Here is a 131768-nt window from a genome sequence, read left to right as displayed (position 1 = left end):
ACTAATCCAACATCATGAGTAATATCCGATCTGCTATGAACAACATAGTGTAGCTTGCCAATCATAGACCTGCATTCTTTTTCACTAACATCAAGGGAATCATCTTGCTTTGTCAACTTGCAGCCTGTTACCATCGGTGTTCCTACAGATTTGTAGTCTTCCATGCCAAAAGTCTTCAACACCTCTTTGATATACTTGCTTTGACAAATAAAGATACCACCATCCAGTTGTTGGACTTGTAAGCCAATAAAGAACTTAATTTCACCAATTAGAGACATTTCGAATTCCTTTTTCATCTCATCAGAAAAATTCATACTCATATCATCATTTCCACCAAAAATTATATCATCTACAAACACTTCAGCTATCAACATCTTGTCTCCATCAATTTTCAGATAAATATTATTGTCCTCACTGGTACGTTGGAATCCAATCTTGATCAAATGTGCATGTAATCTCTCATACCATGCTCTCGGTGCCTGCTTTAGAGCATGCAAATCTTTGTGAAATTTACACACCATGTCCTTATCATCAGTCAAGGAAAACCCATCCGATTATTCAATGTATACTTCCTCTTCTAGAATCCCATTTAGAAAGGTTAATTTGATATCCATTTGATAGACTTTGAATCCCTTATATGCAGTAAATGCCAGTAGCATCCTTACTCCTTCTAATCTATCAACAGGTGCAAATTTTTTACCAAAATCCTCACCTTCTTCCTGTGCATATCCTTTGCAAAATAACCTTGCCTTGTTTCTCACAAATTTTCCTTCTCCATTCAATTTATTCCTAAAGACCCATTTTGTTCCAATCACATTCTTATCCTTCGGTCTAGGAATAAGCGACCATGTCTGATTCTTCTTAATTTGATCTAATTATTCATTCATTGCATTAACCCAATCATCATCTTTTAGTGCTTCTTTTACTGTCTTGGGTTCTATTGTTGATATCAAGCATGAGTTCTCTCGGATCTTCCTCCTGGTTTTCACACCTGCATTCTTATCACCAATTATCTGATCTTGTGAATGGTTTAATCTGACATATCTAGGTAATACATGTGTCGATTCTGCATCTTTTGCACCAAGTTCTTCATTTTCTTCATCTCTATCATCACTTACCGGTTGAGCACCTAATTTTGCATTTGCCTGTTCTTCATTGTTCTATGCTTCCGGTTCAATAATCACAAGTTTATCAACATTATCATTCTTTTTAGGTTCAGATCTGGTGGTACCTTCAGAATTTCCAGATAGATCATCTACCTTCACATTAGCACTTTCAACAATCTTCTTAGTTCTCTTATTGTAACATTTATATGCCTTACTCTTAGTAGAGTAACCAAGAAATATTCCTTCATTAGATTTTGCATCAAACTTCTCAGTGTAGATATCTCTCTTAATAAAACATTGACTACCAAATTTTTTGAAATAACAGACACAAGGATTTTTTCCATACCACAGCTCATAGGGTGTCCTATTGTTACCTCTCTTTACCAGTACCCAGTTTAAAGTATATACAACAGTATTGACCGCTTCTCTCCAAAACATTTTGGATACATCACCCTGTAATAACATAGTTCTTGTAGCTTCAACTATTGTTCTGTTCATCATTTCCGCTATGCCATTCTGTTGTGGTGTCCTCATAGTAGACATCTATCTCTTTATACCCTGTTCATCACAATACTTAACAAATTCATCAGATGTGAATTCACCTCCCCAGTCTAATCTTAAACATTTCAAATTCTTACCGGTCTCATTTTCAATTATAGCTTTAAATGATTTGAACTTACTAAAATATTCAAATTTCTCCTTTAAGAATGTAACCCACATCATCTTAGAATAGTCATCAGTAAAAAGCATGAAATATCTATCACCAAAATAACTTTTTATTCTCAAAGGGCCACAGAGACCAGTATGTACCAAATCCAAAATATTCTCAGCTGAACACTTGTTGCTCTTAAAAGAACTAGAGGCCATGTTACCAATTTGACAATCTTTACAGATCACATTATCCGGTTTAACGATTTGTGGCAATCCTCTTGCAACACTTAACTTGCTTACCTTCACCAAGTTATCAAAATTCATATGACAACATCTCTTGTGCCACAACCAACTATCTTCTATTCTTGCAACCAGACAATTATTAACATTAGCATTCAAATAAAATAAGTTACCTCTAGTTTTCTTCCCGGTTGCAATCAGTTCATCATTATCTCCAAGAATTCTGAAGACTCCACTTTTAAACTAAAGAAAATAACCTTTATCATTGAGTTGACCAACACTTACAAGATTATGCTTTAGACCATCAACCCAAAATACATCATCAACATTACTCTTCTCATTTAGAGAGATAGAACCTTTACCTTTCACCATGCAGGGAGAGTTATTTCCAAATCTAACAACACCTCCATCAAATTTATTAAGAGTTAAGAACTTACTTATGTCCCCAGTCATGTGGTGTGAGCAACCACTATCTATAACCCACTGATCACTATTCTTCATATGAGATACTAGTGCTTTTTCATCTAACAGTTCCTCTTTTACAGCTACAAACACAATTTCTTCATTGTCTTCTTCATCTTCAAACTCCTCATCAGTCACACCTTCATCCACTACAACATAACAATGTTTCCTGCCTTTTCCTTTGAATTTTTTGAACCTTTCTTTCTTGTCGGTGTTAGGGAAGTTAGCAACAATATGACCAATTTTATTACAAGAGAAACACTTCAAAGGTAGCTTTCCTTTATACTTACCAGTGCCTCTTGGAAATCTTTTTGCTAACAGTGCCTCAAGTTCCATCACTTGATCTTCATGTTCTTCATTTCCCCGGTTACTTCCATGACTTGTCCTGCACTCATGATTTTGACATATCTCTTTTCCTTTTCTAGCAAATGAACTGGTAACAAAAGTTCTAAAGGCAATTTCAATAGATTTTATCACACTATTATCAAAACTATTTAACTCAAAATTTGTAAGTTTACCAATCAATGAATCAACAGTTACCTTGTCCTTTGAAATAGATCTAAGTTCTTGGATTGTGGATACTCTTACAACATATTGAGGTTGAAGAGTTATAAGCATCTTACTTACTATTGCATCACCTTCAATTTTGTCTCCAACACTCTTTATGCCACCAACAACTTCTTTGATTCTCTGACCATATTGTACAATATTTTCACCTTCCTGCATTCTCATGTTGTCAAACTTTCCTCTCAAGCTTTCCTCTTTGGCTCTTTGTACATGCTCATCTCCTCAATAGATTGTATCTAGCTTTTCCCATACTTCTTGTGCAATTTCCATTCCTTGAACATCATTATATTCTGAATCAGATATGGTACTTACAATAGCTTCTAAGGCTTGCATGTTCTCTTGCTACTCTTTGAGTTCATCTAGTGTCAAGGGAGTAGTAGTAGGAGCAACATATTTGTTTTCCACATGTTTCCAATACTGTGCACTAAGAGATTTAATGTAGATCTTCATCTTGTCTTTCAAGATCTTGTAGTTATCCTTGTTGAACTTAGGACCCTCTTTCTTCATCATCTTGACTTCCTCAGAATCTTTTCCTCAAGCGGTTAGGCTTTCTGCACATAGAGGACCAAAGCTCTGATACCAATTGTTAATCCTATGAGGATCAGGTTAATACTGAGAGGGGGGGTGAATCAATATTAACACCAACTGAAACTAAAAACTCAAAATCAAACTTATATCAGCTCTGAAACCATTTAACACTTAAACCAATTCTTCATAACATATATTTCACTCCCCTTATCGGATCTAGACAATCATTTCCTCTTATGCAAACTTTTTAATCTGATTAGTCATCAACTCAATATCATATCAACAAACACTATAAATAACTTATTAACTGGTCAGAATGCTTCATCAATAATTTAACCATCAATACCGATAAGCACATTAAGATCTCTGATAAACAAACATAAACTGTCTTAACTAGTAATCAGAAATAAAACATGAACATCATAAGAAAAGCATTCCACACATGAACACCATAATTTTTGATGTGGAAACCCAAATAGGGAACAACCACGATGGGAGTTTACATCCACAATAATTTGTACTCTTTTTAAGTACGCCATGTTAGGAGATTAGCCCTATTAGGAGCTTACAATACGTCCAGTTAGGAGTAGACCCTATTAGGAGTCACCTAGTTAAGGGATTTGCCTAGCAGCCCGGTTAGGATCTTGATGACCTGTTAGGATCAACCTTGTGAGAGGATTTACTACTCTTTTTGAGAGCTTCTCTATTAGGGGACTTCAATGTTTCAGGCATGTTAAGACCTACCCATTTAAGGGATTTAACCTGCTGCAACTATTAGGGAACAACAACAACAAGAAGAAAAATATTGATTTGTTACTTGCACTTCTTCGCTTGCTTGATTAGATCCAGTTATGTACAACACTCTGCAACTCTTAGACATATCTTACACTTCACTTGGACAGCTCAACACATTCTCTAAGACCACCGACCTAATGAACATTAATTGTGTCAACCTAAATAGCCATCTCAACTAGGTCGGCCTTAAACCCTAAATTACATCAAAAATTTAATACAGATCATAAGAGATCAATATATAAATTATTTCATCAAATTACACTGCAATATCAACTGTTGGTTGATCGTAACTCGTCATGAAAATCCGATTTGCACCAAAGGCAAACCCTTAGCTCACTCTCCTAAGCACTTTGCACATTCCCAAGAAATTCCTCCATCATACGCGCCAAAAACACAATGCAAATCATTGTGTCATGTTACCATCTTCATGTAGACTCGTCCTCAATCACCGTCATATTAAAATTATTACCAGTTTAATGATTTCTTCATCGATCCTTAAACCCTACTGAAACCTTAGCAAAGCTTCATCAGAGATTTGAAACATACCTTCCAGTAATCATCACAAGATGCAGTTTCGGTCATATACTCCTTTTCCATAATACAAGTTCACATTTCAAACCACAAATCACCAAAGATTACCGATCACCCAATTCAATCAAAATATCTTTGCTTTACCAGTTAAAGTCCTAACTCTCAGACTTTAGCTCTCTGTTGGTAAACCCTGTATCCGATAAACTAAATCACTTAGATGACAAACCAAAACATTAGGTACATCAAAAATCATCATCTAACATTAGTTCACATCAGTTGCCGGCAATGAAAACACAAATAACTGATCATGTCATATAACCACAAAATCTCAGTCTTCTATCCTCTGTCGGTTCAGTCATCCACATTCAACTACATCACCTGCACCATCTCATCTGCATCAGTTATGCCAAATGCCAACACACACACACACAGATATATATATTGAATCATTGATGTAAAGTGTAAATGATATCTGTTGATAACCAATATCCAATTCGATCGAATATTAGTGACCAACTCATATTTGTTCTATTTAGGCTTTTGTCATGGCTACATGCACTATCACTCAAGTCAAGTAAAAATTCAACACGGTTTTTTGCATGTTGGGGCTAATGAAAACGCATTTTTTTTTCACATCGCCACTTTTTGGCTCCCATTATCTTGCATATACCCTTTTAGTCTTTCTCCTTTCTAAGGATAAACTCTTTTTTCAACAATCATTGTTGTAGTGGAGGTGGAAACACCAGCTTAAAGTTTGTCTTAGGAAATCCCTTCTACAACACAACATTTTTCTATCTTTTCATGTGTGTAGGTACAGACGTGATCGTAGAGAGTGCTACAAGTGTGCAGAATAGACAATGACAAACAATCCTAGACTTTGAATATGTAGAAACCCCTATACTAGGGCATCCTCCAACCATGTCTAGTAACTTTGAAAGAGACAAATCTACAAAGTCTTTTGATCTAGAATTTGGAACTTACTATTGACCAAGAAACCCTCAAACTAGGGCATCCCTGTAACCATATCCGATATTTTTTTACTATAGATTGTAGTTGAAGGTTCTTCTTTGTCTCTTTCTAGATCTGGGCTACTTTTTTTATTTATAGTTTTGTATCTTACTATTTATGCTAAGAGATCAATTTCCTATCATTTCATCTAAATCTTGCATATTCATACCCAAATCCAAACACACAAAAAGGAAACAATCAACCAAAGTGATCAACTCTCCTTTTAGGACTGAAGTTGATCCTTGTCCATTGTTCCCCAATGATTTGATGTTAAATGATCAAGGTTGTATTGTAGGCTAAGATCCCAAAATTAACACATTACTGCCTTACAAAGGGAAATCTTGTGACAAATATATTTAATTGTACATATTATTGGTACTTTCCAACTAAATCATTTTTTTAAAAATATTTTTGTTTCTTATTGTTTAAATAGTAAAACATACAATTGTTTATATACCAAATTCAATTGGATTAAATTGTTTTTCTTATTACATACTATAAGTAAATCAAGAGAATATCAACAAATTTTACAATATAATACAAAAAAAGATAAATGGTACAAAAATGATAAGAATTTTAAATATTTATAATGAATGTCATGGCAATTTGATAAGTCACATCAATATCTAAATATTATATTAAGCATGTTGAACTTACGGTAGAAATAGGCCTGGAGAAGCATATGATGTCATGATCATGACAAATACTATTTGAAGTGATATTTATTCTTTAAATACAAAGGCACTAATTCTAAAATAAAGAAAATATGTAGCAAATAAAATGATTCTTAACTAAATAAAAAATAATTTTTTTGGGAGACATTCTATAATTAAAGTGTACATAAAAGTAAAACACAAATGCTAGATATTTAAAAATTTAAAACTATTAAATGATGTTGATTCAAAATGAATAATTAAGAATCTTAGTAGTATAGATGTTCTGATTAGATAAAGTGGGAGGGTCCAAACCCTTACATAACAACCAAAAGGAAAATGAAAGGGGTCTCATGAGGTGTGAGAAAATCCAACATTAAGACCAACCATCACATAAAAAAAACTAAAACCAGACAAAAACAAAAATTAGAACACTAAAAAACAACAAATCGGAGTCAAACAACACCAAAAAATAACCCCTAGTAGAAACGAATAGATGGTCTACAAAGTGGGAATTTTAACATCCTGCCACTCCTGACTAAGCTCCTTCAATTTCTCCTGAAAAGATAGTCTTTTAGTCTTATCCTTAGTAGGAGTAAATTTAGGGGAATCCAAATTAATCTTAACACTACTACCAGATAGTCTTCATGGATCTCTTCGTCTTGGTATGTATTCATTCAAGCTCCTCCTAGAGAACCTACATGGAAGCTAACATTTCGCTCACCATATCCTTGCTATAGGCCATAATTTCTTCCAAATTTCTTCTCACGACGTCTTGATTTCCTTAGATAGAAGAGATATCCCTTATTATTTCCTTTCTTTCTTCCTTAGAAGCCATGTTGGCACCTAGGTCTTTAACCTTCGCATCTAACTTGTCCCATTTTATGAGTCTCTCCACCAAATCATTGCCAACAATCCAAAATCTATCAATTTTATCCTCTGTAGACCAATCACTAGCCCTCACCTTTGTCTTAGCTAGGGCCTAGAGTCTATTATTTTTGTTTTTTGCAATGTGAAGCTGGGCTACAACTCGACAGATGCTTTCATTCTACTTATTTTAGGCGATACATGATTAGTTAACTTTTTTCATCGCCTTTGACAAACCCAAATCACTAGTGGGAGGAATAAGGGATGGATGAGGGGAACCTAGGGTTAGCAAAGAGGGATTAGGGCTTGACATAGACACATTAGGGAGGGAGTTACCTCGGGTCCATTTAGAGCTAGTAGTTGAGGAGGAAGAGGACTCCTAAGAGATGACCTCCTTAATCATAGGACTTATAATATTCTTCTTTTTGGGGGGTTGGATAGGAGACTCGGCATTTTTAATTTTAGTTGTACACTGGGGATTGACCCGGGTAGCCTGCAGTTTTGAAGGGACAATGACCATAGCAAAACTAGAGGCACCTTTACAAACTTGGATATTAGACAACTCCACAACTAGGGTAGGTTTCAAAAGGGGGCACCTGGTTCACATGAGGACTTCTAGCATGCGATAGAGACAAATAAAAAATTTGAATTCTAAGAATTAACCCTCAAGTGAAGGGAAAGAACACTCTTTGACTTAGCCATAGCAACAGATTGAGACAAGGATGAGAAAATCCAAAAAGGAAAGTTCATTTTAACACCATGCCTAAAATAATTCAGCATAGGAAATAGTTGTGAGTGGAATATTTTGTAGTTGTCATCCAAATGTATATTTCATTAAGATTAGCGCCACATCCTTCCATTCACCCAGGAGGTCCTCCCTATTGAACCCATTCTGCAACTGAGAGATTCTCTCACCAACCTTCAAGAATCTCTTCAAATCCTCTTTGTAATTCTCTTTGGGTTTTTTAGATAAATCACACACTTAATAGAAAGCCTAGTAGTAGTCGTATTGAGGTCCATAGAAATAATGAAAGATACCCCCCAATACAAACCCTACCTTCAGCCTAAGAATGGGTAAATTTCTCAAAGAGAGAGAGGGGTCAAAGCCTTTCATACCCTCAATGTAGGTGGAAAGATTATCCCTTTCTAGCACAAACCAAAGGACCTTGGAGCATCTTTTTTTAAATTATTATAGTTATCAGGTTCCGTCTGGATTAAATTTCTCCCCATGGTAGGCTAGGTCATGAAAACACTAGGAATATTATTAGTGATAAAAAAAGGATAATTCAAGCCTAAAAGTAGAAAAGGACAAATAGTAGTGAAGTTTAGAAAGGTATTCCTCTTGCCTAAAATAATAGGCAATCTCCCCATTCTGTAATGATTATAGCAAGAAAGGGAAAAAACCATTATTAGAATGGCCCAGTCCTAAAATCTTTACACCACATTTGTGCTTATGTCATCCTGGATGGCGACATGAACATTAGCAATACGAATATTATAGCATTGAAATAAAATTATATCAAAAATTGCATAGATGTCATAAATACATTTATCTAAAAGATGTGAGAGATATAAAGCAGGACTAAGGTTTGAGGCTAACAAAGATGATTTCCTAAGTGTTCTAAAATGTTGTGATGTGAGTTCCAAGGTATTGCATGAATATGGATGAATCTAAGATAAGATTTGAGTTTGATACATGTTTTCATTGGGATTTCATACCAATTAATTGAAGTAATAAAAGAAAGGCTTTGTGGGGTTCATGGGATGACACAATAGGGTTGTACTAAATATGTTGAACATGATTTGGACTTATGCACTGAAATAAATTGGGTCCAAGCCACTTAGTGGATTATGATGGAGTTGCATTAAATATTTTGAACCATAGTGAATATTTGGGCCAAATATTAGATGTGCTACCTTGAAGACAATTATTAGATTTGAGTGTTCAAGCGAAGTTGTTGGATTTTCTAGGGGCTTAGACAAGCCGTGATGAGAAGAGAATTATTTGTCAAACCTATATAATGTGAGACAAATGTATTGTTGTGTTAATTGCAAATAAAGATAGTTTGTAGATGCTTACTCATCTTAAATTATAAATTTAATATTGATGTCTCTAGATATATCTAATAAGTAAATGTATTTAAGATATTTATAATAATCACTATTATCTCTTATTGATTATGATTGACAAATGTGTAAAATATTCATTATTAATTTATTTTTCTAAATTGATACAAAATTTTATATCATATCTTGACATTCTTTCATTAATTTTATATATTCGTTGGTCAAATTGCAAGACAAGGGAGATGGACCCTAATTATTACACCTCGGTGACTATCATCTCTTATTGGCGATCACATGCTCCCTCCCTAACCATTGACTTCTGTAGATTATACCATTATACACAGTCATGCTCTCCAAATCTACACTATTTTACTACATAATTAGATGGACGTAATACTGAAATAGTATAAATGTCAATATTGCATTTCACTGTACACGTCAACATTTCCTTTTACAGGCAGACAGGCGCACGCTGCAGACCAAACGGTGAACTAATCAATAAGACTTAAAAAAAAATGATGATCGTTACATCGAAAGATTCCTCTCGCCCCAATAATTCATGTGTAGCCCGTGGATCTAATTCTCTATGTATTCCTCTCCGAACTCCATTTATGTGCACAAAAAACTGTTTTTTCAATTGAGGGAAACAGATAAAGATTTTGAGTCATGGGCAATAGAGATATCTCTGTAGAAGAGATCGTTATTGAGTTTAAGTTACTTCAACGAAGCCCAAAATCCTAAGCCTTCGATTTCGACCCTGCGACCTTCCTGATTTGGTCGCCTGAGATGGGGAAGACTCCAGTAGGCAACAGAGAGGAGCTTGTGAAAGCAGTATTAGCAGAATTGTTATGGACTTTCTTGTTTGTGTTTTCAGGGCTTGGATCTGCCATAACAATGGGTTAGAATCTTCAACTTCATCTCATTTTATATTTTATATTTCTGCTATTTAAGAAAATTGGGGTTTAAATGATAATAAGTTTTATTTGCTGGGTTGGAGTCTATTTCAATTGATGAAGCATGAGGTCACAAGGTCAAGTTTCCTTCAACTCATGTGATATCGAAAGATCTGTTGAATGAAAATCACCTTAAAAAGTTTATCCAATGCACTACAACAGTGTTGTATATAAGAAAGAGAAACAGTTTATAGGGGTTCCAGTCTAAAAAAATTTCTCTGTTGCAGAGAAGCTGCCGGTGGAAGAGCCGTCGGCAACAGGCTCAAGAGTAGTGGCCTTGGTCTTGATCCACACTTTTCTACTGTTTGCATTGATTTCAGCGGCTTTTAACATCTCAGGAGCACACCTAAACCCGTTGGTCACATTGGGCTTAGCGATGTTCGGGCACATCACCATCTTCAGGTCGCTTCTCTACGGGATTGCACAGTTCCTGGGCGCGGGAATCGCCTGCTACTTTCTTGTTTTTCTCACCGGCTACCTGGTAAGCAGATCAAAATCTTTTTCTGCTAAAAAAGTCCATAACTTTGTAGGAAAGAGTTCATATTAGTCGTGTTTTTTTCTTGGTGTTGGTTTTTATGTCGTACGAAGGTAACACCTGCGCAAGCAATGGTGTTGGGCGTGAGAGTGTTCACAATTGGGAGCTTTTATGAATCCTCTTCGCTCTTTTGGACTCGGCTTGCCCAGCGGAAAGCGCAAGGAGCACTCAGAAGGTCCTCTCATGGCCGGCAGCCTGGATGATTTTATTTCAGTTATTTGAGGAAGATAAAAATCAATTAGAGGGCCATCTTCTTTGTCAAATTTAATAGGAGGAGGTCCAAACATGGAAAAGAGTATGAAGACAAATTAAGAATGTAATTTTTCTGTTGTCTGGTAAAAGTCATTAAAATCTTTTATTCATTCATTCACTATTATCAATCAAGTGTTTTTCTATACCAGCAATCTCCCTCAAAGTGAAATGAGTCTGGTAGGGTTTGACAAGTTCAATTGTTCAATAATTGAGAGAACATAATTATGTAAGTCACACAATTGTTAAATAATTGGAAGAACATAATTAATCTTTTTTTGAAATAATTCATTCACTTATTTGTCACGCCAGTCAAACTTGATTCAAGTATTATAAGTTTAAAATGATAGTTAGGAATTTTGTCTTTATTTTTTATCAAAATTAATATTGAATGTTTGACATTGATAATTTTTATTTTGGATAATCTATATTTTTAGTCTATCAATTGTCAATCTCTCAAAAAATAGGAAAGTAAGGTGTGTGAAAACTTCCTACACCAATCTATTGAGGAAAGATTGTGCAAGTTTTGAAACCCTTAAATAATTACTATGAAGAGGATGCATACTACAGGAAATATAAAACATCAATGGAGATAAATGTTCACAACACAAGGTCTATACGAGAACCCTTTAGGAGAAAACCCCCACTCTATAGACATGCACAATGTATTATAATAAACAATTTGTATACATACACTTAGAGCAAGTTTCTTCTAAGAGTACACAAGTGTTGAATTCTAGAATAATTCGGGTACTACAATAGTACTAGAAATAATCTCAATAGAATATCAAACCCATAACCTATATTATAGAGTTAATTTACATGCACTTAGAACAAGTTTCTTCCAAGAGTACACAAGTGTTGAATTCTAGAATAATTCTGGTAATATAAGAGTCCTTCAAATAATATCAATAGAATATCAATCCCAAAACCTATATTTATAGAGTTTATAAATGCAAGTAAGGAAGCTCTTAAAGAATATGCTTAGAAAAGGCCATATGACATAATCTCCAACATTGTATGTATGCAAAACTTCACATTGCTTGCACAACACCTCCTTGCATGCAGCATGCAAAGAACAAGTTGTAAAGCACGTGCACATGCAAAACACAACTCACACTTATCACAACAACTTTACATTTTCAAATTTATCATTGAGTTGAGTTAACTTCAACAAATGAGGCCCATAAAATGACATCATTAGATACACATACATAATTACAAAGGAAAATAAATAAATAATCATGCTAGGAATTATTAAAGGTTGAGACACTATATTTCTAATACAATAATTTTAAAGCTTTATGGATTGTCAAGTTTGCATCATTTTAAAAGAGAGCTGATATTGGCTTCCAGAGTAACTAAAATGATTGGCATAAGTTGTGGGTTGAATTCAATTTTCAAGGTACAACTAAGCAATCTTTGAATTGAGCACAATGTCAAGCTTTCTAAATGAGTTTCATAACTCTTCAAAGTGTTACCAATGAAGTCTAGCACTTTTGTTGTCAAAGAATTTTTAAAAAATGAATATATTAAGGGAGGTGCCAATGCCTATCAATCCTTTTTGAAATATATAGTCACTTTGACTGTGATAAACTAAAAGTCGACTTATATCTTTCACGAAACAAAATTTTCTCTTCAACATGTTGTTCTTGTGTCTAAATAACCATTCATTGAATATATATATATACCTTCCTATATTTTCATAGCTTAATTTGTTTAATCTTATCGAAATGTAAATAATGCTTATTATGTTAATCTATTCCTAATTTTATATATTTTTTGTCTTTAAATATTTTTAAAACTATCATGCTCATAAATACATGGTAGAAACATTTAAGTGCTTTACCCAAAACATTTTTTTAGATTTTTGTGGAGGATAAACATTTACAATGAAAATCAACAATACTAATAGTAACTTATCTCTTTAATAAAAAAATTATATTATAATAACATAATATTATAAGGTACAATTACATTTGATAAAAAAATTTATAACAAATATTATTTCCCTAGCTTTTATCTTTTCTTTGAGAATTATTTTTAAGACTTGCATTTCCAACTTGTAAAAAATAATGAATTTATTATTAAAAATTAGACATCAATTTAAAATTTCACATTTAGGATTAAGCCATCACGTAACAATTCATTCTAGTAACTTAATTTGATGAAAAAATCTAAATTGTATTAAATTGATTATCTTAAGTTACAATTTCAACACTCTAGATATTGTTAAATCCTTAATGATTGAATCATCAATAAGCTCAATGAACTATAATTGCACCATTTAATTTTCTAGCTAATTTATTATCCTAACTTCTAGAGTTGAACTAGAATTATTAATTAGAACAAGAATTATTAATCAAAACTAGAATTATTAAACATTCAAAAAAATTCTTAAGATTTCTTTTTGGTCTCCCATCTTTGTGCACTTACCTTGTAATTAATATTAAATTATTATTAAGATATGATTATATTATTATGTTTTAATATATTATTAATTTTTATATTACCAAATTAGTATTATTATATTTTTATTTTATATTCTTTTTTATCCTTATCGAAAAAAAAAGTGGACTTTATATAAGGATACTTTCAATCCTCCATAATTAATGATATTAGACTAAGATAATTACGAAGTTAACTCCTTGTGATCGAGATAGAAAAATTGATGAGGTGAAAATGAAGATATGATTAATTTTAAGACATGAAAGAGAAAAAAAAATTGAAAATTTAATTAACATTAAATAAATCAAAATTAGTTAATTGAATGCCTAAAAGAAAAAATGAATAAAACTAAGTTAAAAAATAATAATAAAATATTTATTTATTTTTACATAATATAATATATCTTAAACATCATAAACCATTAGTATATTATTTGTTAGTTACTACCAAGAGAGAATACTTATGCATTCATTAAATTCTATTTTTAGATTAAAAAAAATAATATTAAAATATGCATGTTGAATACCAAGAACACAGCGAAAGTGAGACCCTTTGCATAACACGGTTGCATCTGCACCAAAGTTGTATGAGAGATGCATTAATTAGTTGGTTTTGATGTTTTTTACAAGTCCCACACAAAAACTTTTAATTTGACCATACTCCATGAATCGACAAGAAATCCACCCACAAGTTAGGTAGGTTATTAATATTAATATTTATTTCATTACATAGAGTATAAAAAAGCTTTAAAAAATGCTAAGACACAATTTAATTTAGTTTAATTTAAAAAAAAATTACTTAAAATTATTTTATTTTTTGAAAAATATTTTATTTATAAAAGATTATATAGGAAGAAGTTTAGATTATTTTATTTACTTAAAGAATTATCATATACAGAAAATTATACATCTTTAGTTTATTATTATTAATATATTATATAATTGGTATAGATATTTTAAACACTTCTAAAAAAAAATGTAAAGAGATATCAATTTCAATCTATTTTATTTTATTTGAAACTATTTTATTTACTAATATTATTTTACAAAATATAAAAAATATTTTTTCTATAGATCTATTAATATTTTTTAGATTTTTGTTGATAAATTTTTAACTATGAAACAATAGATTCATTTTTAAAATTTTATTTTTATTTATTTTCAATATTTTTGATTAATTATATAATTTAAAAAATTGTATTTATACATTTATTTACAAATTATAGTTTAATTTTAAAAATTAATTTCTATTTTTTCTTTCTTTTCTTTTCTATTTTTAATTATTATATTCATATTAAATATTAACATTTTGATGTCTTAATGGTTGTCAAATTGAAGGTAAAAAAATAAAAGCCTTATGTTAGCATATGAATTCACACCTTTACACTCCACCTTTGCTACCATTGTACAATGATTTCTTTCCTCATTAATTCATGTATAGGTTAACAAGGTAATTACCACACTTTTATTATGTTTTTTTGCTTTAGGGTTTAGAGTAAGGAAGGCTTAACAATTAATCACGTAATATTAATTACTTAATGATATTATATTATGTGAAGTTTGTTGTATAAACAACTTTCAAAAGTAGATATAGTTATTTTTCCAAAAAAAAATGTTAAATTTAAATTAAATTTTTAAAATAAAATAATTAAATATAGTTACCCATTTGGTGACCTTCTTGTGTTGTTCCAAGGTTCGGGCCCTTGTCAAATACCTATATCATCTTAATAGAAAATAACTACTATTTTTTTTTCTTTTGGATGATGCAAGATCATTTTTACCTTATGACTCTACTACATCAAACATCTATGGAATATTTTAGCGTGGATGGTAAAACCATCATTTTGACATGAAGAACAAACCACAAACTACCCGTCTATCAAGTTAGATACCTTTATAACTTCTGCATTGTTTCTTCTAGTACTTTTAGACTCTTGTTGCATATAAATCATCTTCCTCTACCAAGTTGTCATATTTCTCTTTTCACAACTCCTTGTGGACTTAGATCCACTTCTAGTGGTCCTCCTCCACTAAATTATATTATGTCTCTTCTCATTGCTTGTCAAAGCGTCCATTACACTACACATAAACCATTAAAAGTAGGAATCAAGTTAATGAAATAAAAAATTCCCATAGGTGCTCCATTCTTCTCTATGTAACATATATACGTATATTTTCTCCTTCCCTCAAACATTATTATTTGTTCTCCAAAAAAAGATATGACATACATCTCTCTCTCTCTCTCTCTCTCTCTCTCTCTCTCTCTCTCTCTCTCTCTCTCTCTCTCTCTCTCTCTCTCTCTCTCTCTCTCTCTCTCTCTCTCATACACACACACACACACACACATACACATCAATTATGGTATTTTCTAGTTACTTTTGAAACTACTATATTAATTAAAACCAATAAGACCATCATTTATGGGGATCCCAAAGATCTCCATTTTTTCTACAAATTCATCTCTAACATGTAGTTTTGTTTTATTTCTAAAACATCTTGGTCCACCTCTTGTGAATATATATTCCTCTTTGGTGTCTAGTCTTTGAACTCTTCTTCTCTCCCATTGTAATCTTCAATATTTTTCCTTTCTTTAAGGTAACACAACAAAACATCTTCATCATTCATCATATTCGTCATCATCCCAATTATTATCTTCATCTTTGGACCACTAATGTATCCCCTCTCTTTCAAACTCTTTGCAAATCACATTTAAGGGTATTGGACTTCTAATATTTTCTTCAACTCATCAAGGGATTTACTTTTGTTCTAGAAACCCTATTCCTTAAATTATACAAGGTTCTATGTCTTTCCTTATTGAAAATTACTTCTACTCAAAAGTGAATATTTAATCTATTTTTTTCCCTTCTTACAACCCTTCAATTCCTTTTCTAGATTTTTATTTTTATTTACTTTTGTACTATTGCATACCTTAAACTACTCCAATATCATTCACAATTTCTCCAAGTCAAACTCTTTTTTTGTAGCTTCTCTTGATAGTATTGTATTTGCTTAGATACATTTGTATTTTTCTTATTTCTTCTTCCAACTAGGTTGTCTTCTTTCCCACATCATGAAAAAGATCTATTTTTTCATTCATATTCATAGACATAGTTGCCCTCTAAATTATTCAAAACTCTTCTCACAAATTTTCTACTTCTATCATCTTAGGATGTTACATGATACCAAATTGATATAAGCACTTTCTCTTAAAATATGTTTTGGACTCCAAAAACTACCTTGTTTTTTAGAATTGCCACCAAATATGAATAATTTCAAAATAGTAGAAAATAGAGAAGTATCATATCAATTGAGACCAAGTAAAAATAAAAATAAAAATTTTCATTTATTAACTTGGACTTTTAAAATAATAATTTAAATGCAATATATGAGTATATATACAATAGAACATCACAAACAATATAAATGCAATATATAAGAATATTTACAATAGAAAATCACAATACTGCCAAGGGTTAAAAGGCCATGTAAATAAAATTTCTATAATGATGCGCAATTTATATCATGTCCTTATTTTCTTGAGAGAATCTCCTATTTGGGCCAAATCTAAAATCCCTCGAACTAGATATCAAAATTAAGTTCCCATCAAATGATAAGAATAAGAAGGCCAATATAGATGTTCTTGTGGTTAACTTTGGTTGGCAATAATACTTTTGTTGAGTTTTATCCCTCTTGTGATCCTACTTTGTGTTTGATTCATATAATTTTAAGGGTTAAAGGGGTTTCCTTTAAATAAGTGATTCTTTATTTAGCTGGGAAGTGGGATAGTCCTAATGCTTCCCTTGTTTCTATTAAATGTGTGGCTAAAAAAGGAAAGGGTGTGTCAATTAAAATTTATTGTTAAGGTAGTGTTCAGAAGGGTGTTAGTAAAGCCATGAATACCCCATTTTTCTACATGAGGAAGATCATAGTGTTGAATTTTATGAAAAGGTTGAGATTAGAAACTTTGATATTTATCAAGAAAATGTCTTCAATCTAGCAGCCTAAAGGGAAAGAGTGATTCCAATTTTGTCAGTTAGAAGACTAGAAATAAGTTTAATTTATCCTCTAATGCAAACTTATCTATTAAGAAGGGTAAATGAAAGGTCAAAGTGTAGCTAATCTTGGTTTCTCAAGCTAATTTAAATTTAATAAAACAAGAGATCAACTTGATTAAGGGTTTGGTGAGCCAATTTATCAAGCACAACAAGGACACTAATTCTAGAATCAATGTCCTTAGCATGAATATTAATGATATAAAACAACATACTTATTGCAAGGAATCCTTGTGAATCAAGTAAATTGGATAAGATTTTTAATAAAATGGTTTTAGTGGAGAATCATTTGGACTAAGAAAATGGGGAGAAAAAGAAACAATAAGATGGGCTAAACAACCCGATCCCCATAAGAAAAGTCATTGTTAAAATTAGTGTTGCTAGCATAACTATTATGTTGGAGCATTTGAAAAGAGAGAAGGAATACTTGAGTGTGAAAACTCAAGTAGTAAAAAATGGATCCTCAAGGAAAGCCAAGGAAGCCTTATCAAGAGAAGAAGAGAATGAATTGGTTAATTGAATCATTGAAATTCTTGCAAAAATCTAATAGGAAGTGATAGAAACATTAATTGGACATAGAACCCCTTAATTTGTGTATGCATGGTATTTTTTTCTTTATATTTTTTTGGCTACTAGGTGTAATTTATGAAAATTTAGCTATAACGGTAAGGCTAGCCTTGCCTTTTGGTTATTTCTTGATGTTTTCATCACGTTATCTTTCTATAAGAGAACACTGCCAAATACAATTAAAAACCTGCAATTTACATGATCCAAAATATGTAGCCACTTTTTTTATTCAAGAAACACACACTCACATATATCCCCTTCTAATCTAACAAAAAGCATTGATATTTATAACTTCAAATGCCCACCAAAAGTATAAAACTCCTATTTTGAATCCCCACTCTAAAAAAACATGTGATAGCACTCATTTCTCTAATCCCACAAAGACTTGGTAGTTATAAATAATTGCTAAAATTAATAAATATAATTACTGTTGGTGTAAATTATGTCTCATAATTATACTTTACTTAAGTTGACTTAGGGTAATGCAATTCATAGTAATTTGGGTATGAGACACTTAGGGAAGTGTGCACATAGAGAAGTTGTTTGTAGGAGAAATTCCACCTTTTGTGGTCTTATCTTGTTACATTCCACCTTCAGTGGGTGATCAACCTCTTGTGGAATACTTTATTATTTCTCCTACCTACTCTCACCTACCCTTGTTTCTCATTGAGCCACATGTCATGATTGTGTGCTCTCACAACCTTACCTTTATAAGCAGACTCATTTACATTGTATGTAATAAATTCAATTCAATCAATCAACTAGTCAACTTTAGTTGATAGGAATACAAGTTATTTTTGTCACATATTTTGTTCTATCTTGTTTATGTTATCAATTGGACTCTAGATCTTGGCAAATTCTCACAATAACCCCTAAATTCTCAACAAATAGAGTAATACAAAAAGAAACATTAAGGGAGTCCCTAACTTAGTGGTGAATCATTTTACATTAGAAAATGTAGAAATTATGTGGGAGGAACTACTTAAACTATTAGAAGCTAATATCATTATTATTCACTTTGTGTAGCATGAATTATATAACCCTCTTAGTCAAATGATTATCTTGTCTCCATTTCTTGTTGGGAAGTGTTAGTGTAGGTTTTTTTATATTTATTTGCCCTACACATTATTAAGCATACAAGTAGGATGGTTTATATGAGGACGCGTGGCATAGTCCTACATTTACATGTGACATTCATACCCACATTTGGGTTGTTGAATGTCACACCCTCTTTTGGACTCATTTGCCACCTCTCCATAACCATTTGTTTGTCCCTACCTGAGTTGATTTGCCACATGTTTTGCATTTTCCAAGTAGGAACAACTTCCACCTGATTTGGTTATTTGGGAGTTATTATTCCTCTTAAAATTATGTGTCCACATTTTTTTATATAATCAGCACTCACCTCTCCCTTATGAGCTAATTCAGAGCTAACTCGAATGAGTTCATATCATCTCAGTCAGTACAAGGAAGTGTTGATCCATATTGTATCTTTTGGAGTGTGATAATATCATTATTCTATTATTGCACCATATTTCAGCATTTCATCCTCTTTGTTGCTCTTGTGTAGAAGGTTGATCTTGGTTTTGAAGGTGATCCCGGAGATTGAGTTCATCAATGACTCTGACAAGATGGAGTCTTTCTACTCCATGCTTTTAGCATAAGATGGAGTCTTTCTACTTCATGCTTTTAGCATTTTCATTATTTATGAACATTCATTTCAGAGATATAATTTTTTAAAGGAGAATGATTTAATGATTTTGATTCAGATAGAAAATAAAATAATATTTCAAAAACTATAATTTGTTTATATCGATATGAAAATTACTTTATGATCTACAACATTTTAATAATAAATTATAATTTGTGATACATACCCATAAAAAAAAAAACATTGATTAAAAAATCCAATATAAACCTCAGATACAATATTTAAACGTAACGAACCATGCATAAAGGTAAATAATAAATAATAAAAAATTTGAGGCAATCAAGGCAATGCATTATGAACAACAAATGATTTGTTTATCATTTACACTGTATTATTCCTCTGAAAACATTAAAATGTCTACACGAAAGTTGCCACATATTTTATTCGAAATTTGGGCATGTTGATAATAAAAATCTATGAATTTACCATGACTAAAAACAAACAAAACGACGGTCATATGAATTTTCCAAGACACCAACCACTTCTAAAACATCTAAAAAACAACCGCAATTATTATTATAAAATTTATTTTTATTTTTTAATTATAAGAATCGGTTAGCCCAGCGATCTGGATCAGCTTCAGTCAGAGTGTAATGTCAAGGTGTATCTTTTTCTAAAGCAACAATTAAAATACAATGGAGGCCCTTATAACAGACACTACAAATTTAAAACTACCACTTTTATCTGATTTAATTTTTATTATATTCCATTAACATTCTTATAGTGCAGAGCTAAAAACAGTAAATTAATACCATGAAGTTATGAACACACTTGAATATTAAAGAAAGATTCTTCACAATAGTCCAGAAATTTACACAGAAAGAAGGGGAAAGGGGGGATTCATCAACCTGAGTGCAGTGGCTCACAATTCTAAACTAAGAAAACTAAAAACAACTATCAAGAGTTTAATACAGCGGATCCATCCACTTTGCTTCTTTTATCCCTCCAGATCAGGGACTCTGGAATAGTTATCAGTGAGAAAGATACCCTCGTAAACAAAACCAGCTAGACCACCACCGATGAGAGGACCGACCCAGAAGACCCAGTGTTCTCTCCAATCTCCACTGGCCAAAGCGGGGCCAAATGAGCGAGCAGGATTCATGGAAGCCCCTGAGAATGGCCCTCCTGCAATAATATTGGCAAACACTACCAATCCGATACACAGTGGTGCAGTAGGCCCCACACTTCCCTTCTTTGGATCCACTGCCGTTGCGTACACTGTGAACAGCAATGAGAATGTCAACACAATCTCCCATATCACCCCTTGGAAGTATGTCACGCCTGATGCCAATGCGTGCACAGGTGTTACCTTCAAAACAAAACAAAACAAAGACGTAAGATTTTCATCAATTCTTTCACCCAAGAATGGGGATTTTCTTAGCAGAAAAAGGATTTTGTTTTGGGCTGCTTACCATGCCACCAGTGAGAAAAACGAGCAAGTAGCAGGCAATTGCAGAGCCCAGGCACTGTGCAATCCAGTAGAGAACTGACTTAAAAATGGTGATGTGGCCTCCTACTGCTAAGCCCAATGTGACCGCCGGGTTGATGTGTCCTCCTGAGATGTTAAAACCCGCAGAAACCATTGCATAGACTACAAAAGCGTGGGTCAAGGCCACCACTGTTAAGCCTAGTAGCGAGGACCCTTCAAACGCCAGCTTGTCTGCAACACATCAAGTTCATTCTCTGTTAAACTCCCGATTTTCTTAGAAAACGGCAATATGAAACTTGGGAAATAAGACTACAGATTTGGATTTCGTCTCTCTTTGGGCATGGATGCAAGGGTTTATAAAGTACTAGCACGTTGAACACAACGTTCCTGTTCTTTACTGGAAAACCTGGGTCCCAGGTAGATGCTGGCTCATTATTTGGGTTGAGATGGGAATGGCTTAAAGAATCAGCATGTCAAACATTCATTTTATGCGGATAGAGAGTCAATTAAGTTGACTTTTATTTAGGCTGGGATGAGAACACTTAAAAATCAGCATGTTGAGCATCCATCGTATTTTAGATAAAGAGCATCATATAAACGGAATTGACCCTTTATTTAGATTAGGATTGGAACAACTTAAAGAGTCAGCATGTTAAGCACCCATTTCAATCTAGATAGAGAGCCAGCATATAAACAAAATTGACTCTTATTTGGGTTGGGATGGTAATGGCTTAAAAATCAACATGTTGAGCACCCATTTCAATCTAGATAGAGAGCCAACATATAAACAATTGACTCTTTATTTGGATTGGATTGGGATGGGAACAACTTAAAGAACCAACATGTTGAGCACCCATTTTAATCTAGATAGAGAACCAACATATAAATAAAATTGACTCTTTATTTAGGTTGGGATGGGAACAACTTAAAGAACCAGCATGTTGAGCACCCATTTCAATCTAGATAGGAAACCACCATATAAACAAAATTGACTCTTTATTTGGGTTGGGATGGGAACAATTTAAAGAATCAGCATGTTGATCATCCATTTCAATCTAGATAAAGAACCAACATATAAACAAAATTGACTTTTTATTTGGGTTGGGATGGAAACAGCTTAAAGAACCAACATGTTGAGCACACATGTCAATCCAGATAGGAGCCAGCTTATAAACCAAATGGACTCTTTATTTAGGTTGGGATGGGAACGGCTTAGAGAACTACCACCCATCCCAACCTAGATAGAAAGCCAACAAATTTTGTTAGGAAGATCTTAAAGACTAGGTATGTTATATTCATTTTTGTTTCTGTAGATATTAATTGTTTATATAAGATTTAAGTTTTCTAATAAGATATCAAATATGATTTAAAAATAAACTACTTTGTTACTTTAGATTAAAAGAAACTATCTTTAACTTCTAAAATTTAACCATCATATCAATTGTTTATTTCTTAATATGATGGCATATTGTACACCACATGCTGATCATTTATGTGGAATCCAGGTTCTCCAATAAAGAACAGACCTTTTGTGCTCAGTGACAAACCTTAAAAGAATCAACATGTTGAGCACTGATCCTTTACTCCAAAACCTGAATCCCACATAAATGACCCAACACATTGAACACAACATGCTGGCTCTTTACCTGTCCCTACCCAAAAAACATATAAAATAAGATTGAGTTGTGGTTTCTAACCCGTTGCCATGGCAGATCCAACCCCTGCAAACACAAACAAGAAAGTCAATATCACTTCTGCTAATACTGCTTTCACACAGTCCGGGCGGCACAGCTCCTGCCCATTGCCTATTGCAATCTTGATCCCCATCTTAGAACAGGTCAGAGGTCTTGTGATCGAATCACAAGGGTCACAGGATTGAATTCAAAAGGACAGGATTTTAGGCTTCCTTGAAGTAAGTTCAACTGACAAAAAAACCCTCTTATACAGAGCTTTCTCTGTTAGCCATGACCAAAAATCTATCTCTGCCTCTCTCAATCAAATGATGAGTTAATTAAGCACAGAAATGGAATGTGGAGAGACGATTAAATAGAGAATTAGAGTCACAGGTTCTCCTGGTTGAGTCATTACCTACCATAGCACATGAATTATTGGTGTGTGAGGAATCTTTCCATGTGGGATCATCATCACTCCATTATTTTCTTCAAATATTATTGATTGGTTCCACTTTTGGTGCGCAGCGTGCGCCTTGTCTGGCTATGAAAGGTACGAGGCGTATGGTGAAAATTGGTGTAGCATTTCAGTGCCATTTCCACCTCATTATGATGTAAGATAGGTGGCTGTGGAGATCATGATTGTGTAAAATAGTACAATTTAAACAAGTCAATGGTTATGGAAAATCCAATGCCCGTACTCTCTCTCGACCATTCTGGATACACATTTGACCGAATTGGCTATGCAACAAAATGGTATGTCTAATACATCATCATATATAGCATACCATGCAATAAATGAGTGAATGAATGAATTTTAATAACAATAAATGAAATTTAATGACAATAAATGAATAAATTTAAATGATCTTCACTAGATTAATAGATCAGAAATCTCATCTTTAACAATATTCAATTTTTCCTCCATATCAACTCTTTTATTATGAAAAACTAACAAGGATTCACAACGGCCTCGAACTTGTACGTATCGACTTTGTCGTTGTCCGTCCGATTCATCTACCAATTCCGTTAACATTAACGTAACAAAATGCCACCCTCGAGTTCAATTTTTTTCTATTTGTGCCGTCAAATTAAAAATACCATTTTTTTAACGTAACAAAATGCCACCTTCAAGTTCAATTTTTTTCTATTTGTGCCGTCAAATTAAAAATACCATTTTTTTAACATAACAAAATGCCACCCTCAAGTTCAATTTTTTTCTATTTGTGCCGTCAAATTAAAAATACCATTTTTTTAACGTAACAAAATGCCACCCTCAAGTTCAATTTTTTTCTATTTGGGCCTTCAAATTAAAAATACCATTTTTTTAAAAAGCACTCTTTCTGTTGGACGCATCTATTCTGGTTCCAAAACGGCACTCTTTCTGTTGGATGTGTCTATTCTGGCTCCAAAACGGCAGTACGGATTGACTAACATGCGTGTTAGTTGTGCATTTTAAACATCTGCGATTGACTAGCATGTCGCTATCACGCTGTATGAAAGATCTGTTTTGGAACCAGAATAGCTTCGACCCTGTTTATAAAGAGTGGAGCGATGAGTTGGGAATTTGTGGTTTGTGCTTATGAGACTTGAAATTATAAAGAATTTGTGAATTATTTTTTTAAAGAGTGCCGACTGTCTCCCATGCTCTAGGTTGGGTATTTCATAATTAAAATTTTCGGCATATTTTAGTTTAGCAATAACTTTGGAATTTGTCGTTTGTGCTCAGAAGATTTTAAATCCCAGTAAATTATGGGACTGATTATCTGTACAACGCACGCGTGAGTATTTTGCTCTTGTCAATTAATATATGAATGAAAGAATATGAATTTATTTGGCTTTAAAGTTTTCGCTTACATTATCAAGTTAATTTATTATAATTAATTAAATCATATTTGTATCTAGTTATTTTCAAATAAATATTTTATAGTTTTTTAGTGAAGGAATATTAAAGTCTTCATTGTGTTTGTTTCTCAAAAACCACGTCAGTTAAAAATTAGATTATTTATTTATTTTATAGCTTTTTAAAAAAAAATTTAATTTGGTTTGTAAGAAATTAGTGGGTATGAAGGGAAATAGTATGAAAAGAAAAAAGAAAAAAAATTATTTTTAAAGTTGTTAATATTGAAATTAAGTGATGTTTCACACAATTTTATTTTGTTGTGTTCTAATATGTATCTTATGAGATATAGAATTTAACATAGTATTTATTGTGTTTGTAGGAGCATTTGACATCATAATATATCAACCATGAAAGCTTCTTTGAAGTTGAGAGAAAGTTGAAGCTATTAGTAAAGGTCAAAATTCCCATTAACAATTTAGGTCTACCATTTGTCTTTCAAACTAACTAGATCAAATGGCAAAGAATTGTGCTTGTATTTGGGTAATTTTTGGGATGTAAGCCCTACCATAGAACACACAAGCATAATGATACATGGAGTTCTTTCAACATGGCACTCAAACATGAAATGGTGAGTGGGAATTGCCTTACAAGGGTTTCCCTATCCATGACAATAAAAATCAATCTTTTTGTTAGGGAAGATCCTTCTTTCTTTTACAATTTCAAACCCCAATTAAGTATTTCTTAGAAGTCTATTAGATCTCCATTTTTCTCAACAATTTTAAATTCAATTGTAGAGGCAAGTAGGATGCTATGAAAAGTTCAAGAGTGAATTTATGCATAAATTGAACTCTTTAATGAATTTCTTGAGCCATTATGTTACAATTCATGTGCCTTGCATTTGGTTCCATATTCTGCATAAATGTCTTCCATGGTAATTCCAACTATAATGTTTAATGAAAATTATTCTTCCATTAAGCTTTGATGGATGTCCAAACCTTGTTATAAAGCTCCAATTTTGGAATAAGCAAGGAAGATGTTGGAAAAGGTTCTTGAGTCTTGTTTACACCTTTTAATTCATTTTTTCTTAATTTTTTTTTTAAGTTCTCAACAAATTCATTTTGTTCATATCTAGAAATTATTGTAATTCATTGGACCACGTCTTTTTGAGGCATTCTAGGAAAATGTTGGAGAATTTTGAACATATCCTACGAATCATGGCATAAGAAATTTTCAACAAATCCGTGTTTAACATAGCCTACAATCATGGCATTTTCCTCCAAAGATCCCATTTTTACAAAGGTTGCAAGGATGTTGGAAAAGGTTATCTAATATGGATTTATCTATTTCTCAATGAATCACATGCCTTATGCATGCTTCTACATTTTTCATATGTGTCTATTAAGGTAGAGATAACTACGTTTGATGAAATTCCTCTATGCTTCATGTTTTAATGGATGTACATAACCTAGTCCAAAGCTCTCATTTCTTCTAAAATGCTCAAATTATTATTGTCATCAATTATTCTAACTGTTTGTGGGGTTTGTGTGCAATTTGTTGTGGTTTACACTTACTGTATTAGATGAAATTAGAATGTGAATAATTTTATTAATTACTTGTTTGGATTTGGCAATGTGCATTGTAGTTAGCACAACCCTTCTACTAGCCACTATAGTTGGCAATTAGTGAGGATTCTTTTAGAAGTTGTAGTAAAAATTTATAGGAGACACACATGTCATATGTGGAAGGATTAGCCCACAATACTATGTCCTTGTTTTTTGCCAAAATAGGACATTTAAATCAACATTTTTCACCAAAATTTTACTTTCAAATACCTATAGTAGCTAAACCATTAAGAATTTGAAGATGATGTGAACTAATGATTTTTTATATTTTGTTTGTAGACTATAAATATGCATTTAAAAAAAAATTAAGGAATAATTTATAATTTTTTATGTAACTTTTAATAACTTAATTTTTTATAGTTAATAGTATTTTTAGAAAGTAACATCTATCTATAGAAATTTGATAAATTTATAAAAAAAATTGTAACCATATATTTACAACACCAATATCTAGGGGACATATATGTTTTCATAATTTATTGTAGCATAATTTTTTTATAACATTTTGAAGCGAGATTAACTACAATTCAGATTTAGGTTCATTTAGTATCATATTTTTTTTGTATGCATCTGAATTAACTTTATTTTCTTTTTTGTTGAAATAGGGACATCAATACCTATAACACAATTTTTTTAGAATTTTTTTCTCTCTTTTCCTATATTTTCATGTTTGTGCAATAAAGACCTCGGTATTCAATTTAAAATCTCCCATTCACAAAAAATAAAAAAATAAATATAATAATTTAATTAAATATATTTAAAATTATAGCTTTTAGAAACCTAATAATAATGGCCACATACTTACAAAACATGATTTCTAAATGGTTTCATTTGATCCCCCAAAAGGTAAAGAGAAAGTTGTTTTTTTGTCAACATTTGATAGGTGGAGAGGAGATTCCATTTCAGATATGATTTAAGGTTACAGGGTTCTGCCCAAGGTGGTTTGATCTAAACCTCTTCAATTAAAATACTGTAAATAGAACCTCTCAAGGCTTAAATCATTAATTTTTCTAAAAAATATATGATGTTGGAAAAAAATCAAGATGTTCTAGATGTGGGATATTCTATTGTGGTAGCTAAGATATGAAATAATTAGATTTGTTGAAAAGGATTTACAAAATTTTGAGAAACTAGAAATGGTAGGTGAAAGTCCCAATTCTTTAGAAAAGAAGTCAAGAATCATGGATTTGTGTTGTATGTTTTTAAATATATTTTATTTATATAAATTTAAAATTTAATTATGTTTTACTAATTTCTTACACCAACTATTAACCTAAGTTCTTTATTCCAATTCATTGTTGACCTTGGTTGTGAATAACTCATGTAACTCAACACACTTGATCAACTATTTAAACACTCTAGCAAGTAGTATTAATTTCCAACAAATGCATCATAGCCCCCTATCCTCTATAATGGGGGCTCAAGGACTCAACATTAACAATTTGAGCTCACTTTCTATTAGGGCTTGAATCAAAGGTACAATTGTAAGGAGATATTTTCAATGGTATCTTTTGGAGGAGCATAAAGACAATTCATCTTCCCTCTTGATTGTCTTCACACTCTTGTTATTTTTTCTCTATTTTTGTATTGTATTTATGTCATTGCTACCATAAAAAACAATAGTTCATTTATGCTTCAAACCCCAACATCACACATGCATGAAACAAAGAACAAATAATAAGCTAACAAATAAATTTATGCTTTAAAAAAATAATATATAAAATAAAAAACAAAACAACAATGAGTGATTGGGTGCAAGTATACACACACACATTACATAAACATGTATATGTATATGTATATGTATATGTATATGTATATGTATATGTATATGTATGTATCTATGTATATATGTGCATATCTATGTATGTATGTATATACATACATATGCACATATATACATATACATACATGCATGCATGCATACATACATACATACATATACACATGCACACAACCCCATGCATGCATGCGTGTGTGTGTGTGTGTGGACATAGGCACACACAATGTGATAATAGTTGTATAGACAATAAATGGAAGAAAACAAAAAGAAAGGGAAGAGGTTGGAATTCTCATAGATGGAAACTTCAAGAGAAATAAAGGAAAAGACATGCAAAGAAAGAGCAAGTGGGGAAGAATTAGGAGAAGGCCTAAGAATCATCATTAAAAAGAGGCTCATGTGTAGATGTATTCTATACTAAAAACCATGTTGGTGGGATCTCATATTCATGAAAAAGATACAAGGAATAATATTATATAAGAGAATATTTGTTTTTAAAATAATGGTTCTCTTAATTGATCATATGGCACAAACAAATTAAAAAAGAATTAAACTTTGATCATGTGTGTTTTTTGTTAGAAGATAATAGAAAGCAAAAGAGTTGAAAATTGTAGGTTCCATCAACATAAGTGGAATTTCATCATGACATGTTTTAATAAAATCATGATATGATTACTTACACATGTAATTTTATTTGGATAATAACTATTTCCCCTATGACTATAGTTATTATAGGGCAAGATAGGTAGTAGGGCCTTATAAGTTATCCTTCCCAATCCTAGACAACTAATGATAAGGTTCAAAAATTTATGTAAAAAATGGAGAGACCATCTAATCTATTATTTTTCCCCCCAAGGGTTGCATATCTACTACTAATGGCTTGTCCAACATTTGGTCAAGGTAGTCAACCTCACAATATGGTTTGAGTCTCTTTTATAAGTATTAATTGAATAGGTAGGGTGGCAAACATGAATATGTGGGTGTAAAATAATTCTTATTCATGTTCATATTTTTTATGACTTGGTTTCAAGAAAGTGAGATTTTATTAAATTTGATGGTATTATAATATAACATCCCACTATGAGGGGAAATGACTACCTACATCAACATAGGTATTTTAACTAAAATAGATGAGATGTGGTGTTTTAACCTTTTGTTGCATGGAAAAGGCTTGTTACTATGACTACAAAGAAAACATGTTTTTTCTCTCATAGCACGATGTTTCCCCTCAACCATGGATACAAGTTCTAATGAGCTCATGAAAAATAAACCCCATCCCTAGTCCATTATTATAATTTTATCAAAAATCTATCACAAAACATTTATTTTGCTAATGCACAATTCCTAAAATTTAGACAAATTAAAATATGAATAAGATAAAAGGGTATAAAATTTGTATATTTGTTTGCATATTAAATTTTTAATTATTGATAAATGATTTATTTAATTAACAAGAAATATAATTAATTAATCATTTAAAGTGTCACTATCATGTATAAGCAATGGGTGCACTCTTTGATTGAAATGCACATTATGTATTTTAACCTATAAATTTTTTCATTAGATTCAATTACACAATATTCAATTTTTCAATGTACAAATCTTAAAATTTGAAACAACAAAAAGAAATAAGAAGGTCTGATATTTAATAATTATCTTAGAAATTTATTACAACTATTAGTGATAGTTTAGTTTCAAACTTACATATTGAAATTGGGTAATTAAAATTTTAAATGCATACTTGGTTATGCTAAACACTTCTAACCTTAAAAGAGTTGTAGTTATAAATCATGTTACAAAGTGGGTGACTTTTTTATGGTCTACAAATTTCTTTATCAGCATTCTATGTCATAATATTTGTACATTGGAAAAAATGAAACTACAACTAACATGCTTGAAATAAATTTCTAAGATGTTTTTCAAATTTAATACCTTAGTTAATTTATAATTTATTTTGTCTCAAATATTAGGAATTATACATTGACAAAATGAATAGTGTGTAATAAAATGTTGATGAAAAAACTTGTAAGTTAAAATACCTAATTTTTGTAATAATTTAAAATTAATTGTATTTCCTACTATAAATAATTCATTTTAAATAATTAGAAAAATCAATATGTTGTAGAATTAATTTCAAAATTAAGTTATAACTAAAACTTGTAATAAATTTATAAAATTTAGTTCACATGTTAGGCCTTCTTAGTTGATTCACTTTTGCCTCAAATACAAGGATTCATATATTGAAAAAATGAATATATGTAATTGGATGTTAATTAAAAAACATATTGAAATACACTATTTATTTTAACCAAAGAGTACAAACATTTTTTTATAGGTGTTAATGACACTTTAAATTGTAAACCAATTGCATTCCCTACTATAAATAACTCATTTTCAAATAATTTCAAATTTTAATATGAACACTCATTGTTATAATATATTTTTATGATCCCTTTCAAATTTTAGACCCTCTTAGTTGATTCGTGTTTTTTTTTTCAAATGTTAGGAATCATATATTAACAAAATTAATGTTGTAAAACAAACTTTTGATGAAGAAAATTGTGGGCTTGTGATGGGATTCATCTATTGTAGGTTCATTGGGCTTCATCTTCCACCTCTCCATAAACACATGGTTGAGAGCAGGGACTATGCCATGAAAATAAAACTATTTTCCATGTAGTCAGAGTACAACTTTTTCCATGCAGTGAAAGGACCAAACTCCACTCTTCATTTATTTTGGTGGAAATGACTACATTGGTGTAGGTATTCATTCCCCCTTGTGCCTCACTTTGTGTGGGATGTTATATCATAATACCATAAAATGGACCACACTCTCACTAGATCCTAAGGTCAAGAAATTAAAACCACTTATCTTATAATGAGAAATTTCTTGAGAAAGAGAATGAATTCCCTTATTTTCCCTTATTTTATGCCTACCTATTCTTCTATCAACCTACTTATTTGATTAATATATTAAAAAGAGAACCAATCCCTATTTTGAGGTTCACTACCTTGATCACATATTAGCTAGGACAAATTAGTAGTAGAGATGCATCCTTGGGGGTTTTAGAATTGGTGAAAAAGTCTCCTTGCTTATTGAATGAATTTTTAAACCCCTGTCATCACTTGACCAAGATAGGGAAGGTTAATCAATTAGGGTTGTACCTATATACCTTTCTCTATCCTATTTATATACCTAAGGGTGGTGTATTTAGCTCTAGTATCCAAGTTGGTAGTGTGATCCCATCACTCACTCAAGCTAATCCCACAACTCTATTTTTTGTTTGAATAGGATTTTGAGTGAGACCCTACATATAGTAGGGTGTCACGGATGTGAAAATTTGGATTGACACCTTACACCTGATGACATGCTTCTATCTACTTCAACATTATTATCTAACTTTGAACTTAGTGGAATCCCCAAAAATGGGGGAACTTAACCATGGGCCAAATAAGGCCACTTTTAAAGGTAGGGGATAGGTGGGAGATTCCACATAAAATGGTTGTGACAAGTGTAAAATATGTCATTAAAAGAGAGGATCCACCTTAATCCCTATGTAAAGATTAGGGATTCAATAATGGTAAGTCCCTACTCTAAATTGGTTGAGATGCCTCTACTTCTTTTATGTTCATTAGCTATCACTCTTGTTCCAAGAACAAATAAATTATTCTATATGAGGTGATGTTGAACCTAATGGTTTGATCGACCTTGAACTATTCTCTCTCTTGTAAATTCATTATATTTCCTCTTTTATATTGTTGTCTATTCTTATTAATCTTATTTAAGTAGCTATGAAAAATACATAATTGGGAGTTAATATTAGCAATGGATATGTAGAAAACACTTGATTGGAGTTCCAAGCTTTCAAGAAGGAATCTACTCTTTAAAACTATTATAATGTCACTTCTTCATTGATGTATGTTTTTTGGTTTCTTATATTTCTCTTTGATTCTTGAAAATATCTCACTTATTATTGCACTTATGGTTAAAGGCCTAATAGAAAGTAAGCTTGAATCCATCCTAAAATCATTAATTTTAAGTCCTTGAGCCCCACCATAGATGATAGTGGTCAATGATGAATTTGCTAGAAAGTAATTTGGGTTGTCATAGTATTTGAACATTTGCTCATGTGCGTTGGGTTACATGAGTGATCGACAACTCAGGTGAACAGTAGATTAAAATAAAGAACTTAGGCTAATACATGGTATTGAATTAGTAAACATAATTTATTTTATTTTTTTAGAAAATAAATCTAATGAAAAAATGTATGACGCACAACTATATGACTCTTCCTCTATATTCTAAAGTATTTGGATTTACACCTTCCATTTGTATTTAATTAAAATTTATAAATCCTTTTCAGCAAATCCATTTTATTTATAGCCTACAATCCTTGTATTATATAAGGATACATCTCTTTGAGGTATTCTCTTCAATAATTTATGTGTCTTGTTTATAGTTGCATATTTAAAATGTGTCTACTAGAGCATTTCCTACTATAACATCTAGCAAAATCCCTTCTCATTGTCTTTCATTTTTGTTAGTGTAAAGGTTGTGCTAATCATAATGCACACTAATGGATCCAAACAAGTAGCCTATGAATTTAGTCATAGTCTAACTTCACCTCTGGCAATAAATATAAATATAGCACATTATGTAGAAACCCTATTTGTGGTTAAAATAATTAGTCATGATCAAATTTTAATTACTACAAAAGGAAAGTGAGCTTTCGAATAGGTTATGGGCATCCATTAAAGCGTAAAAGATACATGATTTTTGTTAAATGTTGTAGTTGCTACTGCCATGGTAGACATGCATAAAACATCTAGAAGCACATGCACAAGACACATAATTTGTTGAAAAATACTAGAAATCCAAATTACATAACATTTTCCAACATCCTTGTAACCTAGGCAAAATTGGGAGTTTTGGAGTGGAATACTATGGTTGGTTGTAGGATATGTTCAACATTCAACCTTTGCCAATATCTTCCTAGAACGCCTCAAAAAGAAAGAGAAAGAGAAAGAAAGTAAGGTTCTTTTATGGTCCATGATGTCAAGCGGCCTGTATATGGGTCTACAGATGGCTTATAGCAATATGGGACTACCCCATACTTCTTGCAAGAGGCACCTACTGTGTTACAAATGAGGCATACATATCTTACCCCTATGAGATTTCAACTTGTGACCTCTCTTTCAAGACTACAAGTTTTCCACCATTAAACTAACTCATACTAAAATGTTATCTCAATAATAATCACAAGATATATATAAAATAATTATTTTTTTAAGAAATACTTAGAAAAAAAAAAGTAATTGGAAGGTGTAAGCTAATCCCAAGAACTTTTTCTAGCATCTTTTAAGTGTCTTAAGTTTGTTCGGATTGAAAGTGTTGTGAGCCAAAACAACTACAAATTCCCTTGCATTTATATAGAAGACCATAGATTAAAAAAAAATGAACTTGATGGTGGAATTCCGTCATGTCACTGTTAAGGGAATTGGTCGATGAAACGGACAGAAAACGTCAAACTCAAAACGTAAAAGTTAGAGGCTGTTGTGAAGCCCGTCAACTAACGGCAATTCATCATGGCATGGTATGCTATGTTCAGCCTATGTTAAATCATAACTTGATATCATAATTGTTTTTATTTTTAAAGGTCAATGGTTAGGGAGCATGTGGTCGTCATTAAGAGATCATAATCACCCAGCTATAAAATATTTCTAAATTGTTTAGTGCCCTGTCTCCCTCACCTTGCAATTTGACAATATGACCATAAATTATATATTAAAATATATACACAATTATGTTGACTCTTTATTTTGTTGCTAATCACCTAGTACAGTTGTTTGTAGTAGAAGGTCCATTATAAAGAGTATACTTAATTATTATAGGCAACCATTAAATTTAAACTTTAATATACATCATGGATTTCTTTTATGAGGTGGCACAAAAATTACGGAGAAGAATAGTTCATCTTATTATTCATTTGTTTGTCATTTGTTTTACATTATTTTGTATAGATATCGTTTGTATTTAATAATAGAAAATTTTAATGCATTTTGTTCACTTTGAACACATCTAAAACTTTGTTATGTCATATTACTTAGTTTAGGTCAATTTTGGTTCATTTATTAGAGCACGCATATCCATCTTGTTTCAACTTCAAATCAATATCATTTCAGACTAAATTTTCTAGAATATGACAATTATCCATCATACAATGTGACGAGATGTTGAATTAAAGGCATCGTCCTAGAGCATTTTGCACACCTAAGAAACACATGTATATACAAGATTTGTCACTAACACTTTTAGGTTTCGAATATCAACCTTTTTATCCACATCAATATCCAACACCTTTGTTTCTTCTATCTTTATCATTGTCAAATCAATATTGATGTCTAACTTTTAACAAGGAAGTTGATCACCCTTCCCCAATATTGTAGTAGGTTCCAACTACGCTTCATAGCACCTCCCAAATTTTACTTACACACACATATATGCATCAAGCAAACATCTACTACAAGAACTAAAGGTTCATCTTTATTCAAGACAATGGTGTGTCAATAGGAAAAAATCATGTACTACCTAGACCAAATTGTGGTAATGTGCTTATATCCCAAAACCTTTAAATTGGAGAACACACAGAGTAAAAATACAAACTTGTGTCTCACTTTTATAAAGGGAAAGGCTAACAACAGCAAAACAGTTCAACTTCAATGGCACAAAAGTGATATTTCTATTTGTTATTTGAAGATGATGTAAACTGATGAAATGTGTAAAACTAGATGAAGTTTATGCCTATTGTTTTTTTTAAAAAAATTGGAACAAGAATTGATATGTTTTTTAAATTGTTAAAGTCATTTTTCAATTATTGAAAAATATTGCAAATTAGGGGTTTCACCTCCCACCACAAAACTATATGTAAATAATCTTGTTTTCCTCTAATTTTTAAATATGTTTTAGATGACATCCATAGCCAGTGCACAAAAGAAAAATCTGATTTCGATGTATATTTTCACCATTATAACAATTCAAAGTCAAAGTTTCCTGAAATTAATAGTTTTCGTCTACCACCAAATTTCCCCTATCAAAACTATAGCAATCCAAAAAAAACTTATATATTCTTGAAGAGGACTCTCTCCTCTAGTGTTATATATAATTTTTAAATTTTTATTATATGATTTACTATTTTTTTTGTTTTTCCGAATCAGAGTCTTCTCAAATGTTAATATACCTACTTGTAGTATTTTATAATTTTAATATACTAATTCTAATTGAATTTCTATAAAAATTATATGTCAACGTTCCTCACTCCGAGCTCTCGAAAAGGGTATTTTTAGTTTTTTTTTATTTTAATAAAATTTGATGGTCAAATTCTTAGCGGAACTTGAAAGTTCTGCAAATTGGGGGGGAGAGGGGGTTTGTTGAGTAGGTTGTCATGTGGGATGCCACATAGGCAGCCTTGACCGAGTGGGCCTCAGCCAAGTCCCCCAAGCGGCGGGACCCTTTGCAAGCAGTCGCATGGGGAAGCGACTGCTCGCTTCCCCACCCTTTCCCTCGTATATTATTGAGGTGTTTTTTTAATTTTTTAAAAGCAAAAAACAAAAACAATTCATAAAATCTTCAGTTTTTTTCTAGGAAGTTGATTTTTTTCAAGGAAGGAGACGATTTTTTCAAAGGAGGTGATTTTTTGCAAAGGAGTTGATTTTTTTCTTAAGGAGTATTCACTTGCGATTTTAGGAAAGCAGATTTCAATATTTTGTGTAATGGGGAATAAAAGAAATAGAGCAAAAAAATATGATCGTATAAGGGATTATTCAAAGAAAGGTCATACAAAACGTAATCAAGAGCAACCAGTTGATGTTGGGGAAGATCTTGTTGATGTTGAAGATGATGCAACTGAAGTAGCGAAAGAAATTAGTACTAGTCAAGGTACGAATTTTTCTTCTGTCATGAGAAATCTGATGGAGATGAATGAGGATTCTCTTTTCAGTCAAATTTCATCTGAACACATGGTACCTGAGAGCACAATTAAATTGCATTGCAAAAACATATGGGAGGAATATTTTGAAAAAAATCTATGGTCGGGAGAGCACAATTATTTGTAAAGTTATTTATGAAAAGAGAGATGACTCATGTTTTGGAGATGTTGGGTGTCGATAATAGCAAAAGCTCAGGAGGTCATGTAAAAGAAACAATAGTTGAAAATTTGCAAGATGCATTGAACCTTATTGATACCACAAGTCAAGGAGTTGATTCAAGTGTTGCACGTAGAGCGTTGATGACTACGATTTCTAGTAAGAGGTTGTCACATAAAAGACAAGTTATAGCAATTTTTGAATTACTGCATACATCTAGAAAAATTGTTCAAAGATATATTAGGAGGAGAAATATGTTAGATGAAAACATTGAAATGAATTAGGTAAATATTTGTAGACTTCCTCGAAAAGACATAATTTATGAAGATGTAAGAAGACCGGTCATCGAATATTGGACCAGCCACTCCCGTGTTTCTTCCAATAGAAGGGACACTATACAGATGAAAGATGAAGAGACTAGTATGAATATTTTACATCCTAAACATTTTGTAAATACAGCACAAAGTGAACTATTTGAAGCATTCAAGGAAGAATTTTCAGATGTGAAAATATGTCAGAGAATGTTTGAGAGGTTGTGCCCTTTCTTTGTACGCATAAATAAGGTACGTGAAACTTGTTGTTGAAATCATGTTGAGTTTCATCTATACTTAGAGTCATATAAAAAGCTATGGAAGTACTTAATCCAGATATGGTCATCCCTAGAAGTACGACATAATTTTTAAAATTAATTTTATGTGATAAATCAGAAGATTTAGATGACTTCAATGCACAATGTATAAAAAGTACATGCATTGATTGTGGAGATTTGCAAAAAATTCCAAAACAAATTGAAAATATTGATGTTTCAATGCCAGTTTTGTGGAAGAGATTTCAATATGAGACATATCGAACTAAGTCGGGAAATGAATCCAAAAAAATTGCATTGAAGGAGAGTGAATTGCCCTACCTTGAATTTATGAACAGATTTCGTACTATGATTTATCCACATATCCAACATTGTCATGGTGCACGATGGCAAGCTAAACAATTTCATGATTCCAAAATTTGTTTTCCACCTGGTTGTATTCTTTCAATTGTAGATTTCTCCGAGAACTATACATTTGCCCCTCAATCGCAGATTCAAACTCAATATTATCATTCTGGTCAAGTTGCAATATTTGTGCAAGTGACCTATAGACATGCACAATTTGATGTGGATGGGGTAGAAAATTGTACTGGTCCAAATGAACGCATTATCATCAAGGAGGTTCGTTTCTATATCAGCGATGATAAAGTTCATGATAGGAGCTATGTAGCTCATTGTTTTGCAATGTTTTCTGAATATCTTGCAAATCGGGGGATAAATGTTTCACAACACTGGATTTGGTTGAATGGTTGTGCAGGTGAGTACATAAGTTTCAATTTATTTTCATTTATATGTAAATTTGTATTTAATTTCAATTTGATAAATTTTATTTTAAATGTTCAATTGTACATGTACATGACATACAACTTTATGGAGCGGGATAATTTAAATCTACAAAAGCCTTTAATTGGCTATCCATGCAACATGCTAGACACAATGTTAAGTTTATGTGGAATTTCTTTGAAAGTGGACATGGAAAAGGAGAGCACGATGGAGCAAGAGCATGTGTGAAGCGTGCACTTCGCTAACATGAACTTGCAGGTCCTATTAATTTTATTTTCAACTTGTTTGTATCTATTTCTTAATATAATTTCATTTTTAAAAAAGTGCACATAACATCTCTAAGTTCTTTTATGTAGGTAATAGCATAGAGAATGCAAACAAAATTGTTGAATGGTGTCAAAGTCATTTTGCTAGTCGGGACACGCCATACAACAAACGTTATTTTTGGGAAGTGAAAGGTAAAATATTTTTGTTCTCAAGAATTCTTAAAAATTTCAACAGCTATGCAAATTTCATCCTAAAGTAGTTGATCTTAAAATGTGCAAATTTCATTTCATATTTGTAATAGGTATTGATCGATCTAATCCTTACAATTGTCAAATAATTGTTGGTATTAGAAGTTTACATCAAGTGATGACTACAGGACACCACAAGCCTCCATTGATTCAAGTAAGAGAAAAATCATTCTTTTGTGCTCACTGTGTTGAGGACAATCCAATGAGTCAATGCGAGAATATTGCAAATGGATATCTCACAATGGGATATAAAAGAGTTAATCATAATGTCTCCTTATAAAGATGATAAAAATGACATAGACATTCATGATCCTATATATTCAGTTGATTATGAATGTGTTTCTAATATAGTCGTTTCAAGTGCGTGTGTGGATACATATTCTTTTATTTAGTTTTAATTTAGATCATGTAGTGACATGTTCAAATTTTATAGATACATCTTACTTTTGTTTTAAATTTATATGGTGTCATCTGGATGTACATACATGCAGGTGATATTTTTGTTGTGGTTGTGGATCCTGACAATGTGGAAGGTGTAGATTATTATCTACTAAGATGCACGAAAGAAAAATTCAAATTGCCAGAAGTAACTGTAGACGGTGATGGACAGACATATCCAACTGGTTCAGTTGTTATAGAAGGCACCTATTATCAGCAAACTAAGATAGACAAAAATGGTGTTCAATTTATTGAATACATGCCTAGAAAAACAGTTCTACATTGCAGTCACTTGGTTATAGTGACAAAGATGCAATTTGAGACATTGCCAAAAAAAGGACGTGGAAACCAAAAGTGGAGGTTACCTTTTGAAGAACATTAAAAAAAATTGGAGATAATAAAAGATAGAGAGGATCCAGACTATATGTATCAGAAGCTAACCTAGGCTATCAACTTGTTTTTGTAGCTTGAATACTTTTATATTTGAACTAGAGTTTGAAATCATGTTTAATTTAAACTAGCACTGGATATATATATTTTTGGACCATATTAAAACTTAGAGATGATTTTTTAATATTAGATCATATCTAGTTTGTTTTTTTTGACATGGTGAACAATGGTTTTCATATATTGTTATGCATGCTCAAGGTTGAAATGCTTTTATATTTATGATTTTATGTATTCTTCAATTACATACATACATGTGCTTTTACATGGGATATACATGCCCTTAAGACATGCGCTTTGGACATCCCCTTAAGACATCGTCTTTGGACATCCCCTTAAGACATCCTAATAGGTCCTAACTTTAGATCCCCTTATGTGAAGTATGCTAAATTATATAAATTGTTACATATGCACGCTTGGTTGAAAAGTTTTTAAATGTATTCTTTTATGGTATACATCCCCTTAAGACATCCTCTTTGGACATCCTCTTTGGACATCCTAATAGGTCCTAATTTTAGATCCCTTTATGAACTAAGTATGCTAAATTATATATATACATTGGTATTCAATTTTTCATGAGTTCACACACATGTAAATTCCTTTCTTTGTTACATTAGATTATTAGTGATTATTTATATTACTTGAATTAGATTATTAGTAATTATTTATATTGCTTGATTAAGAAATTATTTGTAATTATTTATATTTCTTGATTAAGAACAAGGCACTAGTCATAACTGCATTATTCATATTTATAAGTGATTATTTATATTACTTGAAATTTAGAAAATACATTTTGATTTTTCATTGACATCCCCTTAAGACATCTCATTAAGAAAAGTTAGTTATAGTCCTAGGATGTAGTCTTAAATAATGTTAAACTCTAGATTAATATCAAACTTAGCTCTTGCTTCAGTACTAGTTGTGAAGAAAAGCAAGCATCCCATACTACTTGTGGTCATCGCCATTAAAGTTTAAGTGTTACAACAAACACAACATGTAATATTGTTAATAATATTTTCACAACCTACTAAAATGATCCATAAACCTATATAAATACCAATACCAATACCAACCCTAAAACCTAGTATATATCATTTGCATATCAATCTAACTGAAATGTAGAAATGATTTGCATATCAATCTAACTGAAATGTAACACATGAAATTTGAACATTGTAACACATAAAATAAACATGTAACTCAGAATTACGAAATTTCTATAAACACGTAGCACAACTAAGTAGATAAATTCAATAATAATGAGTTCGAAGAAATTGAATACTAATTTAGCATATATTATGATCCCCTTAAGACATCCTTTTTCGACTAAATTATGCACTAAATAATAAATTATAAATATTAAGAAAAGGTGTTGATGAATTAGAAGAGTGGTCTAGAGTGTGCACCTAATTCAGAGTGAGAGCTCATTGTAACACATAAAATAAACATGTACAACACATGAAATGTAGATATAAACATGTAACACATGAAATGTCTAGATAAACATGTAACATGTATGAAATGTCGAGGTATAATGTCTAAAATAAGGCTACAAATGCAATGTCCACAGTTCATGTATAATATCTAAATGTCCACAACATGTATAATAGAAATCGAGTGCATAATAGAAATATAATGTTCACAACATGTATAATAGAAATGTCCACAACATGTATAATAAAAATGTCAGATATACATAATAAAAGAAGCAAGCATGTATATATAACAATATAATGAGCTATGTCGCGCCCTGTCCCGATCCCCGATCTTCGATCTGATATGTTGCTTGTTCCGGGGGCCTACATTGTGTACACAATTTCCATGTTAAAAAAAAAATATATATATATATATATATAGTGGATCCTGATGAATACGAAAAAATAAGAGACATCAATTTAAATTTAAATATAAATTTACCTGTGTATCGTGATGAATAGGATCACCAAGTGCCTGCAAATCTCCATATCTCATGTCCATCATAATCTCTTGTAATATATATTTAAAATTAAAAAAAAATGTCAGTGGTAGTGAATACATAAAAACTTTATATATACAACTAAGTTAAAATCAAAATTTCCAGTTTCTTACCTTATTCCTCTCCTCGAATGCACCCCTGATGCCAGATATCTCCGAAGAGTGTAATGACACAGCATCTGGATCAATAAAGTCATCCATAAGAAGAGATGAAAAACCTCGTCGCCAAACTCCTGGAGTATGTGGTGTAGGATGCACTATAGTCTCGAGAGTTGTAGGAGGTATCGAAATATCCTCCTGCCTGGAACTATCAGGCTCTGAATCTCCTCCACCATGGCTAGTACTAATCGAGGATCTTTGAAGTACTCATCCAATGAACTCAGGGAGCTGTTGAGGAGTGATCCCATGTAATGTAGAGAGAACCTGATAAGCATCCACAAGATCGCTCACTAAATAGTAGCTCATCTGGCACAAACTATCCTCCGGTAAACGTGTGATCTCTGTAGGCAATGGTAGCTCATAACGAATATATGGGTCATAAAATGGATCCATCTCATCAACAATAGGGGCAGGACGAGAATGCAACATATATCTCCCCACACGAAAAGAAGTCATCTCATCAACCTTGAGTAGCAATGTTGGCAATGCTAGAATACATGTCAACGTGTGCCTCCTCAGTTGCCATATCACTAGTACCACTTGTGACCAAATCCAAACCTTTCAGAAAAAATGAAAGGTTCTGACCCACCATTGCCCTCTTACTAGGGGGTTGTGTATCATGGTGTCTAAATCTGTCTACAAATCTGCCCCTACCCTGCCCAGCATGTCGTGGAAAGTTTGTGTAATCAACATCATATCCTAGATGAATTTTTGTATACAATTGGTTGCAGAAATATTGTGGCAGCTCATCCTTCTACGGCCACCTATGATGTATCACCAACCATCTAGGATATATGAATGGTGCGACAATAGGATCCTCATATCTAGTGGCCCGATATCCTCTAACCACAACCATTTCCATGTAAAATGGGAACATGGATTTCACTTTCACTGCAGAAACATTTCTATCTATTGTTTTCCATTTAACCGTGTCATAGACAGTGTGAGATAAAGTCCTATAAAAATACTCAATGTGAGGGTCATCATATGGATTGTATGATTGAGCAAATTCAATCATACGCATCAGCTCATCTCTAATATGTTCTAATTTATCTCTATTGGCCAGCACATAAGTGCTATTTAAAGTCTATTGTAACTGTGCTAGAGAGGACTGCATTCTCAAAATAGTCTCAATACAAGTAGTCTCTGAATTCTCAAGAGTCTCAGACCTACGTGAGGTATGCTGAGGATCAAGATGCACACTTTGCTCAAAAGAAAAATGATGTGAACCATTAGAAGCCATATCTAGATGTGATGTGAAATGTATGAATGTGTGTGTGTGTGACAATATGCATGTATACATTAAATTAAATTGAATTAAAAACAAATTCATATACAATGTATGCCACAAACAAGATGAAACATTGTACAAAGATGCACTTGAGTTAAACATTTTAAACAAAACGAATCAAATGAACTGCGACCTATAGACATTGCAACTTAAAGATTACATTGCAAAACAAATTACATGAACATACACATGAACTTATTTAACATAAAAATTATAATATGCATATGTGACTACACCATTATAGATAATGGTTATGAGATCATTTTATTAAACTAGAAAGTTACGCCAAATATCAATAATAATAATCATTCTAGCATAATTGTACTTCAAATATAAAATTTTGTAATAGGTATATAATGTTAGAGTAAAATAGACGATCGCCTAATTTATTAATAAATCATCAATTACATTCCTTTTACTTTATCTAGGGTTTTCATTTTGCTTTTATAAGCAAATTCATTAGTGTAAAATTTAATCTAGTTAATCTTGTTTAACCAAAGATCACACAAAAGGATTGAACCAAAGATCAAAGGACCAAAAATATTTAGGAAATGTCAGTGAAACTATTAAAATGTTCAAAGAATTCTAATCAAAACAATGATTAATGGGAGGGAACCAACATTTAGAATCATGATTTGGGGGTAGAACTTGAGAGAAGTAGGGGATATATGGAGTCAAGACTTAAATAACTTAAGTTATAATTAGAAGATGAAATGATGAAGCTCACTATATAGTATTTATTGCACCAAAGGGTTCTAGGATCTCAAAAGGTTCCACAAAGTTATATGCAAGTTTGGAAGACAAAAATTAATCAAGCTTGTCAATGGCTAATTTATTAGAAACACTCTCTCCGATACATGACTATTTTGATGTATATATTTTTGTCATTTATAAATTTTCTAAAAACCCACTACATTTCCCAATTGCTAATCAATCTAAGTTTGGTCTTTCATCTTTTCTAGTTTATTTGGATCCACAACTACCATGTTCGAGCCTATTTGTTAAGCATACAATACTTGAGCTTCCGAACCTCCAATGAGGAAATGAGAAGTGTGTTTATGGTTAGTGTTATCATATGCAAACTCAATTAATGGTAAATAAGTTCCCATATTTTTGTTCACAAGTCCTCAAGAATGTGGTTCACTCTCTTTTTGTTGATCAATCTTAAGGTGATGGGTTGATCTATAGTCCAATTTACTTCCCAATTATGTGTATGTTTTTTCGAAACCTTGACATTATCCAAGTGTCTCAAATATGATCTTATCAAACTTACCTTTATTAAATATGATATTATTTGGTACTCCACGAAACTAAAAGATCTTCTAAACTTTTGGAAGGTATACATGGATGCCTGAATGTAATTAGAGAGATTGTTTGTAAATTATATTCATTTATATTGTTTGTGATTATATGTTTTTTGGGTTGTATAAGTTTTTGGGTTGTATATGTTTTTAATTATATTTAATTAAAACAATATATATACATATATTATTATTAAAACAATTAAAAAATTAAAAATCTATACATATAAATTACTAAAACAATTAAAAATATATACATATAAATTATTAAAACAATTTTAAAAAATGAAAAAATGAAAAAATGAAAAAAAGCCTTTCGGCCCTACCTTGCTCGATTGAAAGTCTTCTTAACCCCCCTCCCGCTCCAGCAATTCCGAACTGTGCAAATGGGGGGCTAAGTGCAATCGACAGGTATATGTAGGGTTGGGTAGTACTCGGTCAAGTATACCTCGCCACCTGTCCTCCACGTAGGCGCCATGTGGCGCCATGTAGACTCGACCGAGTAGGATTTCTTTTTCACTCGCACTTAACTAAAAGTGTGACTGAACACTATGCTTTCACCCCTTCAAGAACTTCAGCTCACCTAATGGAGAGTTGGATAAATAAGTCTTTCAAGAAGGCGAGTGCATTTATAAAGGAGCTAGTAAGAATATTTGATAAAGTCTCAAGAGTTCTTGAAAGAACTCAAATCCTCATGGTAGCCTATAATGTTTTCACTTTCACCAGAGATTATACTATGCCTAGACTACAAGCAATGAAGAGATTATTGTTATCACAAAAGCTCGCACCCTAACCTTGTGAAACATGAAAACAACCCCGAAGTGTGGGACCTTGCGCAATGACTTGAACCTCCGGAGAAGGTCGGCTTCCTTCTCAATCCGGGTGTAGGTGTTGAACCAACTCAACATTTCAAAACTAACTCCTAGGCCTATCCTAACAAATTGCAAAAGAAAAAAAAAGAAAAAAAAGAGAAATGCTTAAAATGAAAGGAGGTGATGCACCAAGATAAGAGATTGTTTCTCTCCCCAATCGAAATGGCACAAAGAGTCAACTGAAATATCCAAGAGATGCACAAACTTCAGTTGCATGAGTGACCCAAACGCATGTATGGAGGTTAGAATTTGCTAAGTGTCAAGAGGGGAGAAGGATTCCCACAAGTCACAATCAGAAAACAAGTTAACACGGCATATATGAAGAGAAGAGCCACAAAACATACACCTATGATGAAGGTAAGGAAACATACATAGCATGCATAAGTTGAAGGAAGGCAAGAATGTAATCTCAATTCATTCAAAATCCAAAGGCCCAAACTTGCAGTTGCAAAAATGCAAAAATAATTACGAGTCTTCAAGAGAAGAGAAAGAGCATAGGAAAGCTAAAGACAATCGGGAGAGAACCCTTTACAATGAGGCTTAACAGCCTTATATAAAAAAATGGTTACAGGGGTGATCATGACCCCTGCATGTCAAGCTGGGAGTGCAGGGAAATGCATGCACTTGGCTTCTGTACATGCAAGCAACCTAGCCATACCCACAAAAGGCAACCGTGAGAAGGTGGACATTTCTAATTGAGGTTGATGCTGAGAATTGATTTTTGAGTAAATGGTTGTGCTCTTCAACCAATAGACTGCAAATATATCAAATTGGATTCCACTAGACAAGATTTTGCTTAGCACAGTCAACAACAGGGTTCTGTTAATCCTTGCAAAACCTTACATCAATTAGATCAGTAGAAAACAAATCAAATCATAACTCTAAAGAAAAAAGGTTGTTTGTAAGGAAATCTACCCTGTTCGGGACAGAAAGTAAGCACAAAACAATTCATTCAATCATCAAATTAACAGAAAGTAACCATTTGCATATCACATGCACAGAAGGTAAAATAGTAAATAGCGAAACGGTAAACATACTTAAACATTATCATATCACTACAGTTAGCTTTTTTGTTATCATATATATTTTTTGCAGTGGACCCTGATTGATACAAATCAGAGTACCGTGAAAAAAATTGAAGAAAAAAATTATTATTTAATACAAATAGTGATGTTTCACCATAAGAAAATTATGGAAACCAATAAACAGGAACAGAAAGAGTCCCAAGTCAAAACTTGAATATCTAGAAATATGGGAAAATCTTCCACATACATCAGATAGTATCAGTTGTTTGTTGATGTGTGCTGAAATGGTCCTGTGGTTCTTTTCATTTTTTTTCTTTTTTTTTCATCTTGCCACTTATCTGTCCACAATTCCCACAGTCACTTCTATTTCTCTTAATTGTAAAATCTTTTAAATTAACCTCCTGCACACCTTGCTTCTGTGCTTCAATCTCTTTCTGCTCTGGCAGAATCAGAAAAGTTTCTTGCTCAAGCTAGTTATGTGGTTCTGTCGAAGGTGCTCAATTTTCATCATTTGCATTTAAATTTCCAGGGCCCTCTTCAACTGTACCTGCACTATCCAAATTGACATTTTGCAGTAATTCTCAGCATGCTCAAGGTTGTTTCCCACTAAGAAGTTATTGCAAGGAGGAAAACTGTTAGTTATTCTCTTCAATTCAGACATAATATCCTTGCACTCTTTGGTGGGCCATTTCAACTCATGACACCTGTAACAGATTTCAACAGGTCAGCAGTTTGAGTGGCTACAAATAGCATTTACGAGATCACAGGAAAAATCAGGATACCTAATAAATATGCAGTTGGCTAAGAGAATGCAAATAATGATAAAACTTACCTACTTGTCCTTTGATGGCTTGAAATGCTACAAAGGCAGCCTTTATTTCAGCTTCCCTCTTACTCTTTGCAACACAACCAACATAGGAGGTCCCTCCAATTTGCATTGTTTTGGAGAACAAGCAACTTCTGTCTTTGTAAAAAAAATGTAGGAGAACCTTCATCCATCTTCACAAGTAGTTCTGCAAGAAAAAATTTGCTAATTTTTTCCTCCCGCTTAATTGACAAAAACAATTGGAGAAGACAATTAACATATTTCTTGATATTTGACAATATTAGGATTTTACATAAAATGAACATCATATGTCGCAAACAATTGCAACGTATCCTTGGAACATATTCCCATAATACAGAGAGCATCAACTACAAAGACCCAAACAAGTTTTTTGAGCCAACACTCGATATCGAATTATACTTGTTGCCTACCACAGTTGAGGCCTACGTTGACTTAGAAAATTTGCAAGCCATGTAGTGCAGTAAGAGAAAAGGAAAATAATTATAACAAATAACACCCATAAGGTGGCTATGAACGTATCCAATGAGACATTTACCAGCATTTTTTATTATTAATCAAAAGTTTCCAGCACACATAGGATGTGATCTCTGCATAGAAATAGGTTCATAGGAACTGAGGCATATCACCTTATGAATTTGAACAGCAGAAAATAATAAATCAAAAAAGTGATGATATTTTTCAATCCTCAGAAAGAGTAAACCAAGCAACTGGACAGTTTGTCTCAAATTGACATGAGCAAACTCCTCTCTAGTTAAGGAGTGATTTCAACCTCATTTGTGACATGCTAAGACTGTCAGCTACTATACCCGTGACCACAGAAATTAGTAGAATTACTTAGACTCAAGATTGACTTGGAAAACCAAAAGCATAAATAGAATTCAATTACTCAGAAATAAATCAGGAAAAAGATGGATAACTCAAAAACACTAAAATATTCATGAAGGCAGGGGGAAAAACATTTTTTCAACAGGTAGACAATATGATGGCATGTACAAATGGTTGATCTCGGAGGAGAGAAGGAATATTTACATGGTATTAAAGGAAAATAGACTATTAAAACAGCTGTTATTAGTTTTGTTTAATAAGATGCACACTCCCTTAACTTCAGGAAATTTAAGTTCAAACTTCAATTATTTCTTAATTCATATGTCAACACCTTAGGCTTAGTAGCAAATGGTGGAAGCGGTGAGGGAAGATTGCTGGTGGATGTTCATTGTAATCAACTTTTCATAAATGTTCGTGAGTTCCTGCTGACTGCTGTAAGGAATTTCTAAAAACTCATTTACTAGAAGTAAGAAAACAGAGAAGAAAGAAACTTAAAAATATTCAAAAATAACAATATTCCTGTCTTTAACTGTGTAGCCCTCACCATTTTGACTGGTACGATTCTCCAGCTTCACCCTTACTTCTTGGAAGAATGAAGATTTGGTCAGAAACAGTGAGGACTTGGTGTTGGAGAAAACACAGTGATAAAATTATAAAAAATGGCATGTGTTATGACAGTCCATATGATCTTGAAGGCCTTATTTAAGCTTTGTGAGGGGGTTCCACATCTCAAAACCACCCTATATCACAAAAAAATTGGCTCTGGCCCTCTACTTTAATTATATTTATAAACCAAAAAAAATTGTGCCACCAGCTGTCATTCCCAAATTCCGGTCCCCACTGGCCCCCACCATCTCTCATTCCCAAAACTGGAACATAGAAAATTACTATTTTATGAGGCCCATGCCTCCCTCCTTAATGCTTTAAGCTCGACTTCAGGTTACAATTTATGCTTCCTATTTTCAATTAGAGATACTAGTTAATACCCATCAAGGCTTACATAAGCAAGCATAAAATAAAAGCTACAATGGTATGAATATGAAGGAAATATTAAATTTGGTAGAGCAATGGAATAACTTCATTTCCATTATGTGATTGATTTATACACAATAGACATGGATAACCATGCATTCACAGTTTTAATGAATAGTAAATAGTAGCCTAAATAGGCTAACAAATAAAACAAACAAACAATCAAACAACCATAAGGGTGCAAATGATGGAATATCCAATAATCCCCCCTTATTACATCATTGCTTTAAAGTACTAATAAGAGAATCCTAAAAACTTTCAAATTTCACGCGTGAAAGAGGCTTAGTGAAGATATATGCACGTTGTTCCTGAGTTGAGCAGAAATGGAGCTAGATGTTGTTTTGCTGAAAATGTTCTCGAATGAAGTGACAGTCAACTTCAATATGCTTGGTCCGCTCATGAAACACTGGATTACAAACAAGCTTGAGAACACTCTGATTGTCACAATAGAGGACTGTAAGCTGGTTTTGTGGTACCCCCAATCCTTCTAATATGCGGCGTTGCTAAACTGCTTCAAAAACTATTGCACTTGCTACACGATATTCTGCATCTATTGAGGAACGAGGAACTGTGGCTTGCTTCTTACTTCCCCAAGAAATAGGGTCCTGAATGTTAATGCATTAGTAGCTTCTGCAAGATAAGACTTCTCTAACCCGTTAATCTCCTTTATTCTGTTATGGTTTATTCATCTATGCTATTAGATTATCTGATTTATGCTTTCTGAACTGAATATGTTTATCAGATTGTAACATTGATCATGATTATGATATTGGCATTGGATAAAGATGGATTAGATCGACGACTTGCTTAACATAGTTAAGCGTCAATCTAAATGCTATCGGGCTAAAGATGGATTAGATCGACGACTTGCTTAACATAGTTAAGCGTCGATCTAAATGCTATCGGGCTAATAACCCGATAGCATATTAATGTCGATTCATTTATGAATCGGCATTAATATGCTATTGGGGTATTAATGCAATAGCATATGTAATGCTATTTGTTATCGGGTTTAGTTCATACCGATAAACATTTATAATCGGGCCATTAACAAAGCATCATAACTAACACCGTTTCAACCGAGTGTTTAAGTATTAAATGTTAGTTACCAAACATAACCGAAATCGGGATGTGCAATATGGAAAGACACCGATCAATAGGTGCCTTGATCGGTCATGTCTAAAAGACATGACCCGTCAAGACATCTATTGACCGGTCTTCTAAAACATATAAAGCCCGACATGAATCATTTGGAGAAGACATATAAAATATTAATGATCTCTCTCCTTCAGCCTGCAACAAAACAATCAGATTATTAGACAATATAATCCTATAAAATTCTCAAATATATAATTTGTTCTTTTATTGCAATTGAATAAAACTTTACATGGTATCAGAGCCGGGTTAATCGAATCTGAGGCTATTCAATTTCTGAATAATTCAAGAACAAAATTATATATTACATCACATTTCCAAAATGGCCAGCGCTATTAGATTCGAAGATAGACTCGGAGGTAGCGATGATTTCTCAGCTTGGAAGTTTAGAATCAAAATGATTTTGAGAGAAAACAAAGTTGATTCATATGTTCAAACTGAAAGTGCAGCACCCAAGAATGAACCCGACAAAACAGCATGGATTGAGGGAAATGAAAAGGCTATTAAAATAATAGTTGATGGGGTAAGAAACAACATAATGCCCATCATAAAGAAACAAGAGATGGCTTACAAAATGTTCAAAGCACTTGAAAGGACATTTGAGATATCAAATGCAAGTCGTACTCTGGCATTGAAACGAGAGATAAATCATATCACGATGAACAAAGGGGAGACAATCAACTCCTACTTTATGCGAATATCAACCCTAAGAGATGAACTTGCAACCCTTGATTATGAGATCCAGAGTAAAGAATTAACACTCATTGCTCTAGATGGGTTGCCCAGTGGATGGAATACATTTGTCCAAGGCATTAGTGGAAGGTCCAAATATCTTAAGTTTGAAAGGTTAAGAGATGATTGTCTCCAAGAAGAGTCAAGATTGAACGAAATTGGAATAAAACAAAAGAACATAGACGAAGACCTTCAAGTCCTAAATACTAACGCAAATAAGAAAAGTAAGAAGAAGCAATTTAGGAAAAGAAAAAGTCATCAAGGCAAAAACACTCCAAAGAAAGACCTATCACATATTCAATGTTATAGGTGTGACAAATTCGGACACTATGTTGCGAAATGTCCGGAGAGAACCAAACAAGCCACATTTGTCAAAGTAGGAAAATTCAAAAGGGAAGATGACTTCGAGAACTATGTCCTCTACTCAGCACTCACAAGCCATACAACAAACAAGTCTAACTCATGGATGATCGACAGTGGTTCATCCAGACACATTACCAGTTTTAGAGAAGTGCTAGACTCCATGATAGAGGAGAATGATGAGGAAGTAAACATCGGAGATGATTCCTCACATCCAGTCAAAGGAATTGGAACCTGCATCATCAAATTAAAGACGGGCATGTCATTGCAACTTGAAAAGTACTATATGTCCCTGGCATCAAAAGAAATCTAGTCTCCATATCAACACTAGAGGATAATGGATACAGAGTGACCTTCATGGAAAACAAGGTGTTGGCTTAGCCGAGAAATTCTACCATCAAGAAAGCTAAAATCATTGGACAAAGACAAGGCTATTTGTATGAGCTATGCACAGAGCCCAACTTAGCCTTAATTCATGAAGCCACAAATGCAAATGAGGTGTGGCATAGAAGACTAGGCCACCTGAACTATAGGGTTTTATCATCTATGGGAAATCTTGTCACAGGTCTACCTAAGTTGAAGCAATATCATTCAGAGGCATGCAAGGGATGTGCCCTAGGTAAAAATACCAAGGGTGCCTTCCAAAATAGTACTAGGAAGACAAGCAAAATATTAGAATTAGTTCATTCTGATGTATGTGGACCTATGTCTGAACCCTCTCTAGGGGGAATTTTGTATTATGTAATATTTGTTAATGACTACTCTAGGAAAACTTGGATCTACTTTCTGAAATGTAAAGAATCAGAAGAGATCCTCAATAGGTTTAAAGAATTCAAATCACTAACGGAGAACTACTCAGGAAATAAAATTAAAACCCTAAGAACTGACAATGGGGGGGAATATACTTCAGAATTATTTAAAGATTTTTGTAAGAATTCAGGGATTAAAAGGGAGTTAACAATACCTTATAATCCTCAACAAAATGGGGTAGCTGAGAGGAAAAATAGGACTATTGTAGAAGCTGCCAAAGCCATGATCCTTGATCAAAATCTAAATATCAAACTTTGGGCAGAAGCAACTAGAACTGCGGTATATATACAAAACAGATGTCCTCACTCCCACCTTGAAGATAAAACTCCTGAGGAAGTCTTCACCAAAATAAAGTCAGATATCAGCCACCTTAGGATATTTGGGTGTCTTCTCTATATACATGTACCTAAAGAGAAAAGACTAAAACTAGAACCTTCTGGAAAAAGGGGAATACTTGTAGGATATAGTGAAACATCCAAGGTCTATAGAATTTATATACAAGGTCAAAGAAATATTGAACTTAGTAGGGATGTAATCTTTGAAGAAGACTTAGCCTTCAAAAGAGCCCAAAGTACAATAGAACCTGAAATCTATATCCCTACTCCTAACATAGAAGAAGATCCTACCCCTGAGCTTCAAAGGGAGAATCCTGAGGAGACTATAGGTGAAACTCAAAACCCACCTAGAGAAAAACTCAAGAAAAGACCACCATGGGCCACCAAGACTGTAACAGAAGCTCAGAACTTTACTGCTCCTTCAGGAACCTTAAGGGAAAGTAAAAGGCCTAATAAATTCACTAGCTATGTTGCCCTTATGAATGATCTCTCTAAAGTTGAACCAAACAATATATCAGATGCACTTGAACATCAAGTATGGAAGGATGCCATGTCTGAAGAGTATCAATCCATTATGAAGAATGATGTTTGGGAGATTGTTCCTAGGCCAACTAAGAAATTTGTTGTTTCATCTAAATGGATTTTCAAGATCAAACAAGCTTCAGATGGTAGTATTGAAAAACACAAGGCCAGATTTGTAGCTAGAGGGTTCTCACAAAGGGAAGGATTAGATTATGAAGAAACTTTTGTACCTGTTGCCAGATATACATCGGTAAGAGTTGTACTAGCCATTGCAGCAGCAAAGGGATGGAAGGTACACCAGATGGATGTTAAGACAGCATTTTTAAATGGTGAGATCTCAAAAGAAGTCTACCTAGAGCAACCTGAAGGGTTTGAAATTCATAATGCAGAGTCTCATGTATGTAGACTTAAGAAAGCTCTCTATGGGCTCAAACAGGCTCCCAGGGCCTGGTATGAAAGAATTGACACCTATCTCTCAAAACTAGGTTTCACTAAAAATGATGCAGATCCTAATCTCGACTACAAAAGAAATAAATTGATTTTATATGTTGATGACCTATTAATCATAGGAGATGATCACCTTATAGATCAATGCAAGAAAGATCTATCCACAGAATTTGATATGGACTTGGGACTACTTCATTACTTTCTAGGGTTAGAAGTATGGCAGAATTCCAATAATATTGTTCTAAACCAAGGAATGTACACCTTGGACATTTTGACGAGATTCGGAATGCTAAACTGTAGGCCCATGACCCCTCCTATGGAAACCAACTTACATAAACTTAAAGAACCAACAGCAGAATCACAATCCACTGATCCTACTCAGTACAGGCAGATGATTGGGTCCCTAATGTATCTATTAAATACAAGGCCAGATATATGTTATGTTGTTAATGCTCTAAGTCAGTTTATGTGTGAACCTAAGGAGATACACCTGGTGGCAGTAAAACATATTATGAGATACTTACAAGGTACCCTAAACCTTGGTCTTAAATATGAGAAAGTTGATATAGATCTACACAGATTTACAAATTCAGATTGGGCTGGCAGCGTGACTGACAGAAAAAGCACTTCAGGGTGTTGTTTCAGTTTAGGTTCAACCATGATATCTTGGATCAGCAGAAAGCAGTCTTTTGTAGCTCAAAGTTCCACCGAGGCCGAATATATTGCAACTTCTATGGCTGCCCGAGAGGCAGTATGGCTTAGGAAGTTGCTTGTGGGATTGTTTGGAGAACCTATGAAACCTACTATTATTCATTGTGACAATCAGAGCTGCATAAAACTTTCAGTAAATCCAGTATTCCGTGACAGGTCCAAACATATTGAGATCCCATACCACTATGTACGAGATATGGTTGACAGGAATGTAATTCAATTAGAATATGTTTGTACAGGAGATCAAACTGCAGACATTCTGACCAAACCTCTTTCCAGAGTGAAGATTGATCACTTTTGAAAAGGTTTAGGTATGATAGAAAGGTAATATGCTTTGTAAATAAGATGTTTAATGTGTAAACTTCTTTTGTCATGTTGGGACATTTTGGGTTTCACCCCCCGTGTTCATATCTAAGAGGTGACGATCTCTCAGATTATGAACACTTGTATGCAGACATCATAAGGTGACGATCTTATGATTCTCTAAACCAGTTATCATGTTGGATCTTTGGTATGTCATGGATGTGCCATGATGGTGTTGTGATAAAACATTTGTATAAAATGTTTGTGCACATATCACAACCTGGATAAGATGAGAATTTAACCATCCTCATATGTTTATCCTTAGTATTGCGTGTTTAGGCAATACTGATATCACATGTTCAGGTGATATCTTGTCATAATGAAATGATGAATCTTTTATATCACATGGTTAGGTGATACTCTATGTCACATACTTAGAGTGATGTTTTATATTTGTATCTTGTGTCCTGATGGTACTTCATATCATATGTATAGATGATATATATTCTTGGAGACTGACATTATTCTGGTTATGAATGAGAAATGTGATGCAGGTTACTTTATCTATCTTCCAAAGCTAAGAGGGAGTGCTAATGCATTAGTAGCTTCTGCAAGATAAGACTTCTCTAACCCGTTAATCTCCTTTATTCTGTTATGGTTTATTCATCTATGCTATTAGATTATCTGATTTATGCTTTCCGAACTGAATATGTTTATAAGATTGTAACATTGATCATGATTATGATATTGGCATTGGATAAAGATGGATTAGATCGATGACTTGCTTAACATAGTTAAGCGTCGATCTAAATGCTATCGGGCTAATAACCCGATAGCATATGTAATGCTATTTGTTATCGGGTTTAGTTCATACCGATAAACATTTATAATCAAGCCATTAACAAAGCATCATAACTAACACCGTTTCAACCGAGTGTTTAAGTATTAAATGTTAGTTACCAAACATAACCGAAATCGGGATGTGCAATATGGAAAGACACTGATCAATAGGTGCCTTGATCAGTCATGTCTAAAAGACATGACCGGTCAAGACATCTATTGACCGGTCTTCTACAACATATAAAGCCCGACATGAATCATTTGGAGAAGACATATAAAATATTAATGATATCTCTCCTTCAGCCTGCAACAAAACAATCAGATTATTAGACAATATAATCATATAAAATTCTCACATATATAATTTGTTCTTTTATTGCAATTGAATAAAACTTTACACTGAATCTAGGAAGAAAACAAATCCTGATATCAATTTTCTATCATCAACTGAACCTACATTGTCTGCATCTATGTATCCTGTCAAGAAGAATTGATCATCCTTTTTATATTCCAAACCATGATTCAATGTACCTTGGATATATCTTAGTACCCATTTTGCTACTTTCCAATGACATATTCTTGGTTCTTGCATGAATCGTGAAAGATAATTAACAACAAAACCAATATTTGGTCTACTATATGTCACGTAAATCAAACCTCCAATCATCTTTCAATAAAAAGTTGCATTCACTTGAGGAGATGGATTAGATGTAGATAACTGCAATCCTGATTCCATAGGTGTAGACATGGGTTTGGAATCCATCATTCTAAACTTCACAAGCAATGTCTTGGCATATTTTCTTTGAGATACAAACATATGTTGATTTGTTTGCCATACCTCCAAACCAAAACAATAGTGCAATAGCTTGAGATCTGTCATATCAAAAGCCTTCTTGAGATCATTTTTGGTTGTTTCAACCATTGCTTCTAAGCTACCTATGATAACAAAGTTGTCAACATATACATTCATGATCACAATATCACCTCCTTGATCCTTGAGATAAAGATTAGGATCATATTGATGCCCAGTGAAACCATGTTGTAGCAGATGTTCAACAATTTTAATATACCACACTCTAGGAGCTTGTTTGAGATCATATAGGGACTTAACAAATTTGCATACCTTTTCTTCTTTACCAAGTACAATGTATCCCTCTGGTTGGGTAATATAGACCTCTTCCTTAAGGTCTCCATTGAGAAATGCACTTTTTACATCCATTTGGTATAGTTTCCATCCAAGTTGGGCAGCTAAAGCAAAAATCATTCTAATGGTTTTAATTTTTGTTGTGGGAGTGAATGTTTCTTCATAGTCTATCACTTCTTTTTGGGCATAACCCTTGGCTACAAGTCTAGCCTTGTGTTTGTCTATACTACCATTTGCCTTATATTTAGTCTTAAATATCCATTTACATCTAACTGCTTTCTTACCAAGTGATAGATCAACAAGCTCCCAGGTGTTGTTTTTCATTAGAGATTGATACTCTGCATCCATAGCCTCTTTCCAAGGCTTTGATTCTTGTGCTTCCTGAACATTAGAAGGCTTTGATTTACCTCATTGCAAGCCATGCTGCGAGTCCTTGGACCTGAAGTGGAAGTGTCTAGAACTCCATCTAGCTTTGCATCACGAACGGTACTACTATACCACTTAGGTCTTGTGACATTTGTAGGTGTTGAATTAGATTGACTATCAACATCCCCATCATTTTTCCCATCCATGTTGAATATTGGAGCACTATTAGGAGCAAGTGATGATGTGAGAGAACTTGACTCACTCTTCTCATCAAAAATTACATCTCTACTAATGTACATCTTCTTTGTGTTAGGATCCATAAGGCAATATCCCTTAAGACTCATTACAATATCCAAGAAGAATACATTGCATTCATTTTTCATGAAGCTTCTTTCTTTTTTGTTTAGGAATGTGCATATAGGAAGTGCATCCAAACACACGAAGGTGAGAGATAGATGGCTTTACCCTTGTCCATGCTTCTTCTATTGTGATGCCATCAAGTGCTTTGATTGGTGCATGATTTAGAAGATAAACTATTGTGTGCACAGCTTTAGCCAAATATGCACGTCCTAGTTGAGAATCCTTCAACATGCTTCGAACCATCTCCATGATGATGCAATTTCTCTGTTCAGCAACTCCATTTTGCTAAGGTGTGTATGTTGCAGTCAGTTGACACCGGATTCCATTTTCCTTTAGGTGCGTGGAGAATTAGTGCTATTGTATTCCCCCTCTCGATCTAAGCAAAGGAAAAGAATACAGTGATTTGTATATTTCTCCACATAAGTGCGAAACTCTGTGAAATAGAAAAAAGCTTCATCTTTATGTTGCAAACAATATACCCACATTTTCCTTGTGTGATCGTCAACAAAAAGCTGAAAGTACCTATATCCATTATGACTTAGTGCCATGGGGCCGCACAGATCAGTATGTACCAGCTGCAAAGGTTGGCTTGCACTACGACTGGAACATCTGGCACTCGACTTCTCAAGTGAGGGAAGCCCTTTTACCATGCTTTTCTTACTAAGTGTTAGCAAGTAACTAGTGCTCAAATGACCAAATCTATGATATGCCAAAGCATAGCTAGATCACCATCTTTAGCTACCAAGGCTTGATTATTAGCAATCGTATGAAACCTAAACATTTTACCGATCTCAGTGGTACTGGCAACAATCTGTGCATTTTTAGACTTATCTTTGATAAGACATACCTTTTTATCCTGATTCGTATCAAATTCAAAATTAAGGTTATGATCAAGAAATTGATTAACAAAAAGAAGATTTTTGGTAATTCCTAGCACGTACAAAACATCAGTAAGCATGCAGCAATGTATGCCAAACTATAAAGAGATGCTACCAATACCTTTGATGTCATAAATGGTATCATCCCCAAGAGTGGCTATACCGTGATGAGGTTTCAATGTGAGAAACCACTCCCTTTGTCTAGTCATGTGCTTTGTAGCACCCACGTCCACATACCATAGTGAGGTTGATTGTGAACCATCTTTTGAAGTATGGGCTGAAAACACATATTCCTCGTCTAGAAGATCTTTTGCTTCAACAACATTGCCTTGTTTATGTTTGTTCTTCTATTTCCATCATGTATTGCCACTTTGAAATGGCTTCTTTGGATGTGATTTGTTGGATGATCCTTTGGCCAAGGAGTTTTACCAACAATTTTTCACATCATGTCCAACCCTTTTGCATATTGGACACTTCTTTTGAATTTTGGATGAATTGCTCGATTTGGGTTGTCCACTAGACTACTTCATAGGCTTCTTGCCTTTATGATGTGTAGTCATTGCATGATCATCCTCACCATGTTCCTGGATTATAAACTCTTCTTTCTATAGTAGATTCACCAACTTCTCAAAAGTAGGTGTCTTCTCTGTGAAGTTCAATGTTGTCACAAAAACCACGTATTTGGATGGTAGTGCCCATAAGACAATAGGCACCAAGACAGCATCATCAACTATTTGTCTTAATGCGAGTAGCAAAGCTCTCAACTCTGCTACCCTTTTGAGGAAGGATTCTAACTGTGTCCATTCTTCATCTTTAGGCTATGTAGCTAACTTTGCAAATGCAGATTTTGATTCTGATTCTTTGCCTCATTTACTGTCTTGAGCTTGTCCCATGCGTCTTTGGCTATGGACGAGTCTCGGATGAAACATTAAACTTCATCAGACACGCTGAACATAATGATCAATTTTGTTTTTCTATCAACTTGATCAAATTTCTTTTGCTCATCAACATCCATTTTATGTCTTGTTGTGATTCCACTAACCACATCCCAGACTTCTTCAAACTCGAGTTGAATTTTGAGTTTCATCTTCCAGGCAAAATAATTATTTCCACGTAACAATTGGGAATCTGGGAGAAGAAACTTTGGAGAACTGCTGACCATTTTGTTAGCAAATAAAGTGCTTTCTAGTCTTATTTTTCATCACTCAGGAGAGAAGACGATAATATAAGAATAAAAATAACACCTTAAGGAAAAGAACATTTAGACATTATTTTAGACAAAAGAGTCATCTCCCCCCCCCCCCTCAAATTTTTGTTTAAAAGTGATTTGATACCCTTGGATTTTTTTTTTTCTCTCTTTTTTTTTTCTCCCAAATTATCATGAAAGAGAGAAAACCATAGTTTTACATTGTTCACTCTAAAAACGGATTTCAATTCCTAATAATTGCATCTCACAACTCCCGAACAACCATAATAAAAAATGCTGCTCTAATTAAAAAATAAAAGTAACTTGAAATGACTAAAAAGGTGAAACAACATTCAACCTACTACACTAGAACTAGCTCGGGTGCAGCACAAGGGTCATAGCTCCAAATGGTGGTGTCACTAAAAGAGTTGACTGATAATGATGGCATAGTTTCCAGAGGTTCTAGCAAATAAGCCACGATTTCCCACATGCTGCACCATGTCGCAGATCACGACACACATTGTTCTCTATCCTTGCTGGTGACTTGTTTTAGGCAGCAGCAGAAGCCAAAGTCATCCTCAAAATTGCATCAAAAGGTTACTTTTGCCAAAAAATAGTGGCAACCTAAACAATGAAGGCTCATAGCCTAGCATAGGGATTAGGTCCATAGCAGGAAATTCTATCACAATGTAATGTCCCCTACTAGGTCTACGCATATTTTAACCATAATTAATCTATTTCAATATACTTATGACTCAAACTAAATACATTAGGAGACAATTCCACCTTAACATGAATCAAATCAATGATATTCCACAACTCAATCAATTAACTATTAATAAATAAATGTTCATCTATCATACATCCATAATTCTTAATGCAAGAGTCAAACCAATTGGAATGTCCCCTACGTGAAAACGTCTCCTTTCCCAACTTCTTTAATACTAACAGTCATAACAGAAAAACATATAACTTAAGAATTCTTCTGATTTATATTCTGATTTTATTTGTCTGATCAAAGCGTTATTTCTATATATGTATTTATATAGAGATATATTTATATTTATATTTATATATTCATATACCTTTATCTATTTTCAGATATTATTAATAAATATATATCTGCAGAGCAGTCACCCGTATTACAGTAAGTTATAATTATTATGTCATTATTAATATTCATAATATTATTAGATTCTGCATAGCAACATCAGCAGCCTTCTATATTATACATACTAAGCGCATCGCTATGCATACCGCTAACAACAAGGATGTTACTGCCTGTAACTTAACAACAGTTCAGTTCTGATCTGATGGATGGCACAGACTATACATAATAATTCCCAATCTATTCGATGGTTGCCAATATTATCTCCTTTTCTTTCCTTTTGTATATGCAACTAACAATGCCAAAGGCAATCACTCAATATAGAGCAGATCCCCCCAGGATAATTAAAAGAGATGAAAAAAACCCCTCCTTCCTGTATAGAATGGATTTGATATTATATACCTTGATTGGTAACATCTCTTGGGGCACGTCTCTTCACAGTAGATAGGTTCTCTTAAACTCATCGCTCCTTTTCTCTAATTAAAGATTTATGTGACCGCATCTTACGGATAATAATAATTCTTCAGAAAACTAATGAATCGCATCTCTTCATTGTCTTTGACCAACTCGTATTACTGGATTTCACCTTAGTTACTTCACTGCCTCAGCATATTGTATTACTTGAGAATTACGGTATCAAGACAATGTTGATCTTGGTGTATCATTACTGTGGTTTGTTTTAATACTTTAATATCAAAGGATCGCTGTTTGATAATAAACTCAACCTTTTAATAACTGCGCTGGTACCTTAGCAGATCGTATTCCTTCCTTATGTTGGGATTAATATCTCATATCTATCATATTACATTGCTGCCTTTGCCAATATTATTCCTTCTTAACCGCTGACTGGGAGATAGTCAATTTCTTCATTTATAAATAGTTTTTCGATTTCCTGTATAGTTATTCCATTGGGCTGTAAGAATATCTTGATATCGGGTGGCACAACTATGTCCTGTATCGGCTCTCAAATGCCTGTTTGGCCTAGCCCATAAAGTCCCTCGCCGTATTATCAGACACGCCCATACTTCATACAATGTTCGAGGGATTCACTTGGAATGTAAGTTCATGGCAACTGGTAGCACGCACACTTTCATGACATTACATTCACTAACTCTAATCAAATTTTTATTTAATTATATTCTTTTATATTTAATTCTTATTTTTATTCTTTTGTATTTGTTATTATTTATTATTAAATTATATTTCAAAGTGGGGACATTACACACAACAGCTTGAGAATCCAATAATTTGCTTTATCTCCAATGGCAGCACCTTCAGAACTTGGGCGAAGACATTTCACGCCCAAGATTAACTCATACACAAAGGTTGCTGCTCGTTGAACAAATCAAACTTTTCCTCAATGGCAATTTATCGCCCACTAAAAAATTCAGGCTACTGCACACTAGTGCCCTCAAATCGCCATACATATGGAGATTCAATGACCTGCGCCATACCAAGATTGGTGCAGATGTCATGATCTTCTCAAGTTGGGCGGAAGAATGCAAGAGCCGCCGCTTAGGATGACAAACAGCTCTTCAGAGATGATTTCCCACACTTTAGGTGGAGATAATTGTGCCTTATCTGCCTCTCACATCTTCAACGCACAACTTTGGCAATGACAACAAATTTTCACAAACTTAGCAATTTGGTGGAGCTCCAAAATCAGAGAAACCAATGTCAAAGACCTCAGGACCAAACTTGACAAAATTTGCTCAAATAATGACAATTTTCAAAGGAATAAAGCTCTAGAACTAGCTTATATCCGCTACAATGGCAACAATAGAAACAACAATCAAAACAAAGACGTAAAATGGGCTGCAATAGCAGATTTCACCCCCACAATTCTTTGATTGGGTGAAATGAGCATACATGAACAGAGGAATAAATGGGGACCAATTGAAAACAAATATTAAACGATTGTACCTTCTATTCTAAATTGACACGCTGCTCACATATCACTACTCACAAAAATGATTTTGCCTTGGATCTCAAGATACAAAAGAGATGACCTCTATAAGGAAAACTAAATAATAGGCACATAATCCTTTATGCTCTGATACCATATTAAATTTGGTAGTGTTGTGAGGTATTCACACATCGCCCCATTGCAAATGAGGACCCCCACTTTTTCCTTAGTTGTTAGTTGTGTCCTTGCTATTAGCCTTTGCATTAGAAAGGTATAGATGCTCAAATGGCTAGGAGTCAGGTGGATAGTCTTGCATAAGTGTGTAGTAGGTTTGCAAAGTCTAGGCATGATGAGTTCAATCATGAGTAAGGAAGGATTGTCAATTTGCAGGTCACTTCAAGTGCCCCTCTTAAAAGAACAAGCTTCACTTCATGAACATGTTCCTTGTGTAGTGAATTTCTTAAATTTCTCCCACAGAGCGAAGACTCACTCTAAGATCTCGTGTTGAGCAAGTTATCAGGTATTGAAGTTGAGAGCGCAAGCAGGAGTTTGGTCTTGGTTTGAAATCCACTTCATGAACTTAACCTCAGGAGCAAACTTCATCTTCAAAGCCTCGGGAGTGAATTTCATCTTCAAAACTTCATGAACTCAGGGTTTGAAACGAAATTCATGAGTGAGACTCTTGGAACGAATTTCATGCTTGAGGGCCTTGGAATGAGCTGGTTCATGTTGGAAGCGGAAGAATGGGAGAGATTTGAAAACAATTACTTCATCTTCAAACGATCAAGGGCAAATTTCATGAGTTGAGCTTTCGGAGTGAATTTTTCTACTTCAAGAGTTGGCACTTTGGAGCGAGCTTCATGAGTTGGGGTCTTCAAGGCTTCACAAGCGAAATGGAAGATAAAGAGATGAAGAGCAACTTACTTCATGTTCAAGCACTCACAAGTGAACTTCAGGAGTTAGCACTTCGGAGCGAAATTCATGACTCCACCCCTTGGAGCGAACTTGAACTTCATGACTTGCTTCCTTGGAGCGAAATTCATCAATGAGCACACATGACCAAGCCTACATGAGCAAAGTTGAAAGGGAAGTGAAGAATGATTAATAACACTTGCCTCGAATAGATTCAATTTGGAGCACCTTCATGAGTTCAACAATCGGAGCGAAATTCCCTACTTCATGAGTTGCTAAGTTGGAGCGAAATTCTCTACTTCATGAGTTGAGCAACCCAAGCGAAATTCCTACTTCATGATCTCACAATTTGGAGCGAATTTCATGTTTGAAACAACTTCATGACTTGGAGTGTTGGAGCGAACTTCAAGTATGAGACTTTTGGAGCGGATTTCATGTTTGAAGCAACTTCATGAGTTGGAGTGATGGAGCGAACTTCAAGTTTGAGGCTTTTGGAGCGGATTTCATGTTTGAAGCAACTTCATGAGTTGAAGTGATGGAGCGAACTTCAGGTTTGAGAGTTTTGGAGCGGATTTCATGTTTGGAAGAAACAAGCTAGCAAGCAATGTGATTGAAATAAGACATCATGTGCACACTCCTTGGGATGAAATTTACAACTTCATGAGTTGCCTTCCAAAAGCGAAATTCACAACTTCATGAGTTGCCTTCCAGGAGCGAAAATCACAACTTCATGAGTTGCAAGAGTGGAGCGAAATTCACAACTTCATGAGTTGCAAGAGTGGAGCGAAATTCACAACTTCATGAGTTACAAAAGTGGAGTGAATTTCATGTTTGGGACATTTGGAGCAAAGTTTTTACAAGTCTACTTCATGAGTTGATGGTTAGGAGCGGATTCCATTCAAATGAACTTCACGAACCAATAAAATGGAGCAAACTTTATACAAAATGCACTTCGTGAGTTGGAGGTTGAGCGTGAATTTCATGATTTGAGAAAATGGAGCAAATTCCCTATGAAGGTAAACTTCATGAATGGACAGAGTGGAGCGAACTTCATGTTTTGAGCTTCAAGGGTGAATTTCAAGTGTAAAAGTTACAGAGTGAATTTTACTTCATGTGTTCCTAATTGAGGGTGAATTTGCAAGATTGACTACAAGACCACTACATTAAAAGAGATTTGATGATTGGAAAGAATCATTTTGAGTTGAAAGGATGAAAATTCAAAGATCACTTCATGAGACAAGGCGAACTTCATGAGCAGAGGCTTGAGAGTAGACTTCAAGAGCTCCTCTTCACGAACAAAAAGTAACTTCAAGTGTTGCTTCATGATGGGGAATCCTCTTTATATGCTTTAATTAAACCTATATATCAAGTGTGTTTGATACTTGCTTGTTGTTTTGCAGGAGATGAAGAAAGAAATTAAGAAGGAAGGAGAAAGGCAATAGTGACATCAAGAGGTCATTCCAAGGCACCATCAATACTTCAAAACTAAGATCTATACCTTGCACTTCCATGATCAAGGCATTCGAGAAGTAGATAGTTTCAAAAGAGTTAATCAAAGTTTGCTTCTCATCATCATCATCATCATCATCACATTGAGCAACTGGATAATGTTGAGTATTAAGAGATCTCTCTCAACATCCCTTCATGATGATGAATCAAATCAAGTCCACAAAGTGCAAGTTGGAGGTCCATCCCAGTCATCATCCCAGTCACTATCTCTACCAATCAAGGAACATCTACCTCAGCATGTCTTGATTCAGTGAATCAAGCTCACCAGTGATGGCGCAAACTCCGAGGCACCTACCCTTATCATCTATTGGTCATGCCAAAATGTTGTAATCATTCCATTGGCCAAATTGAGATTGCAGTAACAAACCCTAATTAGGGTTTCATTGTAAAATCTTGGCCATTGATGGAGATTCAATCCTGGCCATTCATTGTAAATGAGCTCTCTATAAAAGCTCAGACTCTTCATTTGTAAAGGTTAATAGATAATAGTTGGTTGATAGTTAATAGTGAATAGAGTGAAAATAGAAGAGTAGAATAGCAATTAGAGTAGAGTAGGAAGAGAAGGCAGAAATTGTTGCCTAAGTTGTAAATGAACTCCATTTTCATTGAAGTTATGGTGAAGTGTGTTGTTTCTTTACAATGTGCATGGTTTCTTGTTGGATCTTCATCTTAGATGATAAATAAATTAGACTGAATGGAGGAATTTGTTGAATGTATTCATGTGGAATCCGCCTAGTCCATACCACTAGCCTCTTACTGATTGTAAGTGTGCCTTGTGTGGTCAACTGGAATGATATGAGCTTAACTTCAAATTGTTAAGCGTCCATTGTTTATGCATTAACTTGAATGGTGAGCAATGTTTAATGGTAATGATTTGAACATGTTTGAAATGTCCTTGGAACATTGCACTGAGCTTGTGCCAAATTGTTTAGCTTGATGGTGAGACCTCGCTCAGTAGGATTCCATCTAATCATTCAACTATCTTCTCACATTCTAGATCTTAGAATAGACCCTCTCAACCCTTTACCTTTTGCCATTTTTTTTCAAAACCGAGTTAGCTTAGGACAAAAAGCATCATCAAATTGCAACATTAGATGATTTAAGTTCCAACAAATCAAGCATCCAGGCATTCATATGTAAGTCCCCTTGTGATTCCAGCATAATCACATCAACCAACACAGCTTATCCACACGTAGTGACCCTACATTCATGAGCCTTGGAGTCTTCTCGAATGATCCTTAAGCTAATCTTCAGCATCCGAGAGATTTTATTCAAGAGAGGATAAGATACTTTTGGTATTTTATTCTGTGTTTGGTTGTGCCTAAAAAACACATCAACAGTTAGAGCAATTGAATAACTTCATTTCCATTATGTGATAAGATTTATACAAAATAGAAATGGATAACCGTGCATTAACGGTTTTAACAGCTAATAAATAGTAGCCTAAATAGGTAACAAATTATAACAACCCAAAAACAAATAAAACAAACAACCATATGGGTGCAAATGATGGAATATTCAACTGGAAAGGCATATGAATTTCATTGCATTTTTTGTGAGTTATGAGAGCGAGCTTGTCTATTAATTGTCAAAATGTCAAACTTAGAAAAAACCCTGTACCAATTGGGCTACAGTGTCAAAATCAAAGAAGTAAAAAACAAGAAAAAATCACGACTAAGCGCAATCAATCAAAAAGTTAGACCCGACCCTGATCTCGATTTTTTCCCAAAAAAGTTGGATTAAAATCGTTGACAATTTTCAATGATTTATATCACAATTAAATAGGTATAAAGTCATCATTTAATCCGGAAACTGTAAAACGGCACGAAAACCCTAAAACTAGCGCGAAAACGTGAAAGAAAGTCATAACTACACTATAAATCGTGTCGCGCGATAGCAGTGTCTTCATCTGACATGAACAATAGCCAAACGAAGCTCATTGAAAAGGATTCACGCGATAGCAATGTTAAACACTACCGAATGCTGAGAGGGCGGGGTGAATCAGCATAAATTAAAACTATAAAATTTAACCTCTTACTCTTAACAGTCATTCCATCAACTATATGCATGAAAGTAAATAGCTGAAACCACACAAGAACACCACGATTTTTACGTGGTAAACATAAACGGGGAAAAACCACAGTGAGAACTATCTCACTATAAGATAATCATGTTACAATGTTTAGGCCAGAGGCCAAGGAGCTCACTGCCCCTGAGATGACTTGCAAAGCTAAGCCGCAAAACCTTAGGGAAGGATACAATAAGGACTTACAAACACTAAACAATAGGATTGAACTGCAAAGAACCACATACGCTGAAATGTTGATCACAGTTCACTGTTCAAAACACATCAAAAATTGTCTTCATTACTGCTCTGTTATGCTTTCGAACCTTTGTACTAATTCACATTCACTTCTCACAACACAACATTTGTATCTATTTCCTCAATGATTCCATCCTTTATATATCATCCGCAACCTCAACACCATCAATTAGGTCAGCCTAATTCGATGTAACATGCAAATACAAAACAGTCGGTCCAAAAACAAACTCCAATGCAATGCAGAAGGAAAAATGAGACGTGTGAGGCATTACACCATGTCGGCACACCTTCCTGTCCGTCCTAAATCATTGCCTATAGATCCACACGCAATCGCATGCACCAAAACATTATAGGTCGGGTGCAAAAGATAACATTGTTGATGTGCACCGACACAACTTGCTCAAACTATAATGCGGACCATCAAGAGTACTTGCGGATTCCCACGATAGCATCAAAAAATATGCACAACACTAAATAATCAAACCACATCACCAAACTACTAGCAGGCATAGGAATGCAGCACATTTCTATACACTGACACTGAAATAGTCACACTTGATTGAATACCAACTGTGGATCCCAAAAATCAACACCAAAGCTTCGAAAACTTCAGGATACATCTTTTTAAGCCTTCTCAAGTATTGAAAAAAGGATTCCACACAACCACATGCTCACAGAACTAATCCACTGTTATTGCATTATACTAGACCGCATTCAGACCAAAGAATAGTACCAAGTTATACATCCAGGTCAACAAGTTTGACATCACTGAGAGCTAGAACTCATATTTGCAACAATCTCCCCCTTTGTCATTGGTGGCAACACTTGTGCCAACTCCAAGATCAGTCCCCCTTTGACATCAAAGACAAAGGGTGTCCTCTTACAACAAAATTCGACAAACTATATACAACTCCCTCTATCTACAACACTTCCTCAAAATTGAAAGCTAAAACGGTGACACTAACTCATCTGCATATGTACATGGCCAAAATTGTTTTACCAAAAGTCATCTAAGTACCTTGTTGGGCCGGAGGTATGATACTCTTATGAATGAACTTTAGCTAAGCCCAAGCAGTATTCCAATCAACTCCTATAGAGGCCAAAAAGTTATGCTAACTCTCCATCTTCAAAAAAAGGTTCTCTACCTCTTCACAACTTGTCAAAACCTTTACTATCTTATTTAGCTCCTTAGTGTCTTTAAGAATCTTCACCATACTGGTGAGATGCATATCTACAATATCTCCCAACCAGTAAAAATCATTCTTGATCTGCTCCTTTTGATTGATCAATAGATTAAGCTTTATGTATAGATTCTCTAGCTGAGCTCTTCCTTTACCATCTCCATCTTCCTTAAAGTCTACTAACTTGGACAACTAGACAATCCAAGTTTCAAAAATATTTATCTTATTCTAAATTTGTTGGGTTGACTCAAGCTACACATGACCAAATTTATATACTTATACAACACTATCTACATTCTTCTCAAAAGAACTTATACTTTCTAGTAGTTGGCCAAGTCACTAAGTCTCTTCTCCTCTATCTTATTCTGTGTATCTGCCAAGATTGTTGCTTCCACGTTATAAGCATAATCCTTTAATCCATTCGACAGTGCCTTAAATTGCTCTACATCACTAAGAGTCTCATCAATCTTTATGAGAAACTTCATTGTCTCATCGATCAGCTCAATACATTCCACCTTAGACACGATATGTTTCTTCCTTGTCGTGTGGTGGAGAACATCATCCAGATGCAACACATGAAGTGGTGACAACTTGTCCAAATCTAGCTTCACATGTGTCATAGGCACCTATAAAACCTTTGATGTAATGACAAGTTCAAACTTCATCTGTAGCTGCAACAGTTTTGTTCCAAAATCTTTGGATAGTCCGGATTCACCCATTGACATCCTTCTAACCTTCACTTTCTTCTCCTTCTCTCTTTCCTTCTCAAGACTCTCTTTCCTTTCTCCTGACTTCTCTTTAGTATTTTCCTTCTCTATTTCCTCTCTTTTGTCTTCTCTTTAGTATTTTCCTTCTCTATTTCCTCTTTCTTTTCCTTCTCTCATGCAACATTTGGATTAGTCTCTAAACCAACAACTTTAGTCTTCTGCTCCTCTATCTTCTTTTCTAGATCTGCCACACTACTGCTTATCTCTCCTAGACCAGATCCTATGTTTGTCTTCTCTAGAGGAGAAGACAAAGTACTCTTTAGTTTTTCCACTACTTCCATAGCTGCATCTTTTGTTTGTTTATTCATTCTTTTTATGTCTTTTGAATCTCCTCCCATGATCAAATTTACTCTTTCTTTTGTCCTAAACCTTGTGTTTAGAGCTTGTTTAACTTTTGTTCTTTATGCCTTGGACAATGGATCAGTTACCACATCTAATGCTTAAGTCCTTATGTTTGACTCCTTCATCACTGTATCTCTTCTCTTCCTTGTTAACCTTTCGAATAGTTTCTTGGCCAATTTGTCTTTAATATCACTTAATGTTTTATCAAAAGTGATCGAATACTTGATCACAACCTTCTCAATCTTTTCCTTATCTACCTAAGGTGCATCTAAATACAACCCAGCAAAGAACTCCAATGAGTTATGCTCACATATTGCTTTCACCAAGCTATCAAGATCCAATGGTTGATAATTCGGATATCTTCAAGTTTCGTCTTCTTTACTGGCTCTTTCTTCTTCACCTCTTTCATCCTCTTTGTAGGGATCTTTGCTAGAGAGACCAATGTTCTCTTTTTCCTACTCAAAGGCAATGTGTCTTCTTCTTCTTCTTCTTATTTTATAGACCTCTTGGACCTAGTCCAAATCAAAAAATTCTACACTTCTTCATCAATATTGTTGCTTTCACCTTCTTTTATTTCTGGCTCTGAACCTACCTTCTTTCTTGTTGCTTTTTGTTTATGCCTTGGTTCTTTCTTCTCACCAGTAGTCGATCTTGTAGGGGTTCCAGAGGAACCTAACTTCACTGGAGAAGAGGCAAATACAAACCTAGTTCTCCTCTATGCTTGCTCAGAAGACCCCTTAACAAGAGTCACACCAAATACTTTAGACCCTGGGCACAGATCAATATTCTGGTATAATTTCTCCATTCTTTTCTCATACCTTTTATCTACTTTCAACTGCCTCAACTTAGCTAAGATTTCTTGTACAATACAAAATCTAGGCAATTGGAATCTACCGGCATCTTTATTATTGTAGTAATATGTCTCTCCACTTCTTCTGCAAACACTTCATAGGGCAACTCAGGTACCCAAGCAGTCCCTGGCTCAACAACCTCAATATAGCAATTATCAATACTCACTAGAAAAGTAAACACATCTTTATACTTCCGGACCACATCTATTGAAAATCTCTCCCTTTCTTGCATTTTATCTTGAAGATTCTTGAACAAACCCAAGTATAGGGTGTTGTATGCATCTCCATGTAATGTCCCTTACTAGTAGTGAGCTTGTTTAACAATAATTGTCTACTCAATACACTTGTAATTTAAAAACAACTTATTCAATTTAGGAGACAAACTCTGATTAAACTTATTATAGTGAATTTTGGAACCAAAGACTACTATATCATTCAATTGATCACTTAACATTCAATTCATAACATTCAAAGTATGACTCAAAACTTACCTTATTCCGAAAGGGTAGGTTCCTTGATTGGAGAGAACCTGCAATCACAAGCATACACACCTACAAACATATTTACTTCTGATCGCCACACACTATTCTATTTAATATACAGTCAGAGAGAAAGTATAAGCGGCCTGGAGGGACAGCTTGGGTCTGTTGTCTACCAAGACCAAAGGATGGTTGCTTCTCACCCCCTTGCTAGACTTGGTGGCCATGTTTGCTATCCTTCCAGTCTTTATACTTTTAAACATTCAGATTCTTTCCAACTTAGCAAGACTGGTATGGAGAAAGTAACTGGCTCCTTGACCTCATGGGTCCTATGACCACATGAAAGCCCCTCGTTGCCACTGGAAACCCTCTCCATAGTCTCACCAAGATGGATGTAAGACACTTCCTAAAACTCTTTACTGAACAGCATTCATCTTGAATCGAATTACACAATATATATTCACAAACAGTAAGCAATCAAACATATTTGCTCAGTATACATAAACTTTTCTGAACAATAATATAATATTATCAGCATTTATGATATTATTATTACTGTTACTAATATAAATAATGTAGATACTGAAGTGTTGTGCCTTCTATTAAATCAGGGAAATGCTTCCCTTACCTATCCGTGGTGAACAGATTCAATCTTTTTGTTATTTGTTGTACCTGATATATTTTCCTGAAGATAGCCATTTCTTCTTTTCTATTCTTCTTTTCTATATCAGTTCTGAACTGATATGATCAATGGTGCTATCATTGGAGGCTTTTGATTCCTTTCATTTATACCTCTCAATGTGAGGGAGAGGTTACACCTCTTCTTCATGTATGTCCTTTGGCAAGAGACACACCCTTTCACCATTAGCACCCTTTGAAAGAGTGCAACTCTTCATTATTTCTGCCCTTTGAAAGGGACACAACAGATCTGCACTTCTGATTCCCAAATTATCCCCCCCTCAAATGAGGTTCTCTTCTCCCTTTTATATCTCATGTCTGAGGGAGTCACAACTTTTCATTTTATGTCTTTTGACCATTCATTAACTTAATTAAATTTTATTTATATTTAATTATATTCTTTTATATTTTAATTTTGTTATTATTATTTATTATTAAATTCTATTTCAAAGTGGGGACATCACACTCCACTTGTCTCAAAAGACCTAATGTGCTGTCTAATTTGAACCCTAGTCGGAGAAAACTTATCCCACACATTATTCTTAATTCATGAACATGAATGCCAAACAGATAATCAAAGATCCATACCTGAATTGATATTTGCTCTTCTTTGTTCTTTCCAAGTTCTCCAAAAGTTGTTGCCTCAAGAGTTCACCGAGGTCAAATCTTTCTCCAGCAACCACCATTTGATGTGCAATGTGAATTGCTATCACAGTTATGGAAGTAGATCTTGTATGCCAAACACCTTGTTACATATTGGACGCCTAGATCAACAATATCCTCTACAATCATCACCCTTTCATCATACACCAAACCAGTAAGTTGTGCAACAGTATCATTTTTCGCCATCATCTTCACTAGAACAGTACCAGTGGAACACAAACCAATCAATGCCCTAATGGCATCCTTCTCAATTTTGTATGGCTAGTCCAAATACATCATATCATCATGAATCCAACTCAAAATGATTCGAACCCATGCTTCATCATACCTAAAATCAGGGAATTCTTTCCAAATATTTAGACCCAACTCTGAAATCATCTTATACTCCTTGAATGTCGTTAAGTCAACTTCGATAAGTTTCTTCCATACATCATAAAATTTCACGACTGATCTCTGCATTGGGCGCATTAATATAAGCCCTAATATCTTCGATATAAATGCAATCAACTGAAACCCTATAAAACACACCACCTTTGTCACACACCATTCCCACATAAGGATACAGCTTGAAAATAGGTTGTGGCTTCAATTCAAGATCACCAACAATAGGAGTGGCCATGTCATTCTTTCACACATTGCATTGAAAACTTAGGGTTTGCAGAAACCTTCAAATGCACTTGTCGCACAAAAAATTCATTCACACCAAAGAGCTCTACAAATTCATAAGATCACAAGTCATCGAAATGAACTCCAAAAGCCAATATAACCATTGCATCCACCTACTTAGGGTTAATAAATGCAATTTACCATTATAACTCAAAAATTTGATACTCTGTTTCATCAAAATCCACAAACAACACTGCGGATCGCCACAAACATCTAGAAACCTACGGAAATACTTTCACAACCTCTATCATACTAGAAACAACTCAGCATCCAAACCACAAGGGGGTTCATAAGGTCTTCATTCCATTCTCCCCCTCAAACAATGCATATTGTCTAATTATAGGAAGAAGAATTTGCACCATTAGTAGGTGTGAACCCATCCTCAATCTTTTCTTCCACCTTTCTCATCTAATTTCTTCACCCATGTCATCTTCATCTTCTCCTTTTCTTCATTGATATCAATCTTCTTTACCGGACCAATAGTCTTCTCATTCTTTCCTCTATAAAACCTAGCAATGTGTCCAGATTTATTGCAATTATAACAATTTGGTCCCTGTTGTGGACCATTTCCACTTCTAACATTGGACCTACACTCAACAACCTTGTGCCCAAACTTGTAGCATGCATAACAATATCCATTGAATGATTGAATATTTCTACCATAGTTTGTATTCACATATCCATTCCATACCATCCTACTTATGCACTCATTTGCCTTATGTCCAAACTTATTGCAAGAGTAGCATTGACCAATAAATGACTAAGATCTGATTTGACTTCTACATTCACTAGCTTTATGTCCAAACTTATTGCATGAAAAATAGTTACCATTAAAGGATGATGAAACCTGGTTTGAACAGGAGGAGGCTTCCTGAAATTCTTCTTGTTCCGGACTGGAATGAATTTCTTCTTATTTCGAACCAGAATGAAATTCTTTTGATCTTCATTAGGTTTCATGAATTCATCCTTGACCTTTTCCTTTCCTTTATCTTCTTTACAAGTAATCTTAGAGTTTTCACCTTTTTCAAAACCCAATCCACCTTTATCTTTGTTTTGCTTTTGAGCACTCAGTGCCACATCAAGCACTTCACTCCCACCTTTAAGCTTCAAGCCTTTGTCAATTTGTTCTTTAGCTTCTTTCAACTCTTTTCTCAACTTGTTCATTTGTTCCTTAAGTTTGGTGCATTCTCCAAATTTGTCATGTAGCTTTGTTTCAAGATCATCAATGGTCTTCCTTCCTTTATCAAGTAGCTTTCTCAAATAGGAAATTTTCTCTCCTGCTTTCTTGCACTTGTTTTTGCTTTCATCCAGATCTGCTAGAGCTAGAGCATGCCTCAATTCTCCATCCATGTCTACCATAACACCAATGCCGCATTCATGTTGTTTCATAACAACCAAATCTCTTTCAGAATTAAACATAATGTTCAAAACCCGGATCTACCTTTGCTTATAGGTTGTTACTTTGGGAACCTTTCTTTAATACCAATTGTTGAACACTACCAAATGTTGAGAGGGTGGGTTGGAGGAAAATGGGACGGAGGTGAATCAGCATAAATTAAAACTTGATCAGATTTAACCTCTTACTTAATAGTCATTCCATCAACCATATGCATGAAAGTAAATAGCTGAAACCACACAAGAACACCAAGATTTTTATGTGGAAAACCCAAACTAGGAAAAACCACAATGAGAACTATCTCACTATATGATAATCAAATTACAATGTTTAGGCCAAAGGCCAAAAAGCTCACTAGCCCTGAGATGACTTGCAAAGCTAAGGCGCACAACCTTAGGGCAAGATACAATAAGAACTTGCAAACACTGAAGATCACTTCTTCAAGGCAAAATACAAAACTTTTGATGAAAAGACACGTCCTTAACTCTCAAACACCTATGTAAGAAGGCAAAATTGGTCTGATGAAATAGGTTCTAGTTTTGCAAATGTTAGGAGGAATTGTTTGGGTGAGAAGGATTGTGAACAAGGGGGTTCAGGGAATCTGTGTCAGCACCTTCCTCTACAACACATGGACCAAACACAAGTGGACACATTAATGCTTTCTCCCAACCTTGCACTACACTAGGATCACAGACCACTTTAGAGAGTACAAGATGGAGGAAAAATGTCCATGAACAAGCAAAGAAGGCAATTGTGAATTTTTTGTACTCCTCTAGCTTGGCGTTCCATGTTGCCAGATCTCCATATTGGCAAGGTATGGTGGATACTTGTAAAGCGGAAAATCGAACCCTAGGTGTTCTCACCCACTCCAAGGAGAAAGGAGGTCACTAGAATTGACGGTTTTCACTTAGGAGGGACTTTACATTCAAAAGAGGGGTTGAAACTCACAAGATCCAATCCCACACAATGCAAGACTGGATTCTAAATGAGTTTCAAGGGTTGAGACATCAAGGATACCCTCTTTTGTAAAGAATGTAAATAGAAAGATTGAACTAGGAGTACATGTAAAGTAAGAAAGATTCGCTTATAAACGGAGATAGGGATACGAGATGAAGCTGCGGACCTGAAATTAGCAGTAAAATGTCGAGATGATGTTGTTCTGCAAATTTGAGCGAAAGTTGACGGGACGATGGCGCCCGGCGTGCACACGATCCTCCGAAAAATCCGCGAAACGAAGGGGGATCTGTTCGTCTCTGCACAAGGATTCCAGATCTTCAATTACAGCCACGTACCTGCAACCTACACACAGAAAAGAGAGGACGATTGGGGGGTTAGGGATTAGGGGTTTGCCTTTAGGTCAAACCCCGGTTTTGGAATTAACCAAGAAATGAGAATGTTGTAAATGTAAATGTTTGTAATGTAAACAAGTACTGATACCTTGTTGTAAGAATGTTTGTATTCTTACATGCGAAGGTGTAATGAATGTTGTATTTTGTATGTTGTAAGTGATCTCCTCTTCAATGGTTGAATCCTTGTCTTGAATGCAACACTTAGCCTTGAATGGAGACTTGGAATGCTCAATTGCTTGAAGGAATGCTTGAATGTTTGAATGTTTGAATATCGCTTCCGCCTCTTGCTTGCATATATTTTTTTCTCTTTTTCTTGCCCTTTTTAAATGGGAGGGGAAATGTAGTTTATATACATGTTAATTAGGGCTGATAGACTGATTTTTCCGATCTTAGGCCGACCTAGAAGCATTATTTTCCAATTTGCAAACTTAAAGACCCGATGCCCAAAAGAGACCGGGCCCAAAATAGGGCCAGGGACCAGGGCGCTGGGCGCCATGGTCCTGAGGGACTAGGGCGCTAGGCGCCATGGTCCTGAAGGACCAAGGCGCTGGGCGCCATGGTCCCACCTCCCGAGACAGCAGGGTGCAAGGAGGATCAGGCCAAGGTGCAAAAATATGCAGTTTTTGGTGTCGTAAACGGATTTCGGGGTCTCCATTCAAGTTCAACGTTGCGCCGCCATCGTGAAGACCCAAATGCAGTCAAAATTGCAAGTGTCACAATTTTAGGACGCTACAATACTATTGCAGTTGCAGGTCTTGGATTTCAAGCCCCATCTTACAAGACATTGAGAGTTGGTATGCTCAAAGAGTCAATACAAATTGTTCCAAATGTTCTTAAAGAGCATCGACTAGAGAGGGCTAGAAGTGGTTGCACCATTATGTTAGATAGATGGACAAATACAAGGAACCGGACCCTCGTTAACTTCCTTGGCTCTTGTGAAATTGGCACTATATTTTTTAAATCTATAAATGCATCAAATATAATCAAATCTACAACTACATTGTTCGAGATGTATGACTTGGTATTCATGGATGTAGGACCACAAAATGTGGTTCAATTTATTAAAGACGATCTTGTTGCTTGTGTTGATGTTGGGAGACTCCTGACAGAGAGATGCCCCTCTGTTTTTTACCCCATGTGCAACACATTGCCTTAATCTAACCCTAGAGGACATTGGAAAAATTGAAAGGGTTAAGGAGGTTTTGCAGAAGACTCGCATAGTTACCAAATTTATCTATAATCACATAAGAGTTTTGTCCATGATGCGCTCTTTCACAGGGGCAAGGAGCTAGTTCAACCGGGGGTGACAAGATTTGCAACACAATTCCTTGCACTAAAAACTTTTTGTCAACAAAAAATGAATTTAAGACGAATGTTTGTTTCAAGCAAGTGGATGGGGTCTAGCTTCATAAATCAAATATATGGCATAGCAATGGCAGAGTACATATATATTCTACCAATTTTTGTGGTTGAACAAATTGTAGAATTTTCAGAGCCTCTAGTAAGAGTCTTGAGACTAGTGGATGGGGATAAATCCCCCATAGGATATTTATATGAAGCCATGGACAAGGCCAAGGAGATGACGAGGAGTAGGATGGAAAATAACACAGATAGATATGTTGTTGTGGGACATAATTGATAGGAGATGGGATGGACAGATGTACTCTCCTCTCCATGTTGCAGGATACTTTATCAATCCATCGTTGTTCTATAAGACTTCATTCAGAGATATTGATGCTGAAATTACACAAGGCTTCAAGTTCATGGACAAAATGTTTTCAAGTTGGGATCAATTTAATGAAGCTATGTCAAAGTTGCAAATGTACAAGCAAGCATGGGGTTTTCTCTCTTCTAGGGGTACCTTGGAAGGCAAAAAGACCCTGACTAGGTAGACTCTACAAGCTTTTCACGGTCTCTTTATTTTGTCAACATGGTCATTAAATTTGTTAATATTTTAAGATATCCTTACAATATCATCTCCATATAATGTGTTTTTCAGCTCAATTGTGTGATTTTTTTGGTCACGAATGCCCAAATCTTAGGTGTATGGCAATACATATTTTGACCCAACCATGCAACTCATCCACTTGTGAGCGTAATTGGAGTGTTTTTTAACACAAATTCCAAAAAACGCGATCACCTAACACAATGATGAATAAATGACTTGGTGTTTTTTCACCACAACCTTCGCTTAAAGCTAAAGAAAGCTCAAGGTAAGAATTATAATATACCTGCAATCAAATTGAAATTGTATTCATTTTTCATTTGCAAGGCAAAGACTAATTTCTATATGGACAAAAACAAGAACTACTGAGGAAGACGAGCCAATTGACCTCGACAAGATTGATCCAAAGTCTGAGTGGATTGCTGCTAATGATGATCAAATTCTTGGGCCTGCTGATTTTGATATCATGGTGCAAACCAGCTTGTATCCTCATATTATTGAATGAGCTAGGACATGCTCTCACTTAAGAGTTTATCATCAAGGCCTCCTGCCCTCTAGCATGTCATTGGCTACATTTGCATTTAATTTATTGGAACTTTGTACTTACTTTATAGGTTGACTTTGTACAAAGTCACAAACAATATTGTAATTGACATTTTGACAACTGTCACCATCTAGTTATTGTTTATGATGTTATAGCATGTTTTGTGCAATGTAATCAGCAAAATGAATATAAACAACGAAAATCTATATTCTACAATTCATGTGTTGAAGTCTCTATTTAATTTGCTTACAATATCTCTATGCTATGGAAATGCCCTTAAATTTTTAAAAAAATAGTTTTTCACTGTTTTTCTTCAATTTTTTACGTTTTTTTATAAATCCAAATTTTTCCCCATTTTTTCAAAAAGATCTTATACTAATATGAGTTGCTTCTGGATTTGATACGAGTATTTTTTCATCAACGTTTCGGATCATGGAGTGTGATCCGAAACATTGATGAAAAAAACACTCACACAATCGAATCCAAAAGTAACTCATATTAATCACATGGATTGTGTAAATCTACTAGCATTAAGATCTTATACTTTTGGTTTGCTGATTAATTCCCCGAATGATTAATGCTGCTATGGGGCTCAAAACTATACCTTTCAATCTAGCACAATGCAAAACAAAAATTAAATATTTCTGCTTCTTCGCCACAGAGATTTGAACACTCATACTAGAAAACGTACCATTCCTGTGTACTCAGAAAAAGCAAACAAGCAACCGCATTCATGTTCACACAAACAGATGACACTAAGGAACCAATCCAACCGCAGTGTCAGCATTCTTATTCGTCAAAAATAACCTTAGCATTAACTCGGAGAAATGAACCACACATATGGCAATTAGATGTCTTTGGGTACAATTCCAAATTTTTATTTCTAATCGCCTAACTGCTGAACATAAATTACTTGCAATTAATGCAAGAGGAAATCTTATGTGTGTCTATAAACATGTACACATGCCGCATACATATGCACCCTTATGCACATGCATATGTGCACGTACATACAGATGAATGTACATACCATAGTTATGAGACTCTTTGGGTTTCGAATAACATCACTTTTATTTGCAAAATTGTACTAATGAGGAGAATGTGTTCCCAAGTCCACTTTTTCTTTCCAAAAAGACAAAGATTTCCTTGGCATCACACTCCAATAGGAGAGGTTTGAAAGAAATGTTAGTTTTAGGATCAGACTGTAGCAATTTATATAGCAATAACAGAAAGCAAATCAATGTGCACAAGGAACACCAAGAATACCCTGGGAAAACCTCCCTCTTAGAGATAAAAAACCCAGCTATAAATCTCAGATCTTATTATGCAATAATCAGAAATTTCTTTACAATATGCTTCAACACTTGAAGCAATCAGCAAACTATGTACAGTAGTATAATGTCTTCAACCTATATGCAATGATGAACTTATCTGCAATACATATGATGTTCGCTATCACAAGAAGGGTTGCTGTCTCTGAGATGAAGTTCGCTGCACCTAGGGTGAAGTTCGCTACCTTCAAGGATAATTTGCTGCCTTGGAATGAAGTTCGCTCTGCCTTCAAGGATAGTTCGCTGCCTTGGGATGAAGTTCGCTCTGCCTTCAAGGATAATTCATTGCCTTCAAAGATGATTCACTGTCACTAAAGAATGATTCGCTAAACCTTGCTGATGGAGGAGGATATTCGCTTATCATAGATGTATTCGTTGTATGTGTTCACTGAATGAATTCGCAGTGTGTATGATGTGTTTATACAATGATTGATGCCTTGTATATATAAAAGACTTAGCCTTTTAATTCTCCCAAGTCGGCTTGCATGAAGAACATATTTAATTACAATTCAATGCTTTAAGATTGGCACCAAAACTGAAATAGCCCCACACGTTACAAGTGACCTTCATATAGGTCAGCCCCAACACGTTTCAATACAAGTTACATTCAATATAGGACTTGACCTATTCACAAGTTACATCCCCCAATTAGGGCCAGTCCTAAAGAAGATTACACATTTGAATTTTGCCAAATAAATATGGCTAAGGCCGACAGGCCAATTAGCCATCAAAAGATGCTTAGGTCGGCCCTAGAAGGGATCCGACCTAGCTACAACATCAGCAAGAATAACATGCCTGACTATGTTAAGCATGCACAGGTTAAGAGTCCCAAGCTAAACCAATTAAAACTTAAAACTAGTCTTGTTGGCTCAACCTAGGAAACTTGGCTAATCCCTGCAGAAACTCATGTGGCAAGTCCACAGGGCATGCAAGTTACCCTGCAACTAAGAGTCTCAAAGGCACTCAATGAAATAAATATTAGAAAGTTGTAAAACCGATTCCACATCCCTGCTATCTGCACAATCCCTTGATTCTAACATATTCGTTTCTATCTTTCAACTTGAAACAGAAAAACACTTTTGCAATACAGGGAACAAAAGAATCAAAATATATTTTGCAATACAGAAGACTCATTTTGGGCAATTTTTGATGACTTTGGTTGATTTCTCAGTGATTGTAATAAATCTTGCAATCACTGTCATTACAAGTTTTGTCAGATTTTGCCCTTGGCCCAAATTGGATCTCGCAGCCCAAGCCATAATGCCACAACCTTACAGTTATAACATTTTTTTATTTTAAGCTGGTGAGGCTCAGGTCTCAAAACCACACTAAACACGTCTTAACTAACCAGATCACTGCATTAGCCACTGGACGCACTCACTAATCTGCCATGCAAGCAATAGCATGTGGACACAAACTTGTTGCTCATAAGTAACACATAGAAATAGCCTTCTCTAAAAATAGCAAGGCCTAATTATCCATGAATAAATAAAATCCCCTTAATACGAGCTTCTAATAAATGCCCTTTAGATACCCCTGAAAAATGTAGGTCTTGAAAATGCTTCTACAACTAAATATGCTCACATTATTACTTCACATAACTGCCAAAAGTGATTGCCCTACCATACCTCAATGGATATATATATATATAGAAACAACCAACTTGGTGATCAAAAGCAATGCACACTCCACACCACAAGACTAATCAACCCCACCATAACAAAAGCAAGACCTAAGCATCTCCTCTCTGCTTACTCAGCAAGACAATTTGCCCTACCATATATGGATGTGTACATAGAAACACACAAATACATACATGTTACAAACACATTTACATGCACAGACAGTTATCATGCCACAAGGCGTCTACAGTCACATAAGGGTTCAATCAATGTTTGTAAACAAAAACCATTTTTGAATAAATTTTGCATCCTCACAGGCAGTCAGATTGATGGTTACAATGGAAACAGAGCGATTGATATTCCATCTCCATCCATGTACCGTTCTTGGCTGTAACTGAAACAGTGGAAGAAAATGAATCATTTGAGCTACCGAAGACATATTTGATCAGAGCATTTAGCCCGTCGAAGGACGATGCAGGTTTTACTACCAAGGCTTCTTGTGCTCACCCAGACAAACAACATTTGCATGGAGACGGGTCTGAAAACAGAAAAGGGCAAGAGGAACTAGGAAGGAACTCAACGGGCATGGAAGACAAGTATGGTGATTGCCCATGAGGGTGGGTTTCGGTTTTTTCTCAGCATAATATTAATTTGATGAAGTTGGAGGAATATGCTCAGCAATGAGGCGTTGAGTGTGCTGGATGTTAATGGTGGAGGGACGGTTAGGCAGTTTGAGTTTATGTTTTATATTGATTTTGAGGCATGCTCAGACATAAGGGTGCAATCAATGTTTGTAAACAAAAACCATTTTTTAATAAATTTTGCATCCTCACAGGCAGTCAGATTGATGGTTACAATGGAAACAGAGTGATTGATATTCCATCTCCATCCATGTACCGTTTTTGGCTGTAACTGAAACAGTGGAATAAAATGAATCATTTGAGCCACCGAAGACATATTTGATCAGAGCATTTAGCCCGTTGAAGGACGACGCAGGTTTCACTACCAAAACTTCTTGTGCTCACCCAGACAAACAACGTTTGCATGGAGACGGGTCTGAAAACAGAAAAGGGCAAGAGGAACTAGGAAGGAACTCAACGGGCATGGAAGACAAGTATGGTGATTTCCCGTGAGGGTGGGCTTCGGTTTTTTCTCAGCATAATATTAATTTGATGAAGTTGGAGGAATATGCTCAGCAATGAGGCGTTGAGTGTGCTGGATGTTAATGGTGGAGGGACGGTTAGGCAGTTTGAGTTTATGTTTTATATTGATTTTGAGGCATCCATGGTGAATCCCAATACCCAGGAGGCACTGGATGAGGTGGGAGGTTTTGCTACTTTTGTTCGGGTTTTGGGACCATCTCCCTCAGATTCTCAGACCCGTAACCTTGATTGATGATGAGTGGGTCCAACTCCAAAAATTGGGTGACTTGCCCCAATAGTAATTCAAAAACTACTGCTACCGTAAGGCATGCTAGGGATGAGCCATACAGGTATTTCTTTTATCATCCATCTCCACAACATATATGTGTTCTTGGGATGGAGTTTCCAAAGTGTTATTTAAATGCTATAAGGAATGTAAAGAGTATTAAAAATTTAATAGCTGTTGTACCATTTAATTCAGATGTTTCTTTCCTTAGGTTGATTCTAGATGGTGATAAAATTAAATAGCCAAGAGCTTTAGCAGGATAAACCTTGACTTTTAACAATATTTTCAGTGGATACAGGTATTTTATGAAGACGGTACGGAGGTTTACAATCTCATTCAACTCTGGCAGCAACAATGTGGGAAGCTAATGGTTTATAGGCATTCTGCTTTCTGTTTTGGCATCAAAGCTTAGGAGGAAGCTGTGCAAGCAACAAATCAATACATTGCTTGCACAGACGATTATATTTTATATTATACACAAATACCTTATCATGGAACAAAGGAAAGTTTTCCAAAACATACAAGGTTTTTTAAATCCAGTTCAGTTTTTATGTACAGTGAATGTCTTCTAGAGGCATTGAACCCACATGCTGTTTTTTATTAACATTTCTGCTAATATTCTGAAGCTATCAGTTGTCCTCTGTCAATCAGATGGATGATTGGCTAGAAAGATATGTTCTATTTTCTCAAACTGAACAGTTCAAAGAATGAATTGATTTGTTGGCCTAAGTTAATTTTGATTTGGAATTCTATGTCATTTGGCAAGAAAGTTCAATTTGCATTACTATGGTTAATTTGGCAAGAGAGTTCTAGGAAAGAATTGTTAAAACTAACTTTTGAATAATGGGACGAAATTATATAATATAAATCTGAAAGTGTTAGTGGATGATTAAAACATCAGTGATTTGAAGTCCTTTCATTGGGTTGCAACAGTTCAAGCAAGTTTAAACTGTACGCTGCCAGTTTTAGGTAGAATTGTTGATGCATGCCAAAATAGGGGATTTTTTTTTTTTTCACTGAGGCTGCAAACTGACTGCCAGTATACTGGATAAATAAAAGACAAATCTTGCCATTAGAGATCTATGTTTTTACATGCTTAAGAATGGCACGTGGTCATGGTTTTAGTCCATTTGACATTTAAAACTCTTAATGGGTGGAGCTGGTAGCAAATTTATGAATTTTAACTTGGTGAAGTTCATTTGCTGCATTTGATGGCATGACCTATATCAGTATACTGTTGCAAAGTTTTTAGTCTAAATCTTGCTTTCATCCATAAGTGATTATCCGGTTGTTAAATGACAGGCCTTGAAGACATTCATGCATTTCTTAATTTTGATGTCTTTTTCCATGACCTGAGCATCCAAGACAGGGTCGTTACTGTTGTAATGTGGGAATGTTCATTCTTTATTTTCTTTTACCATCTAATGAGATACGGCTAAATCAACTGAGAGATTTTTCTGGTCTTCTCCACATTTATTTCTCCTATTTGCAAATAAGATATGAAAACCCTAGATTATAACGTGCTTCCAAATTTAATAACAATAATAGTTAAGAACATTATGTTTTCACAGTCCATGTTAGTAATTTTTTCTCAATCCTCTGGACAATACTGCAATTATTCATATTGTTTCAGGATAACATACGTAATAGAATTTTACGGATTTTCTTGGTTCTCTATCATTATGCCATTTGTTCCTTCCCTAAAATTTTATCAAAATGTGGTGTGATAAGAAATTCGGTTACAAACTCATTATAGGTTCTTTAAAGATATTTATTTATATTTAGTTGTTGTTTTCGTTGTACTTGGGATATTTATTTTTGTTTATCTCTATATTACTGGGTTCTTCCCTGGATGTCCCTATAACCATACTAGTACTGTTCCAGATATCTCCTAGGTATCCAAATGTCATAAAAAAATTATAAAAAACAGTGCAGGTCCAGGTAGGACATTTATAATATAAAGAAAAAAGGAGTGAAATTTTTTTAAGGCGAAAAAAGTTAAAAAACTAAAAACAATACAAATGATCTGCTGATAGTACCAAACTTTTGAATGAAAAGTCAATTTGGTTGACTTTTTTTTAAAATGACTCGTCTGATGAAAATTAATATTTAAGTTCACAAATCATCCCCAATAACATATCTCTCCATGGATAGAAAAAATTCTCAAGCAGTCAGAATTTTGATAGCCACAAAATAATTTTGCAAGCATAAGAGAGTGTTTCCCCAATGCTTAATCACTTAGGCAAAGTATTTGTCTAGTTTGGAGATCTGACATCAGGTAGGAAAAAGAAGCATAACCAGCAATTTCTTCAATATATCAAGAATGTCAATGGAAATACTTTGGTGCAAGAAATAGCAGTGATTTTAGACAGCACCAATTATTTTGCTGCTATAATGCAATTTGTACATTTTTATAACTTTATTTAGGTTGGATAATGAAAGCTTAAACCAGTATGGGAAATTAGTAGGAGTGAAACAGTGACTAAACACACTTAAGAAAAGATGGAAAAGGGTCTGCGCTTTTGGGATTGCTTGAGCCCTTTCAAGGAAACTGTTATCGCTGTTTTAAAATTGGATTCTTTCCCCATATTTGGCTATGGTTTTTGAAAAAATTTGTATAAGATGTGGCCCCAAATGCTTCAGCCTTGTTCTAAACCTGGAGGGTCTAAGGTTTTTCTAAGTTTTAGGCTTTATCTTTTGTGTTAGGTCCCCTGGTTTCTATTCCGACGTTACTTTATTTCACTTAAGTCATGGGTCGCGGGGTCGTAAGAAGTGTCCCCCCTTGCTATTTACCTAGGCGGTCATGTTTATTATTTGAAAATTTTCGCCTTTTATTATTTCCTTCTAAAGTGTCGGGCCCAGTAAACACTGATCAACTTCAGAAAAGATCCGACGGTTGGCGCTATTTCGCAAAGGCTAAGTGCTCACATTTTAAGGCTGCGAAATAGCGAGGATTAATATCGGCCGTCCATGTGTCATGCGGAGGAAGTGAAGGTTGCGGCTGTCAAGAAGGTGGGGCCCCCTCTACGTGGTCTTCTCTGGCGTATTGGAGTGCAGCACGTGGCACAGGCCGCCACAGTCAACATTTTAAGATTAAGGATCAAAGTGGGCCCCAAAGATGAGTCAGCTCACAGGTGGAGGTGACTTGGCAAGGATAGCTCTTACAATTCATTGAGACCCCGTGGCTCCTTCCAGCGAATGAAAAGTCGACAGGTCAGCTTCGAAGATGACAGGGCGCCAGGTGTCCATGATGTGTCCGTGGGCCCACGTCTTCTGAAAGCTCCTAGCAGGGTTTAAATGCTGAGCAACTTCTAAAAGGATCTGACGGTCAGCGCTATTTCGCAAAGGTTAAGTGCTTGCCCTTTAAGGCTGCGAAATAGCGAGGATTAATATCGGCCGTCCATCTGTCACGACAGGGTAAGTGGAAGGCATAGTTGTCAGTGATAGCTGGAGCCCCGTGGCTTTCTTTTGGCGTATTATAAGGTAACACGTGGCACGGGCCGCCACAGTCGAAGGTGACATGAAAGCCAGGTGTCCATGATGTGTCCGTGGGCCCACCTCTTCTGAAAGCTCCTAGCAGGGTTTAAATGTCGCGCAAGTCGAGATAAGATCTAACGGCTCGCGCTATTTCGCAAGGGTAAGATGCTCACATTTTAAGGCTGCGAAATAGCGAAAGTTAACCTGGACCGTCCACGTGTCTTGATGACACGCGGTCTAAAAGGCAGCTGTGGGTCCCTATAGTGTATGTTCGACAAATGAAAAGTTGACAGGTCAGCTTCGAAGGTGACACGAAAGCCAGGTGTCTATGGCGTTTCTGTGGGCCCACCTTTTCTGAGGTAGACCTGTCGAGACTGAAGTGGGGCCCCCCATGGTTCTTCTTCCGGCAAATGACAGAATGACAAATCAGCACAGTGGATGACTAGATGCCAGATGTCACTGATGACTCAGCGGGCCCACCATTCCTGAGGACCTGTTCGAAGGATTAAAAGGCGATTAACTTGAAAGATAATCCAACGGCCCGCGCTATTTCGCAAGGGTTAAGTGCTCACATTTTAAGGCTGCGAAATAGCGAGAATGAATATCAGCCGTCCACGTGTCATGATGATGACATGGCAAAAAGAGAAAAGCACGGGCCCGCTATGGTATAAAGGGCGACATTCAGCCAGTATCAAAATAGAATGTGAGGGGATTTTCTAAGCCAATGGTCGGATGCCGCGTGGTATTATGTGGCCAATAAAAAGACAGGACTTAGACTAAGGACAAAGCCGTCAAAATGAAATTCACAGAGAGACACTTGCAGAAAGACTGCGGCCCGTTGGAGCTAAAATATGAATTCTCGTATGAATTCGATTTTGAAGGGACGGTCGAAGCATGCGGAATCAATGTTACAGTTAAGGCCCAGAGTACAAGCATTTGATTTCCTAACAACCAAGTAAGGATATCTCTTAAAAGGATTTTTGCAGAGGAGGCAAACGCAGAGTTATCTTCTACAAATACAGAGAAGGCGAATTGGTTGCAGAGCGAATTTCTTCGAGCAAGCATCAGGTTTTTTTTTTTATTTTGCAGCCGTTCTTGTGTTGTGATACGTGAAACTGTTCTCGTATAGCAGAAATATTTTCAGAAGTAATATTTATCTGGTTGTATTGCAAATGGCTCCTAAAAGGGAATTTTCTGGTAAAGTTGATTATCTTGAAAGAAGTGTGTGTGATGACTTCTTAGAGCAGTTGACGCTGTCAACCAACCAGGCATCTAAGGCCAAAGAATTAGTACCCATGGCTCCCCGACTGAAAATTGGAGAAGGATTGTATGATAAGGGTAATTGGTTAAGAGACCCACAGGTTGGGCTGTCTGGGTTGGGGTTATTTAAAATCGGTTTTGGAATGAGGAATTCTCCTGCTCCTCAAAATAGCATTTGGGAACTAGATGTTGGGAAATTGGTAGTCCCAGGGGTGTTCATGGATACAGATTTGTTAACCCAGATGGCTTTAAATTATGATTCAGTTACCAGGTGTATCCGGGATGTGAATGGAAAAACCCTCGTAGAGATAAATGCAGAAGAGCTGAGAAAAGCGTTTGGGCTTAGTGAGTTTACCAATTTCTTGGAGCATATAAGCTTCACACAATTAACTCAGGTGTACAGGGCACAGAGGACTCATCTCAGGAATGGGCCTCTCAAAGAACTTTTTCTGAAAGTGGGAGGGTTAGCAGTTGTAGGGCCCAATACACAAGAGCCCTTTTCACTAAGTATGTTTACCTTGAGGGCAAAAGGGATGTACTGGGCACTTTGCCAAGTTCTAGGAGAGGATGCTGAATCTAATATACCAAATCATTATCTGTTAATGATTGTTCAAATTTTGAATCCTTCTCTTGCTATTACATTTGATTATGCCTCCTATATTGCTGATGCTATCCATGGAGGACTGATGGGGATAAAGAATGGGAAGGTGGATAGGCCATTTGGGTGGTATTCACTATTGATGCACCTCTTCCTCTTCAAAGGTGGAGATTATTTTGCCAGTGGAATGGATCTGGTAAAAGAAAAGGAGGGAGAGAAGATGCCAGTACAATTATGGAGCACCGTATTGTCATGGGATAGAGAGGATGCAAGTTTTCTAAAGTTTGATAAATACTTTGCATCCAAAATAAGGACTCTTCTTTGCTCTGACAATCCACGGGTCCCCAAGATTCTTCTGGAATTCCTAAGACCAAAAGAATTCGCAGAGAATGTCAAGATTGTTCATAACTGGGGTGATATGTATTTGTATCCAGTGTCCACAGTGTTTAGGGTCTTTGGTTTCAGAGGCACCCCATTTTTGTTACCATACCAGGTCCCCCTCAAAGTGGGAATAGCTGAGATTCTCAGACAAATTGGTGACTTGCAAGAGGCAGAGTTAACAGGCCGAGGTAAAGGGACTATTTTCCCTACAGCTACAGTAGCCCACCAATTTGTAATCACCAAGGGCGGCTGGAAATGTTTTGAGGATTTCCTTAAACCCTACCATTTGTCCACTGCAGTGTCAAGATGTGCTGATCCGGAGGACTTCTACAATGGTGTATTCCGGAAGAAGGTAGCATGCAGAGGTAGGCCCCACCAATTCCACTTTCCTGAAGACCTCATCAGGAATGAATTTGATTTGGACGAACAGGAGTTGAGGAAGGAAAAATGGGTAGCTTACAGGAAGGCCCTGGATTTTGTACATCAATTTGATGCTAGCTATGACCCATTGTCTAGCTTCTTCCCATTGGAAGAAAAGATAAAATTTTTGATTATTTGTTTTGAGGATGTGATGCAGACAATAAAGGAGAAAAGGGGAGTTGTAATTAGAAACAACCCTGAGAAAGCAAGAATGATTTTGGGGAGATCAGCTCCTATTAAAGCCATCCCTCCTGGTGATTACACCCTGCATAAGAAAGCAGGTTATAGTGTGTTGGTGTCTGCAAGAGGGGAACCCTCTTCATCTAAAGGGAAGAGGAAAGCACATGAAGTCATTGACATCCAAGACAGCCCAAAGAAGCAGAGGGTGGGGAAGGAAGTGCAATCAGATACACCCTTATATTCCCCATCCCAATCCCCTCTCCACATTGGAGATGAACAAGCAGCAACTGAATACCTCTCTCAGTTGGGCAGTTTGGGGGAGATTGCGTATACATATGATGAAGTGGAAGAAGGGATGCCAGAAGAACCCACTGAAGCACAAATGGACATCACCTCGACTGAACTCAAAGGCCAGGAGTGGGATCCTGAGATAAAGAAGGCCACTAGTGCTTTTCTAGCCGATGATAGTTTTGTAACATCTGAAGCATTCATGCAGTTTATATGGAAGCAACATATAGATAAGTATAATGCTAGATGTGAAACAAGAAAGGCAGAACAATAAAATAAAGATCCAGCCTTGGTGGAGGAAGAAATAAAACAGGAGATGATGGAAGAATTCAAAACCATCACTCCTGAACAGGGGAGAGATTTAGTAGCACAAGCTGGAGTGCTCATTTTGCCAGAATGGAATATTGCTGATGCTCTGGTGCTGGATGCAGTGAGGAAAGAAACCAAACCCATGGAAGGGGTTACATTCAGTAAAGACAATGCTGCTCTAGTCATGTGGTCCCTTAAGAGAAATGAGGACAAGAAGGGTAAAGACACCACAGGGACAAGTCACATTGGCGGATTGATGGTCAGGAGAGTAGAAAGCACAGGGGTAGTAGAGGCTGCTAGCACGGTGTTGGAGACTGCCAAATTTAGTGTTGCAGTAGCTGAGAAGGATGCTAAAGAAAAAGAGGCTCTCCAGCTCAAATTGGAAACAGTCTTGAAGGCTTATGACAGTGCCAAGGAGGAAATAAGAGGCAAGGAGAGTATTATTGCCAGATTGCAGAGCCAATTAGCAGGACAACGTCAACAAGGTGAATCTTCAACATTAATGATCACCTCTTCTCCTGCAAGACCTCCACCTACTAGCCCCATTATTGAGCTCCCACCATCTCCTGCACCTTCCAGCTCTCAGATGATAGAGATAACTCCCCAAGAATTGGAGAGTCTTAAGCAAACTCAGGCCTATTATGCAGGGAAGTATGAAGAAAAGATCAAGGCCACAGTCTCCAGTTTTGCAGACACTATAAATGCTTCACTCCTTCACAATAGTGTAGGAAAAGTCATGGAGATATGGACTGAGTTGATAAGAGATAAAGTCATATTGACACCCATTTTTGACAGATGGAGGCCTAGGGAGCAGGATTTAGAGTTCATGTGTGTTTCCTGTGATGAAGCAAGAGCTAACCCTATTATCAAATCCACTTCTGATATTACTAAGAGTTTATTGCAATTGGCGACAGAGGTGGATAATGTGGAAAGAAGGGTTAAATTGCTTAAAAAGGAATACACTGATCAGGTGTGTGAATTACTCCCAGGAATTTTTGCTAATCCAGATCAACTGAAAGACAAACAGATATGGCTCAATGAGATAAATGTTAAATTGTCAGCAAGGGTCAAGGGAATTATTGATCTGGATGACACCTCATTTTTTGTTATAACCATACAGGAAATAGAGAGAATTAAATCACACTACAGTTTTCTTAACTCAGAAGTCAACAAACTGAGGAATTCTTGGAAAGGGTTGACTAAGGTTAAAAGTGATGTGATTAATTTTGTATGGCCGACCGAGGAGACGTATGGTGAGTGGGGAATTAAATATTCCATTCGAGATCCGGAGCAGTTAGAGAACGTCCCTGAAAAGCCAGAGGAGGTTGCAACTGAATAACCTGTCCAACAGACTGCTGAAGAAGCTGAAAAGAGCGCATAACTGAAATTGTAACTTCTTCAATTTTTGAAGTAATTGTAACAAACTTTCCTCAAAGAAGTCCGAAGCTTTGTGCATCCATATTGTTATAAATGGATACCAGGACTAGAGAGAAAGGGATCACACAATTTTTGTAAGAAAACGCTGCAGAAATGTTACCTGAGCTTTTCTAAAGTTTAATGGAGAATCAGACTCTTGTAAAATCTTTTTTTCAAATGAATATCAATATACAGACCATCAGTTTTGAGTAAAGCTCTGTGTCGTCTTCAAATTTGTCCTTAATCGTATTTACTCTTTCATTCAGAATAATCTAGGATTTTTCTGTTTGAATGGAATTGTAAAGCAATCTCAGTATGGGTGTTTTTAGCATTTCTCTTTAGGAGGGAAATTAAACAGGCATGACCACTCTACCAGTAAATACTTCGGGACGAACTTTGAATTTTGAGGATCCTAGCTTATTTTGAAGTGATTAAATTCTTGTTGATGTTAGGCATTTACAGGGATAAATGGAGACCAAGTTGATGGGAAGTATAGAGATGTTTTATTTTAGGAGTTTTATTCGAGTTTGAGTGACTCTGTAGCCTTGGATAAAGCACTGGTACTAATCGAAGCTGTTTATTGCATGCTTTGTTGATCAAATATACTGAAGTTGAATATTGTTTCATTCTTTGCTTTCAGTTGTTTTTTCAAGGTGAACAAACTTACTGGTTTTCTGGACTGGTTTGCTGTGGGTTTGTTGCTTTAAGAATGTGAATTTAATTCACAAAGGGTATACCCGCCTGGGCTTAGGGAAGAGCCCGAAGTGTAGAATGTCTAACCAAACCTTGTCATATGTTGTCTCTGAAATCCTTTTATCCTTGATGTCTTCTTGGCACTCATTTTAGATTATATTATTAAAGGCAGTGAAGGGTAATCAGATTTTGAGAACAACAGAAACGATAAAGAATGTGAAGGGACTCTGAAGTCTTTGAGTTTTCCCAATCTCAAAGTTGCAGAATTTTTTTATCAACATAATAGATATGATTGCTTCTACTATATGAATCAAATGTATCCACACAAAAACATATACATATATAATGGACTCCCATTGCAGCATCTCTTCCTGATAAGTAACCATGAGTAACCATTAGTTTTGTGGATCACCCCAAGTAAATACCAATTTCGTATATAAGACCACTTTGGAATTTTCATAAGTATAATGGTTACATAAAACCCATTTGGAATCTACCATAATAAGACTGATTTAGAATTAAAAAATATTTTGCGCATTTGGGTCTATCCAAAAATTAAAAAAAGTTACCTCACACTCGCAGTAAGAATGTTTGGCCACCAAATCCTCTATGGCAGCCTGAGCCTCTGCTTCTTTTTTATGCTTGTGAGCACCACTAGATTCGTATCTCGACCCATTGACAGTGACAAAACTTTTGAAATTTGGTCGAAGGTCAAAACCCTTATTCACATTCTCATACATCGGCATTGGCAAAAGCATCTTCTGTGTATAGTCTTGCTATTCGTTCTTGTGAGACGCTATTAAAAACACTCATAACATCCACCACTCTTAAAAACACTGACGAAGTCAACCTGAGAGTTTTTCAGTGTATGGTGGAAGCCATACCTGAATGTTTAGATATATCATCTTGTCTTGTAACATGGTTATGGCAGAGCGCGCTTCTGAGAGAGCTTACTATATCTGCAATGTATAAACAACTTTTCGTGATTGATTGTTTACCACTGTCGATAAGTTTTATGCGATTACCTATGTGCAGCGTCCCTAGGTAATGATATTTTGGGGTTTATTTTCTTTTATTTTCATCTCTTTTTTTTTCTCAATGGTAGCCACGTATAGGGAAAGAGTATCAATAGTGGGTATAACTAGTGGGTATAACTAGTGGGTATACTAGCAATTGCATCTTGGTGTGCAATGGGTGCATCAAAAAGGTATGAAAAGTCATAAAAAAAAATTTGGTCTATTTATTGCATACATTTATGTAGTACATGAGGTCAATTGGCCGGCCATTTAGCAAGTGATGGTGTTTGTGCAACAAAAGTATAAATGGAGAAGTGATAAATTCAAATCAACTATGCATTCACTTATAGGGTTTCATGCATGATTGAAACAAAACCTTTAAATTGGGAAGATTATAAGATTCCACTACCAATACATTCATGTTATGTTTGGAATGGGAGAGAGGAAGAGATAGGGATAGAAAGATTGAGAGATAAAGAGTGGAAGTGTGTGTGTTTGTGTGTGTGTGTGTGTGTGTGTGTGAGAGAGAGAGAGAGGGGGGGTTGGGATTGAGATAAGAGATATAGATAGTAAAAAAGATAGATATAGAGAGGGAGAGGGAAAGGGAGAGGGATATAAGATGGGAGAAAGAGATAAAGAAATTAAGGAGAGCTGGATAGATAGAGATGGAAGAGATAAATATATATAGAGTGGGGGGGAGGGAGAGAATAAAAGAGGGGGAGAGGGAGATAATAAGAGAGTGGGAGTTAGAAAGATAAAGATAGAGATAGGAAGTGATATAAAGAGAGGTAGAGATATAGAAGTAGAGAGGAATGGAGAGATAACAAGATAGAGATATAGGGAGAGATGGAAGAAGAAATATGATGAGATAGAGATAGACATGAAATATTTATAGATATAGAGATGTAGGAAGAGGAAGAGGGAGAGGGAGGGAGAGATGGAAGGATAAGGAGAGGGAGAGGGAGAGGAAGAGAGATAAAGATATATGAGAAGAGAATAGGTAGAGATGAAGAGATACATAGGGGATAGGGAGGGAGTGAAGAAGGGAGAGACGGGGAGATAGAGAGAGAGGGGGAGAGAATAGGAGAGATAGGTAGAGAGAGATAATAAGGTAATGAGATAATGAGGTGTAGATTGAGGGATGGAGAGATAACTAATTAATTTATCCTTACTTTTGTAAGTTGACAACCTTAAATTTATTAAATTAATTAATTTTGTATGTATAAGTTTCATGTCTTTTTTCTTTTCTTTTTTGTAGATATTGATGTGATATAATGAAAACATTAATATCAAACTTCATTGCTGCCAATATAATGTTGCTTTGGTCAAAATAAGTTTGGTTGTAAATATAATTTTTGTCATACACATGACAACTTATTTTATTCCTTTTGTCAATATAGTGTTACTTTGGTCAAAATAAGTTTGGCTACAAATATAATTAATTAAAATATTCATAGATATTTATAACTATTTTGAATTTTCAAATAACAATTAATAAGTTATAATGATAATTTACATATATTAAAATCTTAAAATTAAATAATTATATAATTTAATAATCTATATAATTTTAATTCTAATTTTAACCTAATTTAAAATTAAATCATACTTAAATTAATTAAACACATTCTAATTAAATATAACCAGAATTCTAATTTAGATTAAAAATTATATATTGAGGGAGAGAAGGAGAGATGGATGGATAGATAGGAGCCATGTCTAGAAATAGAGGGGGGGAGGAAAAGGGATGGAGAGAAATAGAGAGAGAGATAGAGAGATAAAGATAAAGATAGGGATATATGGATGATGAGGGGGGGAGAGAGGGTGATAGATAGAGATAGATATAGATAATGAGATAGAGTGATGGAGAGATCGAGATATAAGGAGATATAGATGGGGAGAGGGAGGGAGGGAGATAACTCAATAGATAGAGAGGGAGAGATATAGATAGTGGAGACATAGAGAGATAGAGGGGGCAAGAGAGAGAGAGAGAGATAAAGGAGGTGATCTATAGGTAAGTAATAGAGAGAGAGAGATAGATAGAGATAGATATAGGGAAGGAGAAACAATGAGTGAGTTAAAGAAAAATAGAGATAGATATAGGGAGGGAGAAACAAAGGTTGTGTGTATGAGAGTGAGAGATATGGAGATAGAGATAGAGAATGACAGAGGGAGAGAGAGAAATAGGGAGAGGATAGAGAAGTAGAGATATAAAGGGGGGGAGAGGAAGATATAGGTAGATATAGAAAAGAAAGAGATGGAGAGAGAGAGAGAGAGAGAGAGAGAGAGAGAGAGATGTTGAGAGGGAGACCGAGAAATAGATAGAGACAAACAAAAAAAGGGTAGATCTATAGGAAAATAGAGATGAAAAGAGGGGGAGATGGAGAGAGAGAGAGAGAGAAATAGAAAGAAGGAAAGGTAGAGATATCACCCTTTTGTCTCGACATTTTTTTTTTGTTTTGATCGATAACCAGGATAATATATTGCTTAAAATAGGAAAGATTTACATCCCAAATGCTGATAAATAGTCTACACAAAATGGGGTCTCGCCCCTACAAAACCATCAGAACCTGAATAAGATACTGGACCTACAGGACCATTCATTACAACAAAATTCCAACCCTACATACACAAGCCCAGAAAAACCCAACAGTCCTAAAAGACCTGCCTACCGAAACCAACCCAAAGCCTCTTCCCTTGAGAAGTTTGGAATACCCCACTTGGGCCCTGCATCACGCATCTCTCTCCCTCCACCTGGCAATGTTCTCGACCTGCCACCACGCAGCGAGCCACTCTCCACCACCTTCACGTGCTCCCGTGGAAGTTGATGGCAAATCATAGGCCTCCCATCCTCGTCCAAAGGAGCTTCAGATCGAATTGGGGTCGTCTTCCCATGAATCTTCACTTGCTCAGTCAGCCCCAACCCACACACAAACTGCACAACCTCCCTCCATCCATTCCTTGTGTTCTCCAGTTGAGTTTCAACAAGACGAGACGTCGACCAAACTACAAAAGGTTGCAACTCCCCCAATTCAATGCCAATCCTCCACCATGGCTCGTCCACCATCTTCAGCCCTTTGCTAACAACAGCTCAAGCCACCACTTCATTCAAACCTCCTGCCCATTTGGGTCGCAACACCAAAGATGCAACCGCTGCACCTCCTTCGTCGACGTTCCCACCGACAAGGCCAGAGCCACGAACATTGACAAGATGTTGAGGTTAGTTCAAGGCTGACAATCAGATACCAGAAATTCCTCCCCAAAAATCAAACGCACTGCCCTCCAAAATTCCTCCCCATCCGCCCAGAAGACATTCATCAGCTTGTTTCTCGAAATCAAGCCACGAAATGCTGACATTTGACCATCACTTGTCAATGAAAAATTTGCCCCCATTCCGTCTCGCCTCTTCACCAAGACCTACACAATCAACCAACACCAAAACCAAAAACAATGAAATGTCAGGGACCCATAATCCAAGGCCTTGAAAAATCCACCTCCATCACATGACATGATTGCTCCACACGAATCGCATCAAACCAAGCATAATCACTAGGCCAACTGACCAATTGCCGCTATCATCACTCCATCGCCGCTAAGGCCACTTGCAAAAATATTCATAGATCACAATCCACGAGGGCCATAACTTTCCACAAGGCTAGTGTCAACATTAACCACATCAAAAACAACTCGGATTCACTTCCCTAGTTTTAAGCAAATCAACCAAGATCATGAGCACTAACATTTCGAAAGTCCTCGAATAATCTAAAATTGTTTTCCAATGAACCATTTGCTCCCACATTTGAAATTTGTCAGCCTCCACATTTGCTTTCCTAAGAGCGTGAGTCACCTTATAGTCTTCAAACCCACACAAAAGAAGTTTCATTCTTCGAACGTGTTTGTCTAAATGCCACGCCTCCATTCAGCCTCTAGCTATCCCATTCACCACAATCTGAGAGTCTCCCTCCAAATGGAGTTTCTTCACTCCCATCTTCTTGGCCATTAGAATGGCCTCTAAAGCTGCTTGGCACTCAGCATCGTTGTTTGATCCATCCACCAATCTTTTGGCTCCTATGGCTAGAATGTTGCCACAATCTTCTCGAGCTATTACCCCAGCTCCAAAGACCCCTGGATTTCCCCTCGAGGTGCCATCAAAATTTACCTTAATCCAACCCTTATCTGGCAGATCCCACTACTGTTTTGCTCCACCCATCCTTTGAGGATTAACCCTCAATAGCCCATTAGCAGGTTGTCTCAACATTATTTTAACTTATATAAGATTTTTCCAAATAAAGGTAAAAAAAAATGCAAAAGATCAACATTATTCTTAGTAAATATGCTCTAATATAAATTTGTGATAAAAATACAAGGCAACTAAGCCCCTTCTATACATACCTTAAACTTAAATGTAAATAAAATATTAAATCCAAGAAAGAACCTAAGTAAGTCTAACAATTGAAGAGTAAGTTATCTAAATTATCGAAATTATTATGAAAATAAATTGTGCATTATATTTCATATAATATGTAATAATATATATAATGTTGTTATATCTTTCAATAAATTTAGTAATATATTCTAAAGATAAATATTAAACATATAATATATTTAATATTTTAATTAATATTACAAGTTGAAGTTAGTTATATATATATATATATATATATATATATATATATATATATATATATATATATATATATATATATATATATATATATATATATATATATATATATATATATATATATATATATATATATATATATATATATATATATATATATATCAGCAAGTGCTATCGAGATGGGGATAGCGCCCTATATTAATCCAAAAGAGACATACATAGTGACATTTACTAAGAACCACCACATTCTTCAAAACAATTTCTAATGCTAATTACATAAGCCTAAGGGTGGTGGCCACCCGCATGACTATAGTCGCCACCTTGTCGACATTTCCTTCTGATAGCCAGCCATCTTCCTACATCATCATCCTTCTGAAAGGTCCCATGTTTGCATTCTTGACACCTACTCTGAAAACCTCCCAAGCCTCCACCATGAATTCCTCCTTCCTCATCTCGATTGCTTCGACAGCAAGCCGGACTTCATCCTCAGGGTCCGAACAATCCTTATCATAAAGAAAAAATAGGGGGTTAAAATACGGCCCAAGAATGCTGGCCCATTCCTCCTCCACATCCAACACCGCTCCTCCAACGACTTCAATATCTTCTTCCCTAACGAAGTCCTCTAGTTTTTCCACACATGCTTCCCTTGACGGTAAAACATCCACCAACAGGCACAAGATAATCTCATAAATAAAACTATTGCACCAGTGCCGCTCCTCACTAAATGCATCATCAAGAATTCCCTGGATAGCATTATGGCCTACGATGTCTATATCGAATAGCCGTTCGCATTGGGCTTCCAGTGTCTCCTCGCGATAAAGGTAGCTCAGACCAAACCTATGAACCATCTTGCTTATGTAGAATGCTTCGTTCCGGACTATCTACTCTATTTTATAATGATCGTCTGAATCTAGAACCCTCTCGGCCTTTCTATATCCTTTTTCTATTTATTCACGGGCTATCCAAAGTTGGAAGAAATGTCAAGGGTACTTCTGCCCTCCCTCGTGAACCATCGGATAAGAGCATACCTTCTCTTATCCTTGGAGCCATGCCACCTTCCGATCAACCAATTCCCGACTTTGGGATGTGGGCAATATCCTCTAGCAATCTCTGTTGGAGATCTCTGTTAGCTGCATTTGTAGGCGACAAGATGGCTGGCAGAGAATTTTCTAACCCGTGATTAGCAAGGAGGTCTGCAACTTGGTTGCCTTCACGGAATGTATGCTGCACTTGGTAATCCTCGAATTTTTGAAGATAACCATAAATTCTTGGGATCCAAGTATCCAATCGCTAGTTCATAAAGCGCTTATTGGTGATGCCATTGAGAACCACTTTTGAGTCTCCTTCAATCACCACCTTTGTTAATCTGTTAGTAATTGCCCATTTGAGTCCTTCCTCTAGAGCTATGATTTCTACTATGTTGTTAGAGACAACGCCCGCTTGACCACATATCGCCCCTATAAAGCTGCCCTTCTCGTCTCTAATAACCGCTCCATAGCCTGATAATCCTGGATTTCCTTTGCTAGCCCCATCGAAGTTCATTTTTTTCCATCCACTAGGGGGGGCTTCCATTTAACCTTTTTTCGTTCTATTGACTTAACACCTTGGGTGTGATTGCTACTCTATTTAAACTTCCACATCTACTCCATTTCCATATCCCACTTTGAGTAATATTTATATTTACTGCCGAAGATCTTGCCATTAATTGTTTCTTCAATGGCCCCTTGAATTTTATTGATTAGTATATTGACCTCCAGCTCTTCTTCCCTAAAAATCCTTTTGTTTCTATCTTTTCACACATGCCACACCATCAAAGAAGGAGACGTAATCCACAAGCTTCCCCATTTCAAAGATCTGCCCCCTGTTAGCCAAGCATGAATGAATTCTTCGAAGGAATCGTTATAAACCATATAGTTCTAAAGTTGCATCTGCAACCAATCCCAACACTTCCTAGAGAAAGGACAATTGTACAATAAATGATTTCCTGTTTCTTCCTCATTTTTGCAAAGACAACATCTATTGGGCCCCTGGATACCTATTAACTTCAATCTGTCACTGGTGAGGATTTTTCCATGCAAAGCAATCCAGAGGAAATCCCCTGCCTCAGGTAACACCCATTTGTCCCAACATAAGGCAGTCGGCCAGTCCCCATATTTTTGCCTCCTTCTTTGTAATTCATATCCCAAGTTAACCTTATAACTCCCTGATTTAGATGCGTTCCAGATAAGAGTGTCTTTTTCGGTTGACAAATGAATGATTCTACTTCGGAGGATATTATTCACCTTCGCACTATTTGCAATCTGAACATTTTCGAACACCTTCCATCTTATTGGGGAATTTGGATGACTCTCTACTTGAACACAGTCTGCCACCCTTTCACCCATAGAAGCTTCCATCTCATTTATCCAATCCTGGTCATCAATTTCATCAACTAGTGCTTTGTCGTCATTCCATGAATCCCTCTAGAATTTAGCCTTGCGACCATCGCCTATTCTCCATGTCAGATGATTGGTTATGATCCTCCTACTCTCCCATATGAATTTCCAAAGCGGGGACCCTCCAATTGAGTTCGCCATGGTGAAAATTCTTTCTGGCTCATTCGAATCCAGATATTTATGCGACATTATCTTGCACTAGCCTTTGTTAGGGCTATTGTACATCTTCCAAGCTAACTTTGCACCCAATGCCAAATTCTACAAGTTCATCTTTCTTAGATCCGCTCCGCCTTCCGTTTTGAGCATACAAACTGTTTCCCAATTGATCAACGAAATCTTTTTTCCTTCCTTCGATCCCTCCCAGATGAACCTTTTTTAATAGGCCATCCATTGTCGTCAATGCCTTATGTGGAGCCCTGTAGCATGACATGTAATAAATAAGGATGGTCGATAGCACTGATTTGATCATCTGAATTCGCCCCGCCTGTGAAAGCCACTTGTTCTTCCAGAGGGCTAATTTGGCTTTGCATTTATTGACGACTTCTTCCCATAGCCTATTGTCTACTTTGCCTGCAAACAGGGGGGGGGACCCTAAGGTATTGAGTTGGGAAGACACCTTGGCCAAATTGCAGTGCTCCAGCTATTTTCCCTTGCATTTTCTTGTTGGAATTGAGGAAGTTTTGGGACTTCTGTTTGTTCATGCTCTGCTCGGATTCCTTTTCGTATTCTTCCAAAATGCTACCAATGACCTGAGCTTCTCTTTCCGAGGCAACGCCGAAGAGAATGGTATCGTCTACGAATTGGGAGTGGGACACCGGGCTCAATCTTTCGTTAAATGAAAACCCTTTCCAAAGACCTTGCTCAACCTTAATTTTGATCTGCCTGCCTAGCACTTCTGCCATAAGAACAAATAGGAATGGCGACAAAGGATCTCCTTGTCGTAGCCCGTTAGAAGCTTTGAAGAAACTGCATGCGGAGCCATTAACAATAATCAAGAAAGAAGATGAAGTTATATATTATATTATACTTAGTATATAATTATTTTGTATAATAACTATATATTATATTAAATTTATACTTAATAATGTATAATTTATATAAACATTAAATTTATAATATTAAATTAAGAAATATTTAAATCTAACATATTTTGATTATATTCAAACTATAATCATTCTTTTTAAAATTATCATTTAAAAAATATAATTATTACATTACAGACAATATTAAGAAAGATATATTGAATAATAAAATTTAAAAATTATTATTAAAAAATTAAGTTTAAAAAATGAAATCACACTTCAAATAAAAATAAATTATACAAATATTGTTAAAGTTAAAATTTTAATTTTTATATTAAAAATCAAAATAAAACCAAATTTAAAAAGTTAAAATAAAATAAAACATTTTAAAAAGTAAATTAATTTTTTATTTTGATTATATAATTTTTCTTTTCATCTTTTAATATCATAAAAGTGAAGTAAAGTTGATTTTAAAATAGTTAATATATATTTTAAAGATTTTTCTAATGTATATTTTTCTAATTAATATATATTTTAATAATAAATAGGTATTAAATTGTCTATTTGGGAAATTATAGAGCACTTCGTCCAATCACATAGCATGAGAAAAGTGAAAAACTATCTTTTTCTAATGTATTTTCACATAGCATGGGAAAAGTGAAAAAACTATCTTTTTCTAATGTATTTCTTTGATTTGTTAAAAGTAAATGAAAACAAATTAACGTTGTTGATTTCAAAGCAAACACATGCTACATGGATTGTAGCAAAGGTGGGGAATGTGGATTGTAGCGAAGGAGTACGTTAATTGATGCACAATGAAGTTTCGAAAAAATCAACTTCAAGCATGCTCCCAGTGTCGTACACGGAAATGCAAGTGGACCAAAAAAAATGGATAAATATTCGCGCGACAATGCAAGTGAACAATAATATTCGACTCGCCGTGAATGGAAAGTTGAATCAGAAAATGGATGAAAGTGGAAGCAGAAAATAGACAAAAAGTGGAAGCAGAAAATAAAAACGGCAAAATATCCAACGACACCGAACATTCCAATCGTCTTGCAATGTACTTGGGCAATGTTAACCATCGATCATTGCAGAAGATGTAATTGAAGTGTCAGAAAGAATTGAAAAGTATGTAGGAGTTTGTGCGCGTGCATGGAGAAGATAGGTGAAAGCGATGATACGCGAAAGCAATGCATGCAAAAATTGTGATCCCGTGGAAGAGAATCGACGAATTAAAATGATAGAAAATGAAGGGTTAATATGACTGCAATGGTCTTGCAGTACCTTTAAACGATTCTTAACTATAGATATGAAAAAGCAGGTCGTCCATCTCATATAAGGAAATGCCTTCGGTGTAATTAATTTTATATATTTAGAATTCTTAAACAATATATCGGATTTTGATTATTATTTTTTGTTGTCTTCATATGCGACTTAACTACTTATAACTAAGGTTCTAGCTTCTAGGTAGTAACTATGCACGTTGTAGAATTTGTTATGTGCGAAATGGTCAAAAAGTGGTCATTTCAAAGTGTTGTCGAATACATGATGGACTTTGCACCAATAGTGGTTCACTAGACCACTGATATAATTTTTTAAAATATCCAATTACAAATATAAAAAACATCTAATTAAAAAATAAATAACACCTAATTATAAGTGTATTTGTATGGGTCCACTCACATTTTTCACTTTAATGTTATGAGTGTGTAGCCATCAAATTGGTGGCACACAATTTAATGTCCACCCTCAGCCCTGTACATAGCTTGGTTGGCACGCATCTCAAATATTAACTGGGCCCTGAAAACATCTCATTTTGGCAAATTTGGGGATTATTTTCCCCATTGTTTAATTCCCACCATGGCTTTGCAACGAACTTCACTTCTTCATCACCTTCGACCAAAAACCTCACCGCACCCGCCCAAGTAACACCCGCACATCCTTCCTCCTCACAATTTTCAATTCAATGATGGATTTCTACTTCTTCATAACTATATTTTGCTTTGTTTTTTCATCATTTCTGTTAATGGTGTTGAGGGTTTCATTTCAATGATCTCTCTCACTTTATAATGCATGAATCATTACACAGAATGTGAAAATGATAGATTAATGTCTGATTTTATTTGAAACCCCTCATTTTTAATCATGAAATTTAATGGGATTATTGTTATGGCATCGAGGGTTTCATTTCAATTATCTCTCTCACTTTATAATTCAAAAATCATTACATAGAATGCGAAAAAGATAGATTATTGTCTGCTTTTATTCGAAACCCCTGATTTTTAATCATGAAATTTAATGAGAATATTCGTATGGCGTTGAGGGTTTCATTTCAATGATGTCTCTCATTTTATATTTTAAAAATCATTAAACATAATGCGAAAAAGATTGATTATCGTATGCTTTTATTCGAAAGCCATGATTTTTAATCATAAAATTTAATGGGTATACTGTTATTGTCACCATTTCTAACTTAGTAGTACGCTTATTATTGTCTCCAATTATAATGTGAAATCCATTACACCTATTTTTTCAAATTTGCATCAATGATGTGATTTCAAGTAGGGTTTAAAATATGCAAAGTTACTATCACAATATTTGTACCAATTTTTTCATCATTTATGTCTATGTTGTTGAGGGTTTCATTTCAATTATGTCTCTCACATTATAATGTGAGAATCATTATTGAGAATGCAAAATTATTGATTATCGTCTGCTTTAACTCGAAACCCTAGATTTTTAATCATGAATTTTAATGGGTATATTGGTTTTTATCTCCATTTATGACTTAGCATGTACACCTATTGTAGTCTCCATTTATAATGTGAAATTCATTACACCTATTTTGTCATTTTCACATCAATGATGTAATTTCATCTAGGGTTATAGGTGCAATTCAGTACACCTATTATAGTCATATGTGTTTATTGTTTTCTCAGTTTATTGTCTATGTTTCAATCATATATGTTTTCGTCATATATGGTTATTGTTTTCTCAATTTATTGTATATTTTTCAGTCATATATGTATTGTTTTTTCAGTTTATTGTCTATGTATCAGTCATATGTTTATTGTTTTCTCAGTTTATTGTTTATGTTTCAATCATATATGTTTATTGTTCTCTCATTTTATTATCTATGTTTTAGTCATATATGTTTATTGTTTTCTCAATTTATTGTCTATGTTTTAGTCATATATGTTTCAATCATATGTTATTGTTTTCTCAGTTTATTGTCTATGTTTCAGTCATCTATGTTTATTGTTTTCTTGTTTTATTGTCTATGTTTCTATCATACATGTTTATTGTTTCCTTAGTTTATTGTCTATGTTTCAGTCATATATGCTTATTATTTTCTCAGTTTGTTGTCTATGTTTTAGTCTTGTGTGTGTGTGTACATATACATACCATAAATATGTATGCATATGCATACATTTATACCATGCATTTATACATTTGAGTAAAGAAAAGAACAAACATACTTATGAATGCATATGTATGCATAACCATACATATGAATGCATAACCATACATATGAATGCAAATGTGTGCGTATGTATACATATAAATATGCATACATATGTATGCATATGATATGCATATATATGTATACATATGCATACATTTACTATTTTAGTAAAGAAGACAACAAACATATGCCTCAAATTCATCAAAAAGAGATGTTTTTAGGGCTCAGTTAATATTCGAAACACATACCAACCAAGATATGTACATGGCTAATGATGGACATAAAAGAGTGGTCATATAATTAAATGGCCACACACTCTTGACATTAAAGTGAAAAATGTGAGCGGGTCCACAAGGATAGACACTTAGAATTAGGTGTTATTTAATTTTGTAATGGATATTTTTAAATCTTTTTGTTGTATACATACATACATGTTAGAATTGGTGAAATGTGAATCCCACAATCCCAATTATCTTCTGCAAGAATACTTGTCACACATACAGAGAAAATTGAACAACAAAAAGATAATTGAAGACAATTAACAATAATTGAATGTATTGCTTTGAAATTGCTTATTGCTTATTGCTTATTTCTTATTTCTTATTGCTTATTACTTATTGCTTATTGCTTATTGCTTATTGCTCATTTCTTATTGCTTATTGCTTATTGCTTGTTGCTTATTGCTTATTGCTCGAGTTACAATGAAGGATATTACATCCTTATAAATAAATCTAACTCTAAAAATAGAAACCCTAAATGGTGGAATCTACAAGATAGATTGAATGTGGAAATAGAATGCATGAATCAGTCATGTATGCACAAAAAGCATAATAAACTAATTAAATGCATGAAACTGTCAAAAATCTAAACATAGTTTGTTTTTCCTAGTTTGCATTATGCATGGAGATAAATATTAATTAATTATTTTTAATTAATTAATTAACTAACTAATAAATGTCAATAATTAATTACTAACTAAGGTATCAATTATTTAGTGAATTAATATAATTAAGTGAATAATTCATATATGAATTATTTATTCCAACACCCCCCCTAAATGCACAATTGGGAGAGAGGCAAAGATATAGGAAAAAGCATGCAAAGATGAATGCATGATGGGTCCCGGCCTAAAGCCCGATGAGGTACCCATGAAAAAACATGGAAGTTTCTCAGAAATGGAGTAAAGAAGAAAACCCTGAATGGGAACAAAACTCCTCTCCAAAAGAGAAACAAAAGACAAGCATGAAAAAACATTTAAGCATGAAGAATCTGAAAACACTGTTGTAGAATGGCTACTATAATGTTGAAAATCTAACCTCCAAAAATAGGAATGGAAGAGTGTCGATATGGTAAGTATTCCATCTCACTGACAATACATGGGTAAATGGTTGTCGCATCTCATAATACATAGGAACAAATATGTAAGTGATCCATTTCATGAACAATGCATGGGTAAATGGCCCTAGACCTCCAAGTATATAGGAACAAGTACTAAATACATAGAACACTCCAACACGAAACCAAGGAAGCATTAGCAATAATAATAGAAACCCCCTCATAATGCTGACAAGGGAGAGGTATGACAGGTACACTGAATTTGAATGCTATTCTCCATGATGTTAAAAACAATAGAGATTTAAGACAAAAAAAAATGGAGCTCGGATCACAGGAGGGCAAAATAGGGCCAAGAAGTCACTAATTAATTCAAAAGGAAGAGACAGTAGGTTGGAAATCTATCTAAAAAAATGGACCTAAGATCTGGATAGAGCTCTGAATCACTTTTCTGACGATATCTCATCTGTGAAAAATGGAGTCTGAATGCACAAGATATGCCCTCAGGAGTGCAAATTGTAACTTCTAACTTCAACTGGAAAAAAAACTTGCAAAATGAAAAAATAAAAAAAATATACCTCCATATCTGGATCAGTCTCGAAAAGATCTTTCCAATGGTATATGGTTTGCTAAAAAACGCCTTTGTATGCTCAAGTTATGAGCAAAAAATCAACCCCCTATAGAAAAGGACGGGAAAAAAATCCACCTCCCTGGTGGAGTGGTGGCTCCTAGGTGGACAGGCCCGAAGAAGCACAAGTGGCGCAATGGTGGAAGGCAAGCGGAGCTATGAGGCTACCAGAGCGGCAGTTTGTTAACTGTTGGCGAACTGGGCAACCATTAGCGGTCAGTGGGGCTGCCGCCACTGGCGGTCAACAAGACCACTATCGTTGGCAGCTAGTAAACGACTAGCCTTGCAGTGTAAAAAAACACCGCAAAAAATAATTTTTTTTGGACAAAATTTTGGAAAATTTCATATGGTACGGTCTATACGACCAAAAATTTAAAAAAATTGCCTTTCAGATCCCTGCACCCAAATTATATCAAATTATATATCAAAATTCGTCAAATCAACTGCCTGAAGCCACTCGTGAGGTCCCTTTTGGGCCCAAAAAGCTCCAAATTTTTAGGTACCCTCTAGAACAAAGAAAAACCCTCAAATTTCAAACCCTTGTAAAATGGACATTGTGTATCCAATTTCAGCAAAACAAAAGGCGATCTTGACTTTCATGAGCCTCCTGGAACTGATGGTGAGCTCCAAATTAACCCAAGGTGAACAATTTTCTATGTAAATGAAAATAATCTCCAAAAAATTGAATAAGAATCTTCAGATTTGGAGCTCTGATACCATATTAGAATTTGTGAAATGTGAATCCCACAAGCCCAATTATTTTATGCAAGAATACCTATCACACAATAAGAGAAAATTGAATAGCAAGGAGAATTGAAGACAATTAACAATAATTGAATGTATTGCTTTGAAATTGCTTATTGCTTATTGTTTGAGTTACAATGAAGGATATTACATCCTTATAAATCTACAAGATAGACTGAGAGTGGAAATAGAATGCATGAATCAGTCAAGTATGCACAAAAAGCATAATTAACTAATTAAATACATGAAACTCTCAAAAATCTAAACATAGTTTGGTTTTCCTAGTTTGCACTATGCATGGAGATAAATATTATTTAATTATTCATAATTAATTAATTAACTAACTAATAAATGACAATAATTAATTACTAACTAAGGCATTGATTATTGAGTGAATTAATATAATTAAGTGAATAATTAATATATGAATTATTTATTCCAACTATACATACATGAGTACGTACATATATACACACATGCATACATACATACATACATACATACATACATACATACATACATGCATATACCTATATGTCTATGTGTATGCATACATATAGTCATGATACATTGTATGTTACATTGCATTCATAAACCTTCCAAAACAAACATAAAATAAAATATAAAACTGAATTCATTGAAGCCATCATAGAAATCAGACATAAATCGTAGATGCAAATATGAATTGTCCCACGCATATTGAAATTTAAAAATCAACTTCCACAAATTAATGCATTCATTTACCACATCTGAATGATTCAATAAGGGTGAATTTCCATGGTCATTTTCATTACAAATTCCTCTATTTTTACTGAATATCCTTTATAATATTCAAAGCTTAGGAATGCAACTCTGATATAAGGATATCTTCATGTTTCCATAAATCAATATACTATTTGTAGTCCATATATTGTTTTAAGTGAACTATATGTATGTATGTATATGCATATGCATATGGATATGAATTTCTCAGCATGGATATGTATGAATTTATGTAAGGATCTAATTTCATGCAATATTGTAAGGATTATTTAATGTGAGAACCTTACTACCCCTGATTATTATAATTTTTTTGCAGGCATGCGAGAGCATTGAGAGCTGAACCAAGTAGATGATCAAGCCTTCCATATAATTGTGTTCATTAACACACTTAATTTTTATGGGAAATTTTGCTCTATAGGATTTAATATTTTTGTATTATGTGATTTTATTTTGCTCATAAATTTGTTCTTCTAATATGTTTATATGATACATGTATGCATCTATGTGTTTTGGTAGTCATTAAGGACTTATCCAAAATATAGGGAAGACAACAAGCCTTTACAACAAGTAAAGCCTTTATGACTTTACTTTGGCAATGACCCAATAGACAGTGTGTTTTGTATTTATGTATTTATGAGTAAAATACATAAATAAATGTATAAATATATTTATGTTTGTTCTTTTATTTACTTAAATGTATAAATTTTCTCTTCTTTACTAAAATGTATTTATGTTTTCTCTCTTCTTTAATCAAATGTATAAATGTATGCATATACATATGCTATGTTTGCTCTCTTCTTTGCTGAAATGTATATCTTTTTTTACTCAAATGTATAATTGTATGCATATGTATTCATATTTATGCATATCATACGCATACATATGTATGCATATGCATTCATGTAGTTGTTTTTTATCTTCTTTACTAAAATGTATTTATGTTTGTTTTTTTATTTACTCAAATGTATAAATGTTCTCCTCTTTACTAAAATGTACGTATGTTTGTTCTCTTCTTTACTCAGTAGTATAAATGTATGCATATATATATATATATATATATATATATATATATATATATATATATATATATATATATATATATATATATATATATATATATATATATATATATATATATATATATATATGTTTATTCTCTTCTTTACTTAAATGTATACATCTTCTTTATTAAAATGTATAATTGTATGCATTTGTATTCATATATGTATGCATATGTACACACACACATATGTATGGTTTGCATACATGTATGCATGCGTATGCATATGTACACAAACATATATGACTTAAATATAGAAAATAAACCGAGAAAAGAATAAACATATATGACTGAAACTTAGACAATAAATTGAGAGAACAATAAACATATATGACTAAAACATAGACAATAAACCGAGAAAACAATAAACACACATGACTATAATAGGTTCAATATATAATCATGATATATAAGTTCAATATATAGCAACATTAACATCATGACATTTTATAATCATGATAGTTAGCACAAAATCAACATTTGACTTTACAAATGTGAGGTCTGAAATAGTACAACATCGACATTATGACATTTTAAAATCATATCAGAGTTATATCCTAACTCTATCTGCATTAATAGATTGCACAAAATCAACATGTATGTATTAGCAATATCTGATCTGCTTTGCACGACAAATGCCCAAAATATGCTGCAACATCAATCAAAATGCAAAATTCATCAGACTTAATCAATTATCCATATGGGTAGGAAAAGGAGGAGGTGTCACATATCCATGGGTAGCACTCTCTGGTCCAATTGTAGGTGCAATTTATTGGTTAGGACAGGCTTGAATGCAACTTGCTATACGAGCATGCAGTGCCCGATTTGCCTCTAAATTTAGTTTCAAGTGGTTTGAGTAGGTAGAGCTAGTCCCAACTTGCATATTACTAATAGTTGCAAAGGTCAGGGACAAGAGGTTGATCATATCAATCAGAACTGAGTGTTGGGGGTAGAGGATCATGTGTTGTACACATATGTCTATTTCTCTCTGCTTGTTTTTCTTTCTTTTCAACTGCCCTTCATTCTCAATCAACCTTGGCTTGCTATTATCTCCTTGCCTTCTCCTCATTTATAATCAACCTCTCCCTGTCTTCTTGCACTTTTCTTACTTGTTTCTCTTCCTAGGTGATTGCTTCCCTTTCAATTCGATCCGCTTCATGTTTTGCCTTCCTCTGCCTCATTTGCTACTTTTTACGCTCTTGCAATTCTTCATTTCTCTTCCTTTGCGCCTCTTGCTCGTTGATAATTTTAATGTCATCATCGGATGTCAATATTTGGGATTGCCTACAAAGGAAAATCACTTATATCTAACCTCCATGTGATGTTCGATTCACCCACTGCACTAGAAGTCTCAAGAATTGGGTAGTTGATCTTGTCAATTGTTGCTCATCCTCTTGGGTGCATGGCATAAAGTTGGCTTCTTGATCACTAATGTTGTTCTCATTTTCATCTTCACAATCACCACCGGTTTGTTGGTCCCAATCTGCTCCATTTGTGAAGTATTGGATTACCTCAATAGTATCCATTTGTGGTGGGGTTGGCATGGAAAGGGAGACTTCGTCAGTCATGAAATTTGTTTGCAATCTAATATTTATGGTTGCTTCCTCAAGACATTTTGGTTGGCTATCTTGTGTTGGAAAGTTGAGACCATTTGATGTAGTATTCATTCCCTCATTACAGGCTTCTTGCACAAAAAGGATGTCTAGTTGGCTGGTTTGTGGTGGTAAATAGACACCTTCAAGTGTAGTTTGTGTACACTCATTGGAAGCATTGTAATTTTGAACAAATACATCAATATCATCCTCATTGTAACCAAACAACTACAAGAAGGCCACTGTTGTAATGTGTTTTGGTTGATCCTCCATTGTAACTACATCAACCTCTATTCTAGTAGTTTGAACATCCTCTTGAACTTTAAAGGTCTTGTTTGGCCTCATATCTCTTTTGAGAGAAGACCAATTTAATGGCGAAATTTTAGTCCCACAGATGCCACTTACAATATTTCATGATGCCAAAGCTTGGTTGAATGCTTTGCTTGCAAGAGTTGCTAAATCTTCCTGTCCGATTTTAACGTGCGGGTTGTTTGCTATCCATATGGTCCTTTGTTGTTTGAAGTCATTCATGCAAGGTGATAAAATACTCACATCGAGTGGTTGTAGCATGTGGCTAGTATGAGTAGGTGATGTTAGCAAGTCAATTCTTAAATGCCTTGCCTCTTCAATTGTCTTGAAGGCCACGTGGATGCCATGACCGTCAAAGATAAGAAGTACCCTACTAGTGGGTGAAACCCCACCAAGGATCGAAGCTGCAAAATGCTCTAACCAGTTAAGAAATAGCTCCTTGTCATCCATGCATGTTCTTGGATTGTCATGCATACCACTAACTCATAATTTACAATGTAGTTCTACATGTGCCTCTGATATTTGAACAAGTAAAACCTAGGAATACTTGTCCCAGTTGCACTAACACAAGCCAAAACTATGATCCACTCTCTACATTTTGAAATGAGGTGTGGTACACATCTTTATCCCAATTTAGCAATCACTCACATGCCATAGTTCCTACTATCTTGCATCCTAGTCTCATCATAGTTCCAAATTTTGCTTGAACCATAGTGGCACAAGTTGTAAATATTCTCCGGTTTGTCATAGAATAATGCCACGATTGAAGGTCATAGCATGATTTCTCTATTGGTATCCACTCCTTCGGTTGTTCTAATTTTCAAATTAGGGTGCCTTATCAAAAACCTACCCACCATGATCTCCCTGGCATCCTATTTGTGAATGGGTTGACCCTATTTCTAGTTATTTGGGCAATGGTGGATTGAAGTTGGCTAACCTACACTCCATGACCAAATTCAACCATGTATTTTCACCACTAGGAAACTTTAGCCTCATCCTCTATTGATAAGATGGTATGTAGTCCCCTCCTCTTTGTGCTTGTAATTCCCATCACTCATAACCTCAAAGTGGTATTGGGGATACCATACTTGATTGATGCACCTTTGACTAACATGTTGTTGTCTTCTACACTGGTAATTGCTCTTTTCATGTCATCTATTGGCCAATTTTTAAGGGGCACATGTGAGGGAAACTACACATTACATGATTCATGAATAGGTTGAATAATAGTTTTAGCAATAGGCTCTTAGCTCACTTCCTTAGTGAAATGCATCCCACAAGTGAATCTAACTATTTGCCTTCCTCTTGATCTATTTCTCTTTTTACCTCATGCCATAATTTCACTTAACCTGCACCCATACAATGTAATATACAATGTGTCATATTTTTTTTGTAATTTGTTAAGGCTTAGGACTACAATGTAACATATAGTGATATATGTATGAAAACAACAATAAGAATTCTAAAATTAGCCAATTACAAAATTAAATAAATTATAAGTGTTTATCCATATAGGCCCACTCACATTTTTCACAACAATGTTAGGAGCGTGTGGGCATTTAATTATGTGACCTGGATCCTTTTATGTCCACCATTAGCCATGTACATAGCTTGGTTGGTACGCATTTTGAATATTAACTGAGCTCTAAAAACTTCTTTTTTTGGCAAATTTGGGGCATATATGTTTGTTGCCTTCTTTACTTAAATTAGTAAATGTATGCATATGTATACATATATATTTTAGACAACAACACTGGAAGGTAGACATATGCATACATATGTCGTGTGTCATTGAGGCCTAAAAATAATCCACAATAGAAATGAAAGATAGACACGTAATTTTTTGTTTGGCGTTGTGACAATCGATTGTTTTTGTAGGTATCAATAGTTAATGAAAGGGGAATTCATTTAAAAAAACTATAAATTCAAAGGGCAAGAGTGACAACTATATTTGGTGCAAAATGTAAGTGGGATGAAAGCACTAAAGATCAATGCAAAAGGCTCTTCAATTGTGAGGATAATAAGGTTAGGGAAGAAATTTTGATGGTGTTAAAAAGGTGTTATGCCTCTGGTAAACATGTGCATGATGGAGAGGTGTATAGATAGTTTTTCACTCCACTAGCCCAGGCATTCCCTGGATGTGGCAAGAAAGGTTGGGAGGAAGCTCGCTATTAAAGATAACTAGCCTTCTATTTTGAAAGATTTGGATGATATACAAATGGGCGAGATTTCTAGATATCTCAGACAAATATTTGATTTGATTAGGGAGGGTAAGGAAGAGAAGTTGTAGAAAGCTTGGTCCATTTTCAAACATTGTGCGATGAAAGAGTATTTTGGCCCAATTAATGTGTTTAATATATCTAATCACAACCTCTTTTTTGAAGAGGATATACAATGTATCTAGGATTTTGGTGCACAAATTTCCTTATCCCTGGACCATGGCAATTGATGTAATGTTTTTTTTATTTTAATCAATGAAGGGAGGTACTACCCCCATATTGGCACTCATCTATTTAAAATGTGTTGTGAGAGTAACTCTATAGATTTAATCCCTACTTGAAATCATATCATTGATGTGAATTTGACAAAATAGGTCTAATTAATTTCACATTATAGATGGAGACAATAATAGGTGTACATTCTAAGTCAGAAATTGAGAAAATAACAATATTCTCATTACATTTCATGATTAATAAACAGGGGTTTTAAATAAAAGCAGACAATAATATATATATTTTTCACATTATGCGTAATGATTTTTACATTATAAAGTGAGAGAGATCATTGAAATGAAACTATCAAAATATTGTGACGGTAACTCTACATATTTAAACCCTACATGAAATAATATCATTGATGTGAATTTGATAAAATATGTGTACTGATTTTCATATTATAAAGTGATAGAGATAATTGAAATGAAACCCTCAACGCCATAGACAAAAATGATGAAAAAACTAAGCAAACTGCATGTACAAAGGAGCAGAAATCCAACATTGAAGATCAAATTATGTATGTTTTCATTATGTTTTTATGTATGTGTTGCAAGGTGTGTGCCCTTGGTCTCCTTGTGTTGTGCAGCGCAACACAAGGGTTTGTGGCATGGCTTAACTACCTCCTGTGGATTCTATAAGTCTAGTGGTTGTATTGAGCATTAATAGGTCGATCTTTTGGTGCAATGACAATGACACTTGCCAACAATTGGTATCACAGCTTGGTCACAGGTCGAAACCTCCTCGCTTGCACTGGGGGGGATTGTTGCAAGGTGTGTGCCCCCGATCTCCTTGTGTTGTGCAATGCAGTGCTTGGGTTTGGGACATGGCTTAACCACCTCCTATGGATTTTATAAGCCTAGTGGTTGTATCATGCATTAACAGGTCAATCTTTTGGTGCAACGACAACCACACTTGTAACAAGTGGTATTAGAGCTTGGTCATAGGTTCAAACCTCCTCGCTTGCACTAGGGGGGATTGTTGCAAGGTGTGTGCCCTTGGTCTCCTTGTGTTGTGCAGTGCAACGCTCGGGTTTGTGACATGGATTAACTGCTTCCTATGGATTCTATAAGTCTAGTGGTTGTATTGGGCATTAACAGGTCGATCTTTTGGTGGAACGATAACCGCACTTGTAACAATATGTATATGAATTATGTGTGTATGTATGTATGCATGCATGTATGTATGTATGTATGCATGTATATGTAATATTTTTTATGTATGTATGTATGCATGTATTTATATGCATTATGTATAAAATGAAAAATATCATTTGAATGAAACCCTTCATGCCATATAGATCATCATTTGATAGTAAAATGAAATGCATATATGTTTGTGATATATTGTTATGTATTGCACACACACACACACACATGTGTGTGTGTGGACAACAACCTTATACCCATTAAATTTTATTATTATAAACTAGGGACATAATAAAAGTAGGAGATGCAACAGTTAAAGATTTATTTGTCATGTGATTTAAAAATTGATATTGTTGCTGCTTAACATCTAACAAGATGCAGATGATACAAATGCAACTCACATGTGATTAAAAAATTAATGATGTTAATATATTTGGACCCTAAGAATAATAAAAGTAAATTGATTGAAAATAGTATATCAATTTATGAAAAAATGAACTAACATCTAGATACCAATCTGAATAATTGAGAAAGTGCAGAGGGTGCCTTTTTGAGGTCTGAATATTGCAGAGGATATTCAGTGAAAATAGAGAAGAATTCGTAATGAAAATGACCTTGGAAAATCCCTCTTATTAAATCATTCGAATGTGAAAAATGAATGCATTAATTTGTGGTAGTTGATTTTAAAATTTGAATATACGTGAGAAATAATCGGTCATTTCATACTTGAATCTGCAATTTATGTATGATTTCTATGATGGCTTCAATCAATTGAGTTTTATATTATATATATTTTTGTCTCATTTCTATGATGGCTTCAATGAATTCAATTTTATATTTTGTTTTATGTCTGATTTCTTTGATGGCTTCAATGAATTTAATTTTATATTTTATTTTATGCTTGTTTTTTTTTTATTTGGGAGCCTTACATCAATTATTGCAAATGCAGGTACCAAAAGTAGATGGAGAAAATACATGATGAGGTGAAAGGAACTCTGGGAGAAAGTGCAATTTATAGCCTTAAAAAGTTGATAGTTGTTTTACATTATGTCATACTATGCACCAATAGCTATGCACATGTAAATGTAAATTCAATGTATTTTTACTTTTGAGCCATTGTTTTGAGTGGTAATTGTAAACATAAATCTTTTTTATAAATGAAAAAATGACTTATTTTGTGCAACTTGCCTTGTATGGGAAAAATAAATGTACGAATAGTGGCTTTTTTTTTTCAATTTTTTTTGGTTAACTACACATTATCTAGTGAACATGTATTGGTGTATAAGAGAATATTTTTTGGTTTAATTAAAATTATGTAATGACTAATTTTTTAAATTTATTTTTTACTTTTTTATAGGGGGTTAGGTTGACAAAAAGCGATCTACTATTGGAGCGTGATCCACAACTGGTACTCTTTCCCTAGTTTAAACTAGTACTTGCACCAAAAGAAGGTGCAATGGTTACGCCGATAGTAAAATATAGTTTGATTAATATATTGGATGGTACCAAAAATCATAGAGAGTAAAAATTGATTTTATTAGTGATTAATATATAATATTAAAAGAATTAAGAACATAGTATCAGCATGGAAAGTTCGTTGGTTGTCTTTATCAAGCATAATTTTGCTTATCAAGTCAGTGTTAGCAGTTATTCCCAATTATTATATGTCAGCAATTAAATCTCCTAGTGGAGTCATCCACTAGATTGAAAAATTGATTAGAGACTTTCTTTGGAGGGACAACAAAATAGAGGAAAAAAAGGTGCCTTTAATATCTCTAAAGGAGATGTCTCTTGATAAAGGAGGTGGGGGAGTAAGATTGCAAGATCTTTCCAAGAGGAACATAGCTTTTGGGGGGAAGCTTGTATGGAAAATGTTTACTAATCCAAATAAGAAATGCTGTAAGACTATGCAAGAGAAATATCTGGACTCTTCGAATCCTCTTCGTATTATCTCCATCCTAGATCCGCCAAAGGGCTCAACTGTTTGGAACTTTTTGGTATCAACTTGAGAAGTTATAACAAGATATGTCCCTCGGGAGGTTCACAACAGTGAAAGTGTGATGTTTTGGGAGGATTACTAGAATGGCTTGCCACCTTTGGTCCAAATAGCTTCTCTGCTTTAGGTTAATCAGATTGTCAAGAATTATTGGGGTTCTTATTTGATAGACTATGTATGTGGAGTAGATCTTTTCTCGGGGAAAGCATTTTGGAAGGATAGTTTGGAGCTGCCCATTGATGATGAACAAAAAGCTTGTCTTCAAAAGATATTATTGGATAGAGTTGTACATATTTCAAATAAGCAAGATAAGCTAGTTGGGGCACCTGCAAAAGATGACAACTACTCGATTAAAGCTGGCTATTTTGTTGTTAGAGGTGTGGAAAATCAACATTTTAAGCATAAAGCATTCTCTTTTTGTTGGGATAGTGATGTTCTCCCCAAAATTGGTTGTTTTTATTGGCTAGCTTTAAGAAAGAGGATTTTAACTAGTGATAAATTGGTTAAACTGCATATTGCTCAACCCTTTCATTGTGTGTTATGTGATGAGGTTGTTGAATCAATTGATTGTTTGTTCTTAAGATTTTCTTTAGCCCAAAAATGCTGGTGTTTTGTTATGAACAATCTTAATTTGCCAATGCTATTGCCTAACACATTATGGGAATTGTTTCAATCCTAGCCCATTCTTTTTTCCAATTCTGTTTTTGCATGCATTTGGAGGTGTATTCTAGCTATTGTCATATGGTCAATTTGGTGGGAATGAAATAGGAGAATCTTTAGGCAGATTGCTTCTCCTTTGCAAGTGATATTGGATGGTTTGGAGAAATATATTTCAGAGCAGGTGAATGCATTTGTGAAGTGCAGAACTAGTAACTATCTTTTTACTACTTGGGGATAGTCTCATTATCAAGGAATGGAAAAGATTATGTGTCCCTTCTTTCACATATTATTTTGGGTGTGGCAAACCACCAACTGATAGGTCAAAGATTTGTTGGCAACCTCCAAATCAAGGTTTTGTGAAAGTTAATTTTGACGGTTCCTCTAGAGGTAACCCGAGATCCTCAGGGATTGGAGTGTGCATTCGAGATCATTTAGGTAATCCTTTGGCATTCAAAACATCTGCTATTCCTTATGGTGCAAATAACATGGCTGAGGCTCAGGCCTTGTTAAGTGGTGTGACAATGGCAAAAAAGTTAAGATTTTTGAAAATTCACATAGGAGATTCAACTGTTATTATCAATGCTAGCATAAAAAGGCAATCTTATAACTAGAAGATATCCTACATTCTTCATCAAGCTTGGGCATTGAGAAACTCATTTGAAGAATGTGTTATATCTCATATTTTCAGGGAGGGCAATAAAGTTGTAGATGTTTTAGCAAATTTGGGGTGTGACCAAGTTGAAGTAGATTCTATTGTTCTCCATCATAAAATTGAAGACTTTCCTCCTCTTGCATAAGTCATAACTTATGAATTGGTCTGGTGATATGGTTGCCCTCCATTGTTTTCTATGGTCTGTAGATTGGTATGGGGTTTTTTGGCTTTGCATTGTCTTAGTCATGTATTTTCTTTTGGCTAAAATTATAGAGGGGTGGCTTAAGTTTATCAAGTTGGTTGATAATCAACTTAGGGGCTATCAGTTATTAGACTGCTTTCGATTTAGACATGTGCTTTTTATGTGGTACCATGTGTTAGTGGTGGATGACTTATTCATTATTGCCCTTTGTGCATCGGTAATCATAAGTACATTATTCATGTGGGGTGATTGTGACTAATCTCAGAAGCAATGATTTTAGTTTGTATGAGATATTTTGTGGAGATTTCGAAGTATGTGAAATGTCCTTAACATGATTTGCATTTATTCAATGGAGTTGGTTTTATCATCATTCTTCAACATCGTTCATGATGCCCTGAGACATTATTTGAAGGCTTCATTTACAGAGCGTGTGACGGATCTTTCTTCCTCGCATTTTGTAAGACTTATGCTCCTCATCGTTCTTTTCTTCAGACCCTTACTACACAATGGAATACTCCTTGAGAAATTATAAGGTGCAGTTGAAAATTAAAAATGGGAGAGACCTTTCGAGGACCACATTTTAGTTGTTCAGCTTGGTCAAGCATTCAAACTACAATGCTAGCATTTTAAGCGCTCTGTTCTTTGCATTTTAGGTGATGATCTTTTATATCCCCAAGAAAAGAGGTTGATTTTTCCTTCCCAGCTAGTCTCGATTTTTCTTTTGAATGTGCTTGATGTTTTACAATGTTGGAATAAGTTTCAAAATGTAGCTTCCAAAACTGTTAGAGAGGAATTTGTGGTGGGGGATAACCTTCTTGCTGCAGTTAGGTTGTATTACCTTTGGAATGGCAACGGTTTGGTTGGAGGATTTTTTCCAAGGCATTACTTGTAGAATGAAGATGAATTTGTCTAGAATTTTGATAGTATCAATCGCTCCCTTGATGTCTAGAATGTTTGCCCATTTTAGCATGCTACCAGGAATGTAGGCAGAGTTCTATCTTTAGAAATTAAAAGCAAAATCTATACAAAAATTCATGCCATAATAGCAACATTTGGGCATGACCATGTTTTGATTAAGTAAAAGCAGGTATTTGAAAGGTACCTGAACCTTTTACAAACCAAGAAAATAGAAATTCTAAAAAAAGTGCCTGATCACTTCAAAAAGACAAAATGAACCCATCGGATGGGCACAGCTTAATTTGGGCACGACCATGTTTCTCTCAATTCAATAATTGTGTTTCAATAGACTATGAATGTATATGATGAAGTTATCCAGCTGGAGTCTCAGGGTTTATCCCCTACAAACGAAGATCATTATAGGGAAGCTTTGACCGACTTTATACAAGGTTTGATGCCTATTGTTTCTCACTTGTCTGTCATTGAAGGTGTATCAAATGATTTGGCAAGGTTGAGAATGGACAATAATTTGTTTGCCTAGTCGATGGAGGAGTGAAGTGAGCTTTCTACAAGTGGGTTAATTTTTTGGGATTCTTTTTTAGCAGTCCTATGTCACTTTGGGCATATTAATTTTGTATCAGCCTTATTATATGCAGTGTTTAAAGTTTAGATATCTTCTTTGTACGTATGTGAATATTGATATCTTCTTATGCCGCTAGAAGGAGTTCTATGTACCTATGGTCTCCTAGTGGTGTTTTTGGCTAGTGGAGATCTATTTTGAAAACCAAGTACTAAGCATAAGCAAATTTTACTACTCTTGGGCCATAATCTTTCTGGATATTGTCCTTTATTGGACTATTGGTAGTCTAAATTATTTTTAAACTTTGCATATTTGGCATGGGGAGAGATCTGATAGTCTTGTGACATATCTGTAATATGTAATTGAGTAAGGAGTGGAGGTTTTCTTCAGTAGTTCTTTCCTCTAGGAGCTCTTGAACCAGGTATTAATATTAATATAATATATATTAGTGGCTTGCCACTTTCGCTTATATATATATAGATGAACAAATTTTGAAGTGTAAAAAACTAACCATAAATGAATGCAAATTAATTTGAGGAGTAGAATTGCAAATTATACCTTCACTATATAGATATAATACACATTGAAATATCGAAATTCATATAAAGTACAGTTTCTTTATGTTGTATTTTTTTGGATTCTTTGTTTACATAGTAAAAAACACAACCTTATATATGCGGTAGTCTCTTTGTTTTTGCTTAATTGTGTTTGAATTCATCACAATGGCTGGTGCAAGATGCAAGATGCTATTGATTATTTCTCTACATATTATTTGAATTAATGCACTACATATAACCACCAATTTGCCTTGTTTTAGTAATCATCTATAGTAAGTTGTGCAAGAAAAATATCCTCCTTTATAGAGATTGTGCTATGTTTTACACATACATAAAAGTTCATGGGGATTGTTCTTGAATTGAAAAACCCAAAAAGATTTTAGAGGCGAAGAGAAAGGATAACTAAGTGTACATATGGTTGAGGACGATAATACAAAATTTTGTATATTTTTTGAATTGTGACACTTGTAAAGAAGAATTCTTAGCAAGCAACAACAAGTATTCAATGCTTATTTTATGCGACTTGTATTCAACGTTTTCTTTATGATACTTTTTATTATTCAACATTTACTTTATGATACTTTTTATTAAGTATATTATTAATTGTTCATAAAAGATAAAACATAATGGTACTTGTTAATACTAATACAATGAGTTAAGATACAAATTTCCAAATAGATTTATGATTTTCTTTATAAATAAATATTATGATAAATTTAATGACAAACAAAGGGAAAATCATCTTCTTTTTATTACACCATCAAATTAGTTTTTTTAATAGTCACTACATTTTATCACTATACTAAATAAATTATGAAAAATGAATAATTTGTAGTATTTTATAGAAAAAATTACTATTATGTGTCTTTTTTTAATTTATTATAGCACATAATTGAAACTAAAAATAATACATAAGTAAATAAAAAATTCTCTCAAATTTGTATTTATAGTTAATTTGCAATTAGTAATAATAAAATGTTTAGATTTGCAATATATTACTAAAATACTTTTTTATTTATGCATGTATGGAACCATTTTTTTTGTTAAAATAATACATCTTTATGGATATATTTTTTTTTTATATTTGTGAATTTAAGACTTAAAAACTCTTATGGAACATCCAAAATAGCTAGAAAAAAGTTTTAAAAAATAGAAAGCTTCAGGAAAACCCATTTTTAAAGATTTTATTCTCAAACTAATAGATATTCTTAATTTTTGGGAGAGCTTAAAAAAACAAAAATAATCTATAAGTTGATATGCATATTTGGAGTATGTAAATCCTTCCAAATGTTGTCTAAGATCTCTCCCATTTTTTAGATGTAAACATTGACACTCACTTTTAATAAACTATTGATGTTGATAAGAGATAGATTAATATAAATCACTACTTAAAAAATGTAGGTTATAAAATTTGATTAAAAAAATTATATAATTAAATTCAATTTTAATAATTAATATACATTTAAAAAATTGTATAAACTGTTATTTATATTTTCATTTGTCTAAAAATTATAACTCATTTGTCTAAAATTTATAAAACATCATAATCTAACATAATATGAACAATAAATTAATTATCAACTACAAATAAAAAAATCTAAAATTTATAGTACACTAACAATAGTTGTTGATACTACAGAATCTAGCAGCAGGCGGAGGGTTTCATAATGGTGGCAGGTGGGTTTCAGCAGGATCTGTAACTGGTGTTTTCTAGGGTTAGTCAAAAGGTGGAGCCCCCAAACTAGCTGACAATGCAAAAAAGCAGGGAGAGACTCACTCGAAAGATGGTGGGGACCCGAATACGGGGTTTAGGTGGACCCGGGCGACGGGACCCCTAAGGTGGGTTTTGAAATCTCTCCCTGCGAAAATGGGGAGTCAAGGGATCCTCAATCAAACTGTAAAGCGGAAAATTGAACCCTAGGTGTTCTCCCCCACTCCAAGGAGAAAGGGGGTCACTAGGATTGACGGTTTTCACTTAGGAGGGACTTTACATTCAAAAGAGGGGTTGAAACCCACAAGATCCAATCCCACACAATGCAGGATTGGATTCTAAATGAGTTTCAAGGGTTGAGACATCAAGGATACCCTCTTTTGTAAAGATTGTAGATAGAAATATTGAACTAGGAATGTATGTAGAAGCAAGAAAGATTCGCTTATAAACAGAGATAGGGATATGGGATGAAGCTGCGGACCTGGAATTAGCAGTAAAATGTCGAGATGATGCTGTTCTGCAAATTCGGGCGAAAGTTGACGGGACGATGGCGCCCGACGTGCACACGGTCCTCCGAAAAATACGCGAAATGAAGGGGGATATGTTCGTCTCTGCACAAGGATTCCAGATCTTCAATTACAACCGCGTACCTGCAACCTACACACAAAAAAGAGAGGACGATTGGGGGGTTAGGGATTAGGGGTTTGCCTTTAGGTCAAACCCCGGTTTTGGAATTAACCAAGAAATGAGAACGCTGTAAATGTAAATGTTTGTAATGTAAACAAGTACTAATACCTTGTTGTAAGAATGTTTGTATTCTTACATGCGAAGGTGTAATGTATGTTGTATGTTGTAAGTGATCTCCTCTTCAATGGTTGAATCCTTGTCTTGAATGCAACACTTAGCCTTGAATGGAGACTTAGAATGATCAATTGCTTAAAGGAATGCTTGAATGCTTGAATGCTTGAATGTTTGAATATCGTTTCCGCGTCTTGTACACATCTGTCCTTCCTCCTCAAAATGGGAGAGGAAATGTAGTTTATATACTTGCCAATTAGGGTTGAAAGACTGATTTTTCCGACCTTGGGCCGACATAGCAACCTTATTTTCCAATTTGCAAACTTAAAGACCCGAAGCCCCATAAGAGACCGGGCCCAAAATAGGGCCAGGGACCAGGGCGCTGGGCGCCATGGTCCCACCTCCAGGGACAACAGGGTGCAAGGAGGATTAGGCCAGGATGCTGAAAAATGCAGTTTTTGATGTCATGAACAAGTTTCGGGGTCTCCATTCAGGTTCAGTGTTGCGTCGCCATCGTGAAGACCCAAATGCAGTTGAAATTGCAAGTGTCGCAATTTTAGGACACTAGATTTAGCCCCCACTTTAGCGGGAGTATAAGCGTACGCCCATACTTCTGGTAAAGTACAAGGAAACAACATTGAAAAACTTTCACCACGTCAAGAAGGCAAGATATACCAAGCCCCCAGTGGACTAAGGATCTTACAACTTCGATTGACAAAGTAAAAGGGAAGATCACGAGGGAGAACCATGACTGTCAGTAGTAAGGTTCCCTCACTATGAGTCATGCCAGAAAGATATCAAAAATTTTCAAGGCAAAGCTAAATTTGTCAAGAAAATTTCAAGTATCTTGAAGAGATATTAACGGGGTGTATGCCCCCCTACGTTAAAGCGATCGCACACGCCTCATCGGGGGTGATTGCTTTAAGGTAGTGATACATATAGGAAATGAGAAGGAAAGGAGCACATTATCACAAGGATTTAGCCCCCAAGTGTGAGATAAACCCAAGGATAATAGACACAAAACACAAAGCACGAGGTGACTTCGCTTTCCTCGGGGTCAGTATTCTGTATGATAATTCGTGTATATCATATGTATGTATGCATAATTGTTCTTCATTCCCCAATCAAGGAAGGTCACCTAGAAGAAGGGAACACATGTGTCTTTTGAGTCAACATGAGAGAGACCAAAAGAGATCTCAATGCTTTGCATCGTCCTCAAGTAGACAACACTAAGGACAACAAATAGAAGAATGAGAATAACAAATAGAAGAAGTAACAATAGGGAGGAGAAAAGAGTCTTCTATGCTAATGAAACTAGTCTAGCACGTCATCTACCCCCCGATCTTGCTGATCAATGTTTCGGGAAGGTAGGGAACACGCTAGAGGAGGAACATCCAACACAGCAGATGGAGCTATCACAAGATCCAAACAAGGGCTATGTTCATGTTCCAAGCCACGTTGTTCTTGTCTAGGAGCTAGGATAAGTGCTTTAGAAAATTCATTAGATAAATGGTTATCAACATCAACATATTCATATTCACTATCAGAATGAAGAGAAGTAACATTTTCATCATGAATAACATTTTCATCTATATCATCATCAAGATTTATAAAAATAGGATCTTTAACTCGCACAGGATCAAGACCATCATGCATCTTATGTTTAGGAGATTTTGGCTCAATTTTCGGCTGAGGAGAAAATGGAATAATGCTAGCTGAAGGTGTTTTTGGGGATTGCAAAGTTTGAGAAGCAGCTGCCTGAGCTCTAAGATGACGCTTTCATCGGCGTTCAAGTGCAGAACGATTTCGTCTAGTCTTAGTAGGAAGTTGAGAAGATTGAGGAGGAGGAATGTTCTCATCCTTATCACTTGGGTGTTTAGGTTGTGGTCTCTTAGGTTGGATAATAGGAGAAGGAGAAGGCCTCTTCTCTCTATAAGAAGAAGGAGGAGGAACTGCTCCATATAAAGGAAGAATATTTGGTTTAGGAAGGAGACCAAGTCCATCACGACAAGGAGGTATAGGTCCACCTTTAGAAAGTTTATTAGGCATAGACATAGTCACATCCATAGGGATGGGTTGGGAATCTTCTTGAGGAAAGACATTAGTTTTATCTTTCAAAGGAAGAACTTCCTTCTCAAGAACGATAGGAATATCAAGTTTGGGTGTTCTTGGTTCACTTAGAGATATGATCATATCTTTTTTCCACTTTTGATAAGATTTGAAAAGATGATCACTTCACGGTGGAAGAGATTGGAATTGTTTAGGCCAGAAATAATCAATAGGAACGCTAGAAGTTCTTTCAGCTGGTTTAAAGAGACTATGATTGACAGTAAGAACTTCACCATTATGGGGAAATTTCAAACACTTGTGAATAGGAGAAGCAATAGCTTTCATGGAAGATAGCCAAGGATAGCCTATCTTCACACGAAATTGTTCGGATGATGGAATAATAACAAAGCTCACATCAAGGGATTTGTTATGGACCTCAATAGGTAATGTAATATAACCAATTGCAGGAGAAGAAAATGCATCAAATAATTTCACAACCACATTTGTTTCGTCATAGATCACTTGATTCAATTGCAAAGTAAAAAGAAATTCTTCAGTAATGATATTAACCATGCAAGAAGGATCAATTAGCACTCCATGACAAGGTGTATTCTTGACTTTTGCAACTATATATAAAGGACCATCAGGTGCCCTGATGGTTTCACTGGAATCAAAGGTGATGGAAGGTTCTTTAGGGATTTTCTGCTGCTCTACAAATTTAATCACATTTGGAGTCATAGACACAAGATCATCAGGCGAGACAGAGGAATCATTAGTATCGATCGCATTAGAGGTATGAGAAGGTAACGGATCAGTAAAAATCTTAAGATTTTGGTTAGGAGGAGCTACAGATGTATTGCCTTTATCATTCACACCAGAAACAGAGATAGTATTATTATCAATCAAATCTTGAATTTTACCCTTTAAAGCAAAACATTTTTCAGTATCATGCCCAGGTTGACGATGAAATTGACAAAAAGATTTGTTATCAAAATAGGGTGAATTAATCTTTGTAGGATCTATTTGCCTTATAGGAGGAAGAGTAAGCACATTTTGTTCCAATAACTTATTCATAATACTATGCAATGATTCATTCAAAGAAGTAAACTTTCTTTCTTTCTTGAAAAACTTAGAAATAGGAGGCACACTTGATGCTGCATTCACATTATTGTTGATCATGTTTTCATTGAATTTAATGGACTCTCTATTCGGTTTAAACTTCCCAAATGGTTGTTGACTACTATCACCCTTATCACTCGGAGCCATAGGATTTGCTTGTTCCATTTGACTCACAGTCAGTTGATAATTGTGAAGAGTTGCACACAACTGTTGGAAAGAAGTAAACTCAGAAAATAGAAGTTTTTCTCTAATATCTTTTTGTAAATTAGAAATAAAGATTCTTTGAATATCATTGTCAGGCACTGGAAAAGAAATTTGAGCATACAAATGCTTATATCTACCAATGAAATCAGTCACTTTTTCTTTAACACCTTGTTTACAATGCATTAAATCAATCAAAGTAACTTTAGGACTTATATTGTTTTGAAATTGTTGAATAAAAGCATTTGCAAGTTGTTGGAAAGAAGTAATAGAATAGGAAGGCAACGAGCAATACCATTGTAGGGCCTTGTCTCTTAATGTTCTAGTAAACAGTTTTGCAAGCAACCTTTGGTCATAAGCAAAATCGGTACATATTGTTTGAAAGGTCTTAACATGTGTTAGAGGATCACCCTTACCATTATAAAGCTCCAAATGCGGAATTTCAACATGTTTAGGGGGGATAGCTCGAACAATGTCAAGAGAAAGTGGGTTCGCAACATCAAATGTGGGCACACTAAACTTAGATTGATTCATAGAGGCAATTTGTTGCTGTAAAGAAGAGACAATTTGTGCAAGATTGTTAATGGTTGCTTCAGTCGAAGAATTCATATTAGACGTGTTAGATTGAGATGGAGGTGTTATGTTATTGAAAGAAGGTAGAGAGTAAGGTGGTGGGACACTATGATAGTTAGTCATAGGAGATGATTGAAAAGGAGGAACACTACAAGGAGGAATGGAATGATTAAATGAATTGCCCCCTTGCGCCAGGTTCATTTGTGGAGATATAATAGGAACACTCATTGAAGGAATGAATGAAGAAGTCGGATTGAATGAAGGAAGAGGGTTAATTGAAGAAGAAGGATTGCCCCCATGACTGGTGATCATAGGTGGAATGTCTTGTATTGAAGTAGTCATTATGTTAGATGTGAAAGTAGGTATACTAGCAATAGAAGTTGTTAAAGGAATAGAATGATTAACTTGAGTAGGAGGTTGTGTATAACCCAAAGTTTCGGCACAACTCTTCATAGGCATCACATTTGAATCCACAATGTGTGCAATACCACGCAAAATATCAATTCCATTCTTATCACTTTGAACCATACGTTTTAGACCCTCAATTAAGGGAAGAGCTTGACTATCGGGGTATTCTTGAGACATCCATTGTCGAAAATCATCAAATTGGTTATCCAATTTCGAAAGTTGTTCTTAAAAAACCTCATGGAGAGCTTCTTCATCATTAGGAGGATTAGAGGAATTACCCGTGTCCTCGTTAAAAAGGCCATTCAAATTAGGTTCCATCTCCTTAGTAATTAAACCTTGGAAAGACTTAATTCTAAGGCTTCGTCTAATGGGAACAGTGTAAGTAGGGCTTATTGTTGTAAAACTCATGCACTAAGGAGAGAGAGAAGATTTTGATTTTTAGAGGTAGCAAATTTCAATAAAATCAGCCAATCTCCTAGATTTAAGCTATTAAATACAATCAGGACAATCTCCCGAAATTTCGGAAAAAATGTCCGGGATCGTGGCGAACGGAGTGCACACGGTCCTCGCAACTTTTTTCGAAATTTGCAGGGATGAAAGTTATGATGATTTTACAGCTAACCTGAAAAAATTGAGTGATTTTACGATCTGTAGATAGGCCAAATTAAAGTTGCAATCTCAAAATTGAACCCTACCAAGATTGTTGAAAAATGCAAAATTTTGAATTTTATGATTTTAGAGGGAATACTAAAAGCAATACAGGTTTTGAAATTTAAACATTGACTCAATTTCACGCAAAATTCAATTTTGAAAGTGGAAATCAAGTTTGTTGCAATTAAACATTTAATTTCAAAAGTCACAAATTACAAAAATTTGAATAAAGCACTGAAATTTCGAATGAATGCCAACACACTTTTCAGATTTAGGATAGTAAGAAGCACAATTTTGATATGAATTTTAATTTCAACAATTTTTTGAATGATTAGAAGCCTCAATCCAAGCAATCACTAGACCAACTTTGACTTTAATTTTGAAAATGTTAGAATTGATGAAATCAGCCAAAATTTTGGATTTTAGCAGAAAAATACAGTAAGATCTAGCTCCTGAAATTTCAGAAAAAATGTCGGGGACGATGGCGCTCGGGGTGCACACGGTCCTCGCAACTTTTTTCCAAATTTTCAGGGATGAGAGATATTATGATTTTGTTGCGGAATCCAAAGTTACAGCTGATTTAGAGGTGTTTTAATTAGTGAAATCATCAGTCAAAGGCTGAATCAAGAGGGTTTTAAAAATTAGGGTTTTGACACTTAACCACTTAATTTTCAAAATTAAAGCACAGACATGATTTGACAATTTGCAGTAGAAGGGTAGATCTGAAGCAAGCATTAATAATTAAACATTTCACAAGCTCAATTACTAAAGAATATTTTAGGGTTTTTTATGCAATTAACCTCTAAAATTTGCAAAAGATCAAACATGAAAATGTAACTAAGGAAGCAAATTTTTCAGGTCTAACCATGAATAATCAGAATTAGGATGTTCACGTCAGGTTCACCAAAATGTAAAGTGGAAAATCGAACCCTAGGTGTTCTCCCCCACTCCAAGGAGAAAGGGGGTCACTAGGATTGACGGTTTTCACTTAGGAGGGACTTTACATTCAAAAGAGGGGTTGAAACCCACAAGATCCAATCCCACACAATGCAGGATTGGATTCTAAATGAGTTTCAAGGGTTGAGACATCAAGGATACCCTCTTTTGTAAAGATTGTAGATAGAAAGATTGAACTAGGAATGTATGTAGAAGCAAGAAAGATTCGCTTATAAACAGAGATAGGGATACGGGATGAAGCTGCGGACCTGGAATTAGTAGTAAAATGTCGAGATGATGCTGTTCTGCAAATTCGGGTGAAATTTGACGGGACGATGGCGCCCGGTGTGCACACGGTCCTCCGAAAAATTCGCGAAACGAAGGGGGATCTGTTCGTCTCTGCACAAGGATTCCAGATCTTCAATTACAGCCGCGTACCTGCAACCTACACACAGAAAAGAGAGGACGATTGGGGGGTTAGTGATTAGGGGTTTGCCTTTAGGTCAAACCCCAGTTTTGGAATTAACCAAGAAATGGGAATGCTTTAAATGTAAATGTTTGTAATGTAAACAAGTACTGATACCTTGTTGTAAGAATGTTTGTATTCTTACATGCGAAGGTGTAATGTATGTTGTATGTTGTATGTTGTAAGTGATCTCCTCTTCAATGGTTGAATCCTTGTCTTGAATGCAACACTTAGCCTTGAATGGAGACTTAGAATGATCAATTGCTTAAAGGAATGCTTGAATGCTTGAATGCTTGAATGTTTGAATATCGTTTCCGCGTCTTGTACACATCTGTCCTTCCTCCTCAAAATGGGAGAGGAAATGTAGTTTATATACTTGCCAATTAGGGTTGAAAGACTGATTTTTCCGACCTTGGGCCGACATAGCAACCTTATTTTCCAATTTGCAAACTTAAAGACCCGAAGCCCCATAAGAGACCAGGCCCAAAATAGGGCCAGGGACCAGGGCGCTGGGCGCCATGGTCCCACCTCCAGGGACAGCAGGGTGCAAGGAGGATCAGGCCAGGATGCTGAAAAATGCAGTTTTTGATGTCATGAACAAGTTTCGGGGTCTCCATTCAGGTTCAGTGTTGCGTCGCCATCGTGAAGACCCAAATGCAGTCGAAATTGCAAGTATCGCAATTTTAGGATGCTACACAAACCATAAGATCACGGGTGTGACAGATCATACCTTCCTATCTGGAGTCATGAGTAATCGGTGGGCCTCATTATTTGAAGTCAAACCAATTGGTAAATCTTCCTTCCCCCTATTTCTGTTATCTTTGATAAGGACAACAGAAAGATAGCTCTTGCGGTCTTGGACTAGGTGATAGACAACAAAATTGCTTTGATGGAGATTTCCCTTGTTGGTAGTTTTTCTAGTCTGAGACCTAACATCGACTTGGTTAGGGTTTTTGTGAGTAAAATATGGAAGCAGAAAGGACAGGTTGAGGTCTCTGCTATTCCAGTAGGTTTTTTCTCCTTTGCATTCTCTTGTGTTGAATATGTCCCAACTATTCTTTGCAGGGGGGCATGGGTTGTGGGAAGATCTTCACTTACCCTTAAAAAATGGGTTCCCGATATGGATATATCCAATGCTTTTTTTGAAATGGTTCCTATATGGGTGAGACTCCCAGGGCTTCCTTTGGAGTATTGGCATGAGGATATCTTTAAGGGTATTGCCAGAGTTTTTGGTGAGCTTCTCTCGATTGACCCTATGACCACTGCAAGGAAGATAATGGTTTATGATAGATTATGTGTGGAGGTCGGCCGATCTAAGGATCTTCCTTCCTCAGTTGAACTTGTTTCAAAGCTGGGTTCGCTTTTTCAAGTCACTGAATATGAATCTCCGACCTTTGTTTTCTTTTTGTGCAAGAAGGCGAGACATTGGGCAAATAAATGTCTCCAAAATATTAAGAAAGATGAAGAGAGAAATAAAGGCCCTAGGATGTGGAACCTAAACCTAGGGTGGATGGGGGTCAAGGAAACCACGAAGAGAATAAGATTCCTAAAGGACCTAATGAGATTGTAGAGAATGACAAAGATGGGGTAGAAAACCATCGGCTTGTGTAGAACGATGAGGTTAAGGAGAAAGGCCAGGAGAACAAAGTTGATGATATAGAAAATTTACAGTAGGTGTAGAACGATGAAGCTAAGGAGAAGGGCCAGGAGGTTGATACTCAAGGTTATGCCCCTTTGCAGAAGGAAGGAGAAAATAGTTTGGGAGAACAAAGCACTAATATGGTTGAGAATAGAGGAAGTTTAAGGGGGATGACTTGGAGAAAGGTGAGCTTTTGAATAATGTCAGATCTAGATGTGTTTCACCAAGTAATATAATGTATGAGGTTGAGGAAGGACAAAATAGCCCTATCTGCACCTTTAAGGACCATCAATCTTCATCGGTGTTGGGCTCTTCTTTTGAAGATATGGTTCCAAGCCTACTAAAGAATTCCAATCTCGCGGAATCTTCAACCCAAAACTCTAATGGTATCCTCTCTAATCTGGATCAGAATGTCGTCATTTTGGATACGCTGTAATCTCCAAGGAAAGAGAATAGCAGAGAAGACAAAGAAAACATAAGCCTGGATGAGATTGAGTTTGATGATGACATGAGATATATCAAAGTGGAGAAGAAGAAGAAAACGCAACAAAAGTATGGGACTGGTGTTTCTACTCACAATAGAGTAAAAGCATATTGTTGGCCTCCTCGGAGTGCAAGCAGGAAATCTAACAGATGGAAAAGAGAACAAGAATTCTTGCAAAATATTATGGATGGGTCACATAGGACGATTCATGAAAGTCTTTTTAATTCTCCTGGGAAGAAATGAAGATACTATCCTAGAACATTAGAGGTCTTAATAGTTGTCATAAATAGGATATTGTTCATAATTTTGCTAGGGACCATAAACCAGATATTCCGCTTATTCAAGAAACTAAAATGCCAAAGGAGAGAGTTGAGAAACTTAAGTTTTTCAAGTTTTGTGACTCCCTAGGTAGTAGTTCTGATGGAGCTTTTGGAGGTGTTGTTACTTTATGAAATTCACATTTTATTCAGGGTGTGCCTCTTTGTCATGATGGAAACCATGTTGTTACTTTGTTTAAGCATTCTAGAGATGGTTTCTCATGGATCTTATCTAATATCTATGCGCCTAACAACAAGGTCTCTAGAAGGAAATTTTGGGCTAAACTTTCTTCCTTTCGGAGTAACCATCCTAACATCCCTTGGCTTGTTATTGAATATTTTAATACTCCCCTCCAGGAGGTTGAGAATTTTGGAGGGTCTCAGATACAGATGGACAGTAAACAGGACCTGGCAGACTTCATCAATGATCAATGTCTTATAGATCTAGACTATTTTGGAGCTTCCTACACTTGGACTAATCGCAGGGTTGGGGATGAGTTGATACAAGTTATATTGGATCAGGCCCTTATCTCGATGGAGTGGTTACATCTATATTATTGTTCTTTAAATGTTATGATCAGAGTTGGTTTTGACCATTTTCCTATTAGCTTTGTGGCTGAAACCAAAGGTGGTAGGAGAAGAAAGTTCCCCTTTAGATTTGAAAAGATGTGGGTGTCTCATCTGAGTTTTCTTAACTGTGTTACGGAGTGGTGGAATGTTCAATTTGATGGTACTGCTCTGTTTCGCATTGCTAAAAAACTTAGGATTGTGAAGGATAAGGTTAGAAAATGGAACAAGGAGGCCTTTGATGATATTTTCTTGCTGAAAGCTGCTCTTTAGTCGGAATTGAATATAATTCAGGATAAGATCCAAAGAGAAGGTTATGCAGGTGACAATTTTGCTAAGGAGAGTGAAATTTTGTCTAAATATCATAACATTATTGCTAGGGAGGAGATTTTTTGGAGACAAAGATCTAGGTCTTTATGGCTTAATGATGGAGATAGAAACACTAGATTTTTTCATGTCACCACTCTCAATCATAGAGCGGCTAATAGAATTGATTACATCATAAAAAATGGGACTAAAATTGAGAGGGAAGAGGAAATCTATGAAGCTTGTGTTGAGTTTTTTGAAGAGCTTCTGAAGGCTAACCCTATGCTAGATCCGAAGGCCCAAAATATTTTGGTTGAGTCTATTCCTAAGCTATTGTCTAAAGATCAGAACCATAGTTTGGCTTCTATCCCTTCTAATGAGTAAATTAAGAATGTTGTTTGTTCCTTTGATGGTAACAAGGCTCCTGGCCCAGATGGTTTCCCTATGTTCTTCTTTCAGACCTTTTGGGATGTTGTTGAAAAAGACGTTACTAATGTTGTTGAAAAAGACGTTACTAATGTTGTTAAAGAATTTTTTTGAGCTAGATCTTTTCTTAAGGAACTTAATGCAACTTTTATTGTCCTTATTTTGAAGATTCAAGGTGCTAATTCTTTGGATGCCT

The 131768-nt window shown here is 35.0% G+C and overlaps 3 protein-coding genes and 1 long non-coding RNA gene across 4 annotated transcripts; 2 read left to right on the top strand and 2 right to left on the bottom strand.

The window, feature by feature from the left end:
* The first annotated feature begins 10100 nt into the window (after positions 1-10100).
* LOC131077775 (probable aquaporin TIP4-3) lies at positions 10101-11410 on the top strand. Its single transcript, XM_058015326.2, has 3 exons — positions 10101-10373; positions 10656-10909; positions 11017-11410. Exons 1-3 carry the CDS (start codon positions 10262-10264, stop codon positions 11164-11166), a joined length of 516 nt encoding a protein of 171 aa, XP_057871309.1. The 5' UTR covers positions 10101-10261; the 3' UTR covers positions 11167-11410.
* Positions 11411-20734: 9324 nt separating this feature from the next.
* LOC131077782 (aquaporin TIP4-1) lies at positions 20735-23446 on the bottom strand. Its single transcript, XM_058015331.2, has 3 exons — positions 23116-23446; positions 21402-21649; positions 20735-21298 (listed from the first exon to the last, which is right to left on the bottom strand). Exons 1-3 carry the CDS (start codon positions 23243-23245, stop codon positions 20927-20929), a joined length of 750 nt encoding a protein of 249 aa, XP_057871314.2. The 5' UTR covers positions 23246-23446; the 3' UTR covers positions 20735-20926.
* A 22427-nt stretch (positions 23447-45873) lies between these two features.
* LOC131077784 (uncharacterized) lies at positions 45874-91779 on the bottom strand. Its single transcript, XR_009113650.2, has 3 exons — positions 91314-91779; positions 46702-46882; positions 45874-46573 (listed from the first exon to the last, which is right to left on the bottom strand). It is a non-coding gene; the product is annotated as an uncharacterized LOC131077784 (long non-coding RNA).
* A 13649-nt stretch (positions 91780-105428) lies between these two features.
* On the top strand, positions 105429-131113 carry LOC131858874 (uncharacterized). Its single transcript, XM_059212342.1, has 2 exons — positions 105429-105539; positions 130427-131113. The coding sequence occupies exons 1-2, from the start codon at positions 105429-105431 to the stop codon at positions 131111-131113; spliced, it is 798 nt and encodes a 265-aa protein (XP_059068325.1).
* The last annotated feature ends 655 nt before the right edge of the window (positions 131114-131768 follow it).

This window comes from Cryptomeria japonica, chromosome 10 (genome assembly GCF_030272615.1).
Source record: "Cryptomeria japonica chromosome 10, Sugi_1.0, whole genome shotgun sequence".
Taxonomy (NCBI): domain Eukaryota; kingdom Viridiplantae; phylum Streptophyta; class Pinopsida; order Cupressales; family Cupressaceae; genus Cryptomeria; species Cryptomeria japonica.
This window is presented reverse-complemented; position numbering and strand designations above follow the sequence as displayed.

What these genes read in the sequence shown, in the direction of transcription:
- LOC131077775 (XM_058015326.2), top strand. Translation starts at nt 10,262, where the DNA reads ATGGGGAAGACTCCAGTAGGCAACAGAGAGGAGCTTGTGAAAGCAGTA. An exon ending in TGGATCTGCCATAACAATGG is followed by an intron (nt 10,374 to 10,655) that starts GTTAGAATCTTC and finishes TCTCTGTTGCAG; the next exon opens with AGAAGCTGCCGGTGGAAGAG. An exon ending in TTTTTCTCACCGGCTACCTG is followed by an intron (nt 10,910 to 11,016) that starts GTAAGCAGATCA and finishes TGTCGTACGAAG; the next exon opens with GTAACACCTGCGCAAGCAAT.
- LOC131077782 (XM_058015331.2), bottom strand. Translation starts at nt 23,245, where the DNA reads ATGGGGATCAAGATTGCAATAGGCAATGGGCAGGAGCTGTGCCGCCCG. An exon ending in TGGATCTGCCATGGCAACGG is followed by an intron (nt 21,650 to 23,115) that starts GTTAGAAACCAC and finishes GATGTGTTGCAG; the next exon opens with ACAAGCTGGCGTTTGAAGGG. An exon ending in TTTTTCTCACTGGTGGCATG is followed by an intron (nt 21,299 to 21,401) that starts GTAAGCAGCCCA and finishes TTTGTTTTGAAG; the next exon opens with GTAACACCTGTGCACGCATT.
- LOC131858874 (XM_059212342.1), top strand. Translation starts at nt 105,429, where the DNA reads ATGAGGCTACCAGAGCGGCAGTTTGTTAACTGTTGGCGAACTGGGCAA. An exon ending in ACCACTATCGTTGGCAGCTA is followed by an intron (nt 105,540 to 130,426) that starts GTAAACGACTAG and finishes CATTTTATTCAG; the next exon opens with GGTGTGCCTCTTTGTCATGA.